The 144,179-nt window shown below is 37.8% G+C and overlaps 1 protein-coding gene across 2 annotated transcripts; it reads left to right on the top strand.

The window, feature by feature from the left end:
* Positions 1–31,149: 31,149 nt before the first annotated feature.
* MAP3K21 (mitogen-activated protein kinase kinase kinase 21) lies at positions 31,150–104,789 on the top strand. 2 transcript variants are annotated; one of them, XM_043963624.1, is made up of 11 exons: positions 31,150–32,247; positions 55,906–56,086; positions 76,022–76,170; positions 77,011–77,186; positions 82,962–83,202; positions 88,011–88,133; positions 97,783–97,899; positions 98,437–98,587; positions 98,958–99,055; positions 99,573–100,346; positions 101,776–104,789. In XM_043963624.1, exons 1-11 carry the CDS (start codon positions 31,290–31,292, stop codon positions 102,201–102,203), a joined length of 3,396 nt encoding a protein of 1,131 aa, XP_043819559.1. In that variant the 5' UTR covers positions 31,150–31,289; the 3' UTR covers positions 102,204–104,789. The 2 variants fall into 2 exon arrangements, with proteins under 2 accessions (XP_043819559.1, XP_043819561.1); XM_043963626.1 differs by lacking the exon at positions 97,783–97,899.
* Positions 104,790–144,179: the final 39,390 nt, after the last annotated feature.

The following is a 144,179-nucleotide window of genomic DNA, read 5'->3' as shown; positions in this document are numbered from 1 at the left end:
TGGTTTTACATGGAGTTGAAGTGTTTTCTCCTGAGCATGAATAAAGCAGATGGCATTGCTTTAACTGCTTCCCCAGCATCTTCTGGGGGAGACTATCTATATATGCAGATCTTTGCCATTTTAGTGGATATGATTCTGCCTCTGTGATTTATATTATCACAGGAGACAGGAAGTGTATCATATATATTTTGTTTACCCAAATAAATCACTGAAGTGGCAGAATTCTCCATGATTCCCCCCAAAACCTCATTTACAAATCATTTAAAGGGGAATTTCATAAAGTTACTCTGTTAGTCTCAAGAAATAGATCTTAGAGGGAAACAGATGCACTCTCAAGAAACAACTTATGCCTCTGAAAGCAGACATTTTACTTCTAACTAGCAAGAATATTTAATTTCTAAAGTACAAGTAATGAATGATATACATTTCTAGGTGCCACTATTTCCTAGAACAGGTGAGACCACACCCTCTCAAGTTATCCAGGGGAAAAGTCAGGTAGCCAGACAGTATTTTATCTTCCATAACTTGGCACATAGATAATGGAACCTTATCTAACTAAATGGTCATAGAGTACATATTTGTACTGATAGCAGAGCTGTTACAAAATGTTCTTCAAGGTACCAAAGGCCATTTGCAAGACAAAATCATTTGATTTTTTTTTTTGCAATACTTGAATAGGGTAAATAAAATGAAAATAAAATGTAGTAGAAAGAATGCTAGATTTGAGAGCCAGTAAGATGAGTTAAAATCCTGTCTCTGATAAATGCTAGCTGTGTGAACATGGGCAAGTCACTTAAGCTCTCTGATCCTCAGTTTCCTCATATACAAAATGGGAATTATAATGACTGCCGCTGTGCCAGACACCAGGCTAAGTACATAACAATTATTATCTAATTTGATCCTCAAAATAGCCCTGGGATATAAGTGCTCTTTTTATCCCCATTTTACATATCAGGAGATGGAAGCATAGACTTTCCCAGGGTCACACAGCAAGTAAATATGTAAGGCCAGATTTGGATTTAGGCCTTCCTAACTACAGGTCCAGCACTCTATACACTGTTCCATCTAAGATAATCATTTCTGTAGTACTTACTTCATAGAGTTATTGAGAGGGTCAAATGAGAATGCATATTAAGCATTGCACAGAATATAAAGTGCTATATAATTGTCCATTTTAAAGAGTATTATATAATTATTAATATTGTTATTGTTGATAACTGTTGATGGACTAATGAGGATCTTCATAGGAAGGGAAGGGAAGGTGAAAGAAATCATTTTTAAACTCAGTTTTGGAGAGCACCAGTCATTTATACATATGTTTGCATTGTATACTTGATATAATTGCCCTTTTCTTTTTCTTTTTCTTTTTTTTTTTGGTGAGGCAATTGGGATTAAGTGACTTGCCCAGGGTCATACAGCTAGTAAATGTCAAGTGTCTGAATCCGGATTTGAACTCAGGTCCTCCTGAATCCAGGGCCGGTGCTTTATCCACTGCGCCATCTAGCTGCCCCTGCCCTTTTCTTTTTAATGGGTGGGAGAGAGGCTGGACGGAGGAAGAGAATTTGGAACTAAAAATAACAACAACAAAAGAATGTTCTAAATAAATAAATAGTGAATTTTTAAAAAGAAAAAAAAAGTGTGTATAATCTGCTAAAATCATACTCTTTACGGTGCACTTCACAGAAAGAAGTTCCACCAATCCCATCCGTTTTAGCATTGTTACCTTACATTCCCTTTGCTCTAAGCACATATCACTATGGTATAAGAGGACTGATTGTAGTAAAGTATATTACCAGATGACACATCCATTTCTCCTCTAAAGTACCCAAATGTAAGTGAACAAAGAAATTCTGTTAAATCAAAAATAAATGAGAATACAATGACAGGATAAGTTTCAGTAGTACTTTTTAATATGGAGTGGAAATGGATACGGAAGCCAGAAGTGAATAGGATTAAGGAAAAGAAGGAAAATTAATGGAAAAAATAAAAGTAGAAATATTGATTGAGAAGAAACTTGGGGAGAAGGATTCTTATTGGTACACTGTCCAACAGTTACAATGGGAGTGGAAGCAACCAAAGACAGTAACATGGAGAAATAGAAAATTAGGAGAAAGCTGAAGAGTGGGGTTGGCTGGATACAAGACTTCAGTGGCTCTAGAATCTGATCCCTGCTGGTATGTCCTTCAAAGATATGCAACTTCTCTATGCTATTTTATCTGATATCTGTTGTCCCACTAGTTTCTGCCCCTTGACCTAAATAAACATGCCAGGAGGCTGAATAGTATGGAAAGGAAAGAAAGAGCTCAGGATTTGAAGTCAGAGGCCCTGAGTTTGAATTCTATTTCTGCTACTTGTTACCTGTGTGACTTTGGACAAGCCACTCAACTACCCTGGACCTCAGATCCCTCATCTGTAGGAAAAAGTGTTTAGACTAAATGACTTCTAAGATCCCTTCCAGGTCTAAATTCTATCATCCCTTAAATATTTCAAGGCAGAACAGCCCAATGCACTGAATGCTGTTCTCTATGGTAGAAGTTCTTATATTAGGATCTATAAATTATATATATATATATATATATATATATATATATATATATACACACAAATATATATACACATATATATGTCATCCTACATATTCTATTTTACACATTTAAAAATATAATTTTAAGAAGGACTCCATAGACTTCACCAGACTGCCAGAGAGATCTATAGCATTAAACAGGTTAATAGCTCCTGCTCCAAGAGAAAATAATCTTCATGTTCTCCATGCAGTTTTTTTTTGGGGGGGGGTGGGGGGGCAGTGAGGATTAAGTGACTTGCCCAGGGTCACACAGCTAGTCAGTGTCAAGTGTCTGAGGTAGGATTTGAACTCTGAATCCCTGAATCCAGGGCCAGTTCTTTATCCACTGCGCTACCTAGCTGCCCCCTCAATGCAGTTTGGAAAGCCACCTATACTTGGATCGTCCACATAGTGAGTGCTTAGTACCTATCTGTTAACTAATTGGCTGTGTAGTCTTTTCTGCTGAAAAGAAGGATTAAAGGATGATGGGAGTTGGAAATTGAGGAGAGGATCCTAGGAGGTACAGAATCATGCCAGTTACAGCAGTCAGTGAATTATAGGTGAAGGGTGTGCCTACCTTGAGCTGTATATAATCATGAGAGGTTAGATTCTGCCTGGCTCACTACCCTGATCTGTTGGGAAAGAATTTTGTTCTTTTACTGATTTTCACCATTATTGGTAACTGCTGAATTTATGCCCTCTCACTTCCTTCCCTGCCCTGACTCATTGATGCCAGTTATTCTTAAATCTTATCTATTTATTCTCTATGTTATTATAATGGGTTCTGTCCCCAGGGGAAAAACGAAGTTGACTTTTTTTTGCATTCTAAAGGAATGTTTGCTCTGAGTTGATATGTAATTAAGAAAGGACAAAAGGACCCATCACCATAGACTTAACTGAGAACCTCTGTTGAAGTGTGCTCCCTCCCCTCTCTGTCTCCTCATAAGGGAGGTCTCTATTACCAATTACTCATAGGTTCAGTCTCTTTCTAGTCTCTCTGGATTTAGAATGGTAGTTTATCATTGATCTGATGCTGACACATGTAGACCCACAGATTTTTGATGAAGACAGATGCCTCTCACAGGGTAAGAGGGGTTATTCTGCAATAATACTGATGTACTTAATTTCTGTGCATGTTTTGGGGTGAAATTCTAAGTAGAATGAAGAAATTACAGAACATAGAAGAAAGAACTACTAAGAGTTAAGACAACATCTAAGGTTTGGTGCAGTCTCATAGAGGGGTGGTACAGAATCCATAGTAATCTAATCAGATCCTGAGAATCTGGAATATATCCAACATACTAGAAAATTAGATTAGCAGCAGATAAGGAGTGTGCTGTTTTTTTCGACAGGTTCAGCTTTTCTACTGTTTATTTCCCAGATCCTTGCAATTAGTGAGCAGGTGCTATCTCTTGAAAGCTAAAGTAAATTCCACCTACCTCTCTACTTCCAGCCTCTTGTGTAAGTGATATTGCAACTGAAGAATTTCAGTCTCTCAAGCCTGACTAGGCTGCTAACAAAACTTCTTTGAAAGGGACAAGCATACCCACTGTCCCAGTCAACTACTATCCCAGCAGTAAAAAGCCACTTGGCAGAGGAAGGAACATGGTTCTATTGGCTGCTACATCTGTCATTCAGGGCATATGCCCTACCTGGGAAGGTTGTTTGGGAAGTGATGCAGTCATATTGGCCTTAGGAAGGAGAAGAAGCATGGGATGTTTAAGAAATTCCACACCATTGTTTGAGAACTATGGCAGCCCTGTCTTTGTCATGAAGTCATTGATAATTTTGCTTCAATAAAGTCTACCCCAAAGTGAGAGATCTCATAGTGAAGCCATGATGCTGCCCCTCTTCCCTCAGCTATGAACTCTTAAAACAACACAACACCGGGAGCAGCTAGGTGGGGCCGTGGATAAAGCATTGGCCCTGAATTCAGGAGGACCTGAGTTCAAATCCAGCCTCAGACTCTTGACACTTACTAGCTGTGTGACCCTGGGCAAGTCACTTAACCCTCATTGCCCTGCAAAAACAAAAAACAAACAAACAAAAAGACAAAAAACCCCAACAACAACAACACAACACCTCTGGATGGCTCTAATAATGGATTAGATCACACTGCTGACATCCCAAAGGAATGACTCCATTCTAGTTAGAGTGGACATGCTTTTAAACATGCCATGCCCCTCCCTCACCACACATACATACTTTCTTCTCAATTCTAGCAAATACTGTTTAACATTCCTCAGGGAAGTCTGGCTGCATGTCCTCCCATGACATATGATGTCAGATTGGGGCTCTGAATCTGTGTCACAGTTCCAGGTGACCCTATTTGCCACTCTTGAGATTCAAGATTACCTAGCTTCCCAAATGAGATAAATAATCACTCAAAAGACCTTGATGTAATTTTCCAAAAAGAGTATATATATATACACATACACATACACACATATATGTATGTATACATATATGTATATATAATATACATACACATATATAGGTATGTATATGTGATATATGTGTATGTGAAGAATGCCTGTTGTCCATACTATGATATGTAATTTGATGAAGAGCCCATAGAGTTGGCTGAACAGACACTGCAGATATATTTTTTAAAAAGCTAAGCCTAAATTGAACAAGAGGAATATGGTAAGCTAAATTTCCTTTGGCAAATTGTGCCAAGTTTTTAATGGCTCCAGCCTTATCCCTGAATTATTTTCCCATATTTTCAATGGCAACATCCTTCTGGTGATGTTTAATGTCTATGAGTCATGGAACATTACAACCGATGACAAATTGAAGTGGTAGATCATTCAAAGGTCATTGGAGAGGCACACGGTGGATATGATGAAACTATAACACAATACAAATAAGCAATCACTCAGAAGTGGTATAAAGGCTGATAAAAAGTATGATCATAAATTATTACTATTGTATTTGCTGTTATTGTATACATTTAACAGATGAATAAACAGAACGAAAAAGGTTTAGAGACTTGACCCCAGGGTCAAACAGCTATAACAAGATTTGAACTTAGACCTTCCTGACTCCAAGTCCATTGTTCTGTCTACTGCTCTACCTTGCTGGCATATGCTGGACTAAATGAACTGTAAGGTTCTTTCCAACTTGAACAATCTATAATGGTTATACTGTCTAAAGAAAGGACAGGTTTTGGTGTCAGTATACCTAGGTTCTTGTCTTAGTTCCACCTCTCATTAATTATGTGACTTTGGGCATGTTTCTCAGATTCCTTTATTTCAATGGTAGCACAGAGATAATGCTATCTAGTCAAGTCATCAATGAACATTTGTTAAATTCCAGGCACTGGACTGAATCCTGGGGATACAAAGAAAGGCAGAAATAGTTCTGCCTTCGAGGGGGCAATGTAATGAGATTGACACCTTTGAAACAGCTATAGACAATCAACATAAATACAGGATAAATTTTAGATAATCTTAGAAGGGAGACATTAGCATTAAGAGGGAACAGGAAAGATTTTGTGAAGAATATGGGATTTTAGCTGGGACATAAAGGAGGCCAGGAGGTAGAGACAAGGAGGAAAAGAATTCCAGGAATATATAATAGTCTATCTACCCTATTTAGCAATAACTCTGTTGCTCTAGTTCCTATAACCAATAAGTTCATCTTCCTGTCTTCCTTAGACTTCTGCTATGCCTCCCTATCTTTAACACTTTCTTTCCACTCCAACTACCTCCTTGGTTTCCTCCCCTGGCATCCACCATCACAATATTGTTCCGGCAGAGGATGACTATCTAGGGGAGCAGAATATGTCACAGGTTAACTGGTAAGATATAATGAACAACCAGATGTCTATAAATGGTAAGCAGGTTCAGACCCCCATAATAATGCTGAACTTAGGGTGGACACCTAATTGACTTAGCCTACTACAGCTCAGAATTCCTGAACTCAAAAGATACATCAGGTAACTTTCTAAGTGAAGTTGATGAGTTGTCCATCTGAATCAGTAGAGAGAGTTTTGACACTGAGAGTTCCTCAGGCAGAGTTTTGTACAAAGTAACAATAATAACAGCTCTAACTCTTTAAAGCTTGTAGTATGCTTAATAATAATAATTTACATAAATTATACAAATGCATATACATTATATGAGCCTCCTAATTCTGCGAGGTAAATTCTATAGTTATAATTCTCATTTTCTACTGATTCAGATGGACAACTCACCCTTCACTTACCCCAGAAATGTGTGTCTTTTGGTTTAATAAACACTAGATTACTATGGTCATTTATTATTTTGTATTGGATGCCTGATCTATTCCACTAAGCCACTACTCTATTTCTTAGCCAGTACTGGATTATTTTGATGATTACTACTTTGAGATCTGGTATCGCTAGGTTGCCTTAAGTCACATGTTTTTTTCATTGATTTCCTTGATATTCTTGAGCTTTTGTTCTTCTATTTGAATTTTGTAATTTTTTCTTGCTCTATAAAATAATTCTTAGGTAGTTTGATTGTTATGGCACTGAATAAGCAAATAAATTTAGGTAGAATGATTATTTTTTATTATATTGTCTTGGCATACCCATGAATAAATAAGTTATATCTACTTTCCAAAGACTAGCCTACATTAAGTATGGAAAGACTGATTACTAATAGCCTGGTCACTTGGTGATGAATTCTTTGACTATGATAAACTACTGAATACAAATTGGTCCTTAGCCCTGTGTGACTTCTCTATTGAAGGTCTGTAAAAGGGTAACAGAATGCTAAGACTTAATCCTGACACTATATATTTAGTACAATGCCTGGCACATAATAAATGTTTGTTGACTATAAAGATCAATGACACTTTTGATGATATAAATGTGAGCCCCTTGCCCAAGGGCTAAACAAACCTGTTACCAAAGGACTTGAATTGTATTCATTTACATTCTTGTAATCAGTTATCCAAAAGATAGAAACAAGTTGTAGCTAAATGAAAGGAGAGTTAACAAGTGCTTCTTGGAGAGGAAAATCAAAATGACAGTTTATTTTATTGTGTAACAAAAGGCAACAAGAAACATTATTTTATAAGGACATTTAGTCATCTAGTACTTCAGTGCTAATGATAATCAGTTTCAAAAAGGCCACATGGAAATAAGTGTAGCTTATGTAGCAACACCTCTTACAGGGGATGAAAAAAATAGAAAGATTCCAAACTTAACAAGATCTTCAACTTAAATTCATACTATAAAGCTTTATAATATCAATGCAAAGGACAGAATAGTGAATTATGGTGAAAGTACTTTAGAAAATATACTTTAGGAGTAAGGAATAAGGACAAAGACTTTCAGAATATATGGAATCTTTGTCTATTTATCATAAATATTTTCTTTAAAAAAAATCAGCAGGCACCAGGCATGATAACTGAATAAGTTTATGATAAATGAAATTGATTATATTTTGAAGCACAGGAAATGACTCATTGCTAATGTAGGAGTCATTCCCATATCAGCTATTTGTATATAGTCTAATTCCTGTCTTGTTAGATCGAAGATTAAAATTAATATGAAGCTAGAATAAAAATGAGAAAATATATGCTGTATAATTAAGCCAACTACACCCTGACCTAGTTAAACAAGTTATTAATGCTGAAAATTGGATAATATGGGGAAGAAAAGATGTATATTGTGATTATAAATTTCCTATAGAAATTTAACTAATGTAAACTCATGACCACAAGCTAAGACCAAAAGAGCCTTAAAAATTGTTTTAATTAACAAACACTTTACTTATTTGTCAAGCAGAGAAATATAGCATCCAAGTATAACATTGACTTAAAATATAAATTCATTTATAAAACCCCATAGATGATAATTAGCCCCGTCTTCGGAGGTCCAAGACTCAAGAAAAAGGCCCTCTACGGTTCCTGATCAAGGCTTGGCTTGTGGGGGCCCTCATATGGATGAAAGGATCAAGGATTCGAGCAATGGAGACCCTTTTGGGAGCTCAGATTAATACAGATCTATTCAATCCAGAGGAAAATGGTGAAAAGCCCAAAAAAGCAGAGGTCCTAGTTTTGGGAAGTCATCATTGTAGAATAAGATCAAAAGAACTGGTTGAATGTATTATCAGATGGTATCCACTGGCCTCTCCTGATGCTACACATGAAGCACAGAAAACAATTGCCCAGATATCCATTCAGGAAAAGAAGTAATATGCAGCTCAGCTGGTTTTTGTTAATTTTATACAAATAAATTATGTTTCTGGTAAAAACAACAACAACAACAACAAACTATAAACAAAAATAGTGAAAGACTATGAGAAATATTTATTCATTCTTATTTATTTTGTGGCTGGATTTATCTAATTCTGAGAGTGGAAGATTCAGATCCCCCACTAGTAGAGTTTTGTCATCTATTTCCTCTTGTAACTCATTTAACTTCTCTCAGAATTTGGATGCTATGCCACTTGGTGCATACATGTTTAGTATTGATATTACTTCATTATCTACAGTGCCTTTTAGCAAGATGTAATTTCCTTCCTTATCTCTTTTAATTAGATCTATTTTTGCCTTTGCTTTTTCTGAGATAAAGATTGCTACTTCTGCTTTTTTTACTTTAGCTGAAACATAATATATTCTGCTCCAGCCTTTTACCTTTACTCTGTGTGTATCACTCTGCTCCAAATGTGTTTCTTGTAAGCAGCATATTGTAGGTTTCTGGTTTTTAATCAACTCTGCTATTTGCTTCCGTTTTATGGCAGAGTTCATCCCATTCACACCCACTTTGTACTTTACCCCAGTTCTTTCACCCTCTATTCCTCCTCACCAATGTTTTGCTTCTTATCCCTGCCTCCCCCAATCTGCCCTCCCTTTTATCACCCCCTTCCTTTTTCTCCCTTGCTTCTGCCCTCCCTTTTATCAGTACCCCCTTTTCCCCTTACCCTTTTATTTCCCTAAAGAATAAGCTAAATTTCTTTATCCAAATGAATGTATATGTTATTTCCTCTTTGAATCTAATCTAGTGAGAGTAAGGTTGAAACAATGTTCACCCCTCCCTTCTTTCCCTCTATTGTAATAGTTTTTTGCACCTCTTCATATGATGTAATTCACTCCATTCCACCTCCCCTTTCCTTTTCTCCCCATAAACTCCCTTTTAACCCCTTAATTTTCTTTATATCATTACATCAAAAACAATTTATATTTATACCCTCTGTGTATAATCCTTCTGTCTGTCCAAATACATTTACAATTCTCAAGCATTATAAGTATTATTTTCCCGTGTAGGGATGCAAACAGTTTAACCTTATTGAGTACCTTTCCCCCTGTTTACCTTTTGAAACTTCTCTTGAGTTTTGTATGTTAAGATCAAGTTGTAAAAAACTCTTTTTAACTTCAAAGGCAATAAAGTTACTACATTTGGATTCTAACACCCCAGTTTTAGATATTTCTAGAGGAGATGGAAATGTCACTTAAGATATAAAAAGGAAAAATAGCTAGAATTAACCAAGTATACAGAGAGAAGTTTGGGGCCAGAAGTGACACAATTTTGACAGTGGTTCAAAATAAGTTCTCAAGGTTTCAGAAAGAAGGAAAGGTGCCAAAAGTCTAAAAGAAATCTCAGACGTAACAGTTTAAAAAAGCAATTGAAATAAAATCAATAAATACTGACCTATGTGATTAGTCTCCCACCAATACAAAAAATTGAATAATCTACATATGCACCAAGGGTATCCTTGATGAGAGGAATAAGCTTAGCTTTGTGTTGACTTTTAGTTAAAAGTCATTATGATAATGGCTAGGGAATTATATATATATATATATTTGTTATCTATATATATTTAAATATATATAGAAGCAACACTTTCAACTAATCAGTAAGCTCATTTAAGGTAAGCATGATACTGCTATAGTATACCTCTATGCATTTGCGATCCATAAAAGTATAGTGACATGGAGTCGAAAGTCCATTTCCCTTATTTACTCATCTAAAAGATTACATGTTGCCAGGGTTATTAATAAGAATACTTTTAAATAATTATCATTCTTATTAAATAAAAACTGTTCCTAATTTGCAATGCATTAGAAGCATCCCATGTATAATATCAACATCACTATAATATGTAATTGTGTAAACATAGCAATATAAAACTGCATAATATAAAGTCAGCTTTCATATATACATGCTATATTTCATTAAAACATTATTTATAGAACTCAGCCATGTGTCTCAGTAAGTATTTTAAATTTATGACAAGTTAAGGCCATTATCACACTAATGGAAGACATTTCATGTCATCAGAGCTTTCATAATGTTCCTGGTGTTGTTAAGAGCTTCCAAAGCACAAATGAACTTGAAGAATGTGGTATCTCATGAACTTTCATTTGATGCATTTTAACATGAAGATAATTATATTTTTAAACATCCCAGATGAATTCAGTCACTCAAAAATCATATTGATCAGTAGTAGCAATTTCTAAAAAAAACAAAAGAAAGAAATCATTATAGAGAAGTGAGGTGTTAAATAAATTTACCATTACCATGGTAATTTACTATATTACCATAGTAATTTACCAAATTACCATAGTATTATATTACTATATGTACAGCTACTGCTCACCCAAAACCAAAATATGTAATGGGGTTGGGAGGTTTAGTGAGTTGGTAAAACTTGTCTGGTGGTGTGGTCAGGGGAGGGAGTGGGGAGAGGAACAGACTTTATATTAAGTATTCTTGGCCATTATCCATTTATAATGTGAATCACAACACAAGGGAGTGTGCACTTTAGATGACAACAGATTGGCAATTTTTATGTGAAGGAAATGAAATGTGATTGAGTCCTTTAAAAGATTCAAGCACAGTTCAAGTCACCTGGAATCACACAATGACATCAACAACTTCACTGTGAAAATTAGGATTGATCTGTGTTAGGTGCTGCCTATCACTTGCTGCCCATCTTTTCCCTAGTTCCTATCACTCACTCTTCAGATTACAGTTATATATATATACACCTCTCCCTAAAGAGTACAAGTCAATCATGTTTAGAGATTGGTTTCTGCTCTAAGCAAGAGGGTAGGAAAGCTTCTGTGATGGGGGCAATAGCATTGGTCCAAAATCAAAGCTTTTTGTTGCTGTAGCAGCATTATACTTATTGTCCAGACCATGGCAGGGTTCTTGATACTTTCTGTCCATAATCTCTTCCTAGATTCCAGACCTATTATACCTTCCTTTTCCATTGTCTAGGTTTTTTAATGGTACCAACATTCTCTTAGTCATTACCATGTGAAATCTTGGAGTCCTGTTTATATTTTTCCTCTCTTTCATGTCCCAATATCCCAACAAATCACCAATCCTTATTAATTCTTCCTTTAAAATGTTTCTTACATCCATCACTGCCCCCCCCACTCCCCGTTTTCCCATTCCCACTGCTACTACGTTAGTTCAAGGACTCAATGTGTCATGTTAGAACTTCTTTTTGATCCTCCGAACTGGGTTTCCATCATCTAGTATCCCCTTCCCCCAATTTAACCTGAAATCCAGGATTCTCTAGTAACCTGAAGGAGGTTTTGGAGCTGTCTCTACCATTGGCTCAAGCCCCCATTGAATGTGTCCCCTCAGTTTTAAGAATCCTCTTTACCCAAGTTTCATTTAACCACTTAAGAGTAGTATTGGGTTTTATAAGGGAATATTTTCTTCAAAGTCATATCAAGAAGAAATGTAAAAATATTCCTCTACTCCCCCAGGAAATATAATTATCCCTATACCATTTAAGTTTTGAGGGAATATAGGAGAAGTAGGGTCACAGCTTAACTTAGCCTATATATAATACGGTTCCATCAAAGTGCCCTTGGACTCATGTCTTGGTGCCTTGGCTTCACAGGGCTTTCTATATGAACTGACAGCAATACCTGGTTCAGAAAATTGACTCCAGTGCCATCATGGCTTGAGCTCCCAAGTCTAGGGACTCTACCACTCACACCCATGACTGAAGCAGACAAACAAAATAGACTCCAAACCCCTAAACCTGTTACTCAAGATGGCAGTGACTAAAGGAGGGCAAAGGTGGCTACTTCCCCAGCCCAGTGTATTCCATTATGCCCATGATATGGGAGAATAGGATCTTAACCCCCACCCACCCCAATCCTGGGCACTGCTGGAAAGAGGGAGTGAGACTGTTCCAGTCTGAATATTTAAAATATGCAGCCTTTTCTGGCTATGCGGCCAATGAAAAGGGTACCAACAGGTCATTCAGAATATATCAAGCTGACAGAAACACGGAGCTGGAATTCTTGGAAGAGATTGGAAATGGAAATATTCAGACTGTATCTGCATCAAGGTGATAATGAAAGCAATGGGAGTAGACAATATGGTTAATAAAAATTCAGAGAAAGAAAGTTGAGGGAAGAATATCATAGACATTTAAGGAGGAAAAGGGGGAATGAGGAGCCAGCAAAAGAAATGGAGGGGTCATCAGAGAAAAACCATAATAGAAGTCAAAGTCAGAGAGCATATGAAGAAGGGGGTGATATCAGATGCTACAATGAGGAAGGGAAAATGAGGACAGAAAAAAATGACCATTGGTTTTGATGAGGAGGAGGTTGTTGGTAACAAAAGAAATGCAACTAACACCTGCCTCACAATCTTCCTTAAGACAAATGAGATTATATATGTAACATGCTTTGCAAAGCTTAAAGTGCTAAAGAAATAATAAGCACAGTGAACAGTTTAACATTTATGTAGTGTTTTAAGGTTTGTATAGCAAACCTTTACACATATATATGTATGTATATATGTATATCAAATACTTGTAAAGTATATTTGTAAAGCAAATACTTTATATGTTTATTGATGATTTGCGCTCTCTCTCTCTCTCTCTCTCACACACACACACAAACACACACACACACACACACACACACACACACACACACACACAACCCACCACCAACAACAACCTGAAAGGCAAATGTCATTTTTGTTCTCATTGGGATAAGGAAACTGGAGCTGAGATATGTTGAGTGACTTGTCCAGGGTCATAAAATTAGTAAATCACTGAAGCGGGAATCCAATTCAGGTCTTTCTGACTCTGAGTCCAGGACTCTATGTACTATAGCATTTATTATTGTTGTTGATGATGATGATGTGGAGTGGCGGAAAAAGAAACCAGATTATAAGAGGCTAAAGAGTGAGTGGGTGATGAAGGAGTGAGTCATTGAATAAAAACAGATATTTCTAAAAAATTGGTAGTGAATAAGGAGAGAGATGGTATACTAGCTTGAAGGGAATTACAGGGGTCTTTTTAGGTTAGGAAAATTTTGTGTACATTTGTAAACTAAGGAGAAGAGAAGAAAGCTGAATGGGGGAATGACTGATGTAGCAAAGTTAGGGAGAAAACAGGAGAGGTTAGATCAGCCACAGTGCCAATTTAAAACCTGAGAGAAAAATCAGTCTCCAAATTTTACACTCACATTTAAAAGAAAGCAGATTGACCCCCTAACTTTTTTCATCAAATGTGGCCTCTTTTGTCTACTTGTTACAAAATCCATCTTTAAGGCCAAAAATTCAAACAAATGAATAAACAAACAAACAAACAAACAAAACCCAAACACTAATGCAGTCTTGGGATGCATTATAAGTGACATAATTTCCAAGAAAAAGAGAAAGGATAGCCCCTCTGTACTCTGCCCTAGTCAGACAACATAGAGAGTACTGTACTCAGTTTTGGGCACCACAGTGTAAGAAGGGCATTGATAAATTGGAGAGTATCCAGAGTAGAGAGCAAATGCAGTAAAGGTTCTTTTGAGTCCATGTCATTATGGGAATAGGTTGAAAAAACTGGGAAAATTTTGAAAATAAGAGAATACTCAAGGAGGACATGACCAGTTAGATAATCAAAACACATTTCTTAAACATTTATCATATACCAGATACTAATGATAAATGCTGCAAGTACAAAAAAAAGGGCAAAAATGATTCCTGTACATGAGGACATTACATTCTAATTAGAGATGCAACATATAAAATAATATGTACATCCAAGATGATAGATGTTTTCAAGTATTTGAAAGGTTATCATATGGAAGAGGGACTAGACTTTTTCTGTGGCCCCAAAAAGTCAAACTAGTAGTCATGAGTAGATGTTGAAAAAAGTCAACTTAAACTTGAGGTCAAGAAAAAATTCCTGGTAATTGAGAACTGTCCAAAAGTGGAATGGGTTGCCTCTGAAGCGTTCCCCTCATTGGAGACCTTTAAGCAGATATAGGATGATCACTTGTCTGGTATGCATATATGGTTTCCTTTGATCTTTGGACTAGATGGCTTCTGAGGTGCCCTTTATCTCTAAAGCAGTTTTTTTTTTAATTAAAAAAAATTTATAATGATACTTCATGCCGTTAACAGCAGTTCCATTTGCCAGACAGATACTTAAGTCAACTAGAAGGCATAGTGGAAAAAGTACTAGACTTGGAGTCAAATATTTTTGAGCTTTGTATCCCCCAGAAAGTCACTTAACCTTTTTCAACCTCAGTTTCCTAATATGTAAAATGGAGATAATAATATCTATCTCAAAGGGTTGTTGTGAGGATCACATAAAATGAACTAACATAGGTAAAGTTCTTTGGATCCCTTATAGTACCATATAAATGCTAACCATTCTTATTGCTTCTGTGGGGACCAATTTTTAATTGGGGAGTGCTAGCTAAGTGGCTTGCCGCAATATTGGGGCAAGGAAGGAGACCGGCAGCCTCCCTCAAAACAGAACAAGATTTATTTTAACAAGAATGAACTTAAAAAAAAAAACAAAACAAAACACAAACAGGATCAGTAGGATCAAGGGAAAGGAAATAAAATGGGGAAAGGGAAATTATAATACCTGAAAAAATACCACCGCCCAGGAATCAGCAGAAAATACGCAGCAGAACACCTATCGCTTTCCAGCTTCCACCTAGAATGCCCAATTCTCCTCCCCCAAACCTAGAAATGCCCCACACAGTCCCAGCCAATGGGATGACCACTCTGACAGTCACATGACTGCCCTCACTAGGCTTCCAATCATTATAATTTTGCCAGGCCCATGCAGGTGTCAGGGAGTGATGATGACATGAGGTGCCAGAGCCCTGGCAACGGCTACAACCAGTGCATGGAGCACCATGTGGTTTGCGGAGCCCCAGGCTAGTGCATGCCGAGGCATAAAAACTCCAAATAACAATTAATTCTTTACACTTCCAATATGTAAATTTTAGACTCCAGGATTATGATCCATGCTAAAGTAGAATTACAAATGTAGATTATGTTGCATTAAGATATTTGACTAGTATTTTTTAAATGTAGCATATTAAATTCTAATTCCAAAATTAATTCAAATAATCATCAATGATGCCAAAACATTTAAAAAAAATAGTGAGAGTTCTAAAAGTGGTTAAATATATTGCTGTTAATACAATGGTCCAAGATAGTTCCAAAGGACTCAGGATGGAAAATGCTCTCCAAAACCAGAAAAAAAAAACCTGTTGAATTTGGATGCAGATCAAACCATACTATTTCTATTGTTTTTGTTGTTGTTTTTCTTTTTTGAGGTTTTTCCTTTTTGCTCTGATTCTTCTCTCATTACATGACTAATGCAAAAATGTTTAATGTGATTGTACATATATAACCTATATCAGATTACTTGCTGTCTTGGGGAGGGGGGAGGGAGGGAAGGGAGGGAGAAAAATTTGAAACAAGAAATCTTATAAAAACAAATGTTGAAAACTATCTCTAGGTGTAACTGGAAAATAATAAAATATTTATATGGTAAAAAATTAATATATTGCTGTTTTCTTCTAAATGGAGTGTGGGAAATGGGTCCAGTATAACATATTGGGGGTGGGGGGGTGGGAAGCATGGATTAAGTACTGCAATATTCCAAAGCAGCTGTGATGTGATTGATGTATCTATTCCTTTCACTGGCACAAATTGCCACCTGCCCATGCCTACTCATCTAAGTCCATAATGCTGAGTAGATCCTTCATAGAGAATCCCAACATTGAAAGTCTTATTCTAATTCTTTTAACATTTCATGGTGTGGGGACCAATTTTTAATTGGGGAGTGTTAGCTAAGCGGCTCACCGCAATATTGGGGCAAGGAAGGAGACCGGCAGCCTCCCTCAAAACAAAGCAGGATTTATTTAACAAGAACAAACTTTAAAAAAAAAACAAACCACAAACAGGATCAGTAGGATCAAGGGAAAGGAAATAAAATGGGGAAACGGAGATTATACAACCTGAAAAATACTGCCACCCAGGAATCAGCTGAAAAAACACAGCAGAGCTCCTGTTGCCTTCCAGCTTCCAACTAGAATGCCAGAAAAAAAACAAAAACAAACAAACAAAAAAATTCCTTCCTCCCCACGCACTCCACACAGCCCCCAGCAGCCAATTGGATGACCACTCTGACAGTCACATGACTGTCCTCACTAGGCTTCCAATCATTATAATTTTGCCAGGCCCATGTAGGTGTCAGCAAGTGGTGATGACATGAGGTGCCAGCACCATGGCAATGGCTACAACCAGTGTTCGGTTTGCGGAACCCCAGGCCAGTGTGCGCTGAGGCATAAAAACCTCAAATAACAATTAATTCTTTACATTGGATACCATTGAAACCCTTGGAAAATCCATCTGGTATCTAGCACTCTTGCTACATTACTGGCCCATTTTCTTTTTCAGGCCTATATATCTTTGATGATGTTTTTTGTGCCACTTTCTGACCACAAATCATAACTGATAATATGCTACATCTTAGTTACACCCACCATACATCTTTTCATTACTTTATGGGTCACTCTCAACTTTGATTTTTTTTCTGACATGACTCACAAAATGTTACTACTTTGAAAATCAGTCTTTGGTGGAAAGGAATAGCTTAGTCTCATTCAAAGTTCCATACAATTTCCCAAATGTAATCCAAGCAAACTGAACCCTCCTTTTCATTCTGGGCCCAGCTCATCATTCATCTATAATGGGACTTCCCTCCTACAATACTGGTGGAGAACTCTGCAGTTACTGATTGTATCAAAGCACTGTCTAGAGTTCTGGGAATTTAAATGACTTGCCCAGAGTCACATATAGCTTTTACTACTTTCTAAACTTAATTTTTTGCTTAGTACATAGCCTAGGGCCCTCACTATGGAATGCCACTCCAGCATTCAGATTTCCTTCTCAAACTGCCTGGGATCTATGACAAATAACTTGGTAGTAATGCTGCCAGTTAACACCTGTTCCTATATTCTACATGTCTCCTAATTGGTAGTGTTCGTTCCTTGCTCAAATTAGCTTATATTCAGTTATCTATGTAAATTTTCTATCACCACAATAGACTACTATTATCTCTATAAATTGTCAGCACAGTAGACTAAAAGCTTTTATAGGGCAAGTATTGTTTTTATTTAGTCTTTGTATTCTCAGAACACACCACAGTGCATTGTACAAAGCAGTAACTTGATAAATGCAAGCCAAATTGAATTACATTATGGAAAGGATTGATCTAAATAAGCCTCTGTGGTGCCTCCCAACTCTTGAGTTCTGGTTATTTAGAGTTAACTGTCAGAGGGCAACTATTAAAATAATAGGTTGTATGCTAACTCTCCCTATAATCTTAGAAAGCTTCAACTTTTCCATTCACATTTAGTCCTTCTTGGAATCAATGACATTAACTACTAAATGATTTCTTGCACTCATTTCAGAAATGTTGTATGTTTTCATATAGCAGGTACTAAACAAGAAGGAAAAATTGTTGGATAAACACTGAAAAAAACTAAATCCTATTTGTATCTGTGGTAAAAAAAAAATGGAAGTTTTTACCTAAAATTTAAGAGTTGAACGCATACTACTGAAACGGTTTTTGAAGGACCGCCCTTTTGGGGAGGAGACTGTGACGAAAAGCCGTGTGCCTGCTGCTGCCCGGGAGAGCGTGGCCAAGCATGCCAGACTTCTGGGACACCATCTTAAAAATGAGGAGAGAATGGAAGTGCTCTCTCTCGGCTCACACACTCTGGCTAGGGTTTGACTGTGCGTTCGGATGATCGGCTCTGGTTCTCGGTGTTTGACTCTGGTTCTCAGCCTGAGAGGTAGTTTTGGGATTCTGTGAGTTTTATAAAACAATATAGACTAAGCTTAGATATAAGACTCTTCATTTGTATTTCTACTTTCCTATTTCCCTAATCAGTACCACCTGTTTTGTTGGCTAATTAATTTGCAAACAATAAAAGCTAATTAATCCCTCTCTAATTAAAGCTCAGAGGCTTCTTTCTCTTACTGGTCTGGGAGATATATAAGGGAAAGGTTAAAGGAGAGTTTAATGCTCTTATATCCAATTTTAAATCTCACATATCACTAGAGGGAGACAAAACACATAATGGTATGAAATATATGATTGGAAAGAATTTGTTTACACCATAGCAAGGTTTTTGAAAATAAATTACTTGAAAAAATATTGCTGAAACCACTAAATTGTGTACAATTCTACATTTTGCTCAAGGTGAACATTTGTGGATTCATTAGTTACTAGGATGATTCCACAAGAAGGTAAGGGTGTTGTTTTTTGGGGGTGTGGTCAATCATTCATTTTAGAACTTACTTTTGGAAATCCTTGTTGACTATTATTCATATCTTCTAGATTTAATTTGGTGGTGGTGGGGGGGGATGTTGTTCACCTAAAATACTATCAGAAGGTTTGAAGTATGCAAATACAGAAATAAAAAACCCCTAGTAAGACAAAATTGTGATGCCAGCAAAAGGGTTTTCAAGATGTGATTGATAAAGAAAGAAGGCTACTGAATATAAAAAAATAGACATTTGAGGAGTAGGAGAAGTATTAAGGTAAATATCTGGCATTAACTCTGTTTTTTTTTATGAATGAGGGAACCGAAACCCAGAGAACTGAAATTACTAGCTCAAGGTTATTCAGCAAAGATGATTTAGAACCAACACCTTTTGACCTTTAGTCTTAAAAGTATTTTCCTTTAAACAGGCCTCATCGTAGTCACAGTAATAATAGTGAGAGATTTATAAAGCACTTTAAAGTTTGCAAGTTGTCAATTGAAGGCTAAATTTTTAAAAAGTTGTCTCTTTAAATCCTCACAACTCTATCAGGTAGGTGCTAGAATGTCAGTTTTACAGATGAGGAAAGTGAGACTGAGAAAGTTTAAGGGAATTATGCAAGTTCACACAGCTAATAAGTGATGGAAGCAGGATTGAAACTCAGGTCTTCCTGACTCCAATTCCAGCATATTATCAACTATTACTACCTTGCTACCTAAAATTTAACTGCTCAGTAAAATCAGAATTTTCTAGTTTTTTTTTTCCTTCCAAGATGGTTAATTTTTTACATTGGAGGTGAGAAGGGGGAGCAGACTGATACTATGAGAGGATATTATGCATCGAATAATTAAATCTTACTTGCCTCTAAGAAATCTGATCTGCTCCAATGAGAGATAAGTGGATACAACATAATAGAGAGAGATGCAGAAGGGTCAGTGAAAGAGACAGAAATATTTTAGACCCAAATCCAAACAGATAGTGGCATTATGAAACACCTAGAAGACCTTTAATATTCCTACAATTAAATAATAATGATAGTACTATACATTTGCATAGCACTTCACAATTTTAAAAGCTTTTCCCCATTAATTATCTCTTTTGGACCTCTTAACAACTCCTTGTGGTACCTAGGACAAACATTAAACAAAAGAAAACAAAAAGAATATCTGGCAAGGAAGTAGCCAGAAAATAATGCCAATCAGGAAGGAGTCATCGTGACACATGGTTCTTGGCACTGGAAAATTTTGCAGAGAATAAAGCTAACATTGACACTAGAGAAATGGAGGCAAGAACAGGAAAAAGTGAAACCAGAGTAGTCAGAACTGGTATATGCCACAACTGAGTGAAAAAGAAACAAAGGTTAGCAAGGTGAATTGTAGAATTCTAAGCAAGATACTGAGCAAGACTGACAAAAGGAAATGGCTATTGGGAAGAAACCTAGAACTAAAAAAGCTGAATTAGCAGGTGTTTTTGTTTAGTAATCAGAATAATAATAAATGGTGGCTCCCCATGCCATGGTCCTTTAAAATGAACATTATTTTACTGACCTAATCTCATTTATCCTTAGCTTATTCCTCAGAGTAAGGTAAATACCTGGTATTAATACTCTTTTGTGAATGAGGGACCTGAAACCCAGAGAATTGAAATTACTAGCTCAAGATTACTCAGCAAAGATGGCTTAGGACCAACACCTTTTGACCTTTATTCTTTAAAGTCCTTTCCTTTAAACTATGATGCTAGAAAAACATGACCTATAAAGAACCAAAAATAAAACTGACATAATAAAACACCACGAGGAAAAGAAGTGTGGGGGAAAGGTGGTCAATTAATTTGTTCAGGCAAGAAAAATCACCTAAAAATAAAGAGGCATTATGCCCTCTAGCCCTTTATTTAGGAATTCTGAGGATAAATAAAACAGAAACAGAATAATAACTTATTTGTACATTCTCTAACATAATTAGTATGTTGTTGGAATTCAACAAAAATAATGACTGTAAATCCATTACTACCATTGACTCTCTGTGACCTTGGGCAGATAACATACCCCATTTCTACCTTGATTTTCTCATCTGGGAAGGAAAAATAATTACGTAATCCAACTTTTCTAACACTTCATGAGTGATGCCATTATATTTTCAAATGGTCTAGCAAGTGCTAATTTTTTTTTAAAGAGAGTGATAAAAAATGTATAATTCAGAGGGAAAAAGCAGTCTTCCTATCTTAAACTCAGGGTCACTGACTTTATGTGGTTATTTCAGCCTAGATATCTTCAAGATTCTAAGACCTTGGCTTTCTAAATCCCCTCTAGTTTTCACATAGTTGCAATATTTAGTAAAGTCTTTCATTGTTTGAATTGGCAGTCCTGTGAACTACAGGCTGAAATCTGTAACTTTAACCACTAACAGGAAGACAGTGGTCCAGACTTGTTTCAGTGACTAAAATGAGTGGAGGGTTTTGAAACCACATTCTCTGCCTAAAGCTTCAGAAAAGTTTGGCGGAAACCACTGAGAGATAGAGAACTGAAAATTACTAAAAATATGCTAACTGATTTTCAGATTTATAGGCACATTTGATACATTGAACCCTAGTTATATTAACTCATCACAGGGATGTCATAGAAATATATCTTGCACAGAATCCTATGATGGAGCATTTGAAGATATGCAGATAGAATTTCAAACAATGATTTTTATCTATATTTCCACATAGTTGCCCAACTCTGCTGAAAGTCTGACCTCAATCTAAATGTTCATTTCAATTTACTTTTGAAAACTGGGAAGATAAAAAGGAAACCTAATCTGAACTCATCTGTCTGAATATCTGGTCTAATCTTATTGCATGTTTATCATCCTATTTCCATAAATAAGCAAGGGTATATAGTGTTCAGTTTATTTTATATAGTAGTCTCAAAAACCAGCAAATAAAAAAAATCAGTGGTATCACAGTTCAATTATATCAACCTTTATTGGGCTTGCATAAAACTGTAATGTGGTTTCAAAAAAGCATTTCAAAAATATCTGTCATTTAGCCTCTGTTTATTTATATTCCATTGCAGATATTGTAAGATGATCAGCTATGAATCAATATTTTCAACAATGCAATGATCCAAGACAACTCTGAAGGTCTTATGAAAAATGCAGTCCATCTACAGTGAGAGAACTGATGGTATCTGAATACAGATTGAAGCATAATTTCTTTGTTAGTTCCTTTATCTGAAGTTTTGGTTTTGTCTGTTTTCTTTCACAACCTCGCTAATGTGGAAATGTTTTGCATTACTATTCATGTATAGCTTATATTGAGTTGCTTGAGATCTTGGTGGGGTGTAGGGAGGGAAGGAGGAAGAGAATTTGGAAAATAAAGTTTTTAAAAAATTTATGTCAAAATTTGTATTTTACATGTAATTTGGGGAAATAAAATTCTAAATATTGAAAATATATTCCATTGCAGAGATCTTCTGAAGGCTTTTGGAATTCATGTGTGCCAGGCTTCAAATTGAGGCAACTGTCTACAGGACAAATTATGTGGTCAAATTTTTTTTGGACATTCTTTTGGTGGTGCAAGAAGTCTTATCATAAATTTCTCATCAGTTACCCATCTTTTCAATTAGGTTTTTTGTTCCAATGTGTGTCCAAGCTCTCTGAGTAAATTAATCTCCACCAATGAGGAAAGACTTCTGTAAATAGGCATTGAGCCCTTGGTTACAAAGGCAATCCTGTTTCCAGAGGTTCTCTTCCTCTCACCTTCTAGTCCCAGTCCACCTTCCATTTGTTACCTCTTTCTCTAGTTTTGGAGCTTTGCTTAACTTAACATTCCTTTTTCATTCTTCCTTTAAATTAGCTATCTAATTCCCTTGCCTCGCCTTCCACTTGCTTCATTGATTAGTTTTTAAATTTAATTTCTTCATCTTTTTCTAAAATGGATGTTTTCCTCATTTTCTTTACTATTTATCTTCTTTTTCTGTCAATTCTAGACTTTTTCTTTGATTCATGACCTTTATTCTCATTTATTCCTTAACTCTCTGTATTCCTTATAAAATTAAAGTTTCAAAGATGTTTATTTTGGATTCCCTCTTCTAAATAGTTTCTTTGTTATTGTCTTACAGATATTTTTCCAAGTCCCATTTTTCTGTTTTCCCTCACTCTTAGAAATACCAATTTCTGCAGATGAAGGGAAAGATAAAAGTATTGACCCATGGTAGGACTTTTCTTATGTCCTTGATGGTGCAGTTCATTATTAACCCTTGACCTCATGATAATTTTTTCCCATTTATCATGAATTCTCTGTGTTTGTGCCCTCCTACTTTTCTGAGTGTCAGTTGCCCCTGTGAGCTCTGACTCCCTTCTCCTGGGGAAAGACAAGTGGGCTATCTAATCAGATTGTGCCCATTTTAATGTTTCTATCTCCCTTTATAGCATTATCTCTCCTTCTCATGGAAGTATTCTTCAATTGAACCCACTTTTATATCTTCATTCTTTTCTTTTGTTTCAGACCATCCTTTTGTCCATTGACGTTTCTATTGTAGGGTTTCTCCTTTTTGAGTAGCTACAGGAATTATTTCCCCATTATTGTCAGCCTTTGATTTGAATAGGATACATTACATGCTCCCCTCTATTTTCTTCTTTCCCTCTCTCCTTTTACAAATCTACCCATATGGTAATTTAGTACCACAAAAAACCACTAATTCATCTATATGTGGGATATTGTGAAATTTAGTCCATGACTGTGTTGTGAGATTTAGTCCACAATGTTTCTGGTATTTTTTTCCCACCATTAATTCTATTTGACTTCTGCTTTTACCATTGTTTCCTTATATGCATTTAGAAAGAAATCTCTTTCTATGTTATTTTTATATCTGTCCTTGTTTGATACATTTGTATTTCTGTTATCTGGGGTATTTGAAAAGCATATAATTTGTTCACAACTGGTTTTCTTTCTAGAAATGCTTTAATCACTTTCTTTTTAAATTGACTGTCCATCTTTTTCATTACTGGTTACTTTCAGGTATGCAGGGAATTTTACTTTGAGTTGCATTTCTTTCTTTCTTTCTGTCTTTTGCGGAGCAATGAGGGTTAAGTGACTTGCCCAGGGTCTCACAGCTAGTAAGTGTCAAATTTCTGAGGCCAGATTTGAACCCAGGTTCTCCTGAATCCAGGGCTGATGCTTTATCCACTGTGCTACTTAGCTGACCCCATTGGGTTGAATTTTGAGCTCATTTTCTCTTCTGAAAAGATTTTGTTATTCTATTCTCTCCTGTGATTTCTGGTAGGTAAAGAACAAACTCATGTTGTTTTAATTTTATTTCCTTTATTTGGAGCTATTTCTCCTTATTGCTTGCAAAATTTGCTGCTTGCCCTTGGAATTAAATCTCACCATTGTGTATCTTGAAGTTTGTAGCTTTTTTTTTTTTTAAAGACAATCTATGAATTCTTTTGATTGACATAAGTGTTCAGAAGCTCTGTGCAGTTTTCTTGAATTTTGGTGTGTGTGTGTGTGTGTGTGTGTGTGTAGCTGGCTAGCTAGCTATTTTTTATGTTAATCTGGAAGACCTTTAATCCTTAAAGTCTTTTGAGATCAATATGTTTTGTTTATATGGAGATTTTGTTTTAAAGTTATTGCTTTTTACTTCTCCCAGATTGTACTTCATTGCTGTGTATTCACATTAACAATTATTTGTTTTGAATTTCTTTTCTTTCATGAGGTTTACCACTTCTTCTGAGTATATCTCATGTGCAGGCTATACAATCTGCTCTCACATTTCTTATTTCTTTTTTAAACATCCTACTGTGATTCCAAGCTCTTCAGAATACATAGGACCCTCTGCCTTATCAAGTATTCATTCAGCTTCCTTTACCTTGAAATATTTTATTTCTAGATGCCTGGACTTTTTCATTTGACCTGGAGGTCATATTCTTTTCTGTTATTAACATCTTCTCTATTAGTTTGTCTGATTATGCTCAAGCTCTTTAACTGAGTTTCTTCCTCCTGATAGCTTTGATAATTTCAGTTTTCCCCCTTATAGTCCTACCTTGCTCACATTCCTGATTCCTGCTTTGATAGTGGTTCCATCATAAGGTGGACCTAAAGGCTGTGTCAGCCTTCTATACTATGCAAATGACATTTCATTGACACCTCAGCCTTTGCCTCAAGTGACTTTTGGGAGGACAGAGCTGGCCCTATCTGGATAGCGATTAGAGGAGAGCCCCCCCCCCCAAACAGACACACACACTACCCTTTGCTAGCATCCTGAACCAATTCTATTCTTCTCTTCTCTAGCTGAGATATGATGAAGCATAGAGTTCTTCTAAACTGTAGCCAGATCAAGCTTCTTTGGGTTTTTCATGGCACAGAGAGGAGTGGAGGGCAGAATTGACTTCTGAGGCAGGCCAATGGATTGGCTTATGTACTATTGCCCTCACCAGTAATTGGTGGGAGAAACATGCTGCATGACTGAGTTAGAGGTTTAGGATTAGCCTTCTTTGATGATAGCTCATTGGGTTGTTGCTGTTGCTTGCTGTTGTTGTTGTTGTTGGGAAATTTTTATGTCATTAGAGATCTTGGTATCTTAGACGATAGAGACAACTGACATTGCTTTATCTTTTGCATATAGCTCCTGTTTTGGAGAGGTTTAAGAGGTTATGAGAATCAAAGAAATTATCTAGTCCTCTATCTTGTTGGCCAAATGATCTTAAACTGAAATTTTAATGTTAAAGAGAATAATAACTAGATAAAACTATAGAAAATACAGAATGAAAGAACTAAAAAGTTGTCATGGCCAAAAATATTACACTTTTACTTACTAGTGTCTTGAAAAATTGTACCGTGACAGCAAGAGTGGAATAAAGTTTTCATTTCCATTTTTTTCTTTTAAAAATATTTTATATTTTGAATCATCAAAAATCTTTTTTCCTTCCCACATGAATCCCTTTCCATAATTGAAAATTAAAGATACACACACACACACACACACACACACACACAAACCTGTAAAAATGTGGTAAGTCAAGCAAAATAAATTTCTATATTGCTCTGCAATTTTAAAAAAAAAGGTCTCATCCTGAACTCTGAGTCCTTTATGTTTTTCCTCAGAATATGGATAGCATATTTCATCATAATTCCTTAGAATTGTCATTCTTCAATAAAATGATTGGAGCTCCTAATTCTTTCAAAGTTATTATTTAAATTGTTCTCATGTATCTATTCATTTCACTTTGCATAAGTTCTTATGTCTTCCCAGTTTTTTTTCCTGAAATCATTCCCTTATTCATTTCTTACAGTGCAGTCTTTATATACCATAACTGGTTCAGCCATTTTTCGATTTATAGGTTCCTCCTAAAATTCCCATTCTTTGCCATCTCAAAAAGAGACATATTTTCCATATCCTTAAGACTAACTCCCTCTTTATTCTGTCCTCCCTCTAATTCTCTTTTCATTCCTTTCTCTCCTATTTCCTTGTTCAATGAAATATATTTATGAATCCAGTTCTCTGTTCCAGAGACAGAGATTGTGTATGTTCTTCCCTCCTTTGACCATTTCAGATGATAGTTGAGTTCAAATGTCAGTCACTCTACCTACTTCTTCTTCCTTGTTTGTATAGATGTCTACTTGGTATGTGAGGTAATTTCCCCTAACTTTCCTTTCTCTTCTCTCTCTAGTATATTCCTCTCCCCCTTTTAAAAATTCGTTGATTATTAAAGTATAACAGAACTGCTCCTTTTGCTGTTCAGTCATTCGATCATGTCCAACTCTGTGATCTCATTTGTTTTTTGGCAAAGATACTGAAGTGTTTTGCCATTTCCTTCTCTAGATCATTTTGCAGATGAAGAAACTGAGTCAAACAGGGTTAAGTGACTTGCCCAGTGTCACATAGCTAGTAAGTGCCTGAGGCCAGATTTGAATTCAGCACTTCCTGACTCCAGGTCCATCCAGTGTTCTATCAACTGTGCTACCTAGCTGCCCCTAGAATCACTCTTTTTTTCCCCTGTTTTTTTTTGGGGGGTGGGTTTGAGGCAATTGGGGTTAAGTGACTTGCCCAGGGTCACACAGATAGTAAGTGTTAAGTGTCTGAGGCTGGATTTGAACTCGGGTCCTCCTGAGTCCAGGGCTGGTGCTCTATCTGCTTACCACCTAGCTGCCCTCCACCCCCCCCCCCAGAATCACTCTATAGAAAATGGGGTTTATTTGGGGAAATATGGGGGTCAGTAGGCAGAAATGAGGAGGAAGAATGTATCAGGCATAGTCGATAGCCAGAGAAAATGCCTGGAGAGAAAAAATGAAGTATCTTCTTCATGGAACAGCAAGGAGTCAGTGTCTCTGAGTCAAAGATCATGTGTCAGGGAGTAAGGTACAAGAAGACTAGAAAACTATGTTATAAGGGGCCTAGAACACCAAACAGAGGATTTTGCATTTGATTTTGAAGGCAATAGGGAACCAGTAGAGTTTACTGAGCAAGGGGGTAAGAGGATCTGACCTATGCTTTAAGAAAATCACTTTGGTGAATGGAGGATGGATTGGATTGGGGAGAGACTTGAGGCATACATACCCACCATCAGGCTACTGATATAGTCTAGGCAAGGAGTGATGACCTTCACCAGAGTGGTGGTACTATCAGAGGAGAAGAGAAGACATATTTGAGATATTTTGTAAAGGTGAAATAAACAGGTCTTGGATTGGATAGGAGAGTAGGGAAAAGAGTCAAGGATGATGATACCTAAGGGGGACCTGAGGGACTGGGAGGATGGTATTGCCCTCAACAGTAATAGGGGAGGTAGGAGGTGGGAAAAGTTTAGGGGGAAAGATAACGAGTTTTGTTTTGGACATATTGAGTTAAGCTGTCTACTGGACAGCCAGTTCAAGATGTCTCAAAGGCATTTGGATGTGTGAAAATGGAGGTCAGAGAGAAGCTAGGGAAGGAAAGGTAGATATGAAAATCATCAGCCTCGAGATGGTAATTAAATCCATGGGAGTTGTTGAGATCACCAAGTATAGTGCAGAATGAAAAGCAAAGAGAGCCTAGTACAGAACTCTGTGGGACACCAATGGTTAGAAGGTGTGATCTGGATGTGGATACTGCAAAAAAGGCTCCAAAGGAGTAGTCATATAGGTAGGAGGACCAGGAGAGAGTAGTGTCTCAAAATGTAGAAAGAAGACAGTGTCAAAGACACTGAGAAGTTGAAGAGAATGAGGATTGAGAAAAAGTCATTGGATTTAAGAATTAGGACATCATTGGAAAGAGCAGTTTTGTTGGAATGATGAGACTGGAAGCTGGATTATAAGGGGTAAGAAGAGAGTGAGAGTAGAGAAAGTATCAACACGATCATAGATGGCTTTTTCAAGGAGTGGAATCACAAAGGCAAATGAGCTATAGGATGGTAGTGGGGATTTAAAGATCAAATGAGGGGTTTTTGAGGATGGGGAAGACGTGGGAATGTTTATAGGCAGTAGGGAATAAGCCAGCATACAGGGAGAAACTGAAAAGAAATCATAGAATGGGGATGACAGGTGGGGCAAACTGTTGAAGATTGCATGGACTGGGATCACTTGAACAGAGGGGTTAGCCTTGGTAAGCATGAAAGTGTAACCCAAGATTCTAGATTTTAAGATCTGGATTTGAGTCCAAGTTCTGGTATTAGCTGAGTAACCTTGGACAAAGCCATGTCAATTCTCAGGGACTCACTTTGTTCATCAATAAAGTAGGGATTAATATTTACAATGCCTATATCAATCCACATTTATTAAGCACCTTCTATATATCACAGGGTTATTTTGAGTAAAGTGTTTTGTAAGCATGAAAGTACTATTTGTGAACCACCACAATTATTCTTATAAGAGATAGAGACTGGACCTGTGATTTCATTGTTATAGAAAACTCTGAAGTAAGGAAACAATCTAGCAATGAATGAGGATTGACACATTTGCTGCAGTTTCCAGTCTTAGAGAGCTGCTGAGAGCACCAAAAGGTTAGGTGCCTTGGATAAGGTTACTTGTGCATCAGATGCACATCCTGCTTAGGTCTCTTCTACAATCATGGTGCACAGCAGAGACAGCCTGAGATGTCCTGCTACTGAAGACTGGGGCCTATGTCAGTTGCTATTTCTGAGCTACAGAATTCTATCTTGGAACATTCCTGGGAGTGAAATACGGTGATGCCAGTGCCCTCATTCCTCCCCTTGTTCTGAGCAGCAGAATACAAGCCCTGGTATCTGCTGCCATAGGGCTAGGCCTGGAACTTGGTGGGCTAGCATTTGGTGCTAGATAAGGTCTAATCTGCAGCCTTCTGCCTGGTGATACAGCACGGAGGTGAGTGCCCTACAGCTAGCTGCAGGTCCCGACATGATCAGAACCAAGCCAATAGGGCAAACCTTGAATTTGCATATGCTCTGGTTATCTTGAGCTGCATCAGACTGGGAACCTTCTGGATTTCACATAAAAGTCTGAGTTATCTGGTCTTCCATCATTTTGTCAAAGCAAGATGAACCTCCATCAGATATGTGTAGGTGATGGGCCCCTTATGAAGAGAACAGAGAAGAACTGCTGCCTGAGACTGTCTTCTTAAGAAAAGCCCCCACAAGGCTGGAATTCCTATACCCAGCTATTCCCCTTGTGCTGCCTTTGCATATGGGACATATACCTCTGGGCTGCCTAATCTATTTAAGACCTCAGACACAGGATTAATGTGTGTGCTCTTGAAACAGATTTGGATTTTGTGTAACAGTTGAGTGTTTCTAAAGCAATTCTTGTATATTGAACTTCATTTTTGTACCCACTCATGCTTATTGATCACAAAAACATCAGTATGTATCACATGAAAATCATATGCACAACATACACTGGCTACATGAGCACCACATTCTGATCACTTGCACTTGATAGACAACAGGTGTAAATCACATCAGATCAATGTATACCACAGATTGCTCAATTGTCAATCACTGTTAATCGCTATTGAGGGAATAAATACTATGTGAAGATATGTATGCCACACGCATGTCCAAGATGTAGAACATGTGTTCATCACATATTGGTCCCTTATGGGTCACAGTGCATCCCCCGTAGATCATTTGTACACTGTATCAGAATAAAACTACCAGTCTAGTCTCCTTCCTTGGGAATGGGAGTGTCTAGGGTTGGGAGAGGACGATACAGTAAAAGGCCAGAAACTCTAGTAATCCAATCACTGCCACTATCACATAAATCCAAGTCAGTGGGTTCACAGGAGGACAGGAGGTCTTTTCCCATTCAAGCACAGGAAGAAAGGGCAAACAGGAGATTTACTGTCTCGGAGAAGGGCGGTTCTTGGATTAAAAAAAAGAAAAAAAAAGATCTACCATGCACTCTGTCCTGTGATTAGTAACCTTCTCGGGCTCGAAATGCACTTTGGAGCCGAAATGCTGTGGGCTTAGTGATCTGGCGAGGTGATCCGCCCTGGCTCTGAAACGCGATTTGCTCCTAGACAATTAACCTACAGCAGCACATTTGTTCTGGAGGCGCTTATTTCCGCACTTCTCTCAGCCCTCGCCCCCAATATAAAGCAAATCAAAATACATTAAGCACCCTGGGGAGATTTCCACCTGTTCCCCCCAGCCCTGGGTCCCGAGTTGGTCTGCTCCACAGCTCTCCACGAGTCTCTTAAACTTTCCTGAAAACTTATCTGGTCTCCCAGCTTCCTCCTCCCTGCTCCCAGTCTCTCCGGTCACGTGAGGAGGGCGCTCCAATGAGGGGAGGCGCTCGGAGGGGCCCCCGTGGCTCTAGCGGCGGCCGCTGCTGAGGCCGGGAAGCGAGTTGAGAGACAGGCCGGAGTGGACCATGGTGGTGACAGCGCCCGTGCCAGCGGCCGCTGCTGCTGCGGTGGAGGCGGCGGAGGCAGCAGGAGCGGCCGAGGAAGAGCTGGGGGCCCACGCCGCTCGGGCCCACTGCCCCCCGGGCGCGCTGTGAGCCCCCCACTCCCCTCCAGCAGCTCAGCAGCTGCCCCGTCCCCTCCACGCCTCCTGCCTCCCTCGTCTCCCCCAGCTCGCCGCCGGGCTCCCCCGCAGCAGCAGCGGCAGCAGTGACCAACTCTCCCAGCGGGGCGGCGGGAAAGCTGAGCAAGAGAGGCCCGGGGGAACGATGCGCCTGCCGGGCGGCTGAGCCCGGGGCTCCCCTCCCTCCTCTCGCCCCGCTCCTCGTCGTCCCCGTCCTCTCTTTCCCTTCACCCTCACCATGGCCTTCCCGGGTACCGAGGGAGCGGCCGATGGGCCTGCCGGCCCTGCCCGGGAGGCGCCCGCGGCGAGCGCGGGCGGCTCGTCCTCGTCTTCCTCCGCCTCCTCCTGCTGCTCGTCCTCATCCTGGGTGGCCGGAGGCAGCCGGCTCTGGGCAGCCATCTACGACTACGAGGCGAGCGGCGAAGACGAGCTGAGCCTGCGGCGGGGCCAGCTGGTGGAGGTGCTGTCGCAGGACGCCGCCGTGTCGGGCGACGAGGGCTGGTGGACCGGCCAGGTGCAGCGGCGCCTCGGTATCTTCCCCGCCAACTACGTGGCTCCTTGCTACCCGCCGCGGCCGCCCGAGCCCGCCCGCCCGCGGCCCCGCCAACCCCCGCCGCCGCCCGCGCCCCCGCCGCCGCCGCCGCCGCCTTCCCCGCCCGACGCCCCGCGTCCCGGCTCCCCGATGCAGATCCAGTTCGAGTGGCTAGAGCTGAAAGAGCTGATCGGCGCCGGCGGTTTCGGGCAGGTGTACCGGGCCACCTGGGGCGGCCAAGAGGTGGCGGTGAAGGCGGCGCGGCGGGACCCCGAGCAGGACCCTGCGGCGGCGGCCGAGAGCGTGCTCCGGGAGGCCAAGCTTTTTTCCATGTTGCGGCACCCCAACATCATCCAGCTGCGCGGCGTTTGCCTGCAGCAGCCTAACCTCTGCCTCGTCCTCGAGTTCGCCCGCGGAGGGGCACTCAACCGGGCCCTGGCCGCCGCCGCCTCCACCAACGCCGCCGCGCCCTCCCCCTCCTGCCCGCCCTCCATGGCCTCCGGGACCCCCGAGCCTTCGGGCACCACGCCCGCCTCGCGCCCAGCCCGCCGCATCCCTCCCCACATCCTGGTCAATTGGGCCGTGCAGATCGCCCGAGGGATGCTCTACCTCCACGAAGAGGCCGTCGTGCCCATTCTGCACCGGGACCTCAAGTCCAGCAACAGTAAGTAGAAGGTGGGGTGGGGGCATTCCTGGGCAGGGGTAATCAGGGCTCCGCTAGGGCGGGGAGGTCACCGAAGACATCTTAGGGTCAACCAGCCTGGGAGTTACTACTCCTGGAATTTAGGGGCCTGCTTACCTGGAAACACCTTGAATCCTTGTATTCCTGGGCCCCCTAGTAACCAGCTTTGGAACATGTAATACACTTCCTTTGACTTAACTCTACGGTTCTGGGGGCCTAGGGGTACTCACCCAGCGACTACATAGAATCCAAGCTAGGGGGTTCACAGTGGTCAGGAGGTCCTTTTCCATTCAAGCACAGGGAGAAAGAGCAGCTAGAAGAGTAGTCTTGTTGGGATGGGTCCTTGAAATGCAAAGCTCTCGCCAGATATTAGTGAATCGTGGACCACGCATGAAGATGGGGATTGACCTGTCACTCCCTTCCCACCCCTTTACCAGTTTTAGTTGCACTTCTTGATAGTTATCTTTTCTTGCCATTCTGAAGATGATTTCACAAAAGTTTTCTCTGCCTTTTTTCCCCTTTCTGTAAAAGCACTCCATCAAAATGATCACAGTTGGAGACATTATTAGTTCCCTAGCTCAGCATTGTTCTTGGTACTAGTAGATAAACTTTTCTGAGAGCTAGTTCTGTGCATGGTGCACTCTTCATCAAAAAGATAGCACTTGGAGACATTATTGGTGCCATAACTCAGGAATGTTCTTGGTACTTGTGTATAACAAACTTTTTTTGAAAGCTGTTTCTGTGCATGGGCATTTCACTGTCATAAGGATTTGATCTCTATAATGAAGTTTATTTAAATATAAATTACGATATATTTTTCAGGCCTGTCAGTAAAGCATGGGGAAATAACTTAAATACAAATCTTATTAGGTATCATTGGAAAGAAAAGAGAAATGCTACTTGAAATTATTTTTTAGTGGTTAAAAGTTTCATTTTATTTTAATAATCTAAGATTAAGCAGTCTTGTTAAAGAATTATCAGAATGTAACACAAAACTAGCACTAGCGCTAGCCTACCACAGTTAGGTGTCTCTCAATTTTGGAAGACCTGCTGGAACAAGTGCTAAATCAAACTGGAACTTGTACTACTTTTCTAAGTTTGCTAGAAGAAGAGTGACAAGGTTGTGTGTGTGTGTGTGTGTGTGTGTGTGTGTGTGTGTGTGTGTGTGTGTGTGTGTGTGCGCGCGCGCATTTTTTAAAGTTTGATATTGAAAACTGCCTTGTAGGGATGTTTTCGAGAATGACTGGGCCAATGTTTTCGTCATTGGAGCTACATTTGACCTTTGAAAGCTAGTTTTATTATGAGAAGTGAATTCTGTGTTTATTAACTTTTTATTTTTAGAGATAATTATTTATTAAAAATTAGCTGTTAACTTCTTTGCTCCAGTCTGTCATGCAGACATCGCAGGAAAGGAACTTAGAAGCCATGTAATTCAAGTCCCCTCTTTCTGCTTACAAGTGAGTTAACTGAGGTTCTGAGAACTTAGGGGATTTGTCCTTAGTCACAAAGGTAGCAGGTATCTGAGGCAGTATTTGAACCTAAGTTTTCCTGAACCAAATCTATCACTTAAACCATAATACTTATTCAGTCTCTTCAAGCATATTAATGTCTGCAGGGGTATTATGAGTTTGGGTTCCTGGTTAAGTACCACATAAAGGACAGTAGCATTATTTACTCATGATACGTGTGTGTGTGTGTGTGTGTACACATACACAGAGAGAGAGAGCAAGCTAGAGAGAGAGAGAGAGAGAGAAGAAATCAGCGGTAGAAATTTCACCATAGTTCTTTTTGGAAAGGAGAACCAGTCAGCTAACATCTGTTAAGTAGCTACTATGTGATAGATACTTTGGGAAGCACTGAGGATAATCTGTAGGGGATGGCACTAACATTAAGGCCTGGCAAAAGTTTCCTGCAGAAGGTGTGACTTTAAAGATAAGGAGTGAGGACTGTACAGGCTTGGGGATGACAAACCAGTGAAAACTCTCATCATTGGGAGATGGAGTGTCACATGGGAGGAAAAGCAAGAAGGCCCTTGTGATTCGAACACAGAGTTCATGGAAGGAAGTAAGGGGTAAGAAGACTGGAAAGGGAGGAAGGGATTAGGATATGAAGGGCTTTGAAAGCCAGAGGATTTTCTTTCATTCTGGAGGTACTAGGGAGCCCTTGGAGTTTATTAGCTGATATGGCCAGACCTGAATTTTAGGAAGATCAATTTGAAAGCTAAGTGGAGGATAGATTGGAGTGAGGAGACACTTGAGGTAGGTGACCCACCAGAAGACTATTTCAGTAGTCCAGGGATGAGGTGACTGAGACCTGCACCAGGATTTCAGCAGTGTCAGGAGAGAAGAGGGTATATAAGAGATGTTATGAAGATAAAATTGACAGGCCTTGGGCACAGATTAGATATTGAGCGTGAACCAGTGAGGAGTTGAGGTTGACAACCAGGTTGTGAGCCTGGGTGACTGGGAAGATTGTAGTACCCTTGACAATAAGGAAGAAGTTAAGAAGAATGGAAAGTTTCAGTGAAAGGAAACAAGTTCATTTTTTGTTTAAGATGTCTGTGGAACATACATTTTGAGATGTCTCATAAGCAGTTGGAGCACAAGACTGGAGATCAGGGATAAACAAAGATCTAAGAGTCATCTGCATAAAGATGATTACTGAAATCATAGATACTGATAACACTAAGGGAAATAGGATTACAGGAAAAGAGAAGAGACACAGGAGTGAGCCTTGGGGGGACTCCCAGTGGATGAAAATTCATCAAAGGGGGCAGCTAGATGGCGCAGTGGTTAAAGCACCAGCCCTGGATTCAGGAGTACCTGAGTTCAAATCTGGCCTCAGACACTTGACACTTACTAGCTGTGTGACCCTGGGCAAGTCACTTAACCCCCATTGCCTGCAAAAAAACAAAAAACAAACAAAAAAAAGAAAATTCATCAAAGAAAACAGAGAAGGAGCAATCAGGTAGGAAGAAAGACAGGAATTAGCAGCGTCTTAAAAACCCAGAGATGAGAAGAGGGTAAATGCCAGTGTCACAGGCTAGTCAAGAGAGACGAGGTTTGAGGAAAAGGCCATTGGCTCATTAGTCATTTTGTAGAGAGCAATTTGGGTTGAATGATGAAGTCAGAAACCAGATTTCACAGAATTGAGAGGGAGAGGAAAGGAAGTGGAGGACCTTCTCAAGCGGGTTGACCCATAAAAGAAAGGACAGTGATAGGATAGTAGCTAGTGGGGATGGATGCTTCAAATGGGTTTTTTGAGGATGAGGGAGACATGGACATGTTTGAAGGCAGTAGGGAAGCAGCCAACAGACTGGAAGTAATTAAAGATTAGCGAGAGAGTGGGGATGATAGAGGGGCAATCTGCCAGAGAAGAGATAATGGAATGGGATTATTTGTGCATGCAGCAGGGTTTGTCTTCAAAAAGAAGGACCACCTCTGTCTGTGAAATGGGTAAAGGAAATAGTGGCACAAAACATCTGAGTGATATGAGATGAGGAACAGGGGACAAGAGGGAACTTTCAGCAAATATCCTCAATTTTTTCAGTGAAATACAAGGCCAGGTTCCTAGCTCATTGAGAGAACTGCTTGAGATTTGAGGAGGAGGTGAATTGGGTTGGGAAAGGGAATGTTTCCCTCAATAGAGGAAGGTGGTACTGCACCACCTGTAGTAGGGGAGGGGCCATGAGCAGCCAGTGGTGGTTGTGGAAGTGGTGGTAGAAGGTGAAGGTGAAGTAGCATAAAGAAGTGATGTCAAAATCAAATATAAATAGGTCCGTGGAGCTGTATATTGATGTAGAAAACCAAAGATTAACATTATCCATGGGGGCAGCTAGGTGGCGCAGTGGATAAAGCACCGGCCCTGGACTCAGGAGTTCCTGAGTTCAAATCCGACCTCAGACACTTGACACTTACTAGCTGTATGACCTTGGGCAAGTCACTTAACCCCAATTGCCCGGCAAAAAAAAAATAAAAAAAAAAAACATTATCCATGCATTATATTTTTATTTATCTCGTTAAACATTTCCCAGTTACATTTAAGTTGGGTTGAGCCTTCACTTGTAGGCCCCTTGTGGCCAATAGGCTTTGAGTTTCATGCCTTTGGTGTAAAGGATATCATCAAAGAAATACATAATTTAAAAAATCAGTCAATGAAAAGATGAGCTGGTCACATGCCAAGAACAAGGAATAATCACTGGCTAGCCCACATATTTCTTTGGCTCTCTTAGGGTGTCAGCACGTTGGATGGACACTCTGTGACAAACTTATGGGAGTTCATGGATAGCAGGCACAGATAGATTGTAATTTATACCATTGCAGGGGATAACCATATCAATGAGGTCCCAGATTTATTTTGATATTTGAATGTTTAAGTATGAAGAAAGCATTTATTTGAATATATGATAGGAATTAACATTTCTGGATAAATTGCTTAGATTGAGAGAATTATCTGGGAAAATTACTAATTCTTTTTAATTAAAGTTATCTTCATTCTCTACTTTATTCTTTTTCCTTTTCCACTTAAGGAATGTTGTCTCTTGCAGAAGCCTTTTTCCTAATCAAAGAGGTATATAATAGGAACATTTGATACATTTCTAGTAGCAGCTGACTCAGGGCTAAATCAATGCACATCCTTTTAAAATGTCTAATATCATAGAATCATGGCATTTATAACGATGAGACCTTAGAGATCATCTCGCCCTCTCGTTTTACAGATGAAGAAACTGAGGCTTACAGAAGATATGACTCCCAAGCTCACAAAAGTGCCAAGTGGTAGAAGCAGGATTCAAATCTAGTCATTTGACTCAAATTCCCATGCTCTTTGCATTTGTACCATGCTGTGTGTCTTTCTTATCAACTTCTTATATTATCTAAAAATTATTATTTTAAACAGATGGCAAAATAGCCATCACCAAGCAACAGTATCACTAGCAAAACAACCCTAGAAATAATTAATATTCAAGCTCTTTTCTCTGATATGAGTATTACCTCCCTTGATACAAACTGCAAGCTATCTACACCTCATTTAGTTCAAATCTTGCCTGTGTATTTTCAAAGACAGGCCTCCTAACATGCTGAAGGCCTTCCTCTGTAACCTATAGTTATGTTAGATTTCATGTCCATCTGTTATCCTTTTGCTTTTGTCAAGTGACTGGTTAATTGCCTTTTCTATTCATAAATTTCCTTTATTATATTATGTGCCTCAGGTCACTTTGTTAGTGTAGGTCATCATTAGAAATAGTGACTTTTGCATTGTTTACAGCTTTGATTCCCTAGAGATTATAGTATTGTAAGATTTATAACTGTGGCCTTGAAAATATTTGTGTTGAGGGTTAGCTAGGTGGTGCAGTGGATAAAGCACGGGCCTTGGATTCAGGAGGACCTGAGTTCAAATCTGGCCTCAGACACCTAACACTTACTAGCTGTGTGACCCTGGGCAAGTCACTTACCCCTCATTGCCTCACCAAAAAAAGAAAAAAGAAAATATTTGTGTTGAAAAAGTCTTTTCACAGAGGAGCATCTTGGTATCAAAAGTGCTTTTCTAAATGTAATCCAGTATGCTGGTTTCCTCCTATTCATTTCTTAAATCTTATTGATCTGTAGAGTATAGCCCAAATATTCATGTACTGTTGAACTAACTCATTGAACTCTATCTGTAGTCGTGTCCCAAATACATATGTACTGTTGAGTTGTCAGTGAGCTGCCTATCTCCTCCATTTGCTTTTTCCTATGTGGATTATTAAACATATGTAAGTAAATTGAATGTTTTATTCTTACGTGTTTTTTTTAATCACATGTCTCAGTATAGTCCCAATTTTCCATAAGGTTTTCTCCTTCAACAAAGAGAAACAGTAGTTACAGCAGCCAAATCTGACAGTGTGTACCATTCTGTCCCTTTAGTTCTCCATCTTTATGCTGAGAAGAGGTAATGTCTTATTCTCTGTTTGAAGGAATCAAAATTAGATCTTTTGTAATGTCTTGGGGTTTGATGTAGTCAGTACAATATTATACTCAAATAGAAGTTTCTGGAGGACTTTATCTTTAAAAAAGATATTTTGATGGTCCTTGGGAAAGCCATTCTCCATGACAGTGGAGAACACCTTTGGGGAGTATGCATCTCCCTCTCTTATATCTTGCTTGACATTTATAATCAGGTGGTTGTTACAGAATTATCTCTGTGATTATGTTTACTAAGAAATCTTGGATGATTTTAACAGATACATGAGAGAGTCCTTATTCAAGGAAAGACTTTAAGGTTTGAAATGCTTTTTGGTAAACAACAAACAAAGCAGGACCCATGATTCTGTGTAACTTTCAGCCAGTTATTTGTGAAATTCTGGCTGTTATCTTCTCATATTTTGAATGAGGATACTATAGAAAGACATGTTGACCTTTTTGTATGGGGAGGTTAAGAACGTTCTCATGTGAATCATTGGTTATTAATGTTTTTGCTCTCAATTGCTTTTTTTTTTTTTTTTAAAGAATTAATATCTATTATTTCTCTCTCTCCCCTTCTCCATAGCCCCATTCTTTTGGTGGTTTCCATTTTCTTATGCTTTCAATATTGTCACCTCTAGCATGGATTTTATCAGTATGTACTTATTTGATCCATGCATTCTTCCTGACTTTGTTTTCCTCATTCTCATTTCTATTGATTAGAATAATACATAAGATATTGAGGTGGTTCTTTTATCAACTAGGTTGTTATAAAAGTATTTACGAATTTGTTATATTCTCTATTTTCCTTTCAGTTTTGTGTGTGAATTCTCAGGATAACATGTCTTATTTGGGTCTCTTGCTCAGCTTTCTGTAGAGTTTTTCCTCCAAAAAGACATCAAGACCTCTCTACTATTATGCTAATTGATTTGTCCCCATGCATACATGAAAAATAGAGAAAATTCTGTATAATATTATGGGGTTGGAGGCTGCTCAGTAGTAACAATGGATGGAGCATTGGGTTTTACTTGCCTTACACTTGGGCTCTGGCTCTGAGTGGTTATACTTCTTTTCTTTTTCTTGACTACACCCTCTGCCAAATTCCACTCTTGGCTCCTTTACTGAAACACATTGCTTGAATCGTGTAACATTTTACTTTTCTAAGATAAGAACCACAAAATGTAGCAGATGACTAAATCTGTCAGTCAGATTTTTTAAGTGCTTGCTATGTGCCAGGCATTGTGCTAAGCACTGGGGATACAAAAAAACAAAAAGGCAAAAGATAATCCCTGACCTCAAGTAACTCACAATCTAATGGGGGAGACAACAAGCAAACAGATATGTACAAACGACAGGATAAATAGAAAATAATTTAAAGATAGAAGAGACTAGAATTAAGAGGGGCTGAAGAAGACTTCATGTAGATAGGATTTTAGATGGGATTTAAAGGAAACCAGGAAAGCAGTAGGCAGAGGTGAGGAAGGAGAGCATTCCAGGCATGGAGGATAGCCAGGGAAGATACCCAGAGCCAAAAGACGGAGTGTGTTCTTTAGGGAACAGCAAGGAGATCTAAGTCACTGGATCAAAGAGTATGTGACTGGAAAACTAGGAGGGGTAAATATTATAAAGAACTTTCAACATTAAAGAGATTTTGTATTTTTTATCTTGGTGGCCAGGAGAGAGCCACTGGAATTTATCGAGTAGGAGCTAGATTTGTGCTTTAGGAAAATCATTTTGCTGGCTGAATGTAGCATAGGTTGGAAGGGGGGTGGGGTGCTGGGGAGAGCAGGAAACTTGAATCAGAGAGACCTATCAGCAAGAGTCTAGATGTGAGGTGATGAAGGTCCATACCCAAGTGGTGGCAGTGTTGGAGGAGATAAGGGAACATAATGGAGGCATTTTTCTTTCTTTTTTTTTTTTTTGGTGAAGCAATTGGGGTCAAGTGACTTGCCCAGGGTCACACAGCTAGTAAGTGTTAAGTGTCTGACTCAGGTCCTCCTGACTCCAGAGCTGGTGCTCTATCCACTGCGCCACCTAGCTGCCCCTGGGATTTTTCAAAGGTGAAATTGACAGGCTTTAGCAGATAGTGAGGAGTTGAGGATGACACCTAGGTTTCAGATCTAAAAGATGGGAGAATGGTACTGCCCTCTACAGTAATAGGCAAGTTGGGAAGGGCAGAGTGTTTAGGGTGAATAATCAGTTCAGGTTTGGGATAAGGACTTATCAGAATCTGGGGTAAAGTCAGTATAATCACATAATCTTATGTTGGAGGTACTACTTTACAGGAGGGCTTCTTAAACTTTTTCCACTTGTGACCCCATTTTGCCTGAGGAATTTTTATGTGACCCTGAGTATATAGGTATATAAAATAGATATACATAACCTTTTACTGTTGCCAAATTTTTCATGACCTCCACATTCAATTACATGACCCCATGTGGGTCATGACCTACAGTTTAAAATTCTAGGTTTTAGAGGGCATCTAATCCAAGTCATAAATGAATAAAAGTGTCTGTCAACAACATATTCAGTCAGTGCTTTGGACATACTGAGTACTTAAGAAATGCTGTTTGATTCATTCCTTTATTCATCCAAAAGTGGTTATCTAGTGATTATTTGAAAACCTATAATGAAAGGAAAATCACCATATACTAATATAGGCTATTTAATTTTTATATAGTTTTCATTATTAGGAAGTTTTCATTCCATCAAGTCTCTATCTGCCATTCTACTGTTCCTAATTCTGCCCTATGAATCCAAACAGAACAAATTTAACCATTCTTCCACCTTATAGCCCCTAACTACTTGAATTTGGCTTTTGATGTCTTCCCTTTTCTGTTCTCTAGTTCTTTCTACAGATCTATGTAAATCATTATTTTAAAGCATTTTACCAATTTGTTGTTTTTTGCTACACATTTTAGATTATCTGATCTCTTCCTAAAACGTTGTACCCAGATTTTGCAGCATTTATTGTATAATGTAAAATAGTTGTGATTTTACTTTCAATTATAAGTTTGACTTATAAAATAGTATTTTTAAAATTAATATAAAACAATCAACAAGCATTTATTAAGTACCTACTATGTTCCAGGCAGTGTGCTAGGCTCTAAGACAAAAATGGAACAATAGTTGACCTCAAGGACATTCTATGTAGCAAGACACACACATAAACACAGTAAATATTAATTTTGTAGGAGAAGGCACTAGTAGGTGGTGGACTTTGTGTAGAAGTTGGTCTCGAACTGGGTTTTGAATGAAATGGAATTTTAAGAGGTGCACTCTGGGGAGTGCTTTCTAGACATGGGGTCAGTTAATGCAAAGGAGTGGAGACAGGAGGAGTGTTTTATGAGAGGAACAAAGAGAAGGCCAGTTTGGCTGGACTATAGAGAGTGGGAGGGAGAATAATGTTTAACAAGGTTGGAAAGAGGTTGGGCCCAAGTTGTGAAGGACTATATAAGTAACAGTTGAATTTCTATTTGAGCCTAAAGGCAGTGGGAGTCCCTTAGGGGAGTGACTTGGTTAGTTCTGGGCTTTAGGAAAATCATTTTAGCATCCTTGCAGAGAATGAATTGGAGTAGAGGAGAAAGACTTAAGCCTGAAGCTCAGTTTGGAGACAATAGTCAGGAAGGCCTGACCTAAAGATGGGCCACGTGAGGAGAGAATGAAACTAACAGTTGTGAGAAGTTAGAGCTATGTGGAGTGAGGGAAGAGTAAGGAATAGCACCCAGGTTATGAACCTATGTGACTGGTATAATTGTGGTGCCCTCCATAGAAATAGAGAAGTTGGTTTAGACAGGTATTTTTTGAAGGAAGTACAATGAGTTTTCTGTTTCAGATCTGTTGAGTTTGATATGCCTGTGGGACATCTAATTTGAAATATGTAATTGGCAGTAGTGTGTGACTGAAATTCAGGACAGAGACTAGGACTAAAAGTTAAAAAAAAATTCTAGTATTCTATATTTCCAAAGTCAGGTGATTCGGGGCAGCTAGGTGGCACAATGGATAAAGAACTGGCCCTGGATTCAGGAGGACCTGAGTTCAAATCCGGTCTCAGACACTTGACATTTACTAGCTGTGTGACCCTGGGCAAGTCACTTAACTGTTATTGCCCCCCACTAAATAAATAAATAAATGAACAAACAGACAAATAAATATATAAAACAAAGTCAGGTGATTCTTTTATTCCCTGATTTGCCAGTGGTATTCTACCTATTTTCTTTCATGGACCACACCTTTTGGCCAATAGCATACAGTTCTGAAACATTTAGTCACATATGTATTAGGTGACCCCTGTGCCAAGCGATGGGGATACCAAGAAAGGCAGAAAATAATCCCTGCTCTCAAGGAGTTCAAAATTTAATAGGGGAGACAACATGCAAACAGTGCTACAAACAAGCTAGACTATAAATTGGAAATAATAAGTAGAAGGAAGGCAATAGAATTAAAGGAGTCAGGGAAAACTTCCTGTAGAATAGGGCCCTTTAAATAGGATAAAACTTTATTTACAAATGTAAAAACCATGCTCCAGGCAGGCTAAAAGGGATTCGGTTAATAGACCTTACTTTGTCACCCTGCTGTAGCAGGTGGGATTTTATCTGGGACTTGAAGAAAACCAGAGAAGTTAGGAGGTGGAGATGAAGAGGGAAATTCCACACATTGGGACAACCACTGAAAATGCTAGAATTCAAGAGATAAAATGGTCAGACATGAAGCATTAGGAAGTTCAGTGAAGGCAGGGAGACCAACAGGCTATTGCAGTAGCCCAAGTGTAAGGTGATGTGGGGGTGCATCAGGGTGGTGGTAGTGTCAGTAAAGTGTAGTCTTTAGATGTACAAAAAAGTTTTCTTTTTGAAGCTACTCTTTACTATCTCCCATTCCCAAACACTCAGCTAGCAAAGTCTTTCAAAGCCCAAATGACTGAGTGTTTGGGAGGAAGAGTGAGAATAGAACATTTCAAGGTGTAGGAAAGAGCACAGAGTTTTGAATGGGAAAATGAAGTTGTGTTTGGGCAGCTTCAAGGTAAGCCAAAGTAATATTTCATTGGAGCAGAGGAAAAACTGTAACCTGGAAGATAGGTGAGGGGCAAAGGAGGGGAATCAGAATTAGTAGACCAATAGGACCCAAAAAAAGAGTTACTAATTTAGTCTTTTGGGAGTTCTCTATTGATGTATCTCAGGGCTCTGTGTCTTTGGCCCTGTTCTGTTTAACATTAAAAAAAAAATCAATGACAAGGCTAAATATGTGATGTTGTTATAGTACTTTAAATTTAGGCAAATGGTTTACCTATATTATCCCATTTGATCTTTGCAACAAACTTGTGAAGTAGATGGAATCCCCATTCTGAGAATGGGGGGAGGGAAGCTGAGGTATCCAAGGGGTTAAATGACTTGTCACTTAAGTTAATGAACAGTAATAAGATAGCATGCTAATCAGACTTTCAGATGATAGCTCAGAGCAATGGAAGAATTGATATTGGAAAAGATCTAAAAAGACTGAAAGAAGATAGATCAGGTGTTTATTTGGGGGAGGGGGGAGTGGGATCTGGACCTATGTATTACTTCTCTGTAGATGATCTGATAGAGAGAACTGCCTCCATTGATGTAGATTGGCTCATAGTGAGTTCCCTGGGGATAACTGAGAGATGGGTATATGGCCAGTATGTATCAAAGGCAGTATTTAAATTCAGGCATTCCTGACTGCAAGTCCAGATGACTATTGACCAAGCAACTCAAGAGGACAGATCAACCATCATCTCAAGATGAAATTTAAAGTCTTACATTTTGGTTCAAAAAAATTCCCCTTCCAAGTATATAAGATGAAAGAAATGTTGCTAGAAATAAGTTTATGTGACAGTATCTATGGACAGTATCTTAGAACCAGTGTCCTGTGGCGTGGCAGTCAGAAAAGCTAACCCAGTGCTCAGGTGTCTTAATAGAAGTATAATGTCCAGAATAAGGGGAATACTAGTTCCAATGTATTTTCTCTAGTCAGACCACATCTGAAGCCCATTTCTGGGTGCCCTATTTTAGGAAGGACTGACTAATTTTGAGCACCTCTAGGGGAGAATGATCAGGTTGATGAGGGGACTTACAGTTATGCCATATGAGCATTTTGAAGTAAAGGGGAGAAGAGAAGATTTTTGGTGGGAAGGGAGAAGAAAGTAATGATTTCTTATGTTAAAATTTTTGAAGAGTTGGCACGCAGGAATAAATACTAGACTTATCTGTTTGGCCCTAGAGGATGAAAATAGAATTGATAGGTGAAAGTTAAGAGAAGGTGATTTGATTTAGGAAAGAGCCTGCTCTCTAACTCCTTGATTTTATGAAATGAGGAGGGAATAAGGCCATTGTCTCTGGAAGTCTTAATTAAGCCAGAGGCTAGACATCCACTTGTCAAAGGATACTATAAAAGGCAATTTAGGTTTGAGTTGGGATGTGAGCTAGATGACTTCTGAGATCTCCTTTCAGACCTAATGATTTTGTGATTCATTCTACGCTCTTTATCTTTTCTCCCTCTTATTCCCTCTCTGACCACTGTAGTACCTATGAAGAAGGAAGGGTAGGTATGAGAATGAAAAGAAGTATAAAATTCAAATTCCTTCTGAGTCTGAGCTTTACACATAGAAAAACTCTTCTCCCCATTGTGGAGGTGAGTTTTTTTTAATTTTCTTTTTTTAATAGAAATTGTTTTTATATTGTACAGAAATAACAAAGAACTTTAAAATTTTCTTCACTTTTTTTTGAACATTGAAACTCTTTGTCTTAATTTAGTGAAAAACATACTACTAATAGCTCTTTCAAATATAGTCTTCTTATCATATATACACTTAACCTGCCACCACCCCTACTCTGCAGTCTCCTTATAAAATGACTGCTTTTGATTAAGGATCATAGCTTGGGTTGATTTTGTCCAGCCAGGCTTGTTAGTAACACAGTCTTGTGCTTTGTTCTCTGCATAGCTGCTGAGATCTGTGTGCTTTGGCAGGTTTGCTTTTAACTTTGGACTGATAAGTTGGGGGGAAGGGGTATACTATGAAATTGCTTTGGTAACTGTTTCATTGCTGCATTTCGTTTTTATATGTGCTTTTAAAAATTACTGGTAAAAAGCTAATTTACTGATTTTTTAAATTTTAGTTTTTATTTTTAATAATTTGTTGTATAGCTCTTTCTGAAGATTTTGCTTGATCATCAGGTTAAACAAACATTATTGTATTAAAGTTTTCTGTGATTAAACACAGCAGGAGACATTTACCCTTTAACTCGTTATTGATCTATTGAGAATTTAGAAGAGTTAGAAGAGTTCCTTTATACCTGTACTTTAATGTATGAATGTTAAAAAAAAAAACTGGGTTGTTTAAGGAAGGCAGTTCTGGACTTCATGTAGAGAGCCTTTGTCATTAAAGCTAAGCAATGCAAATACTTATTTCTATAATTAATTATATTGTTTAGCCCCATATATGACATTACTTTTACTTTTCATTTCCAGAAACTTTTCTTCTTGCATGAAATTAAAATAACATTTTAAATATGCAATTGATAGTGCCCCTGTTCTCCATTAGCTTTTCAAACTCCCGTTCATTTATTCCACAAATATTTACTAAGTGTGGAATATACATATGCATGGATATGCATAATATATGTATGATATCTATACATAGCATGCCATATATATACCATATGGCATATAGTACATGTTTCACATATATCAAATAACTGTACACATCTGGTGTGGTATATGTTATATGATATATACATATTGTACATAATAGGCACACACCAGAATATTTACATACTTGGCACAATGTGTTATATTTTATATTGTCAGTTATGTAATCTGTGTGACAAATCTATGACACATTACATATGTTATGTGTGTATATACATCTAATTCTATTTATGTATGGCATTTTTAGGTGCTTCATGGAATACAGTTATACCCAAGTATCTGGGATAATAGAAAGTATGTGATAAATACTGTATGAGTGATGAAAACTAAATTTTAGAGGTAGCTAGGTGCCTTTCTTCAAATTGTAGTTCTGCATTTTTCTTAAGATTTTTAGATAAGATTTTACTAATTAATTATTAATTTATACCAAACCAATGTTGTCTTTTTAATGAAAAAAAATCCTTAGATGTTAATAAACTGGCCTGTGGTAAGTTAAAATCTTTTCATGCAGCATTATGTATCTATTGTGAATTATTTGGCTTTTAAAAACAATTCCAAACTTTTAAAAGACTAAAAATATTTAGTAGCCAGTGGTTGAATAGGCTAAGTACAAGGTTGTAAAGGCCAATTGTTAAAAGAATGAAGCTAATGAGGGTTAAAAAATCTTAGCAGAAGTCAGCACAAAAGGATGGTTAAGCAGGAGTTGCTAGGTTACTAACAAAGAAGAATTTCCCATATCTGGGAGCAACAAACTCATTTGACTAGTTTGTACATTGTAGTTTCTGGTGGGTAACTAATATTCTGTAGTTCTTCCTGCTTTAATGACAGGAAGTGGAAGTTTGCTGTAACCTTATGTCCTTTCACAGATTGAAACCTGGAAGAGTGCCCAATTACATTACCTGTTGTTAGGCTGGCTATTTTTTGGTTTCAGTCACATGACCCAAAAGATAAGGAATGTCAGGAATTTTCAATGCATTTACAAAGGAATCCAAAACAATGGGCCTTTCATACTGTTCTAAAGGCATAACTTTAATTTGTTATTTTAACTTTTCAGAAGAACAGGAATAGTATAAAGTATCGAAATCCAGTTTGTATGTAAACTTTGTATCTGGGAGAAAAGAAGGTATATTTTAAAACAGTGGGCCTTTCAAGAATGTTTAAGTAAAATTTGCTTTTAATATGCAGTTATCAATTTTTCTCAGTTTTTTGCTTGTCTTTTTTCCAATCCATAAGTTTTTCATGGTTTTTATGCTATCTAATGTTGCTAGATCTATTCCCTGGGAGTAGGAGGTGGGGAGTAATACTGCTGTTTTCAGTAATGCAAAATCTTCATTGGATTTTGAGGTGAGGGGATAAAGCCATAGTTAAGAGAACATCTGGTTCAAGATCCTCATTTTACAAATAAGGAAGTTGATGCTCAGATAATTTAAATGACTTGACCAGTACCACAGAGGTAGTATTCATCTTCTCTGACCCCCAAATCCAATGGGCTTTCAATTATATTATACTAGTTTTACTGCCTTCTTTGATAATATTATCATCTATGCTTTTGCCCTGGCTGTCCCCTATACTTATAATGAATTTCTTCTTCCTCACTTTTTGTTCCTTGCCTCCCTGCAGCTTTCAACACTCAGTTCAAATATGACACTGTATCCTTTCCTTTACACTGTGTCTTGAATATACATAGTTATTGCCATTGTTCAGTTGTTGTACTTGTGTCTGATTCTTTGTGTCGTTGTTGTATACCCCCCCCCCCCCCCACACACACACTTTGTGGTTTTCTTGTTAAAGATGCTGGAGTGGTTTACCATCTCCTCCAGCTTATTTGACAGATGAGGAACTGAGGCAAACAGGGGTAAGTGACTTGTCCAAGGTCTCACAGCTAGTAAGTTTCTCAGGTGGGATTTGAATTCAGGTCTTCCTGATTCCAGACCTGGTGCTGTATCCACAGCTCCAACAAGCTACCACAGTTTTCACATTGTCTTCCACCTTAGAAAGTGAACTCTTTGTGGGCAGGAACTGTTTTTTAACCTTTCTTTATCTTCTCACTGCTGAGCTCTGTGCCTGGCACAGAAGAGTCAGTACTTCATAAATGCTTGTTGACTGAGTATGAAATAAATGAGATAATGGTTTGAAAAATGTAGAGTCCTACGTAAAAAACAAGATATCAGTTTGAATGTAGTTTTGTTTGGTGGGGAAAGAAGTTTGTTAAAGAGTAAGTTTGAACATGGGATGTTGGGTAGACCATCTATGGCAAAGTTTTGAAAGAACAAGAGTTTCATCGAATCAGCAGGTATGATAGGTTGTGATTTGTATTGTTAGTGCAAACTCCTGAATGGATGTTATCAAACATTCATTTGGGTATTTGAAAATGTTGGACATTAAAAATAAGAAAAAAGAAAAATATATAATAAATGAAAGGTCCAGTCCTACCAATCCTACTGCATTCTGTTTAATTGCTTTTTTTTAAAAATTAGGTCACATTTAGGATCTAATTATGTGGACTATCAGGGCTAAACCTTTTTCTGTAGATTTTTTTTGAGGAATTGGGATTAGGAAAGAAGTATTAAATGTACACACTTAAAATCCTGTGTTTTGGGAAGTTATATTTATATACAAAGCTTTATTAGTAGCTGTAACAGTTATTGTGATCACTTTTTCATTCTTTGATGGATCTATGATCTCATCATTGTGGGTATTCCTCCCAGTTCATTCATGCCTTCTCATCCTTTGTTACTCTTGTTCATATCTTCCCATAAATATTACTTAGGATGCCCATTCAACTCTTTTTTTTTTCCCCTGGAGCAATGAGGATCGAGTGACTTGCTCAGGGTCACACAGCTAGTAAGTGTCAAGTGTCTGAGGTCTTATTTGAACTCAGGTCCTCCTGAATCCACAGGCTGTGCTTTGTCTACGGCACCACCTAGCTGACCCCCATTCAACTTTTTAATTTTTGTGAATACCAGTGGGAACACATGGACTCTACCTGTTCTTTCTTACTTGTCACTAATAACTGATTTACTGAGTATTATGTACAAGGTGTTATACTAGGTTGTATAGAGGATACAATGAAGTAGGCGAGTGTGATAGTTATTCAAAGCTGGGAAAGGTCAAGTTGAACTACTGTGGTCAGGGAGCCTTTACTGGCAAAGTGAAACTTGACCTTGACTTTGACCAATAGGTGGGATTTGTGGAAGGGGGAGGGAAGAGTCTTCTAAGTATGGAATAGGTAGGGCTGGACAAGGGAGTGTAGATTGTCAAGATTCAGTAATACTAGACCAGCCTGTCTTGAATGGAGTGTTTGTGTTGTCGGAATAGTAGGAGATGAAGTTGGAAAGGTTGGTTAGGGTGAAATTGTGAAAACTCTAAATTTCCAGGCTTAGGGGTTTACACATTTCTCTAGAAAGTGGGGAGCTATTGAAGATTTCCAAATAGGGAGGTGACATAATGAAGACTATTTTAAAACTAATTTGGAAACAATCTGCAGGAAGCATTAGGAGAGTTGAAAGACCTAAGACTAGGAAATAAGAGATAGTTGTAATTCAGATGTAAAATAAGGGTCCAAACTAGGATGATGGCAATAAAAATGAGGAAAGAACTGAATGTAAGAGACATTTTAGAGGAGCTGACAACTAGATGGCTGGATAGAGGAAAGCAAGGGAATAGTTAAGACAACTTTCATATATGAATAACTGGGAAGAATTGTGTTATTAGTCAGAATAGAAAAGTGAGAGAGGGCAGGTTTCAGGGCTAAAATTATTTCAATTTTAGACAGTGAGATATATAAGTGGAAATACTTGGTAAAGATGTGTTGGAAACATGGGCCTGAAACTTGGGGAGAGAGGTTGGGGTTATCTGCTTAAACTTCAGAGGCATTAACAGACAGTTTAAATCACAAGAAGTGAGGTTTCCAAGCAAAACAGATGAGAGACAGACAGAGAAAACATCTACATTTATAGGTAAGGAAGAAATGTTGCCAAGGAGATAAGTCAGCAAGAACTATCTCTCTATTGATAATTCTGTTAATAGAAGAAGCAGGATAGTCTAATGTCATTGAAAGTAGGGATAAAGAATTTCATAAAGAAAAAGCAACAGTGCCAAGATATGGAGAGTGCAGTTACAATAAGAACTGAGATAAAAACTTTTGGACTTAGTGAGTGAAAATTTAATAAGAATGATGGTGAGGGAACATTGATTGTGAGGATTTCATAAGTGAGTAGGTGGTGAAGAAAGGGGGAGAACATGTGTAGTTGACTCATTTGAGCTGTTGACAATGAAAGCATCCTTTCATTTTACTACATTCCCATTACTTCCTCCTTTTACCTAAGCTGTTTCTCAGCTAACATTGGTGTTATAATCAGCTGTTAAATTTTGAAATAATTTGGGTGGTTACTTATGAGAACCAGTACTAGATTTATGGTAGAAGTAGGAAGTGGGGCAGCTAGATGGTGCAGTGGATAAAGCACTGGCCCTGGATTCAGGAGTACCTGAGTTCAAATCCGGCCTCAGACACTTAGCACTTAACTAGCTCTGTGACCCCGGGCAAGTCACTTAACCCCAATTGCCTCACCAAGAAAAAAAAAAAGAAGTAGGAAGAGAATAGATATTATAAGTCTTAACTACTGATTATAACACCAGTGTTTAGATTATAGATGACCAGGTAAATGGTATTATTATTGGCAAATAGAAAAGGCTGTAGGGGTGAACAGATGGATAAAAATGTGGAAATTCAATATTTGCCATGCTTGTAAGCAGTTGGAGATTTGGTTTTTAAAGCTTAGGAGAAAAATCAGGCTTAACGGTATAGATATGAGTTGATAATTTGGAGTTGATAGTTGAGCCCATTGAAACAAATTGATGACTAAGGAGAATTTAGAAAGAAAAGAAGTCTGATGTTGGAACCTTGGGTAATAACACATTAAGAAGAGTGATTAAAGAGTTAGGAAGAAAACTAGGAGAGGATAGTGTCTATATCTTGGGAAAAGAGTGTACTCAGAAAAAAAAGGGTCATGTTCTACAGCAGTGGTATTAAACTAATAGAAACAGATCCGTGCAGGTTTCATATTGACTTAGAAAACCACAAATGAACATTATCTATGTTGGATTATATTTAGAAAATTTTTGTTAAACGTTTACCAATTACATTTTAATCTGGTTGAGGCTGCAGCCTGGAGTTTTGCTTGTTTGTAGCCCATAGGGATTTTGACCTCTCTGGTCTCCTGTGTCAAAAATGGCAGAGATGTTAAATAGATGGAATACTAAGAAAAGGTATCTGAGTCTGGCAATAAGACAACAATTAGGGTACACATAATAATAAAGAGAGTACGTATTTAGTAGAGTTGGGGATGGGTGGAGGACATGAGCCAGATTATAGCGTATTGTGGCATGAATAGAGGCATCAAGTATGGATTACTTATTCAAATCAATTCAATAAGTATTTATCACATATTTGCTATGTTTCAGGCATTGTCAGGCATAGGGACACAAAGATCAACAATGAAATGGCCCTTGACCTGACCTTGAGGATGGAGGGCACAATATGTATATAGATAAGTGAATGTAGTATGTATACTAAAAAATTGGGGAGGAGGTAGCTCTAACAACTGGGAAAATCAGGGAAGGCCTGGTGAAGGTAGCAATTGAACAGAGCTTAGAATGGAGTTTACTATTGCCAGTGGTAAAGTTGAAGTGGAAGAGCATTCCTGGCTTGGGGAACCACTCTTGCAAAGGTACAGAAGTAGGAGATGGCAGGTTATATATAGGCAACAACAAGCAGTCCAGTTTGACTTAAAAAACTTAAAATATGTAAAGGTGAGTAATGTGAATAGAGTCTAGAAAGATAGCTCTTCATAACTTGGATCCAAAAGAGTAGTTTCTGTTTTATTTTGGTGATAGTAAGGGAATAAGGGAACCATTTAAGCTTTTGGGGGGTGGGGGAGTGGGGAAGGAGCGATGTGTTCTGAACTGGTTTTTAGGAATTTCAGTTTAGGAGCTAGAGGATGGATTACAAGGGGGAAGTATCTGGAGGTAGAAAGGCTGATTAAGAGTCAGTTGGCAGCAATAAAGGTGAAAGATGATTAGGGCTTGATCTAAGGTAGTTTGTTATATGACAAAAGAAAAGAGGATAAACCCGTGGAGGGAAATTTAATAAAACTTGGTGATGGAGGTGAGGGAGAAGAAAGAGTCAAAAATAGTTGCAAGCCTGTGGACCTAGATGATTGGAAGAATGATGATGCCCCTGACAGAAATAAATAAATTAGTATGAGGAGCAGGTTTTGGAAAAAGGAAAAAGAAATCTGTATTGGATATCTTGAGTTGGAGATGGATTGGAACTCAAGAGAGGGATTAAGTCTGGGATAAGTAGATTTGGGAGCTATCTGTGTATAGATGGTAATTGAACTCATGAGAGCTATGAAGTCACCAAGAGAGAAAGTAAAGAGAAGATAGGGCCCAGAACAGAGCCCTGGAGTATGCCCACATAAAGGGGATGTTGAGAGCATCTGAAGTACAGAATGCCTAACTAGGAGAGGTAACTTGTGACAGATTCCTTGATTTTTCAGTAAGGGAGCAGGTAACCTCTTTTGTTGAGGATAGATGTTCAGTGGATTGTGAGTCAATCAAGAATGAGTAAAAGGATTGCTATGCAGCTGTTATGGAGCAGTTGTTAATAGATAACATAAGTTTGTAGTGCACCCAAATAGGAGGTGAGAAGGCATAGAGGACTGGGATAATCTAAAGTTTAGGTTAGAAAAGTGATGAATGGAGATAAGACTAGAGGAAAGAGATTTAAAACAATTTTTAATCATAAAAGTACTTTATTATTTTCCATTTACATGTAAAATAGTTATCAACATTTGTTTTCATAAGATTTTTGAGTCTAAATTTTTCTCTCTCCTTCCCTCCCCCCCTCCCTAAGACAAAAAGCAATCTGATATAGGTTATATATGTATAATCACATTAAACATTTCTGCATTAGTCATGTTGTGAAAGAAGAATCAGAACAAAAGGGTAAAACCTCAAAAAAGAAAAAAAAACCAAAAAAGTAGAAAAATATGGTTCAATTTGCATTCAGAATCCACAATTGTTTTTTCTGGATTTGGAGATTTTCCATCATGAGTTCTTTGGAATTGTCTTGGATCATTGCATTGCTGAGAAGAGCCAAGTCTGTCACAGTTGATTATCACACAATGTTGCTGTTACTGTGTACAGTGTTCTTCTGGTTCTGCTCACTTCACTTAGCATCAAGGAACTTAAGTCTTTCCAGGTTTTTCTGAAATTTGCTTGCTTGTTATTTCTTACAGCACAATAGTATTCTATTACATTCATATACCACAGCTTGTTCAGCCATTCCCCAATTGATGGGCATTCTCTCAATTTCCAATTCTTTGCCACCACAAAGAGAGCTGCTATAAATATTTTTTTACATATGGGTCCTTTTCCCTTTTCTATGATCTCTTTGGGATACAGACCTAGTAGTGGTATTACTGGGTCAAAGGATATGCACAGTCCCATAGCCCTTTGGGCATTATTCCAAATGGCTCTCCAGAATGGTTGGAATGGTTGCAGAATGGTTCACAACTCCACCAAAAATGCATTAGTATTCCAATTTTTCCACAGCTTCTCCAACATTTATTAATTCCCTTTTTTGTCATGTTAGCCAATTTGATAGGTGTGAGGTGGCACCTCAGAGTTTTTTTTAAATTTGCATTTCTCTAATCAGTAGTGATTTAGAGCATTGTTTCATATGGCAATAGATGGCTTTGATTTCTTCATCTGAAAATTGCCTGTTTTGACCATTTCTCGTTTCCTTTTTTTTTTTTTCCGGGGTAATGAGGGCTAAGTGACTTGCTCATGGTCACAGAGCTAGTGTCAAGGGTCTGAGGTCAGATTTGAATTCAGGTCGTCCTGAATCCAGGGCCAGTGCTTTATCCACAGTGCTTTATCAACTATATACACATAAAATATATAGTTCCCTGTATATTTTAGAAATGAGGCCTTTATCAGAAACATTGGCTGTAAAAACTGTTTCCCAGCTTTCTGCTTCCTTTTTAATTTTGGCTGCATTGCTTCTGTTTGTAAAAAAACATTTTAGTTTAATGTAATCAAAATCCATTTTGCATTTCATAATATTCTCTATCTCTTGTTTGGTCATAAATTGTTCTCCTCTCCATAGATCTGAGAGGTAAACTATTCCTTCCTAATTTATCTATGGTATCATCCTTTATGTCTAAATCATCTACCCATTTTGACCTTATTTTAGTATAAGGTGTAAGATGTTGATCTATGCCTAGTTTCTGTCATACTATTTTCTATTTTTCCCAGAAGTTTTTGTCAGATACTGAGTTGCTATCCCAGAAGTTGGAGTCTTTGGGTTTATCAAACAGTAGATTACTGTAGTCATTTACGACTGTGTCTCCTGTGCCTAACATGTTCTATTGATCCATCACTCTATTTCTTGGCCAGTACCAAATAGTGCCAAAATGACTGCTGCTTTATAGTACAGCTTCAGATTTGGTACAGCTAGCCCACCTTTCTGTGCATTTGTTTTCATTAGTTCCCTTGATATTCTTGACCTTTTGTTCTTCCAGATGAATTTTATTATTTTTTTCTAGCTCTATAAAATTATTTTAGGTAGTCTGATTGGTATGGCAAATTATGGTAAGTTAATTTAGGTAGAATTGTCATTTTTATTATATTAGTTTGGCCTATCCATGAGCAATTGATATTTTTCCAATTATTTAGGTCTAATTTGATATGTGTGGACAGTGTTTTATAATTGTGTTCATAGAGTTCCTGGGTTTGTCTTGGCAGGTAGACTTCCAAGTATTTTATATTGTCTACAGTTACTGGAATTTCTCAAGGAAAGAGATTTGTAGCGAATGGTATAGAGTTACTCTGATTAACTCTGGTCCCAGGTTGCTACTGAAGGAAAGTGAGATTGGAGGATTGTAAGGCTGGGCCAGAGATGTAGATTGGGGAAGCAGGAAGAAGTAAAGTGACTAGGCCTTGTATTGAGGAGATAGTTTTAGGAGAGGTGAGGTACAGGGAGAGGTAGGCTAGCAGGAGGTTGTAGTCAGATGTAGGAATTTCAGACTTTTGGATCATGGAAGAAATCAAGGGTATTGCCATCTCTGTGTATGGCCAGGTTGTGAAGATAAGTTATAGGGAGTTGAGGAGGCTGATGAACTGCTAGTATGTTTGAGGTAAAATGAATTTGGATATTGAAATCCCTAAGTATAAGGGCAGGGGTTAAGATGTTTAGAAAAAGAAAAATAAATGACCCAGGTAAACTTTTGGGGGGGGGTGGGGTTGCAACAAGGGTCAAGTGACTTGCCCAGGGTCACATAGTTAGTGTCAAGTGTCTGAGGCTGGATTTGAACTCAGTTCCTCCTGAATCCAGGGCCAGTGCTTTATTCACTGTGCCACCTAGCCGCCCCCATCCCAGGTAAACTTTTTGAGAAAGAAATAATGACCTGAGTATGTAGATTGCTGCCACTAGCATTTTTATTGGCTTTGGTCCTCAGAAAGAGGTTGTATTGGGTCTAGAAATCCAGAAGGCAGAATGCGGACACCATAGTAGTAGACTTCATGGCTGTAGTTTTTGGAGGGGAAGAAAAGGGAACCTAGGAGTGGTAGTGTGCCACACTTTTTAGGTACAATTGTAGAAGACAATAAAATGCACCCCCAGTGTTGACTCATAGTGTTATGCATCCTCTGGGTCTGGTGGGCTGTTTAGTGGTAGGTTGCTTAGGGCTCTATCCCATTAGGTTTGTAGGTTGTTATAGGGGGAAGGGTATCCAAAGGATATTTGTGTTTGAAAGGATGAGTAGGTGGATAGTAGCTTCATGAGGTAGAGGAACCTAGGAAGGTTTTTTTGTTGTTGTTGTTTTCTTTTTCTTTGTTTTTTTTTTAATTGGGAATTGTGAAACCTAAACAAATGTGAAGTAGTCAATAGAGAGGGAGATTTAAAATGTCAAAGCATATTTGACAGTTTTGTTGGCATATTGAAATCTCCCTATTCGTGTGCTCTTTGCAGTTTTACTCCTTGAGAAGATAGAGCATGATGACATCTGCAATAAAACACTGAAGATTACAGATTTTGGTCTGGCTAGGGAATGGCATAGAACAACCAAAATGAGTGCGGCCGGTACATATGCATGGATGGCACCTGAAGTTATCAAGTCATCCTTGTTTTCTAAAGGAAGTGACATCTGGAGGTGAGTACCCATATTCATTTGGCTTTTACACACTGCTCCATGGAAGTTAGCTCCTGTGCTTTTTAAAAGGAGGATGTTAATGTATCCAATAGCTTTAAGCACACATAAAACCCTTCTTTTCCAGGAATACTTTCTGTTTATGATGTCTCCTATCAAACTTTTAAGCCAATTCAAAACATGACAAGAATAAATAACTTGAGGTTTTTATTTTCAGAAAATCTTTACTTGTTGGTATAATCTTACTAGTGCCATGTAGTATTTTTCCAAGTTGTGAGTTTGCTCATAATGGATGAGACGTTGTCTTGAGTGTCTCTTCATCATAAAGTGCAAGTTTTTGGATTGAATTCAGTTTACTTGAACAAATATTTGTTAAGTATCTACTAAGTACAGAACTCTTTGTTACGTGACCAAAAGCACAATGGTGAGCAAGTGTGTGGTATATGGGATTGAAGCAAAAAGTCCATTTAGCTAGAAAATAGAGTATGGGGAAAGGAGTACATGAGTATCATACTTTAAAGCTTATATAGTTGGGGGGTGCCATGTATAGGAGGGCCTAAAATGTCAGGCAAGGCAAATTGACTATGAGGCAAGCTAGGCAACAGAAGGAACTATTGTAGACTTTTGAACAGAGAGGTATAAATGAATGAATTAAGCATTTATTAAGTGTTTACCATGAGCAATGCACTATGGTAAGCCTTGGGGATACAAATGGAAAAGTAAGGCAATTTCTGCTCTCAGGGAACTCACATTCTAATGGGAGGCACTGCACATATAGAAGGTTTCAGCTACAAGTCAAATGGAAATGTTTTATGGTCTTTAGGGTACAGTGGCAAAGCAGGTGATAATACACAATGGCTAGTCACAAGGAAGATTAATCTGCCAGTTTTATAAAAAATAAAAGCAGCATGATAGCAAATAGAGCCCTCAACTTGAAGTAAAGTGTTCCAAATTTTGGCTTTTAGACTTAGTAGCTATGTGATGATGGGAAAGTCACTTAATTTCTTAGAGCCTCAGTTTCCTCATCTATAAAATGGATATATACTACTTAAATCACAGGGGGTTATTAAAGTGCACCTTAAAATGCAATATAAATCTCAGGTACTTGTTATTGGAATAGGGAGAGTAGAGTTAGAAAGACTTATTAATAGGCTATTGCAGTAGTATAGAGAGCTGGTCCCGGGAATTTGTACTAGGATAATAGCCATAAGAATAGAGAAGGGCAAATGGATAGGAGAGACTCCTCATATCATGAGTTGATTGGTACATCCAAAGATAGCCCTCCATCAGCAGGAATTGGTAATGGATTAGATAAGAGGTTAAGAAGAAGAGTCCGAGGCTTGGAATTTGAGAGAAAGAGGAAATAATACCACAGACAAATAGTGATGTTGGAAGAAATATCTTGGTTTAAAAAGTAAGATCCTGAATTCAGTTTTGTATCTTTGGAACTTGATATTCTGGTGGGACATCTAGGTAGAGAATAGCAGTATGCTTTACTTTAAACAAGTTAGAATTTACAAGAGAATGATTATTCACTTCAGAAAAGGTTTTTCACATAATTCCTTTAAGTGGCAAATGTATGAAATGCATACCGCTTTTTAAAAACTACCTCAAACTTCTGGAAGCCAAGATAGTAGAGTCAGATGGAAATCAACTGAACTTTATCAAATTCACCTCCAACAACTATAAAATAGCACCTCAAACAAATTCTGGTAAGGCAGAAATAACAGAAAGAAAGGGTGAAACAATTTTCCAGCCCAAGACAACTTAGGAGGTCAGCAGGAAAGGTCTATCCCACTTGGGTAAAAGGGAAGCACAGTCCTAGGTAGTCAGTGTCCTGGCAAGCCAGTAGCAGACCCTACATCAGCAAGCCAGCAGGAAGCCCTGAGATCTAGTACAGGTCAGTGAACAAGGCCTTGTGGCCTTGGTCCTGCAGTAGGTAAGAGGCCAACCCCTGCCCCCTCTACCACCTGTCCCCAGAGCCCCGCACCAGGTTCACTCCTTACACCCTCTCAAGGTCCTAACACAGTACTGGGGCCCCTCCCCTTGGGCCTCAGTACAGCTCCAGGCCCCCTACATTCCCTAGCACAGCATCCTATCACCTGTGTAACACTAGATTAGTAGCATCCAAGGCCTACAGTTTCTGGCACAAGAAATTTGGGACAGTGCCCTCTCTACTGCAGGAACAGAATTCAACTTTAAAAGTAATGAAATAGGCTAGAAAAAAATCCACAAAAAAAATAACCTGGCCATAAAAAGTTATTATGATGATAGGGAAGATCAAAACACAGACTCAGAAGAGGACATTGATGTTAAAATACCTAAATTTAAAGTCTCAAAGAAAAATGAGAATTTGTCTCAGTCCCAAAAAGAAGTCATGGAAGAGCTCAAAAAGGACTTTAAAAATAAGAGAAAAGAAAAATTGGGAAAAGAAATGAGAATGAAGCAAGAGAATCATGAAAAAAGAGCTAGCAACTTGACAGAGGAAACACAAAAAATGGGAAAAGATATAAAAAAAATATTGAAGAAAACATCTCCTATAAAGGTAGAATTGGCCAAATGGAAAAGGATGTAAAAAGCTAACTAAAGAAAATAACTCCCTAAAAATTAGAATTGGAAAAGCAGAAGCTAATGATTCCATGAGACATCAAAAGCAACAAAACAAAATCAAAAGAATGAAAAAAGTAGAAGAAAATGTAAAATATCTCATTGGAAAAACAACTGACCTAAAAAGTAGATCCGGGAGAGATAATTTAAGAATTATTGCAGTACTTAAAAGCCATGATCATAAAAGGGACCTGGCCATCACACTTCAAGAAATTATCAAAGAAAACTGCCCTGCTGTTCTAGAACCAGAGGGTAAACTAGACATGGAAAGAGTCTATTCGCTCCTAAAAGAGATCCCAAAATGAAAACTCCCAGCAATATAACCAAATTCCAGACTTCCCAGGTGAAAGAGAAAATATTACATGCAGTCAGAAAGAAACAGTTCAGATAACGTGGTCCCACAGTTAGGATTACACAGGTTTTAGTGGGTTCTACATGAAGGTATCAGAGGATATGGAATATGATATTCCAGAACGCAAAGGAGCTAGCACTACTATAACCAAGAATCACCTACCTTACTCAGTGAAACTAAATGTAATCCTTCAGAGGAAAAAAAAATGGTCATTCAGTGAAATAGAGAAGTTTCAAGTTCTCTTGATGAAAAGTCCAGAGCTGAACAAAAATAAATTGATCTTCAAATACAAGACTCAAGAGAAACATAAAAAGCCAAAAACAAAAGAGAAAACAAGGAATTCAATAAGACTAAACTGTTTGCATCCCTATGTGGGAAGATGATACTGATAACTTTTAAGAACTGTATGATACAGTTTGTAGTTAGTAATATACATAGACAGAGGGTGTAGATATAATGTGACTTTGATAGAATGATATGCCTCTCCCCCCAAAAACTTAGGGAGTGAGAAAGGGGACTACACTGGGAGAAGAAGGAAGGGAGAGATAGAATGGGGTAAATTATCTCATATAAAGAGGTGTGAAAGACCTATTACAGTGGAGGAGAAGATGTGAGGCAGGGCAGTGGACATTGTTTGAACCTTACTGTCATCAGAATTGGCTCAAAAAGGAAATAACATACATAATAAGTTAGGTATAGAAATCTATTTTACCATATAGGGAAGTGGGAGCGGAGGAGGTTAAGAAGGGAGGGGGAGGGACTGACAAAAGGGCAGATTGGGGGAGGCATTGATAAGGAGCAGAAGAACACTGGTGAGGAGGGAAAGGGAGAAAGGAGGAAAAAGAGGATGGAGGGAAATCCATAGTTAGAAATCTTTTTTTTAAATTTAAAAATATATTTTATTATTTATTTTATAAGAAATCAACTAAAATAATATCTGAACTGTTATTTGGATTTCAGCACTATCACTCTAAATATTAATTTTTTTTCCAAAAATGAGCCCATTTTCATATTAGATTATAATCTTTACAAATGTTGAAAACTATCATGACTAGAGAATCTATTTAATATTGCTATTAAAATTATTAGATATAAAATAAATTCACAAGAGAATGTGTTTTCCTAGACTATATACAGTAAACAAGAACACTTTTCTACTATCCTATTATTTCTTACTTTCTCTAAACAATTTTTTTTTAATTAATAAAGTATTTTATTTTTTTCCCATTACATGTAAAGATAGTTCTCAACTTTTGTTTATACAGGCTTTCCAATTTCAGATTTTTCTCCCTCCCTCCCCCCTCCCCTAGACAGCAGGTAATCTGATATAGCATAGTTAGAAATCTTAACTCTAAGTGTCAGTGGGATGAACTCAACCATAAAACAAAAGCTGATAGCAGAATGGATTAAAAAACAGAATCCTACAATACCTTGTTTACAAGAAACACACTCGAGGCAGAGAAACACAGAGTAAAGGTAAGGTGCTGGAACAGATTCTATTATGCTTTGGCTGAAGTTAAAAAAAAAGTAGGGATAGTAAGCATGATTTCAGACAAAGCAAAAGCAAAAACAGATCTAATTAAGAGATAAGCAAGGTTATATATCTGCAATCACATTAAACATAATTCTGCATCAGTCATATTGTGACAGAAGAGTCAGAGCACAAGGGAAATAACACACAAAAAGAATTAAAAAAAAAAAAAAACAGCCCAACAGTATGGTTCAATCTGCATTCCTAAACCACAATTCTTTTTTTTCTGGATGTTGAGAACATTTTCTATTATGAAGTTCTTTGAAATTGTTTTGGACCATAAAAAGAGCCAAGTCTGTCACCATGTGATTGTACATATAGAACCTATATTAGATTGCTTTCTGTCCTGGGGAGGAGGGAGGGAAGGACTGGTGGGAGAAAAATTTGGAACAGAAAATCCTATGAAAACAAATGTTGAAAACTATCCTTATATGTAACTGGAAAATAATGAAATACTTAAATGGGAAAAAAAAAAGAGAGAGATAAGGAAGGAAAACTACATCTTGCTAAAAGGTACCATAGACAAGTAATATCAATATTAAGCACATATATGTGGTATATAATCCAAATTCTTAAAGAAGTTAAATGAGTTACAGGAGGAAATAGACAGTAGAACTATACTATTGGGAGACCTCAACTTTCCCCTCTCACACCTAGATAAAACTAACCACAAAATAAAAAAGGATTAGGGAGGTGAATAGAATTTTAGGAAAGTTACATATGATAGACCTCTGGGGAAAACTGAATAGGGGTAGAAAAAAATATACCTTTTTCTTAGTGGTACATGGCACCTACACAAAAATGGACTATTAGGACAGAAAAAACTCACAATCAAATGCAGAAAGGCAGAAATATTAAATACATCCTTTTCAGATCATAATACAATAAAATTACATTCCATAAAAGACAGTGGAAAGATAAAAATTAATTGGAAACTAAATAATCTAATCCTATTAAAGAATGAGTGGGTCAAAGAACAAATCACAGAAAACATCAATAAATTTCACTTGAGAACAATGATGATGAGACAACATACCAGAATTTATGGGATGTAGCCAGAGCAACACTTGGGGAAAATTTATATCTCTAAATTCACACATGAATAAATAAAGTGCAAGTTAATGAATTGGGCATGCAACTGGGGAAAAAAAAACTAGAAGAGCCAATTACAAATTACAATTAAACACCAAATTGGAAATCCTGCAAACTAAAGATGAGATTAATACAATTGAAAGTAAGGAAACTATTGAGCTAACATGTAAAACTAGGAGTTGGTTTTATGGGGGCGGGAAACGAAAACATAAGATAAACCATTGGTTAATTTGTCTTTAAAAAAGAAAAAGGAAAACCAAATTACCAGTATCAAAAATGAGAACGGAAAATTCACCACCAATGAAGATGAAATCAAAGCAATTATTAGGAACTCTTTTGCCCAATAATGTCAATAAATTTGACCATCTAAGCTAAATTAATGAATATTTTCAAAAATGTAAATTGTCAAATGATTAATAGAAGAGGAAACAGAGTACCTATATAATCTCCTTTTAGAAAGAGAAATTTAGTAAGCTATCAAGAACTCCCTAAGAAAAAATTCCCTGCGCCAGATGGGTTCCCAAGTGAATTCTACTAAGCATTTAAAGAACAATTCCGATACTACATAAATTATTTGAAAAATAGGTAAAGAAAGATTCCTACCAAATTCCTTTTATGATGCAAATATGTTGCTATTACCTAAATCAGGAAGAGCTAAAACAGAGAAAGAAAATTACAGACCAATTTCCCTAATGAATATTGTTGCAAAAACAATTTAATAAATTGAGATTATAAAAATTTAAAAAAATACTTACGTAAATAACTTTGATCCTGCTAGCAGTCTAGTAATTCTGTTCTCCGCCTGTTAGTGTGACGATGTTAGAAGTTTCTTTATTATATAAGAAATACACAATGTTTCTGGAACTTGGTTATCCTGTAGATTGATCAAAGAACCAAGAATTAGGAAGTAAGCAAAAAAGCTTCTGAGTAACCAAAATAGATTCCCCAAAGTACCCATCTTGTAGTCCATGTTCTCCCCAAGCCTTTACTTAGATTATCTACTTATCTTAGAAACTGTTCTAATATACATCAGTTTATTTTATTTTCAAACACAGCAGTTGAAAAGCAACAGATTAGAGCAAGGGAGAGGGCCTACAATAGAGGTAAGCATAATGATAGCAGAGAGCAAATGTTCCTTGGCATCCTTAACTGCACTGGAGTGGCAAAAAACTACGTAGAAAGCAAATGAAAGAATCTAAAAAGTATAGCAACCTAGTAATAGCATCCAATCTTATATATCCCAACAAGCTCTGAGGACATCGCTGTATTACAACTTGGTATAGTTATTGTTTTTGAAGGGGGGGGCATTGTGACTTTGCATACTGGATGAGGAATCGGGGAAACCTATGTTCAAATGTGACCCATGACAATTAAAGTGTCCGCACCTCTCAGCATCAGGAAATTCCCTTACCTACAAAGTCATAGATAGTTATAATCTGTCTTGCTAGAAATAATGTCTATACCTACAAAATCCTATGACTGTGATGTATTGACAATTATTGATAGCTCCTAGTGATGAGTTGTAGTCATCTATTGAAATATGTTGAGTATAGGTGGTTTAAAAACTCAAGGATATGTGTAATACATTTTAGAAAGATTTTCATCATTATTCAAATTTTTAAAATTATTTAAAGAAGGACTTTGCTCTCTCAGGGAATAATTTCTTTCTCAAGGATTCTGCATAATTAAGGTTTTATTGTACTCACTAATTGGAATAGGGGTTTGGTGTCTTTAGACTTAGAAAATCTCTAGATATTCATAGACCCATTTTAGAGCTAGGAAATGACCTTTGAGGGGCAGCTAGGTTGCGCAGTGGATAGAGCACCGGCCCTGGAGTCAGGAGTACCTGAGTTCAAATCTGGCCTCAGACACTTAACACTTACTAGCTGTGTTACCCTGGGCAAGTCACTTACCCCCAATTGCCTCACTAAAAAAAAAAAAAGAAAAAAGAAAAAGGAAATGACCTTTGAAATAATTTAATGCAAGCCCCCCCCCATTTTATAGATAAATAAACTAAAACCAAGAGAGATTAATGATTTGCCTAATATACAACTATTTTAGCACACAGATTCATAAGATTAGTTACAGAATTTCAGAGTTGAAAGCAACATGAGCAACTAATACCTGAAAAAATTTCCTGATAACACATCTAACAAGCGGTCATCTGGCATTAGCTTGAAGAGCTCCATTAAAAGGGAAACTCACCACTTCTTCTTTTTTTTTTTTTTGGTTTTGGTTTTGTTTTGTTTTGCAGGCAATGGGGGTTAAGTGACTTGCCCAGGGTCACACAGCTAGTAAGTGTCAAGTGTCTGAGGCCGGATTTGAACTCAGGTACTCCTGACTCCAGGGCCGGTGCTTTAACCACTGCGCCATCTAGCTGCCCCAAACTCACCACTTCTTAAAACAGCTCATTCTACTTTTGAACAGCTCTGATCATCAGGAGTCTTTTCCTGCCATCAATCCTAAATTTCCATCTTGGCAAATAGTACCCATTGCTTCTGGTTTTGCCTTCTGGGGCCAAGCAGAATAAATCTAATCCCCCTTCCATATGACAAACTGCAAGATACCTCAAGATGACTATCATGTACCCACTGAATCTTCTCCAGGCCACATGCCCTCATTTCCTTTTAACCAATCTTCATATGGCCATGAACTGGAGTTCTTCACCATCCTGCTTACCTTCCTCCAGGTACTTTAGAGCTTTTCAAAGTCCTTCCTGACATGTGATACCCAGAAATAGAACACGGTGCTACAGATATGAGCTTACCGATGTTCATACAGCAGAATTATATTAGTTTTGGAAGCTATGTCTCACTTCTAATATAGTTTAAAATTGCATTTGCTTTCTTGATTTTTGTATCATGCTATTGACTCATGCCTTTTTTCAGACAAGTTTTTATTCAGTCTTGCCTTCTCTGTCTTGTACTTGTGAAGTAGATTTTTTGAATAAAAGTATAAGACTTGACACTTAATCTTCTTAAACTTCATATTCTTAGATTCAGTCCAATATTCTAGCCTATCAGGGTCTTTTGGAAGCCTGACTTCTCATCCAAACTATTAGCTTTCCTTATTAGCTTCTCATCATCTGCAGATTTAGTAATCTGTGTCTTTATCTAAATCACTTGTAATTATTGAACACAATACCAAAAACAGATTCCGTGGGTACTCCACTGGAGACCTTCTAGGTTCATATGAGCCACTAATGATTCTGGTGAGCCATTGCTGTTGCAATTCAACCACAATTGCTTCCAGAGAATCTCCTAACAGATGCATTTCATTTTGGAAATCTGTAGCCCTGTAGCCCTACTCTCTTTATATTGGCCAGAGCTGGACCTAGGAATTCCCCCCAAACCCCCAGGGCAATTAACCCAACTGGTCCTGTTGTAAGGTCCTCTTGAGGAAACTATTGCAGGGAAAGCAGGATGGACAGGAGGAGAACTTGTCTTACTGCCACCTGGTAGCCTCTTATTTTAACTGCTTCTTGTTACCAGTGCCTCTTTTTGGGATTGGCTCCAGTAATGAAGTTTCCATTTTCTTCTTCCTTTGGCTGTAGCTGAGAACATCTGTCTATGAGTTTTTGTGTTTGTCATCAGTGATTTGTCTTGATTGGATTGCCAGGTAGTTCTAACTGATCCTGAAATTCACTTCAGTTCAGTGAGCTAAATGCTTATATACCTACTATGTGCAAGACATAGTTCTAGGTGCCCAGGCTGCAAAGATAAACATCAAATGGTTTAGGAGAGCTTACATTCTATTGGTGCTATAAAACCTCAGGCTCTTCCTGACTTCTCTCTGTTAAGGTCACCACCTTAATTGTAGTCAACTAGGTTGAAGTCATCTCTGACTCTTCATGTATTTAATCCTAACCTATTTTCAGTCGTTTACCAAGTTGTGTTGATTCTACCTGTAAGGGGCTGAATTTCTAGCTAGTCTGTCTAAAATATCTAATGAGTGGTCACCATTAAATTAGAAGCTTTAGCAAGAGTTTAGACTTTGAAGCATTTATTAAGGAGAATAAGAATTTGGTGAAGAGAGAAAGAGGCCTAGATTCATCTATCTATCAAAGGGAGAGCGCATTTTAGCTCCACTCTCCATGAGAGTCCTGACGAAAGAGAGTGAGCCACACCTCCTTCATCCCACAAGCCTCCTGTGAAACTGGGAACATTCCATCCACTCGCGCACACACACATCTCCAAGCTAATTGGCTGGTAGCCTTGAATGACAGTACCCACGAGCAAACATCACTTCCTGACACCAAGGAAAGCCACATGGCTTGCCCTCAGACTCCTTCTCCTCATGGTGGAGTTTTCCTGCAGTAACTCTCCAGCAGGTGGCATCATTCCAATCATTACATATCTGTTCCCTTCCATGGCCACTATTACAGTTAAGACCTCCATCTCCTTTTGCCTAGACTATTGCATTAGCTTCCCAATTTTTTTTCTGCATCAAGTTTCTCTTCTTTCCCATCATTCTTCCACACAGCTTCCAAATTGGGTTAGGAATAGGAAGTGGATCTTTGACTTCACTGGTGTAGGGAGATCCCAGCTGACAAAACTCACTCTACTGATGAAATTCAAAACCTTCTCTTCCACTTAAGAGTGTTAGATAGTGGCCTACAGCAGAGGTATCAAACTTCTGCTCAGAGTTCCTGAATGCAGCCTGAAGCATATTAAAATATAATTGGGGGGGCAGCTAGGTGGCGCAGTGGATAGAGCACTGGCTCTGCATTCAGGAGGACCCGAGTTCAAATCCAGCCTCAGACACTTAACAATTACTAGCTGTGTGACCCTGGGCAAGTCACTTAACCCCAATTACCTCACCAAAAAGACCAAACAAAATATAATTGGGAAATATTTAACAAAATAAATAAAAATACTGTACAACACAGAAAATCATACATTAGCATTCTCTAAATCTATATGCTGCCCACAGAGATCCCTTTCTATTTTAGTTTGACACCATTGGCCTGGAGAACTAAGAAGTTATGTTACTTGCTCAGTGGTCAAAAAGCCAGTATGTGTCAAAGGCTGGACTGGAACCCAGCAGTCAGAAGATTACTGTTAGAATTTTTAAAAAACTGTGTTAATAATATTCTTCATGTTCAGTTATACCATGTTTTCTAATATAGGCTGCACTTTATCCCAAAGTCTGACTTGCATAAACAATTTTAAGAAAAGTTATGAAGACAAAGTGCTAAATATCAAATAATGATATTTTATTCATTTTTAATTAAAAAATGTTTTAAGAATATACCAGTACCATTTTGATTGGGATTATATATTCTCTGGTAATTTTATTTTTCAGTGTTTATCTGTATTTTTTTTCTTTTCAAAGAAATTTCATTTTAGCACCATGGCTTATATTCATGCTAGCATAGGTATTTTAGGCTTTCTGAGGGCAGATATAAATTATTCTGTACATTGACATTTCCTTTTCAATTTATTTTAAAACGTAAAACAAGTCATTTAACCCCAATTGCCTCACCATATTTCTAGGGGCAGCTAGGTGGCGTAGTGGATGGAGCACTGGCCCTGGAGTCAGGAGTACCTGAGTTCAAATCTGGCCTCAGACACTTAACACTTACTAGCTGTGTGACCCTGGGCAAGTCACTTAACCCCAATTGCCTCACTAAAAAAAAACCCCAAAAACCAAAAATATATTTCTAGTGTACCAGAGGTTTTATAGAAATTGGAAGGAAAACTAAAGAATTGGCCAGGAAATAGAAATGGAAAATATTTGGGAGAGTTATATAAACATTCTGAATCACATATCCACATATAACAACAAATTGGAAACTTTGCTTGAGAACAATACCATTGTATCTAAAATGCTTCATAAATAGCAGTATTCTTTTTTTTTTTTAAGTGAGGCAATTGGGGTTAAGTGACTTGCCCAGGGTCACACAGCTAGTAAGTGTTAAGTGTCGGAGGCCGGATTTGAACTCAGGTACTCCTGACTCCAGGGCCGGTGCTCTATCCACTGCGCCACCTAGCTGCCCCGCAGTATTCTTTTAATATGTTCATGCCTCATCACACTTAATACAGTGGTTGTTGAAAACCTTATATTCTTTCTCCAAGTCCCCCATGCCACTATATTCCTTACCTTAATTAAAAGCATCTATTGTGAATTCTGACTTTGTCTCATTCCACAACTTTACATCATTTCCCATATGTATCTTCTTTGTTTCAGTTACTGAAGAAGCAACACCTTTCTTGATAAGGACAAATCCTGTGCCTTTGATCCTCTCTTTCTATCTCTTCTGGGAGCTGCCCCCTTCAGTCATTTTCACTTTCTTCTGTAGCAGTCTCCCATGTGTATATCTTACATATTGTCTTCTTCACTGCTGCCTACAAACAGCCAGATCGTTCATATCCTTAAAAAATCTTTATCCCTATCCTCTCTCTGCCCTTTCACAGTCAAACTTCTAGCGGAAAAAATAGCTAGAGTAGTCGTTGCCACTTCCATATTTTCTACTCTCTCTGTACTACTGGCAATCTTATTTCTTACCCCTCTACAGAATCTCAGGGCTTTAAGGGAAGTCTTTTTTTTGGGGGGGGGTGCAGGGCAATGAGGGTTAAGTGACTTGCCCAGGGTCACACAGCTAGTAAATGTCAAGTGTCTGAGGCTGGATTTGAACTCAGGTCGTCCTGAATCCAGGGCTGGTGCTTTATCTACTGTGCCACCTAGCTACCCCCATAAGGGACTTCTTAAGACATCTAATACAACCTGTACCTGAAAGAGAATCTTGGTGTATCCAGCATATCTTTTGCCTGAGCAAGATTTTCACATGTGGTCAACATATTGCTGTGTTCTCCTTTACCGTCCTTATTTGTTATAAAAGAGGGGTTCCGGAGGAGAGGAAAAGAGGAAAATGAATTAGGAAATGCAAAAAGAGGGGAAAAAAAGAAAAGTATCACATTGCAAATGACCAGAAGAGGAAAAATTGAAATTCAGGAGACACAAACAAATTCTGTTGTTACTCTGTTCAGGTTTATAGATGCTTATGACTTTCCAGCAGGTCTGTCCTGTCATAGATCACCCTTTTGGTTGTTATTTTTTGTTTACTGAAATGGTTGTTAGTTGATGATTAAACTCATAATAAAGTTTTTTAAAAGCCTCCTGTGATAGCAAACTTACCTCATAAGAAAGCCCATTCTTCTTTTATAGATCCATTTGTTAGGAAGGTTTTCCCATGTATCAAGCCTAAATTTGCTTCTTTGCCACTACCCCTCACTGCTTCTGGTTGTGTCTGCTACAGCTAGGCAGAACAAGTATAATCTCCTTTCCTCATGACACTTTCCAATGCTTGAAGATAGCCAGCATTGCCTAAATTTCATTTTCTTCGGGATAAGGATCAGTAGTACTTGCATGGTAGGAGCTTGAGGCCCTTTACAATCCTATTTGCCCTCCTTTAGATGTTCTTCATCTTATCAATAGCCTTCCTAGAATATTGCACGCAGATATGATCTGACTGCAGCAGAGTCTGGCATACAGGGTTACTTTCTTGCAAGTGTCAGTTTTCTTGGCTCCCATATCACATTGTTGACTCATTGATCTTTTAGCATACTATCACCCCCATCTTATGCTTGTGAAGGTGGGTTTTTTTTGGTTTTTTTTTAGTGAGGCAATTGGGGTTAAGTGACTTGCCCAGGGTCACACAGCTAGTAAGTGTCAAGTGTCTGAGGCCGGATTTGAACTCAGGTACTCCTGACTCCAGGGCCGGTGCTCTATCCACTGCGCCACCTAGCTGCCCTTGAAGGTGGTTTTAAAAAATACAAGTTTAGAGGGGCAGCTAGGTGGCGCAGTGGATAGAGCACCGGCCTCAGACACTTGACACTTACTAGCTGTGTGACCCTGGGCAAGTCATTTAACCTCCATTGCCATCCCCCCCCCCAAAGTACAAATTTAAGTCTTTATACGTTTATCCTTGGTACACCTACACCTTTTTTCAAGGCTTCACTTAGATGGTACTATGACATGAAAGCTTTCAGGTTCCTCTCAGTTGTTTGTTCCTTTTGTACAAAATTGTCTTCTATCTGTGTGTGTGTGTGTGTGTGTGTGTGTGTGTGTGTGTGTGTGTGTGTGTGTGTGCGCGCGCGCGCGCACGCACAGGATTTCTCTCCTGGCCAGATGAGTTCAGACACTGTTTCACTTTTGTATTTGTATCCCTAGCATCTAGTAAGTATTATGCACTTAATAAATGCTTTTTGATAGGTTGATTTTACTAACCTATTGAAACTTTTTTGCATTTTGACTTATCTAACCTGTTAGCAACGCCCCCCCCCCCAGATTTCTGTCATCTGCAGATTTGATAAGCATGCTGTCAATGTCTTTATTTAACTCACTGTTAAAAACTGTTAAAACAGTACAGGGCCAAGTACAGATCCCTTCATTTTACCACCAAAGTCCTCCCAAGTTGATATAGAACCATTAATAACATCTTCCTGAGTATGACCATTCAGCTACTTCTGAATCTACCCAATTGAACAATCAGCCCACATCACTTACCTTTCCCATAAGAATAATATAACAGACATTGTTAAATATTTTTCTAAAATCCAGATATACTGTATTTCCATCATTTCCATGATCTACCAGTTTAGTATCCTTGTCAAAAAAGGAAATTAAATTAGTCTGTTTTTGATAAAGTCATTTTGGCTCTTTGCTATCACTACTTTCTTTACCATTTCTTAAATGATATATTCTAGAATTTTGTCAAAAATCAAGGCAAAACCTACTGACATACACTTGTAGATTCTTTTATCTTCCTTAAAAAAAATAAAGACATCTGAACTCATTCAAGCCTGTTCTATGTGGCCTCTTTTTCTAAAAGAATGTTGATATGTTTGCTTTTCTAGATTTCTAGATTATTTCCCCTCAGTGAGAACTCTCTTGCACCAAAGTAAAACCACTAATCAAAACTAGCAAGAGTGATCTCACCTAAAAGTACATGCAACAATGTTTCACAGCTGTAGCATCTTCCTCAACCTCTTATTTTTAGAAGTTTTAAAAAAAACATTTATAGAACCTTACTTTCACTTTCACCTGCTCCCTTTCAGTGACTATTCTTTCTTATTCTCCTTTGCTGGATCATCATGTATCATTTTGCCCTCAATGTTGTGTGTCTCCAAGACTGTGTCCTGAGCATTCTTTTCTCATTTTAACTTCTCTTATGGTAATCTTAGTGCCTGTGGGAATAGTCACTGTCTCAGTGACTCCCAAATCTTCCTCTGTCTCCAATAATTCTCCTCAACTGTAGGCTCACATTGCAAGCTTCCTGCTAGATAGCTCTACCTAGTTCTGTCAGATTCTCAAAACCCAGCCTGTTCCAAATGAACCTCCTTTCCCTCTGCTAAGCCTATTCTTCACCTAAGTCTACCCTTATAGCCAGTCATTTGCCAAGTCTTACCCATTCTGTCTAATCAATCAGTTAATAAGTAGTAAGTACCAACTATAGGCCAGGCACCATGTGAGGTACTGGAGAACCTCATACAAAGACAATAATGAAATGGCTCCTCCCTTCAAGGAGCTTATATTCTATCAGAGGAAACACACCAGCATATATAAGTAAATGCAAAATATAAGATAGGGATAGGGATTGAACCTGTTATTTCACTGGTATAGACAACTCCCAGGTAATGAAGTTCTCCCCATTTATATCAGCAATACCTTATTCATAGTCTTTAGAGAGCTGCTTAGACCAGAAGTGACAGATACATGGCCTGTGGATGCCATGTGGTCCACATGTCTCAAGTATGTCCCAAACCTGATTAGAACCTAGTTTGTAATTGATCTTAATATGTTAATGTAGTAATAATAATTTTTACATATGTGTATATAAAATATATGGTTTTCTAAGTTAGTATGAGGCCTATAGGGAGTCTTTTATACAGTTTAGTGGCCCATATTTCTATTTGAGTTTGACACTCCTAGCCTAGACTATTGAGAGGTTTAAATGACTTAGCTGTGAGTGATCTCTCAGCCAGCATAAGTCAGAGGTGAGATTTGAGCTCAGGTCTTTTGTCTCCAAGGCCAGCTCTCTATTCATGATGCAAAATATGTACAACGTTAATAAAAAATACTTTTTGGAAGGCGGGGATTATTAGTTGCTGAAGGGATCAGAAAAGGCTTCATATGGGAGGAGGCACTTGTGCTAAATTCTGAAGGGAACTAGTTCTTCTGAGAGCTGTAAGCCAGTAAGAAATGCATTCCAAGGGGCAGCTAGATGGCGCAGTGGATAGAGCACCGGCCCTGGAGTCAGGAGTACCTGAGTTCAAATCCGGCCTCAGACACTTACACTTATTAGCTGTGTGACCCTGGGCAAGTCACTTAACCCCAATTGCCTCACTAAGAAAAAAAAAAAAAAAAAAAAAAAAGAAATGCATTCCAGGCATATGAGAGAAAGAGAGAGAGAGAGAGAGCGCACGAGCGCTTGTGCAAAGACACAGAGAGGGAGATACACTGATTTGTGTGAATACAGGAAAATCAAGTGGAGCCACTTGGTTGAAGTATAGTTTGTGAAGGGCAGTAATTTATAACCAGCTTGGAAAGGTTGTAGGCCAGACTCTGATCGTGAAGGCAGTATAAATGCCAAGCAAAGCACTTTGTCTTAGTACCAGAGGCAATAGGGAGCCACAGAAACTTTTTGAAGGGAGAAGACAGGATTACAGGAGAAGAAAATTGCAATTCAGATTAAAAGAGGCTGAGAAGTAAGTGAGGGGTGAGGACGTAGAGCTAAGAGCATAGATGGGGTTTTTTAAATTGTTTTTTTTATTCTGAATAGAATTTTATTTTCCAAATTATATGTAAAAACAAAATTTTAACATCAATTTTTAAAAAACTTTGTGTTCCAACTTCTCTTCCCCCCTCTATTCCCACCCCCCACCCACAAGAACTCAAGCAATTCAAAAGAAATTATACATGAGTAGTCATGGAAAATTTCCCATATTATCTAGTTTTGAGAGAAAACAGTCAAAAAAACCAAAATTCCATATTAAGGAATTGTCAAAGAGGAAATGAAAAAAAATTTTAAATGTGTTTCCATCTGTTTTCAGATACTATCAGTTCTTTCTCTGCAGATGGGCTGCAATCTTCATAAGTCCTTCAGGGTTATATTGGATCATTGCCTTGCTGAAAATAACCACATGCTTCCCCGCAGATCATCCCCCACTATTGCTGTTATTTTCTATACAGTACATTTCACTCTGCTTCAGTTCATGTAGGTCTTTCCAGGTTTTCCTGATAGTATCCTGTTCATCATAACCTGTATATAGTACCTTAAGCTTGACAGAGAATTTTCCTCATAAAAGCCCGGCAAAGTAGGTACCATATGTTTTGCCATTATAATCAATCATCATAACTATTTCCCTCCATCCCACTCCCTTCCCATGACATTTACTCTATCTTCTTTTTACCTATTCCTCCTCAGAGGTGCCTTACTTCTGACTATCCTCTCCCTCACTCTGCACTCCCTTTTTTCACCCTTCCTTCCTTATCCTCTTCCCCTCCTATTTTCCTGCAGGGTTAAATAGATTGCTCCTCCCAATTGGGTATGAAAGCTATTCCCTCCATGAGCCCACTCCAATGAGATCAGGGTCCCTGAGCTAATTCTGTTCTAAATTTTTCTTCCTCCCTCCCTCCTCAACCCTCCCTATGAGATCAAGCAATTCAGTATGTCATACTGGTGCAGTAATGTAGAACATCTTCATCTTCCTTGAAATTGTTTTGCTTTTTACTGCTCTCTCCCCCAATCTGCCCTTTCCTCCTTCCCTTCTTCCCCCACCCCTTTTCTCCCTCCCCCCCAGGGCAAAAATATATTACTATATCTACTTGAGTATGTATGTTAGTCCTTCTTTGAGCCAATTCTGATGATATTAAGGTTCACTCATTCCTCAACTCCTTCCCCCTCTTTCTCTCCCCTCCATAAACTTTTTTCTTGTTTCCTTCATGTGAACTACCTCTCCCCAGACCATCTCTCCCCTTCTCCCTCCCGCAGTTTATTCTTCCTACACCTCAACCCTATTTTAATGATGTCACCAGCCCTGGACCCAGAAGGCCCCAAGCCCAAATCCAGCCCCAGACATAAGACACCCCACCCTGTCTGCCCTACAAGGAACAAAACATAAACACTTTACCAGTATCATCCCTTCATATTCAGTTCAGCCCTGTCTTCTGTGAATTTCTTACTGAGATAGTTCTTATGATTTCAAAGTATTATCTTCCCATATAGGAATGTAAACAGTTTGATCTTTTAATATCCCTCATAAAGTCTTTTTCCTGTTTACCTTTTTATGCTTTTCCAGGATCTTGTATTTGAAAGTCAAATTTTCTATTCAGTTCAGGTCTTTTCATCACAAATGCTTGAAAGACCTCTTTCTCATTGAAATCCCATTTTTGCTTCTGAAAAATTATACTCAGTTTTGCTGGGTACGTGATTTTTGGCTGAAGTCCCAGTTCCTTTGCCCTCCGGAATATCATATTCCATGCCCTTCGGTCCTTTAATGTAGAAGCTGCTAGATCTTGCTTTATCCTTATTGGAGTTCCACAGTATTTGAATTCCTTTTTTATAGCTGCTTGCAATATTTTCTCCTTGACCTAGGAGTTCTGGAATTTGGCTATAATATTCCTGGAGGTTTTCCTTTTGGGATCTCTTTCAGGAGGTGATCGATGGATTCTTTCAATTTCTATTTTAGCTTCTGTTTCTAGAATATCAGGGCAATTTTCCCTCACAATATCTTGGAGGATGGTGTCTAAGCTATTGTTTTGGTCATGGTTTTCAGGTAGTCCACTGATTTTCAAATGATCTCTTCTAGATTTATTTTCTAGGTCAGCTGTTTTTCCAAGGAGTTATTTCACATTGCCCTCTATTTTTTCATTCAATTGGATTTGTTTTACTGTGTCTTGGTTTCTCATAAGGTCACTAGCTTCCATTTGTTCAATCCTGATTCTTAGGCAGTTATTTTCATCAGACAGTTTTTTAATCTCCTTTTCCATTTGGCTTTTCAAACTGCTGACTTTTTTCTCACGACTTTCCTGCATCACTCTCATTTTCCTTTCCATTCTTTCCTCCTTTTCTCTATATCTTCTTTCTATTTCTCCTACTTTCTCTTCAAAGTCCCTTTTGAGAGCTTCCATGGCCTGAGACCAGTTCATATTTTTCTTGGAAGCTTTGGATGTTGGAGCTTTGACCCTGTTATTATCTTCTTCTTCAGAGGTTGTATTGTGGTCTACCTTACCCCCAAAGAAGTTTTCGATGGTCTTCTGCTTTCTCTGCCTACTCATCCTGGCTTACTATTTCTTGGCTTTTAACTCTTTCTTAAAGTGTGGCGCTGCTTACAGGACACACACTGTTCAAGCTATAGCGTGGCCTGGGGGATGGTTGGGCTTCATCTCAGCCTGCCTGGCCTCACTTTCATTTGATTTTAAACTCTCCACTGGGGGGTGTGGGGCTGTGGCTGCTTCTCGGCTCCACTCCTGTTCTCAGCTTCAGAGGGTCCCAGGTGTTTTGGGTTGGGGGGGGGCAGGCTTTAATCTCACCTGGCCTGTTCTCAGGTCCGGAGATAACCTCAGGCCTACTTTACTAAGCAACCAACCAGCAAAGCTTTCTGTGGTGTGGTTCTCAGCTTCTGATGAGACTGCTCCCCTGCTCCCCTCCCTCACCTGGGTCTCCTGCCACTCAGGATTTCTTCCTGGTTCCTTGCTGGGGTGGGACAGTCAAATCCTTCCCCCCAGCCCAATTGTACCCCTGCACTTAACCCCCCCCCCCCCAGCCATTCAGTCTGACTGTGCGCTCAGTTCCAGAAGACGCTGGTGCTGCAGCCAATTCAGAGGCACTGGGGCAAATTCCTCTGGCAGGTGTCTGGTGTGTTGGCTGGATTGCAGGGTTAGGCTTTATTCGTGGCCCAGCACGGCCCCCTGAAATCTATCTATAGCTGTACAAAACTCAGCCCGTAATTTTGTGGGTTTTTTCTGCCCCAAGGGTTCTTTTATTGCTATTTTTGGGGTTATTGTATCAAGAGCCCTGTGGGTTTAATGTCTTTCCTCCACCATCTTGGCTCCACCCCCCCCCCCAGATGGGTTTTTTTAGAAGTTGGGCTGGAAAAAGATGGAGACATCTTGGATGAGAGCTTAGGGGAATGCTAGGATCAAGGAAAGGTTGGGGAGTTTTTGTTTGTTCTAAGACGCAGGAAACCTGAACTTTTTTATAAGCAGCAGTGATAAAGCCACTGGAGAGGAAGAGATTGTAGATTAGCCAAAGAAAGGTGATGACTGCCAAATTTTATATCACTGTCGGGAAGACACCATCTAATTCCTTCATTTAACTATTTTAATATAAGTGTTAAAATTTGCTTTGCAGTTACGGAGTGTTGCTGTGGGAACTACTTACAGGAGAAGTTCCCTATCGCGGCATTGATGGCCTTGCTGTGGCTTATGGAGTAGCTGTCAATAAGCTCACCTTACCCATTCCATCTACCTGTCCTGAGCCATTTGCTAAGCTAATGAAAGGTATCTTTGCAGCTTCTGTGTCTTGTGTATTTATGGGGGAAATGGAAATAGCTTATTAGATTTGTTGCTGTTAAGGAAATTAAGCTTGTGATTTAGATTTATTTTAATGGTAGTAAGTAAATATCAATTATTTATGCTACTTTAATGTAGTTCCTACTCTTTGATATATGATATAATGTCTTTAGGGAACTGTTCCTTTAAAAAATCTAGCTATATCATTGATTCATTTATAGAAGAATATTTTGTTATCAAATTTAGGTAAATTATACATCAATTATTGTATAGTTCTAACACAATATCAATGTATTCCTAAAGCTATCATTTAAAATTCCTCCTACGGAACAAAAAGCTGCTTTAAAATCTCAACATCAGTGTAGGTTGTACAATGTAGGTTATTTGATCCTTTCTCCTTTTGTAATTGCCTAACACTTCTTAGCAAGGGATTGTTAGGTGATTTATTTCCTAAAGATTCCTTTGTGGTTGTAGAACTTCCATGTCTTTTGTTTGGATTCATACAATATTATTTGGGTCATGGTGACTTAGATGGTAAAATTTCAGATATTCATTTTATGTCATGAAAGACCTATATCCTTAAATTAAATAATTTATAGCAACATCACTATCAAATGATAATTATGTATGGTACTACTTGGGCACTGTGCAAAACAAATTATTTTATTGTTTTAGCCAGGAAATTATCAACATGTCTTAGTATTGAAGGCAGATAAAGTGAAAACATTTTAGTTAAATCAACCTTTTGTTCCGAAATAGGGGAGTCATCTTGTAAATAAACTGATTTTTTACAGGCTATGGAATTGATGCAATTCTGATTTATTATAGAATGCTGGGAGCAAGATCCTCATATTCGACCATCATTTGCTTTAATTCTTGAACAGCTAACTGCCATTGAAGGGGCAGTTATGACTGAAATGCCTCAAGAATCCTTCCATTCTATGCAAGATGACTGGAAACTAGAAATTCAGCAAATGTTTGATGAATTGAGAACTAAGGAAAAGGTAAGTGGAATAAATTTTCTAATTAAGGAATGTATATATTTTAAATCTCTAAGGAAATTACAAGTTGATAACTTTTGTTAATTTTAACCCACAGTAATCCCAGACAGCTTTACTGATCAGTTTTCATGTAAAACCTCTTTACCCAGAATATGTAAAGTTTTTAATGAAGTAGGATGATAAATTCATCAGCATATGCTCTGAAAGAAAAATCGAAGAAGAAAAATCTACAGACTATTAAGAATTGGTGTCATAAAATACAAAAGGAGATAAGAAATTATAAGGACAAAGTTAAGTTATTGGAGAAGATAGGTTTGCTTACATAGCCTAATTTCTCAATCAGAATAGATGTCTTAGTGGGAAAAGATTTAAATGCAGTCTTGTTTTATTCTTTATTTTAATTTTTTTTTAATTTTGTTTGAATTTTTGTTCTTTTCCATCACCTTCATGCCTCAATAAATCTCTTCATCTTTTCTCTCAGTTCTGCAAAGAAAGGTGCAGTCTTTTCAAGACTATATTAAATATCCTAGATATAGATTTTTAAGAACAAGCACAAAGAACAGCATGTGGGTGGCCCTTGCACTTCCATCTTGGGTGAAATGGAGACATCCAGTCTTTTAAAAAAAAAAAAAAGTCAAGTGTGTTAAGAAGCCCCTGATCTATGCTAAGTACAATAAGTATCTAGGCTACAGTCAGGAAATTTACTTCATCTTGTGACATTAAAGATCTTCACTGTAGAAAATTACTGGTGAGGAAACTTCTTTCACCAATAGATAATTGCAACTGTTATGCAACTTAATGGTCTTACAGAATTGTTCCATATTTAGTTGCAAACAATATACCCATATTATGTCTTCTTGAGCCCTTACTCTTGACAAAGCCCTCCTCCTTCTCAGACCTACTCCAAGCTGAGTATTAAAAGACACAGTACAATAGTATATTCCTCAGTGCTCTTCGAAACCCTTGCTCTATTCTAAACAAACTTCTCTGTGTCCTTGAACTTTGCAATTAACATTCCTTTTACTTGTTCTTTGTAACTGAAACCAGGACCTCATCTCTTGGACTTCATCCCACTGGGTCCCTAAATCCTTGCACCCACCCTGACCCCTAGGGACAAGGGAAAAGGGAGCAGACTACTTGTGCTCCATTGCTGCTTCTGGGACATGCAGCCATCCTTCAGTGATCATGCTTCTTTTGGAGTTCCATGAAATTTGTTTATACCTTCCGTCCCCATCTTTGTTGATATCATTTACTGAACTCCAACTCGTTCTTCTAACTATATCAGCATATTAATTCTTTGCTCACCTTCTCCTCTCTGCCACATCTGGTTTCATCCTCCCCAGAGGATACAGTGTTCATGTTGCTGATCTTTCTTAGCCTGAAGACACAGTTCTTTAGTGTCTTCTGTGTCTTGTTTCATTCAAATGTTGATCCACTGACACCAAGAGACAAGTTCCTAGGCAGAGGTAAGGAAGACAGAAGAGTCAGATATGGGGACCTGACTGGGTGATGGCATCCTCAGGAGAAATGGAGAAGTTGGGAGGAGAAAATGGTTTAGGGGAAAGGTGATGAATTTGGCTTTAGACATGTTGAGTTTGATACTTATGGGATATCTAGGTCAAGATAGATGTCCATCAGTCAATTGGAGATTCGGGATGAAAGCTCAGGAGAGAGATGATAGCTGAATATATAGCTCTGAGGGTTGTCTTTATAGCAATGCTGTTGAATCCAGTTATTTGGTGACATGATCACTGAGAGTGGAGAGAAAGCAAAGAAAGAGCACCTGGGATGAAGCCCTATGTTTACACACAAGCATTAGCGGCAGGATAAGGATGATAATCCTTGAAGAGAAACTGAGAAAGAGTGCCTAGACAGGTAGGAGAACTGGGAGAAGTCGGTGGCACAAAAACCCAGGGAGTATGGAGTATCCAGAAGAAAGCTAGAGACTGGTCAATAAATAATGTAGCGGGGCAGCTAGATGGCGCAGTGGATAGAGCACCGGCCCTGGAGTCAGGAGGACCTGAGTTCAAATCTGGCCTTACACACTTGACACTTACTAGCTGTGTGACTGTGGGCAAGTCACTTAACCCTCATTTCCCTGCAAAAAGAAAAAACCAAACAAATAAGGAGCACTTACATTGGATTTAGCAATAAAGACATCATTAGTAACATTGGTGAGAATGGTTTCAGTTGTGATAGTGTCAAAAGCCAGGCTGCAAGTGGTTTAGAAGTCAGTGGTGCATGAGACAGTAGAGACAATGTATACAGACAGCTTTTCCTAAGAATTTGGTTGTGAAAATAGAAAAAGTAACTGGATGTATATTTTGAGAAAAAAATAGAAAGAATTTAGATATCTGCCTTGTTTACTTTTTAGATTTTTGATTGTGTATTTTTGCCTTTCTTTTCATTTTTTAGCTATATTATAAGAAACAAAAATGAAGTTTTTTGCAGACTTCTAAATTTATTTGTAGTTAGGAATTTACAGTACTTTTTTTTTCCAATTTGTAAAATTTTATCTTTTTTTTAGATGGTATAAAAAGTATCATGTATGTGTCCTATCTCCTTTTCTTGTTCATATATTTCTTAAGGTAGGAGATATAAGACTTTGAATTAATGTTCAGTAACTTAGTTCTTGGCACTGTGTTATTCAATAAACTCTAAACCTCCATAGATACTGGTTCCTCCTGAGATTCTTGGCTTCTTATCTCTGTGTGTGTGTCTGTCTTTGTGCATGCAGGCATGCACCTGTCTTTGAACCCCTGTGAGAAATAATGTTACTGTTAATGATTAACATTTGTTGCCAGGAACCTGGATTTTCCATTACTAGAATGACCAGTGCCAAGCAGTTAAATAAATATTACTACTGGTAATCTGACCAACTAAAAAAACTAATTCTCTGTGTGCTTTATAATTTGAAAGTATTCAGAAAGGCTCTAATACTCACAGAGCTTTTTGATTACTTTTTGAATGTTTAAAATCCCCTTAGAGGAAAGATTTTTTTCCTCTTGCTTAACTTTTTGATCTTCTATTTTCTCTTCAACAGAGTTTTTAAAAAGCAGCTTTTTTTCCCCCACAGAACCTTTCATTTTAGGGAGAGGGTAACTTTTTTTTTTTCCTATTTCCTCTTACCTATCTAGTCTTTCTCATTACCAGAGATCCACATTTTGGAGATGACATTTCCTTAGCTCAGGTTTTCATAAAATTACTACTCTTTGAATTTCCAACTATGACTCCCCCCAAAAAAGCAAAATTTAGTCCTTTCTCTACCTGTTTCTATTATACAGCATCTAATTTAACACTAACATATTGATAAAAAACAAAACAAAACATTGCTGGTCAATAAACAGTAGGACAGTAGGAACAGAGGTAGGGACAGGAGCTGTTATTTCATTGGTATAGGGAATTCCTCTCTTTACTAATATAGATTGGAACCTTGTCTGCAATTTATAATCTTAGAGAGTTGATTAGAACCCTGAAGAGCTTAAGTGATTTGCTTCTGAATCACACAGCCATTATGTGTCAAAGTCCGGATTGGAACTCAGGTCTTCCTGACTCCAAGGCCAGTTTTCTGTCGCCTAAAAGCTCTTTTTTTTTTCTTTTTGGTGGGGAAATGAGGATTAAGTGACTTGCCCAGGGTCACACAGCTAGTAAGTGTCAAGTGTCTGAGGCCAGATTTGAACTCAGGTCCTCCTGAATCCAGGGCCAGTGCTCTACCCACTGTGCCACCTAGCTGCCTCCCCCAAAGCCTTTTAAGGAGATATGATGCTGAATTAAATTAGGAAGCTGAATAAAAACCATCTAAGTATAACTAAGCTAGAGTAAAACTAACTTGAAATAACTGGGAAAAGTTCAGATTGAAAAAATGAACAGGTCGAATTATAAAATATTTTAAAGAAACAAATTTAATTCATAAACAGCAATTAACATTTACCAACGTGTTATTTAGTAGAATTCTTAAGTTGAATTAATCAATTGCTAAAGATGAATGGTATTAGGAGCAGCTAGGTGGTGCAGTGGATAAAGCACCGAGCCTGGAGTCAGGAGTACCCGAGTTCAAATCTGGCCTCAGACACTTAACACTTACTAGCTGTGTGACCCTGGGCAAGTCACTTAACCCCAATTGCCTCACTTAAAAAAAAAAAAAAAAGATGAATGGTATTTTGTAACCAGAAGTCATTTGAATAAAGCTAGAGTGCCTTAAAGCATTTTAAATAAATTTGCCCTTCTGCCCTGCAATCTTATTTATATTGCCTTTTGAGAAATCTTCCCCACACTTTCCCCATTGCTATTGAAAAAGTAAACTTCTAAGGTAGAGTTAGTTGTATCTAAAATAGGGGAAAATATTTTGTACTGATTTGCTATAATATTTGTTTATTTGTTTATTTTTATTTTTTGGTGGGAGCAGGGTTTTCTAGTATTCTTTTCTGTGAAGATTTGGGACTAGATTTTCATTTGAATCTGTTTACAGATACTCTCTGGAAAAGGGATTTATTTAGGGGATATGAATGTTATTTGAGTTCCTTCAGCTGCAGTTCTTTTTGTGAATCTGTCTTGTGTGATATGGTTCTCCACAAATTTCATTCCTTAAACAGGGGTGCATATTTAAAAATTGACCTGTTTATATTGCATGAGAAACTAGAATACAAAGTGTATAGCTACATTTCTGACTAACATTTAAGTTGAAAAGATAGCTGTGGTTTCTAACAAATACTCTTAATATACTGTTCTAAGATGAAATGTGACTGGAGCTGTGTAAATGGAAGCTTATCCACGTCCTGCTTTTCTCTGCCAGTGCTTGATTTATTAGTGGGGTAATCTAGAAAAGGAAGTAAAAATGGTATAGCACCAAAGGGGGTACTAATGTTCTAGCTAAAGACCAAAACATGGTGCAAAAGTTGAGAGAGGGAATGTTGTCTAAAATTACTTGTTAATTAATTAGAATTACTTAGCTATAATATTGAATTAGTAATTAGTAAGATGAAACACTCTATGGATTTTCTTTAGTTCATACATTTTCCTTTTAAAAATATTAATTTTAATAAAATAAATCCTAAAGCATTTTAATAGAATTTTATTATCTACTGTTTTAACCCATAAAGATTTGGAAATAAAGGTGAACTTTGCACATAAGTGTCCCCTTGTCTTAGACATATATGTGAAATTCTGAGGTGCCGTACTGTGATCAGGATCACTACACTTTAGTTTTAAGTTTCCTTTCTCTTTAAGCAGTTCTATGAACAAAAACTTAAGTTGCTAACAATTAAGGAAGTTCTTTTGAGTCCAGTATGTCTGAAAATAATCCTTTTGTAATGTGAATAAATTCCCAAAATGTATCTGTTTTGTAACTCTGGATTTTTGTTTTTTGGGTTTCTTTAAAATGGAACTCGGTGAACTGTTAGTATTTATCACCTGCATGAGAGGGGCCAGGTCAAGAGAGTTTGTGCATATTAGAGAATAGCAAAGAACAAGACTGAGCCTGTGCAGAGGCATTTGAGTTTAGCCTAAGTTAATAATTATGCACTGAAAATGTCTTAGCTCTTACTTTCTTACCTGCAAAGAAATCTGCCCTTTGAAGATTGGGATGACTTGTGTAGTTGAGGGGGAGGGAAGAGAGATTTCAGCATTTCAAATTTGCATGGGATAAGGCTTCTTGGTAGAAATAGCAATTTATTTGGATAAATAAAAGATCAGAAATATGATTTTTGTATATTTTAATCCAATTTACTATATATGTATATACATAGCTACTTACAAATGTGTTTTTTTTTCTTGTTTTAGGAGCTGCGATCCCGTGAAGAGGAGCTCACTAGAGCAGCTCTTCAGCAGAAGTCTCAGGAAGAATTGTTAAAGAGGCGTGAGCAACAGCTAGCAGAACGAGAAATTGATGTTTTAGAGCGAGAACTTAATATTTTGATATTTCAATTAAATCAAGGGAAGCCTAATGTAAAAAAGAGGAAAGGAAAATTTAAGAGAAGCCGTTTAAAACTGAAAGATGGACATCGGATTAGTTTACCTTCAGGTGTGATTTTGATTTGAATTTTCATAGATTTTTATGTGTATTTGAAAGGGAAAAACAAGTCTGTGTGAAATTTTTCATGTGTTGGCACAAAAATGCCTTTGATCTTTGGCCCATTTCTAACATTTACGTCATTTAAGCAAATTCAGTGAATCAATTAAAAAAAAAAGATCTTATTACTTAGGAGAAAAGGGAAAAGATGATTTTGAATCTTAAAGTTAGATATATTTTCTTACTTCTTCCATGTGATTATAATGAATCATTTATATGCTTATAAGAGGTAGCATAAAGATAGAATTACACGTTCTCTCTTCTTGTGTAGTTTACTGGTACCTGTGTATGCCATATCAGAACTATTGAATCCCAGAGTTGTAAAAGACCTCAAGGGCCATCTGGTCTAATTTTATTAATTAATCGGCATCCCAGCAGTTGCTTGCTACCTTTAGAATTATAAAAATACAACAGAAGGGCTGTAGTATTTTAATGTAAATCATCATGACCGTTGGCACTCTGTGGTGCCCAGATTGATGGATTTGGAGTCAAAGTACCTAGGTTTGAAGATTGGACCCCCAATTCTTGCCAGGCTTTAGCCATAGCAAAAGGCACACCAGTTTCCTGAACTCTCCCTTGCTTCGTAAAGCGGGCTGGGGAGACTGCAGATGACTGCCCTGGAATGCCCTTTGGACAAGCACTTTTTCATCTCCCGTTGTTCAGAACCTTTCCTGGTACAGCAAGGCAAGCAAGGCACCATAACCTCTGCCTGCTCCTGACTGCTTTGATAACGGCCTTCTTGAGTCTCCCAGAGCATATTTCCATTTGCCAGGAGGCTAAACTTCAATGGAATATCTTGAACATTCTCTTCTGTCTCACTCAAAAAAATTTTCTATTGAACTACTGATATTCTCTCTGGGCTCACTGCCCACTGTTTAGAATAGTTTTCTCATCCTCTTGATCCTGAAGTCCTTGTGGCAGATATACAAGCCCTGTTCTTCATGCTCATCTTACTGCTGTCAGGCCTATCAACCTTTGCCTTTCATTGCTGCGCTGCAGATCTGCCTGCCCTTTCCACTGTACCCTCTGGAATTCTTGCTGCACAGCTAAAAATTTCCTTTCATCTTAAACTTCTTTCTTTCTCACACCTTCGACTTTTTAATCCTCACAGGGATATAGCTCCCTTCCAAAGACTATCTTCACTTATCATTTTTTCCAGTACTGGCCACACTTTCTCTCATACTCCCAACTCTGGTCATAGTGGGAGAGTGAGAGTACTATTTGCTTTCCCAGTCACCCAGACTTGTAACCATTGGCATCATCCTCAGCTGTTAATTTACCCTTGCCTCATATATCCAGTCTATTGCCAAATCTTGACATAACAACTTCTTTCATCTATGTCCATTTCTTTCCATTCAGAGTTTAGACCTCATCACCTTACCCAGAATACTGTAAAACCCTAATTTGTCTCCCTGCCTCAAATCTCTCCCTACTCTAATTCATCTGTCATTCAGCTGCCAAGATGATTTTTCTAATGCACTGGTCTGACCCTGTCATCCACCAACTTAATAAGTTGCCAGTAACTGTTACCTCCAATATAAATATATAGACCTCCAAATAGAAAGACCTTTGCTTAGTATTTAAAGCTCTTCATAGCCTGGCTACTTTCTCCCACTCTAGTCTTCTTAGGCCTTACTCCCCTCAACATCCTCAGGTGGTCCAACTACCCCGGCTTAATTTGCTGTTTTTCAGACATAACAAATCATCTGTAGGCTCTACAGCTTTATACTTGGCTGTCCCCCAACTATGAGATGCTGTGTCCTCTAAGTTCTGCTTCTTAATTTCCCTGACTTCCTACAAGACATGGTTCAAACCCCAACTTCTGCTGGAGGCCTTGCCTGGTCCTCCTTGCTTCTAGTGACTTTCCCTTATTCATATAGCTGGAATGTACATAGTTATCTACATGCTGTCTCCCTGCTTAGAATGTCAACTGTTATTACCCTTTTTTTGTATCCTCAGTTCTTTGCAGTGTAATTGGCATATAATAAGTGCATAATAGATATTTGCTGGCTGACTGACAAGATGAGTTCTTTTATCTCCTTGTTCATGGAGCCTTCTGTAATGCTTTTGAAAGTATTTAATAGGAGTATCTTGGCCAAGCAAATATGTTGCCTTTGCCACACACACAGGCTGGCATAGTGGAAAAAGTAATGGATTTGAAGCCACTGGGCCAAGGTTCAAATCCTCTCTCTGCTACTTAATACCCTGGTAACCTTGAGAAAGGCACCTAAAGCTCTCATAAAATGAGGGGATTGAACCAGATGGCCTGCAGGGTCCCTTTCAACTCTAAATCTATAAAATTGTTTTTCCCTTTGGAGAATCTTTGGGAAACCTTTATTTAAAAAGCATTTTATAAAAAAGGTAAAAATGTACCAATGCAAGTCTCTAATCTTCACTTCATAGAAGAATGAAATATAACTCTGTATACTTGCTTTCTTCTTAAAGTGTACCTTGGCTTACATCCAGAGAAGATAAAAATAGATTTAAGTTCATACCAGATTTATTTCTTTCTGGGATCATACTTCATATGGGTCTTTTTTTCTTCTTTATCTGAGGAAAAGGAAGAGACATTTTTGGTCAGAAAATAAATCAGCATGGCAGATTTTAATTTTCAGGTTGGCTCTTGAAAAGAGAGTCCCAATTGAACTATAACTAAAAATCTAAAGCAAGTCAAGAATAATGTAGTAGAGAGTAAATTTGGAATCGAGGACCTGAGTTCAAATTCTGCCTCTGACTCCCTGTGTGATCACAAGCAAGTGACATTCCCTCTTTGAGTCCAGTTCCCATATTTGTAAATGGAGAAGGATGGACTAGATGATCTCCACGGTGCCTTCTGGCTTTCAATTTGTGCTCCCTTTTTTTTCTCTGAAGAGAAGAGTAAATTGTTCTTAGTTATGTAAAATCCAGCATTGCTATTTATGTGTCTGTCCACAAGATGGTGCTGGGTTGTTATAAAACCCATCCTCCTCTGCCTTTGTCTCTTCTCTGTACTCATAGTGTCCTGTCAGTATAATAGATGATGACAGTTTGTATGGAATGCCTAAAAAGTAAAGTATGATGCACTAAGTTGGTTATTCTTTTCTGAAGGTTTAAGTTTCTCAAAAACTAAAGAGCAACATGGGGTGGGGGAGGGAATCTTTAAAGCACTCACAGTTTTAAGAATTTTAGGCGGGTCCTTAATCAGTAAATTTAAGAGTCAGTAAGCATATGCTATGTGCCCACTCTGTGGGACTGTTATGCACTGTGGATGCAAAGACAAATGTGAATCACTAGCACGGCACATTGATAAGCGACCTGAATTTGAATCCCAACTCTGTACTTGGTACCTGTGTGACCTATGGCAAGTGGTTTAGCCTCTCTAGGCCTCAGTTGGAGGGACTTCAGTTGGACTACTTTTGAAATCCTTTTAAGCTCTAAATCTGTGATCCTGTATATAAAATAAAGAGAGGTTCATTCCAGAGCAACAGCACTAGTAACTAGGGTGGGGCGGGGTCACCAGGAAAGGCATCTCATGTAGGAGGTGACATTTACACTGGAAATTGAATGAATATAGGGATACTTAGAGGCAGAAACCATCTGGATCTTCACTGGAGGCCTTTACATCTTTGAATAGGCGTTGCCTACTTAAGGGGAGGAGGTTATTAGAATTATGATGATGAATAATAGAGTTTTCTACAAGGCACCAAGGAAGCAACGTTTTAAAATACATTGATTATTACTTTGTTTCTTAAATGCAAGCATGTATATTCTTTTAGTATAGGTCATAGATTTGGAGCTATTTGCATACAATCCCCTTGTAATACAGATGGAGAAACTGAGGCACAGAGGTTGAATGACTTGCCCAAGGTCCCACAAATATTTAGTGACAGGCATGATTTGAACTCAGGTACTAGACCTGTAGAACAGCAGTGTGCTTTATTATAAGAGGTCAATCTATATGCCATCTGAAGAGAACAACTTCGGTCCATAGACTTAAGTTCTGATTCTAGGAAAAAAAGCATTCAAGAGAGGTTATAATTTTAAGCAAAAGTGGTATTGTGGTTTGTTTGCTTGTTTTCAACAAAAGCACTTGGAGCTCTTTGGAAGAAAGGTACTCTATTTTTACTAGAAATTAGCCAATTTCTTCTCCTCATTAGCTCTATTCTTGCTGTATCCTAACTTCTATTCAATACTTCAAACAGTCAGACTCTCCCGCTCATGGAACAGGATGCAACAAAATGCTTTTCTTCTATTGAAGAAAGAACTTAAGACTGTTTTCCTCTCATTGTATCCTATTGTGCATTGTTTACACCAGCATACTACTGGGTCAGTTCTCTTACATGTTAGTTTTATGAATTCCCTCATTCTATTTACAACTAATTTATAGGGAAGACTCCAGTGCTATAAATTAAATTCAAAAGATTGCCCAGGGTCACACAGCTAGTAAGTGTTAAGTGTCTGAGGCCAGATTTGAACTCAGGTCCTCCTGACTCCAGTGCTGGTGCTCTAGGTGCTCTATCCACTGCACCACCTAGCTGTCCCTTGATTTTTTGTTTTGTTTTGTTTCATTTTTGTGGGGTGTTGAGGGTTAAGTGACTTGCCCAGGGTCACACAGCAAAAGATATGTTCTTTTGAGGAAAGAGCTATGGGTTATGTTATTTGCCATTTCCTATACTGTCTTTTTTTTTAACTCGATTTATTTGCCAAAGAAATAGGTGTACAAGACTTAATTTATATACCTGCAGTGGAAATTCAGTATTATTTACTTTTTTATCCAACAGATTTCCAGCACAAAATAACAGTGCAGGCTTCCCCAAATTTGGACAAACGAAGAAGTTTAAACAGTAACAGTTCTAGCCCTCCGAGTAGTCCAACAATAATTCCTCGGCTTCGAGCTATACAACGTAAGTTGTAGATTTCTTCTCTCTTCAGTCTCGTTCCTCTTCTCATTATTACATAAATCTAATCTATTATAATAATTATTTTGAATCAGTAATAATCAAAAGTGTTTAGTGAATTGTGAGCAAATATATGTGTTCCTTAGCTATTTGGGAAAATAAAAGTTGGTCTTGAGTTCCTAAGAATCACAGCTGCTCAAAACTGGCAGGGACCTTAGAGGCCACTTAGTCTCCAACCCATGTCTGAGTAGGAATCCTCTTTATAACACCCCTAACAAGTATCCATCTGGCCTTTATTGAAGACCTCTAGTGAAGGGAATCCACAGCTACCTCAAGCAAACTCTTCTTTTTGGGGATAGCTGTCACATTTCCTGGATTCAAAGTTAATGTTTTCAGATTCAATACAGTTCCTTAAATACCAAAAGGAGAAAAAAATAAAACTACACAGCTTTAAATATTTAAATATCACAAAATTATAAGTTTTACTGAGAAGATGAAGATTTTGAAATATAATGAAGAGTTTGGGAAACTATTTTAGAACTTTATTATTATCTGGTAAGACAGGATATTTAACTCTCACCTCAAGATTAACAGACCCATCCAGGGTAGTATTTAGATTCTTTCTCTCTTCTGTTCTTCTTCCCTTTTTGTTTGCCTCTTTCTACTCCCATTCTCCCTTTTTGCCTTTTCTTCACTTTTCTTTTTCTCTTCTCAGAAATATTTATGCTTCTTGTAGAAAGATCTTTTTATCTGGCAAGAAATTGTATTTATCCAATTTTCCTATTGCTTGTTCTAATCTGAGTTTCAAATTAGGTACTAAATGAAAACCTACTAGAATATTTTTTTAAAAGTTAATGTTTCTTTCAAAGGTGATTGACTTCAAACCCAAAAAATAATTTAAAACCTGGTAAAATTGGTTTCATGTATGTGCCTTTTGATGCATCTAGTAGTTATCATTTGTATAATGAAGTAAGAAGGGGCAGTGATTTGTGTTCCCACATCTATTTTTTTTGTTTGTTTTGGGGGGGGGTTTTGTGGGGTAATGGGAGTTAAGTGACTTGCCCAGGGTCACATAACTAGTAAGTGTCAAGTGTCTGAGACTGGATTTGAACTCAGGTCCTCCTGAATCCAGGGCCGGTGCTTTATTCACTGTGCCAGCTAGCTGCCCCTCCCACATTTATTTTTGACAGGAAAAGTATCTCTCCTAAATAATTTGCAAATGTATGCTTCATTGAGGGTGGTAAAACCATTGGCCTAGATTGGAACTAGGGCTGACATCAGAAACTCCTTGGAGGATTTGAGCAATTGAGTAATTTTCACAGAAGGTTGCTTGGTGTAGTACTTTGAATTTAGGTATTGGATTCCAGTCCCATCACTGGTACCTAATAGATAAGTAACTATAGAAAAATCACTTAATCTCTCAGCCTTAGAGAAGGGGTTTTCATAAGTCCTTCAGAGTTTGGGATCATGGCACCACTGAAAATATCTAAGTCATTCGCAGCAGATCATCCTATAATATTGCTGTTATTTTGTATACAGTACATTTCATTTTGCTTCAGCTCATGTAAATCTTTCCAGGTTTTTTCTGATAGCATCCTGCTCATCTTTTTTTCTTTTCTTTTTTTTTTTAAATAGTAGACTACATTTATATAGTATTTTAAAGGGATATTTCCTTACAAAACACCATTTCCCTCCTCAAAAGTGTTTTGCTTCTAATTGTGCCTCCCCCAATCTGATCTCCCTTCCTTCACCCCTCCCCCCAATCCCCTTCCCCTCCCACTTTCCTGCAGGGAAAGATACATTGCTATACCCACTTGAGTGTGTATGTTATTCCTTCTTTGAGTCAATTCTGATGAGTGTAAGGCTCACTCACTCCTCTGCTACTCCCCCAAATTTCCCTCCACTCCATAAGTTTTTTCTTGCTTCATTTATGTGAGATATTTTACCCCATTTCACCTCTCCCTTTCCCTTTCTCCCAGTGCAATACTCTCACCCCTTAATTTTATTTTAAAGATGTCCTCCTGGGGCAGCTAGGTGACACAGTGGACAAAGCATTCACTCTGGACCCAGGAGAACTCGAGCCCAAAATCTGGCCTCAGACACCAGCTGCATGACCCTGGGCATGTCACCCATCTCTGCCCCACAAAACATAAAATGATAAACAAAAGATAAATACTTTATAGATATCATCACTTCATAATCAATTCCCACCTGTACTCTCTGTCTAAATTTTTTCCTATCATCTGCCCTAATACTGAGAAAGTTCTTGTGAGTTAGAAGTATCATCTTCCCATGTAGGAATGTAAACAGTTTAACCTTTTAACATCTCTCATGATTTCTTTTTCCTGTTTATGTTTTTATGCTTCTCTAGAGTCTTGTATTTGAAAATCAAGTTTTCTATTCATTTCAGACCTTTTCATCACAAATGCCTGAAAATCTTCTTTTTCATTGAAGTCCCATTTTTTCCCCTGAAAGATTATATGCAGTTTTGCTGGGTAGGTGATTCTTGGTTGTAATCCCAGTTCCTTTGCTCTCCAGAATATCATATTCCATGCCCTCTGGTCCTTGAATGTAGAAGCTGCTAGATCTTATGGTATCCTGACTGTAGCTCCACAGTACTTGAATTGTTTCTTTCTGGCTGCTTACAATATTTTCTTCTTGGCCTGGGATCTCTAGAATTTGGGTATAATATTCCTGAAAGTTGTCATTTTGGGATCTCTTTCAGGAGGTGATGGGTGGATTCTTTCAATTTCTATTTTACCTTCTATTTCTAGAATATCAGGGCAATTTTCCCTGACAGTCTCTTGGAAGATCATGTCTAAGTTCATGTTTTGATCATGGTTTTCAAGTAGTCCAATAATTTTCAAATTATCTCTGGATATATTTTCCAGGTCATTTGTTTTTCCAAGGAGATATTTCACATTGCCCTCTACTTTTTTTTATTCATTTGGATTTGCTTTATTGCATCTTGATTTCTCACAAAGTCATTAGCTTCTGTTTAATCCTAATTCTTAAGCAATTATTTTCTGTAAGTATACTTTTAAAAGGGATATAGTTTTGCATTCAGCCAACATTTTTACTTTGCTCTTGCCTGAGTAAATTAAAATAGCAGTGAGTATCATTTTGCTAGCAGTGGCTAAGGTGGTGAAAAGGAGAATAATTCAGCCATAATAATACCTTCCCTTTTTAAACCTACTTGGAATGTTGTCAGTCCTTTGATTGATGCACATTGAATGTAGTATATGTCAGGAAGTTTAGAGAGGGGACAGTCATAACTGTATATTTTTTTAAATTTTATTTTTCAAATTACATGTAAAAGCAAATTTTGAAATCAGTTTTTTAAAACTTTGTGTTCCAACTTCTCTTCCTCTCTCCTTTCCCATCCCTACCCCCAAAACTCAAATAATTCAATATAAATTATACATGAGTAGTCATGGAAAACAATTCTATATTAGCTAGGTTTTGAGAAAAACAAAACTTCAAATATAGGAATTGTCAAAAAAAAAGTGTTTCAGTCTGTTTTCAGATACCATCAGTTCTTTCTCTGTAGATGGACTGCAATTTTCCTAAGTTCTTCAGAGTTATATTAGATCATTGCCTTGCTGAAAATAACCATGTGCTTCCCAGCAGATGATCTTACACTAATGCTGTTATTTTGTATACAGTACATTTCTCTCTGCTTCAGTTCATGTGGGTCTTTCCAGATTTTTCTGATAGCATCCTGTTCATCATAATTTTTATATAGTACCTTGAACTTGACAGAGAATTTTCTTCACAATAGCCCAGCAGAGTAGGTACCATATATTTTGACATTGTAGTCAATCATCATAACTATTCCCCTCCATCTCATTCCCTTCCAATGATATTTACTCTATTGTCTATCTTACTTTGCCCTATTCCTCCTCATAAGTGTTTTGCTACTGACTGCCCCCTCCCTTCATTCACCCTTCCCTCCTTATCCTCTTCCCCTCCTACTTTCCTGTAGGGTTAAACAGATTACTCTTCCCAATTGGGTGTGTGCATTATTCCCTCCTTGAGCCCACTCTGATGAGGTTAAGGCCTTTGAGCTAATTCTGTTTTCTAAATTTTTCTTCCTCAACTCTCCATATGAAATCAAGCAATTCAATATATGTCATATATGTGGTGTTATGCAGGAACATCTTCACCTTCCTCGAAAGTGTTTTGCTTTTTACAGCTCCATCCCCCAAATTTTCCTTCCCTCCTTCCCCTCTATTCCCCACCCCACCATCTCCTTCTCCTCCCACTTTTCCTCAGGGCAAAAATATATTACTATACCCACTTGCGTATGTATGTTGTTCCCTCTTTGAGCCAATTCTGATGATAGTGAAGTTCACTCACTCCCCCACTCCTTCCCTCTCTTCCCCTCCCCTCCATAAGCTTTTTTCTTGTTTCCTTCATGTGAGCTACCTCTCCCCATTCCACCTCTCTCCTTTCCTCTCCCCCAGTCTATTCCTCCTACTACTTAACACTGTTTTAAAGATGTCATCATGGGTTAGCTAGTTGGCACAGTGGACAAAGCACCAGCCCTGGGCCCAAATCCGGCCCCAGACACAAGACAACCCACCCTGTTTGCTCCTCAAAGAACAAGAATACACAAAAAATAAATGCTTTACAAATACCATCCCTTCATATTCAGTTCAGACCTGTGTCTTCTGTGTATTCCTTACTGAAAAAGTTCTTATGAGTTGGAAGTATTATTTTCTCATGTATGAATGTAAACAATTTAACCTTTTAATGCCACTTGTGATTTCTTTTTCCTGTTTACCTTTTTATGATTCTCCAGGGTCTTGTATTTGAAAGTCAAAATTTCTATTCAGTTTAGGTCTTTTCATCACAAATGCCTGAAAGTCCTCTTTTTCATTGAAGTCGCATTTTTTCCTCTGAAAGATTATACACAGTTTTGCTGGGTACATGATTTTTGGCTGTAGCCCCAGTTCCTTTGCCCTCTGGAATATCATATTCCATGCCCTCCAGTCCTTTAATGTAGATGCTGCTAGATCTTGCTTTATCCTTACTGGAGCTCCTCAGTATTTGAATTCATTTTTTCTAACTGCTTGCTAGACCTTGACCTGGGAGTTCTGGAATTTGACTATAATATTCCTGGGGATTTTTATTTTGGGATCTCTTTCAGGATGTAATTGGTGGATTCTTTCAATTTCTATTTTGACTTCTGCTTCTAGAATATCTAAGCTCTTGTTCTGGTCATGGTTTTCAGGTAGTCCAATGATTTTCAAATTGTCTCTCCTGGATTTATTTTCCAGATCAGCTGTTTTTCCAAGGAGATATTTCACATTGCCCTCTATTTTATTTTATTTTTTAAAATTTTTTCAGGGCAATGAGAATTAAGTGACTTGCCCAGGGTCACACAGATAGTAAGTGTCAAGTGTCTAAGATGAGACTTGAACTCAGGTCCTACAGAATCCTGGGCCAGAGCTTTAACCATTGCACCACCTTAACTGCCCCTGCCCTCTATTTTTTCATTCAATTGGATTTTCTTTACCATGTCTTGGTTTCTCATAAGGTCACTAGCTTCCATTTGTTCAGTCCTAATTCTTAGGCAATTATTTTCATCAGACAGTTTTTTTATCTCCTTTTCCATTTGACTTTTCAAACTGTTGACTTTTTTCTCATGACTCTCATGCATCACTCTCATTTCTCTTTCTAGTCTTTCCTCCCCCTCTCTACATCTTCCTTCTATCTCCTACTTTCTCTTCAAAGTCCCTTTTGAGAGCTTCCATGGCCAGTTCATATTTTTTCTTAGAAGCTTTGGATGGAGGGGCCCTGTGGTTGATTTCCTCTTCTGAGTGTGCACCTTGATCTTCCTTGTTGCTGAAGAAACTTTCTATATTTCTGAACTTTCTTTGCTTGCTTATCTTTTACTTGACTTTAAACTCTCCCCTGGGGGGCCCTGCTTCTCAACTGCACTATTGTTCCCAGCTTCAGAGGGTCCCAAGTGTTTTGCTTTGAGGGAGGGCAGGTTTTACTCTTGCCTGGCCTGTTCTCTGGTCCGAAGATAACCTCAAGCCTACTTACTAAACAACCAAACAGCAAAGCTTTCTGTGGCGTGGTTCTTAGCCCTTGACGTGCTTGTGCCCCTCCCCCACCGGGGCCTCCCTCCACTCAGGATTTCTTCCTGGTTCCCTGCTGGGGTGGGACAGCCAAATTACTCCCTAGGTCCCGCTGATATGCCTGCACTTTTCCCCCTGGCCAGCCATTCAGCCCTCTCACCCGACTGCATGCTCAGTTCCAGAAGACACTGGTGCTGTAGCTGATTCAGAGGCTCTGGGGTGAATTCCTCTGGTGAGGCATGTCTGGGGTCTCTGTTGGTGTTCTCATGGGTTCAGTTATCATCTGTATGAAAGAGATTACTGGATCTATTTATCCAGCTTTAGTTTGTATCCTGAGCTCATTCCCACATAACCAGCTTGGACGTCTCAAATTGGATGTCCCATAGGCATTTCGGTCAGTCTTTGCATGTCCAAAACAGAACTCATTATCTTTCACCCCAGACTTTCGCTTCGATATTTTTCTGTTGCTGTCAAGGACACTGCCATACTTCTAGTCACCCAGGCTCATGTCCTCAATATTGTCTTTGACTCCCCATCACTCTCCAAATCCTAGTTTAAACTCTGGGTTTAACAAAGTTCCCAAGTTTTGCCAGCCAAAGGAAGGTCACGCCAATCCGGTTTGTCTTCTACTAGTTCCTTGGTCTTTGGTTTTAAGCTAATTAGGGATTATTCATCCTCAGGCACATTTCATATTGTTCTGCCAGTTTCTTAAACTTTCCACAATGTCTTTTGGATCTCCAGCCCTTTTCTTAACAAATTCTTCTACCTCTTTAGACTTTTACAGCTAACATTTATTCCTTCTCCCTGCTTCAACTGAAATAGAAATTTTCCTTCAGGTTGTCATAAATAAGCCAGTATGGCATGGTAAAACGAACACTGAATTTGGATTATGAATACCTACCTTCAGATTCTGGCCCTGCCATTGTTACCACCTGTGTAAGCTTAAACATAATGAACTTAGGCTATTTACAAAGCTCTTCCGTCTGTTGCCACCCCTCTTTTTCTATCGCCACCACCCTAGTATATAGACCTTCATTTATACCTTCCTGGGCTAGGGAAATATCCATCTAAACTTTCTTCCTACTTCTATTCTGCTGTCTTAGCTTTCCAATTAATCCTTCATACTGCTGCCAGAATAATCTTTCTTATGGCTGGATTCCTTGTTGCAGTATGTATTGACCTTTATATCACAGTATTACTATCTGTAGTTTGTTTCACATGCTTGGAAGTCTTAATCAACTCTAAAGGGCAAGTTATAAAGGGCTGTGTTCTTCTTGTTGTAATTTGACTCTTCTTGTGATCTTGCTATAATTTGCCCCTGACATAGAAGAGTTGTGCTGCTGTCTAGATTTTATTGAATGTTGGTAATTTAGTGACCATTACAATTTTGTGTTCCCTGTTGAATTTGCATATTAACTATGAGTCTATGCAGATTTGCCTTTAAAACTGGCAGTACTGCATTATTCTTATTAGTTCCCCCAAATTATTCATCAAACAAACCATTCCTAATTTGAATAGCTGTCATCAACAAGCATCTCCCATGTGAGGTATACAAGAAACAAAAGAGACAGGCTATGTGCTGATGGGCCTTATGTTCTACAGGGACCAAGGGTGGGAGAGGATCCAATAAGTGCACAGATACAAAAATTCAGTATGTGTGTATGTATGTGGCATTAATAGGTTTAAACCGCACTAGACTTCTAGAACAACCTGTATAGATGCATAAATGTATAAATCCAAAATAATCTGGTGAGGTAATACAAGTAGGGAGCATCAGAGGCTTTCTTTTTGACTTTAGCTTCACATATTGTTACAGTATGAATATAATATGAATTCATTAAGGCTTGTTTTAAACAATTAATAGGTTGCTAATTATTTGTTAAAGAAGGGGAAAACAATAAGATGACATGTGGCTTGCTGGACTTTGTTGGTTCAATTGATATAGCCTTTGACTTGAAACAACCAGTAGTGTGCTCAACAGTCTTCAGTGATTTCTGAACAAATTTTATCTTCCTCTGTTTGGCATAGAAGCCCCTCCACAATTTGGCATCACTCTCTATTTCCAGCTTTAGGCAAACTGGACTGCCTGTCCCCTGAGGATGCTCTGAGCCTCCCCACCTCAGTACCTTTACTCCTGCTTTTCCCAATGTCTGGCATATTCTTTGTGTTCTTCCCCTGTGGAATTTCCTACCTGCCCTTCAGACCTATCCCAGTTGTCATGATTTCTTTCTTGGTGCCCAACTCCAATTACTTCTTTTCACATAGACCTCATAAAATACATATATGTATAGCTCTATAATGTGATTTTATATACATCCCCTCATTGGATTCTTATAACAATCCTAGGATGCAAGAGCTCCTGATATTATTATCCCCATTTTCATGTGAGAAAACTGAGGCTCTTAGAGGTTAAATGACTTTCCTACAGTTACACATCAGGTATCACAGATGGGATTCAAATTTCCATTTCTCTCACTTCCAATTTCAGCACACATTATTTAAAAGTGATAAAACATGATGATTTTGTTTTACTTATGAGGCCAGGAGTCACTTTCTTAGCAGTTACCAGTGACCTAAAGATAGTGAGAGCTCATCTGTTCTTGTTGATTGTCTATTCTTTACTCATGGTGGATAGATTGATGGAAGCCATAAGTTCTGTATCTGTTTTGGAAAAAAAAAAATTGGTAATGGGATGAAAATTAAATGAAGTGCAGTGGCAAGTTTGCATTTTGTCTCTGAAACTTTTCTTACTTCCCTTGGAGCATTCCAGAATTCCAAAGGTTCCAGATACACCTATATACATATGTGTGTGGTGTGTATGTTTGTGTATTTACATATAGACTTGTTTGTGAACACACATACATATGTGTGCGTGTCTCAAAATGTATTTATTGAGCACTTACTATGCTCCAGGTACTGTGCTAAGTACTTGAGGTAAAAAAGTGGGGGATGGGCAAGTAATCTGGTGGCCCTCGGGGATATTATATTATGGGGGAAGATCACATATATAGGCACATCCCAGATGCATAGGGAGATCTATTTAGTAAGAGTTCCAAACTGAATCCCATGTATTAATTGGTTGAGTTGAAATTCAGAAGATTGCAGTAAAAGTTTGCCAAATATAAAACATGAAAGTTATGTTTTATATATACATACATATTAAGAAAGAATATTAAAGGATAAAGTTGAATATTAAGTGATATTAAGATTTGTGGTATACAAAGTCATTAAAAAGTAAAGTACCCAGTGCCTCATTTTTAATTATTCCTCTCTCAATAATAGGGTATGCTAAACTAGTGTTTTTGCATAGAAATGGATCCATACCAACTGCATATTGACTTAGAAAACCATAAATTAACATTATTTATATTTATTGTATTTTTACTTATTAAACATTTTCCAATTACATTTTATTCTGGTTCTGGCCTCAGGCAGTACTGGCCTGAGTTTGACACATTTATACTTATCAGAGATCATAACTAAGCCTGTAACCTTTTTCCCCCATAATTTAGCTTATTGTTGGCTTATTCACTAAGTATATAGTAATAGCAACAATTTTTCCCCAGTGATTTCAAAATCAGATGTAAGTACTTCTCATGACCGAAGAAACAGTGTATATGTGTACCAGCAAGATGTAGATATCACAAGTGAATATGTATCTCCCTGTGAGGGCATAAAAAAAGGCAAGACCACAATTAAATTGTAAAGGGTATTGGGGTTTTTGTGACTTGATTTTTTAAAAATTGTAATTAAACTGTTGGTTGAAGACTGAGCATTTAAGTATAAAACTGTAATGTGGAGTTTTCTAATTCAACTTTTAAAGAAGCTTTAATGCCACAAGTTGGACATCTCAATTATTTCATTGAAATTATTCTACTAAATAAAATAAAAATTAAATGCTCAGTTGGGTTTTCTTCAAATAAAAATGGAAAATAATGACTGTCGCAGCATGTGAAAATAAGACCAGATCTTTTCTGCTACCTTCTTATTAATTTTTACCTTTCCTAATTATCTTGTCCATTCTCTTGCTCCTTGTTTGATTGAAAAGGGAAATTTCTGGTAGTTTTGGGTGAACTAAATCATTTCTTCATCAGGTATTTAAGCCCTTTTGGTAGGTATCTAAGTAAGAGGGTGCTATTGGTGATCCGATTACTTAAATTAACTTAATGACTGTAACAAAGCTGTGAATGGATCTGTGATTGATTTTTCTCTGTGTACAGTCACCTCTGATGAAAGCAATAGAACCTGGGGCAAAAGCACAGCCTGTCGCCAAGAAGAATTTGAAGATGTGAAGAGAAACTTCAGAAAGAAAGGTTGTACCTGGGGGCCAAGTTCAGTCCAAACAAAAGAAAGCACTGACTGCAAAGAAAGGTAGAGCATTTTATTTCTGACTTTTACATCTTGTGACGTGACTTTTATCATTGCCTTTAGCACTTTTGTCTCTGATCACTGTTAGCCGGCCTGGCCTGTAAGAAGATTTAAATTCTCATCATGAGGCTTTTGTTTCAACTTAATTTTTGCTTGGTTATCTTGATGTTATATGCATTATCACACTGATCATTCTTTATTACCCATTTTAAACATTGCAAGCCTGATAAAATGTTTCTCTTTTAGTCTGCAGAGTTAAAACTTCCCATAGTTCTTTCATCACTTTCCCCATAACATAACTGGACTTTACTCTGCCACTGAGCTTTCATCTTTGTGATTCTGTCACATCAGAAAAGACTTATTTCTTTTTCAGAGTAAGGCCCCTTTCTGATGGCAGCAATCCTTGGTCAACAATCTTAATGAAAAACCAGAAAACGGTGCCTTTAGCTTCATTATTTGTGGACCAACCAGGTAAATGTTCTTGTGATAGTTATAGACTCATAACTTGGGATTTGTGTTAGACTTAAAATCTGAGGTTTTTTATTTTGTGTTTGGTAGAATATATTTGGGTGGGGGGAGTCAACAGGTAGTATTATGTGATCTCTTCCATCTTTAGAGAGTAAATAAAAGTTGTCAGCTTTCCCATTCTCTTTCCACATTGTCAGATAGTCTTCTTGGGAAGAAAATCAAGTCATGCTATATATTATAATTCATTGTTTTATTAGATTAGTTTTCAGTACTACAATTAGAGTATCTGTATGTAACCTTACATTATATTATGTTGGTGTGGGTCCATTAATTTTAGTGAGTTTGTAGCTTTGAATTTTTCAAGGTAACTCAGAACCAACTTAATTTAAATGGTATTAGAGGAGAATTAGAGTAAAAGGTATTAGAGGTATTACACTGGGAAATGTAGATGATGGAAAAACAAAAGATCATAAATTTTTTTTTAAGTATTACTACATTTGAACTTATGCCTCTGATTTAGGTATCTCTCCAGATCTGAAACTTTTCCCTGATGGACTGGACAACAAAAGACCAAAGCAAATGAAATTGCCGAATCAGGCCTATGTTGATCTACCTCTTTGGAAAGATGATCAGGGAGATAACACTGTAGAACCTGAAAGCTTTGAAGAGGGAACCTCTGCAAGTTCTGCAGCCAGCACTCCCCAAATGACTCCCACAAATAGTCTTAGCAGAACACCCCCAAAAAAGAAAACTGAATCTGCATTATATGGGTGTGCTGCATTCTTGGCTTCTGTAGCTTTGGGATTGGATATTAGGGAACTAAATAAAGCACAATCTCCTGATGAATTGTTGCCCAAAGAGGATAAGAAGAAACGTGAAGGAATATTCCAACGTGCTTCTAAATTACGAAGAAGTTCTAGTCCTACCAGACTACAGTCCAAAAGAGAAGATGTTAACATCCCATCATTAAGTCCATCATCAAACACTGTGAACCTCCTGTCCATGCCTTCCATCTCCACAAAATGTTTGCTACACTCAGACAGTGAAGACACATTTGTGGGTACTTGTGATACAGACATTCCCAATATAGGGGTTTCCCCTGTAATTCAGGGAAGTAACTGTGAACCTGCTGCAATTTCAGGACTTGTGACTGATCACAGCTTAGCAAAGAATGTGCCTTCCTCTCCTTTCACAAAACAGGTGCCTGGAAATGTGCCAAATAATGTTCCATCAAAAATGAGGGTATCGCGTCATAGACGGACCATGTCTGATGGAAATGCTTTTCAGACTATAGGTAGGTGGTTTAAAATATGCAAATGAACTTACATTAAATGGTAAAAAATGTTATTCAGGAACACTCTACTGCTTTAGCTAGAGTTTCCTACTCCTGGGCCAGTTCCTTTTCTCCCTAAAATATACTTCCACTGTTATTTATGGTGAGAGCTAATTTAGTCAATCTGATGGTGAGAGGCTGTGGAAGCAGTGAATGAAGCACTAGCTTTGGAATCAGGAATTCCTAGGTCCAAGGCTCATCTCTCACACATCTTGGTCCTGTGATCCTGGGACTGCCACTACCTCTCAGTAGCCTCAGCAACTTTGTAAAGACTAAAAGTTGCAGAACAATTACCAGTTGCCAGTATTAATTAATGAAGGCAATTCCCTCACCAAAAGTTTACCATAGCCTATGTATCAATGTATTTGACAGCTAGCAGTTCAGCAGGATGGATGACCAAATCTACCTCCCCCAAATAGCAATTTTATCAAATTAATTTCATTAGTAACTAATAATTGGGCTATAATACATAAGATAGTGTGGCAACCTTTTTGCTTATTGATTAGCATAGTGGTACTCTGAAAATTAAGTTTGTATAGTTAGGAGTGGTAGCTCAGCATGATCAAGAACCAAGACTCCTTCCTCCCCACCAGTCCCTGCGACCAGCAAGTATTGTTCTCCTTAATTGATTTTTTTCAGAGCACTGAATGATTTTTATTCAGGTTCTTTTGGAAAGTTAGTAAAATTCTCATTGCATTAATTGAGTAATAAAAATATGTTATACATTTGAGTGGAAGAATGGCACATTCATGAAAAAATTCATTTCAACAGAGTAAGTACCTACAGTGTGTAAGCCATGTAGAACCCTCTGTCCAAATCCATAAGGAACTAGATTACTTTTATATGTAAGATATGCCGGTCACGTGTGAAGCAATGAAAAATATTAAGCTCAGGTGATGGCACTATTTGAAACTCACGATTATCTCAGAATCATTCATAGATAAAGAAAATGTGTGTATTTTCAGGTTGTATCATCTTAGCTGCGTTTAAAAATTGATTTCAGAGTAATTTTTAACAAATATACTTTTAAAATAATTGTTTCTTTACCCAACCTTCATTCTAATCTGAATTTTTAAAAATTTACTTTAAAATGTTATAATTAATAGTGGTGCTAAGATTTTGAAATACTTTTGGTTAAGTACGACTACATTCTCCAGTCCTGTACAGAACAGGAAGCAGCTCTCAACAACATGATCTTTAAGCAAATACTCATTGTTCCAGTGTTTATGATATGGTAGATTTCTAGTGTTTGCCCACCCTTTTACCATTAGACTCTTACTTCCAAATGATTACATAGTTAACTTAGTCATTATGGCTATTTTGCACAGTGACTTTTTTAATAGAAACCAAAATTCCTCTAATTACATCTTGTCTTTGCATTCTCATTCAGCTAATGGAGTTACCTGCTCAACCAGTGGAGTCTCTGAACTGCCAATTCTTCAAGTTTCTGGGATGCTTCACTTCTCATCTGTTCAGCAGAGAAATCTTCCAAGTGAGGTCCTACTTGAAAAACAAAGTGCTGTCAGTATCATACCCAGACCTCGCCCTTCTTCTCTGAAAAGTCGATTAAATCCTCAGCCGGTTCTCCCAGACAGTGCAAAACCTAGTACTGCTCAGATAGACTGTATAAAAGGTAACCCAGGACCAAATGCTGACTGTCTGCCTAGTACCAAGGAAAGAACTAAATTCCATGTACCCTCACTACTGGACATCGATGTGGAAGGTCAGAACAGGGACTACACTGTGCCTCTATGCAGAATGAAGAGCAAAACTAGCCGGCCATCTATATATGAACTGGAGAAAGAGTTTCTGTCTTAATTTTAAGTGCCTTATGCTTTTAAAAGCATTTCTGATTTTAATAAGAACGACTTAAAATCGTGTGTCTACCTTCTAATGTTTCATGCTGCTGTATTTTCAAAAGCCGTGGCCATGTTACCAAAACAGTAGTAGATGTCTTAACTTTTGGGAAAATATAACCATTGTTGTTAGCTTGCTTATATTGTCTTTTCACTGGAATCATACCTAGCAACTTGAAATGCACAAAAGTCTAAATCTAGAAATGCACAATTATGTAAAGCTATACACTGGATAGAATCTGTCTTGATCAGTCTTAACTTTTAGGATTGTTTTATCTTTCTCCCTTTCTCCCTTTTTACCCCCAGTCACAAATAGAAAGACAAACTTCCTAAAAATGATGATGCTTTGAACCATTTCTCCCCTTTTTTCAAAAAAAGAAGAAAGTACTATAAATTAGTTAATCGTGAATGATGTGATGCAAAAACCCACTAGGATAGGGATAGGAATTGGAAGTTTTCAGGTGAGGAAGCTCCCTTTAAGCTGGGCCCTTTTCAGCAACTTCCAGTATTAAAGTTGTCTAGAGCCTAGCTTCTTAAACTGTGGTTCACCATCCCATATGGGGCCCCACAACTGAATGTGGGGGTTGTGAAAAATTTGGCACCAGTAAAAGGTTATATTATACCTGTTTTATATGCCGATATTCCCGGAGTTGTGTAAAAATTTCTCCAGCGAGTAGAAAAAGTTTAAGAAGCCCTGGACTAGAGCACTGAGAGATTAAGGGATTTACCTGGAGTCCATCAGCCAGGAGGCATCAGAAGTGGAATTTGAGCCCAGATGTTCTAGGCTCTGAAGTTGATTATCTACAACTCCACATTGCTTTGCTAATGTTGCATCATTTTGAAGATGAGTGACTGAAATCAATGTGCTATTCTATTAAACTACCTAACCTTAACATTAGGATTATCAAGCAGATTATGTAGTGACTTAACCCTGTTTGAGTAAATCTCACTGAATATGCCTTTTAAATGCTGATTCCATTAGAATTTATGAGGAACCTAATATATCTGAATGATGTTTGAATGACTATCTTATACCCAGAAGGTTTTTCAGTTAGCTCTTCTCTTGGTGAGAGAGAATTCTAAAATTCTCTCCTAAATGAAAAGTAACCATCTATTTGGTACCTGAAAATGCACAACTCTTATTCTCTAGAAATATTTTTTGGTAATAAGTAAACTGAATTTACATGATGTTTTGTTATTTCAAAGGTAATATCATTTTATTGATGGTAAAATTACATACCACCATAAACCAAATGGAATTTACATTTCAAGATCAGAGATTAGCTCTTAGGAATTAAATATTTTACAAAATTATTTGACATTTCAGGTAATCTTGAATAGTTGTTAAAAGACAAAGGCAAATAGAAATTACTCAGGAATGGCAATATAGAGTATATCCCTTGAGTACAGCTAAGAATTTCATAGACTACTGAATTGTTAAAAATTCTATTTGGATGATGGTGCTCTTGTTAAATTATGTGGGTTTCTTTCTATAAAATCTATTTTGTGGACTATCACCTCTGTTTACTATTATCAGTTTGGAAGCACACTTATTTTTTTAATTGCCATAAATTTTTTAAAGTAATGTTGCTTAATTTTTCCTTTAAATTTTTACTCAAGTTAAATAGACACATCTTACTAAACTGAAATTTTAGTGGTTGAAAATTAAAATTTCAGGTGTGAAGTGCATAATAAAAAATTTTTCAAAAAAAAATGGTAGCTTAAATTATAAAGCTCTATCTTTTGAGTACATTTTGTAATTGTTCGTTGTTGTTTTTTTGTACCATGACCAGAATATTAAAGGATTACGAAAATGGTATGTACATTTTATCCTGAGGGAAACAATCTCTAGGTTGCAGTAAAATCTCAGGTACTTCATTCATTATTATTTTATTAAATCATTGTTCACTGGAGACTTCAGTTTCAGTTTTTGGTAATTGGTTGAATTATGAGTGCTAGATTTTGGTGTTTCTGAATACATCACACCAACATTGTTGGCCCACTTAGTTTTCAACTATTATTGTATGTAACCTACAGACAAAATAGCAAGAGATGGCTAAAATAATGAATTTGTGCAAAAAAACAGAACCCCCCCGCCAAAGCCCCCCAAAACCCTGTTACTTACCTATTATTTTACTTTTACAGAAACAGAATATGTTTGCATTGGAATCCCTTTTAATACTTCCTTTCCTTATCATTCATCTGTTAGACCCCTTAGCATCTCTAGGCCAATTTGCATTCTGATGAACTGAGATATGAAAATATAAATAAAGACAATTATCTATCAAAGTATGGATTCAATATTAAATGCCACGCAGATATTGGGGTGGGGCAGATGATCAAGATCTATTGTAAATTTGTGATTTCTTTTAATGTGTTGCTGTCTGTAGCATAATATGGTTGTATTTATTTTCATGTAGATTGACTAGTCTTACTAGGATAAAAGATAAATTAAGGCGATCACTGTTAGTAAACAATTTAAGGTGCTTATACTGCAGAAATTTAAAGTGTCTACTTGATATGCTGTTTTACAAAGCCTTATGACTGAAAGATGTTTACATATGTTGTATTTTTTTAAAAAATAAACTTTTAAAAATAGCTAGTCTGCTGCTCGGTGGCTTGGGCTTTTTGCCGATGCTTAAATCAAGAATTCTGTGATACTTTGTTTTGTAGCCCGTGATAAAAAAGAATTTTCAAAGGATAAATATCACTGATGTTTGATAAGCAAAATGCCTCAAAATGTACTTATATCAGAAATGTTAGAACTTTCCGCCTGGCACAGAGTTGGTACTTGATAGACTGACTGACTAACTGACTGAAAAGCTTTAAGGTCAATTAATTGATGATCTCACAAAGCTGTGCAATCAGAACACAAGCCATGGCAAGTTCTACCATGCTAAAGTTCTTAAGAGTCCAGACCCAAGCACTTCCTGAATAATATATCTGCCCTCTGAGGACCAACTGAGCCAGATTCAGAGAGGAGAGGGTTGGCCACCGTGTAGGCATTGGCTTTTGGTGTGTTTTTTTGTTTGTTTGTTTGCTTTTGCTTTTGGCCACAACTCATTTACTTCAACAACTCATGTACAATTTGAAACTCCCTGGACAATTTGAAATCTTATTAGCTTTTGCTTAAATGTGTTTTAAATAGCTTTATTTTCTGATACAGGCCAAAGTTGTGTCTTTGTGCTCTTCTGGAAGACAGTTTACAACAAAAAGCAGCTTTTCTCCCAGGGCCAAGTTGGAGCTGATAAAGTGTCTGTTTAATGAATATTTAATCATTATTGAATTGCCCACAGATTTCAAGCAATATCCAGCAGCTGCTAATCCTTGGTTAGAAGGTAAAGTGTGAAGCAGCTAAAAAAGTGTCTGATACAGTACTCATCTATTTGGGGAAAGAAGGAAGCATTTCCCATTTAGGCTAGGGTTTCCTGTATCAAACTACAGAGTAATTTATCTGTAAATGAAGAGAATGAGAATGTTTTCATTTTACTGCTGTTTGGGCATAACTATTGGACTACTGGTACCAAATTATACTTTAAATTTGGTTCACCTTTCTCTTCATACCACATGCTTCATTATAAAATATTTATGGGGGCAGCTAGGTGGTGCAGTGGATAAAACACTGGCCCTGGATTCAGGAGTACCTGAGTTCAAATCCGGCCTCAGACACTTGATACTTACTAGCTGTGTGACCTTGGGCAATTCACTTAACCCCCATTGCCCTGCAAAAAAAAACCAAAAACCCAAAACCCAAAATATTTATGCTTATCTGAAAGGTTGGGGTTATTTTGTTTTGTTTTTGTAATTTTAGTCACAGTAGAATAGAAAATTGTGCTAACCGCCATTAACCATTCCTAAGGAAAATCATGATGGGTGCAAAGAGCAAGCCCCGACCACCTGCCTGGTAGCTTAATTAATAAAGTCATAGAAACTAATAGGAAATAAACTTTTTTTAAAATGGTCTTGCAAGCACAGTTCATATACTTAGCTAGTATATCAGGTTGTCTCATATTCTACTATAAATTTCTAAAATGTTAGGATGCCCTGTGCTAAGGATCGAGGCAAGGATGGGATGGAGAGTAGTCTCTACTGGAAGAACCACAGGTAGAAAGAACTAGCAATAATCTAGTCCCATCCTCTTCTGTAAGTGTATTACCTGTCCATGTTTACATAAATAGCATCGCATGAAAGGGAAATAGCAAACAATTTCACTGTAGCCTTAAATATCAGGAGTATGAGTTTATGCTTTAATTGGTTAATCATGAAAATTCACTGGCTATTTAAAGATAAGAGTGACAGGGGGAATAGAACATTGGGACTATTAGAGAGGCAAGATGGACATCAAAAATGATCTACTGGAAGTATATCATAATAGTTCCAGTGAACAGAGATAGGAATTCTAATTGGAGTATTAGTGTCTGAAAGTGGGAAGGATGCCTCAAGGGCTTCCAGTTAAAATAGTCCTATGGGGGCAGCTAGGTGTCACAGTAGATAAAGCATCAGCATCAGATTCAGGAGGACCTGCCTGAATTCAAATCCCGTGTCAGACACTTGACACTTACTAGCTGTGTGACTCTTGGCAAGTCACTTAACCTTCATTGCCTGCCCCGCCCCCCTCCCAAAAAAAAAATCTTATGAAAGGTCTTAAAGAAGCCAAGCTCTCTTCTGTGCACTCCAGCAAAGATCTGAAAAGGTACCAAATTGAATAATGATCAAAAATCAAGGATGCCACTAGGGAAGCCAACACGAGCTTAGATAAACAGGAAGCCTGCTGACATACTAACCAGAGACATTACAGGGGCGGCTGAAGTCTTCAGCACTCTGATATGTAAGCTAAAAGTGTCCAGAGGTCACCACTGACCAGGATGCTACAGAGGGGTCCAAAAACCAGCAGGATTCTAATTTTTAAGGGAAATGGTACAAGCTGTAGTTTTTACAAGTAGTGTACACAACGTGTACATAAATTTCTGCAGAGGCACAATTTTACCTAAAGATGATCAGGAGCATTCTGTGTGATTAACAGTGAACATTATCTTCAATTATGGTTTTATAAAAGAATTGCAGACATTTTTGGCCTGGTCCCATCAAGTACTTAGGTAGATTGGTCTTCAGCATAGCCTCTTGCTAAATCTGTATAAAGAAGCATTTCTAGTACTGTGGATTGTAGCATATTTGTTCTTTTCACCAGTACAGCCCTAGAGCCTTGGGATGGCTGAGCAAAAAATTGTATATCAGTCTAATACTACCCTACCACTCCCCACCTTAAAACAGTTAGGTGCCAAATAAATTAAAAGGCCAATAAAAATGAAAAGTGGGAAGCAAAGCCATCTTCCATTCCCTACCATTATACACGCTGGAAAACAGACAAGCAAACAAAAAACAACCCATTAAGGACAGAGGAAACTAGCAATGCTTTTGCAAAAGTGATTGCATGGGGGCAGCTAGGTGACACAGTGGATAAAGCATGGGCCCCAGATTCAGAAGAACCTGAGTTCAAATCCAGCCTCAGACACTTGACCCTTACTAGCTATGTGACCTTCAAGTCACTTAACCCTCATTGCCCTGCAAACAAACAAAAAACCCCCAAAGTGAATCCATGTGAAATGTTTAATTCTGTAATATCTGCATCCCTTTAAGAGACAGAGACAGTGACAGTACTGGCCGCAAGGATGACAAAGCGAGGGCCTAATCTAAAGCCCAATAAAATTGAAGAGAGAGATGGAATGAAATCAGAAAGCTCTTAATTAAAAACTTGACATAGATGGCATAGAACAGAAGCTGGAAAACTTGAGCATGTATATTTAATTCGGCACCTTGAATCTATTACCTTTCTGCAAGGAGATAGATAGAATGTTTCTTCCTCATGGTGTTGAGATTGGCCATTGCATTGAATCAGCTCTTAAGTCTTTGAAAATTGCTTTTTTTTTTTTTTTACAGCAGTGTTATTGAATAACTTCCCAATGAGGAATGAGGTTCTGCTTCCTCCAATTTTAATAATTTCATACATATTTTCCCAGGTTTTTTAAAAATAATTCCCTTCAACATTTATAACAAAGTAATAATATTCCATTATTCATATCCCACAATTTGTTTGACCATTCTCCAATTGATGGGTACCCTCTTGTTCAGTCATTTCAGTCATGTCCGACTCTTCATGAACGCATTTGGGTTTTCTTGGCAAATATATTGGAATGGTTTGCCATTTCCTTCTCCAGTTCATTTTACAGATGAAGAAACTGAGGCAAATTGGGTTAAGTGACTTGCCCAAAGTCACATAGCTAGAAAGTGTCTGAGGCCAGCTTTCAACTCACAAAGATGAGTTCCTGACTTCAGGCCCAGTGTTCTACTTACTGTGTCACTATTCCTCAAATACCTTAGGCTTATAACTCCATTGACCAAGCAGAAGCAGTGTTTTCTGTTTCAGCAATTTTAAGTTTAATCTGCTTTATTAACATTTTCTCCTTCATTTTCTTAATTCTGGACAATCAACAAAATAATAAATCAAGTCTTGATTTGTAGCATTTGCAAATCTGTGGCTCTAATACATCTCCCAACCAGTCTTTTAACTCAAAAGCAAGCCCTCTTTTCCCTGAGCTAACTACATGGTATCTCTTACAAGAATGCTGATTTAGCAGGTGGCCATGAAAAAAAAAAAATAAGACAACTTAAAGAGGAAGAATGAGCATATTTTGCCAACTCTATGTCCATACTGTCTGGCCTTTCCTTCAAATACTGGTTTTATACTGCCTTTTATCATTGTTCTGTCCCTTATCTTTATGTATAGGAAGGCACTGTGACATCAAAGACTTTTTGTTCAAATATGTTGAATCTCACCCCCCTCAAAATAGAAGTCAAAATTTTGAAATTAAAATAAAAAACATATATGCAAAAGAAATCAAAAGGATCAGATATGGTTAAACTGTTTACATTACTATTTGGGAAAATGATACTTGTAACTCCTAATAACTTTATCATTCTAAGGGAAATTAGGGTATTAGACAGAGGGCACAGGTATGAATAAACTGATGAGATGATATAAAAAATAAAATTAAGGGGTGAAAAAGAGAAGTGAACTGGGAGAAGGAAAAGGTAGAATTCAGTAAATTGTCCCACATAAGAGAGAGAGCTTTTACAGTGGAAGGAAATAGGCGGGGGGTGGGGGGGGACATTGGTGGCAGGCAATGCTTAAAGCTTACTCTCATTAGAACTGGATCAAAGAGGGAATAACATAAAATCTCAATTGGGTATAGAAATCTGTCTTACCCTACAGGAAGTAGGAGGGAAGAGGAATAAAAGGAGGTAGAAGGGGGACTGATAAAAGGGGTGGTGGTTTGTGGAAGGTGGAGGTCAGAAGAAAAACCCTTTTGAGAATGTACAGGGTGGAGAGAGAAAGAGAGACAGAGTGAGAGAAACAGAGAGAAGGATAAACAGGGAGAAAAACAGGATGGAGGGAAACACAGCAATCATAACTGCGAATATGAATCAGATTAATTTACCCATAAAATGGAAGCAGAAATCAGAGTGGATTAAAAAACCCCCACAATCCTACAATATGTTAATTATGAGAAACACACATGAAGCAGAAAGAAACAAAAGGAGTAAAAATAAGGGGCTGGAACAGAATCTAGTATGCTTCAGCTGAAGTAAAAATCAAGCAGGGTTAGCAATCATGATCTCATACAAAACAAAAGCAAAAATAAATCTAACTAAAAGAGATAAACAGGGAAACAACATTTTGCTAAAAGGCACAACAGACAATGAAGTAATATCAATAGTAACATTCAAATTCTTAAGTAAAATGAGTTACAAGAGGAAAGAGACAGTAAAATTATGCTAGTGGTTGACCTTAAGTATCCTATCAGGACTAGATAACTATAACCAAAAAAATAAATAAGAAAGAAGGAGATGAATAGAATTTTGGAAGTTAGATATGATGGACTTCTGAAGAAAATTGAATGGAAATAGAAAGGAATGTGCCTTTTTCTCAGCTGTACATGCTTTCTTCACAAAAACTAAGCATGTATTAGGGAACAACCAAATGTATTAGAGCAGAGGTATTAAATGCATTGTTTTTATACCATAATGCAATAAAAATTACATTCAGTAAAGGGCCATGGAAGCACTGATTAGCTGCCCTAATATCCTAGAACCAGAGGATAAAATCATCATGGAAAGAATCCACCAATCACTTCCTGAAAGAGATGCCAAAATGGAAGCTCTAAGGAATATTGTAGCCAAATCCCAGAATTACCAGGTCAAGGAGAAAATACTTCAAGCAGTAAGAAAGAAATAATTCAAATATGAATGAGCCACTTCTACATTAAAGGAGCAGGTGGCTTGGAATATGATATTTTGGAAGGCAAAGGATCTTGGATTACAACCAAGAATCAACTACCCAGCAAAATTGAGAATAATCTTTCAGGAGAAATAAGGACAATCAATGAAATAGGGGACTTTCAAACTTTTTTGGTGTGAAGACCAGAGTTGAACAGAAAATTCGATCTTCAAATAGAAGACTCAAAAGAAACATAAAAAGGTAAACAGGAAAGAAAAAACAACTGTGTTATTCAATAAGATGAAACTGTTTACATCTCTTTCTGTATGATGATGCTACTTGTAACTCTTGAAAACTATATCTTTATTAGGGCAGTTAGAAGGAGTATACACAGACAAAGGGTGTAGGTATAAATTGACTGATGTGATGATATAAAAATAAGGGATGAAAAATAATTGTACTGGGGAAAGTGAAAAGGGAGAGGCAAAACTGCAAATTATATCACACGAAAAGGTACAAAAGACCTATTATAGCAGATGGAAAGAAGGGAGGGCATTGTTTGAACCTTAATGTCATTGGATTTGGTTCAAAGAATGAATAACATACATGATCATTTGGGTATAGAAATTTATCATACCTTTAAGGAATTAGGAGGGGAAAGGGAAAGTAAAAGGGAGAAAGGGAAAAGCTGTTAAAAGGGAGGGCAGAAGGCAGGGAAGGGGGAAAGAAAAGGTAAGGGGAGCTAATAGAAGGGAGGACAGATTGAGTGAAGAGGTAGTCAGAAGCAAAAGACTATAGTGAGGAGGGAAAAGGTGAAAGGAAAGAGAAAAGTATAAACACTATGACCAGGTGGGATTTATACCAGGAATGCAGAGTTGGTTCAATATTAGGGAAACTATCACCAAACTTGACCACATCTATAACAAAACTAACAGAAATCATATGATTATTTGAATACATGCAAAGAAAGATTTTGATAAAAAACAGCACCCATTCCTATTAAAAACACTTTACCCTGTTTGCCTCAGTTTCCTCATTTGTAAAAATAAGCTAGAAAAAGGAAAAAAGGAAAAGGAAAGATGAGCTGGAAAAAGTAAACCACTCCAACTATCTTGGCCAAGAAAACCCCAAATGGGATCACAAAAAGTTAGACAGGACTTAAACAAAATAATAATCACCACAATGACCTTTTTCCTATGAGGAATTCAAACCCTGTGGAGATTAAGTGACTTATCCAAGGTCATAAGGCTATTGGAATTGGAAATTGAGTATTCTGCTCTAGTGTGGGGAATTCTTAACCTTTTGTGAGTGATGGACTCTTTCTTTTGCAGACCAGTGAAGCCCATGTACCCCTTCTCTGAATAATATTTTAAAAGTATAATAAAATGCACAGGATTACAAAGGAAACCAGTGTTCTTCCCAGTGTGCCATGGAGGCAACCTTATTTAAGGATCTTCATTAACATGATAAATAACATCTACTTGAAATCAAAATAATATTATACATACCAGAGAAACATCAGTGGTATTCCCAGTAAAACCAATTAAAGGCCCTACATCTCTATTTTCGCCATTTCTATTTGACATTGTTTCAAAAGTATTCGAAGTCAAAATAATAAAAATAAATTAAAGAGGTAAATATTGGTTATGAAGAGGTCAAACCACCTTTCCATGCAGATGCAATACTGTGGAAATAGAAAATCTAAGGACTTAAGAAAAATTGAGACAGCTCCTATAACATAACAGGATATATGCTAAAGCCAGCAAAATTAATATTCTTTTATGGGGCCAATAAAAATAGTGAATTAATAATAAGGAAATGTCATCTATAATAACTAAAATAAGATATTTGATAATTAATTTACTAAGAACACTAATTCTTTGTAAAAAAACCAACTATATAAAATTATTAAGACAGAACCAAAAGAACTAAACATTTGGAAGTAATTACTTTGTACATGGATGGGATGAATAAATATAGAGGAAAATGTTCATATTTCAATAGTTAGTCCATTACTAATTTATAAACAAATTTAATGCAATATCTATGTACAAAAGAGTTCCTGTTTAGGACTAGAAAAAAGTAACAATGAAATTTATTTTAAAAAACTGGCAGGGGCAGCTAGGTAGCGCAGTGGATAAAGCACTGGCCCTGGATTCAGGAGGACCTGAGTTCAAAGCCGGCCTCAGACACTTGACACTAGCTGTGTGACCATGGGCAAGTCACTTAAACCTCACTGCCCTGAAAAAAAAAAAACCTGGAAAAAATATGAGATACTTTGTAGAGGTAAAAGCTGTTAGATAAAGTGGTAATGAACTTTGACCGACCTTGAAACATGAAAAAAAATTTCCTTTGGATTTGGAATATAAGCCCCACTTAGGCAATAAGTATTCTCTTAGAAAGAGGTACAAATAAAATTTGGTAAATAGTATCTCATTTGACCTTCGATTTGGAAGATAATTTTGGAATTGTATTTACTTATGATGTACTTATAAGTGACTCAACACTTCAGCTTTACTTTTTTTTTGCTACTTTCTTCCCTTCCCTTCCCTTCCCTTCCCTTCCCTTCCCTTCCCTTCCCTTCCCTTCCCTTCCCTTCCCTTCCCTTCCCTTCCCTTCCCTTCCCTTCCCTTCCCTTCCCTTCCCTTCCCTTCTCTTTCCCCAAACCTTTCTTTTCACAGAGCATTAACTACTAGACAAACGCGTAACTTCGTTTTTCTGGTTGCTATGGAGCCAGGAATCTACTCATATAGTAACTCACCTGCTTTTCTCCAGTAAGCCCAAAGCCTTGGCTTGGTGAGGTCCTGATTCCTTCAATTAGATGTTTCATTTCCTTCTAGCTTTTGGATGCTTACCATCTCTCCTCCTTGGCTATGAACTCTCTAGACTACATTTTTGGGAGAGGACAGAAGTACATGGAACAGGGTCTGGAGGACAGACTCCACGCCTTCTGGATCACCTGGTAGTCTGCAATACAGTTCAACAAAAGATGTATTAAGTGCCTATGGTTTGCAAGGCACTACATCAAATGCTGTTGATGAAAAATAAATGCATTTTACCTTCAAGGAGGGAGATGATATTACCTGACCTTTGAAGGAAGCTGATGACTCAGAGAGGGGGCGGTGAAGAGGGAGTGATTTCCAGGCATGGGGAGAACCTACACAAAGACAGAAATAGTAAATAGAATTCTGAGTTCTTAGTAAAACTAAGTGGGTTAATGTTGGCATAGTATGTGAAAGGGAATATATGAAATAAGTCTAGAAAGGAAATATGGGATCAGATTGTCAAGGGCTTCAGGTACTAAAATAAAGAATTTCCATCTTATCCTAGAAGAAATAAGAAGTTATTAGAGATTTCTTGTAGTGAGTGACATGATCAGCCTTGTGTATTGGGAGAATCATTTTGACAGTTCTGTCAAGAGTGGATTAGAGAGAAGAGATACTAGAATCTAGTGGGTCATTGCAATGGTCAGGTGAGAGGTGATGAAGGCTTGAACTAAGGTGGTGGCTATGTGAATGGAGAGAAGGAACAGATGCTGAAGATTTTGAGGTAGGATTGAAAAGACTTGGCAACTGATTCATTATGCAAGCAGTAGAGGAGAGGGAAGAGTCAACAATGATACTGATATTGGGAAGAGGAATGGGTGGGAATGGGAAAAAGCTAGAGAGTAAAGTTTTTGTTTTACTGAGTTTGAAATGCCTATCATATGTCCATTTGGACATGTACAGCAGGCCACCTTCATGCTTCATTTTGTATTTATTTGTGTATATGTTGTATTTTCCCTAGTGGAATATAAAAACTACTTGAAAGTAGGGATGATTTGGTTTTTGTTGTATCCTCAGTGTCTAGAACAATATCTAATATATATTGGGCACTTAGTAAATGTTTATCAAATGAACGAATGTTTAATCTTTGCCCCCTGGGCTCTCCACCTGAAGAGCATTGGTATGGAGACATCAGACTTCAGAAATAGAGAATGGGGGGCGGCTAGGTGGCGCAGTGGATAAAGCACCGGCCCTGGATTCAGGAATACCTGAGTTCAAATCCGGCCTCAGACACTTGACACTTACTAGCTGTGTGACCCCGGGCAAGTTACTTAACCCCCATTGCCCTGCCAAAAAAAAGGAAAAAAAAAAAAAGAAATAGAGAATGGCTGCTTCCCCAGAATTTACAAGTTTACCTTTCTGTTCCATTCCATTAAGGATGAGAATGAGAAAAGACCATTCTATTTTTCAATTAAGAGATATTTATTGGCTTTTTAGAATAAGCCATTTGAGTTGAGTGATAAGGTCAAAAGCTAGACTGCAAATAGTTGAGGAGTGAGAGAAATGTTTGCACAATGTAGATAATTTTACTTCACCTTTTCCTGTGAAAGGAAAGCAAGTTACATGACAAGCATTTGAAGGATTGACAGAGACTTTTTGATGCTCAGTCATTTTCAGTTGTCCCACCCACTCTTTGGACCCTATTTTAGGTTTTCTTGGCAAAGATGCTAGAATGGCTTGCCATTTTCTTCTAAAGTTCATTTTATAGATGAGGAAACTGAGGCACACAGGGTTAAGTCACTTACCCAGGGTCTCACAGCTAGTAAGAATATGAGTTCAAATTTAAACTCAGGAAGATTAGTCTTCATGACTCCAGGCCTAGCACTCTATCCACTGTACCACGTTAGCAAAGATTAATGAAGGTTTTCTTTTGAGAAAAGAGGAGATGGTCCAGCCTGAAGATTGTAGGGGGTAAAAAAGCAGGTAGATAGGTAGAGTTTGAAGATTAGATAGTGGGAATGATTAAATGCAACCTGCTTGATTAGACAGGGTATAAATGAATCTCCATGTTACAGTTAAGGAAACACACCAAAAGGGATTAAGTGACTTACTTGAGGTCATATAGCTAATAAATGGCAGAGATAGGACTTAACCCTGTGTGCCTCAGTTTCCTCAGAGATAGGACTCAAACTCTTCAAACTCTTAAATCTGCTGTATTTTCTACTACATTGTGGCTGCCTTGAAAATCACATGCAAGCCTTCTTTAGATTCTTAAAGGGGATTACCTGTTAGCCCTACAAGGAAAATTACAAACAAGGGTAAAATTTACTGAAGTATTATTAGCTGATTCTGTTCGTGTGTGCAAAACTGCCTGAGTCACTTCACCCTGGAATCCTTCCCCCTAGCTCTTGTATGGCAAGGGAACACACTACTGGGGGAAATTATACCTCTAAGAGTACATGTCTGCCTGTGTGGTGGCTTCTTACATTTTAGAGAAAGTCACTTTTCTTTTATAGAGGGAAGTAAAATCCAGATCTATTTCTTTGTCTTCCCACAAGCTTCAAAACATAAGAGACCTCAAGGGTAAACAACTGAAGTTAATTGAACCTCTTGCAAGCAAAGTTCATTTATACTCAGAGGGACTTTCAGACACTATTACCTCACTCTCCTTCCTCTTTCAGGTACTAACTTCATCTCAGATCATCCCCCCATCATTATTTAGGGAAACTGTATGAATCTCTTGTAATATGAGAATTCCCATTTCAGGGTTCTTAAATCAGGGCACACTTGTTTCCATATTTTTCTACATATGTTTACTATGAATATAATATTACCTTCTATTAAAGTCTTACCCCAATATCTTCTTAGCAGCTCTCAAGGACTCTTCCAGAAAAGCACAGAGATTTGACAAGTTCTATCAAGTTGGAAAGTCTTTGCCTATGGCCCAGTGATGTATCTCCTACATTATTATCTTATTATCAGCTATTTTCAGCCACAGCAACTCATGAAACAGAAAGGGGTTATATCACAAGCTGATAAAATCACAGATCTTTTAAAATATCAAAGTTATAGGTATTCTAGCCTAAGCTTAGAGTAGTGGAGAGGACACAGGATTTGTAGTAAGGAGACCAGAATTTGAATCCTGGCTCTGCGATGTATTATCTGTGCTACATTGGTCAATTTACTTCCCTTCTCTGGCTTTTTGATTTCCCACAAAATTACAGAGTTGAGTTAGATGAGAGGCTTCAAACATGTAGGGTAAATATGATTGGGAAATGTTTAACAAAATAAACAAAAATACAATAGAGCATAGAAAATGGCAATCCGTGATTTTTCTAAGTCAGTATGTAGCCTACAGGGCCCCTTATGTGCTATAAAGTGATTCCCATTTCTACTTAAGTGTTGTTGTTTGTACTTTGCTTTTTTTTTTTCTTCCTGCGGGGCAATGGGGGTCAAGTGACTTGCCCAGGATCACACAGCTAGCAAGTGTCAAATGTCTGAGGCCGGATTTGAACCCAGGCACTCCTGAATCCAGGGCCGGCGTTCCATCTACTGCGCCATCTAGCTGCCCCCTGTCCTTTGCTCTTAAAGAGGACCAATGACACCAGGAAGGTGATGTATTCGCTTGCAAGTGAATTGAAGTGAGGCAGGACTATACAAAGTCATCAACCTCACTCCTTCATAGCCATCTGGGTCCAGTGGCAAGAAATAGACCAGGATGACTGGAGATGGCCCTAGACGCAATGGAAGACCTTGGCCTTTTTAAGCTAAAGTCTTTCCCAGGTCTCATTTTGTCTGAGACAGCACCCATTCAGTGATTAAATCTAGGTAAGAAAACAAAACAAAACAAAATAAACAAGCAAAAAACACCCTCTCAGGTGTTTTCCAACTCAAAATCTTTGAGCCTAGGACCAGAAGATGGTAGCAGAGAGCAGTTTAGCTGAGATTGCCTGCAGAAAGACTAGTTCATCAGAGAGGCTCAGGAAAAAGCAGTCAGTAATCATCACTTGTGAACATTGACAACTCCACTATGGGAGGTATAATTTGCCCTTGTCCATGGGTATTCTAGAGCCACCTAAGCTTCCTGCGTGTTCCCCCTTCTCGCACTGATCATGGTAACCTATAGAACCTGAACCCTTCTGCGTATGAGGGTATCTCTTTTGTCACTTATTTTGCTATACTATTTGACTGAATACCTTTTACATTGAATGATTTGTAGGTCAAAGTAAAAGAAATACTTCCGTGGGAGATCATGAAATACAGTTTTGAGTAGATGCTAACCCAAAAAGTGCCTTAATGAGGAGTAATTTCTGTAGGGGTCCACATAGGAGGGGAAGCCCTGGATGCTATGGATACCTCTGGAAGAAGGAGCACAATGATAACACTGGACGTTTTTTAGTAGGTCTGTGCTGGTACTAAGGAAATAATAACATATAATAATATGGGAGTTAGGAGTACCTGAGTTCAAATCTGGCCTCAGACACTTAACACTTATTAGCTGTGTTACCCTGGGCAAATCACTTAACCCCAATTGCCTCATTAAATAAAAAAACAAAAAACAAAACAAAAAAAAATGAATAGAGGGGGCAGCTAAGTAGCACAGTGGATAAAGGACCAGACCTGGATTCAGGACGACTGGAGTTCAAATCCGGCCTCAGACACTTGACACTTAATAGCCGTGTGACCCTGAGCAAGTCACTTAATCCTCATTGCCCCGCAAAAAAAAAAAAAAAAAAAAAAGAATAGAGGCCACTAATCTCCACATAAGGATTGCACATAAGGAATTCATTTTAGAATGTGATATTATATATGTTTTATTGTATTTTTATTTATTTTATTAAATATTTCCTAATTAACTTTTGTTCTAATTTGGGCCACAGTCTATGTGTTTGACAATTCTAGTCCAGGGCAGAGAGTGAACTCCCAACCTGAAATTCCTCTTGAGCAAGCTTTTTGCTATACAGTCTCTTTTGGTCAACTGCCTAGACATACATCCCTCTAGGATGGGATCTTAAAAGAGCCCAGCGTCTTAATTTTAAAGTCCTTGCTATCACACCAGTTTCTTCCCCACAGTTCTCCTTTCCATTAATTCTCTAAGGGTACTCAAGTCCCAGATTCTTCTCCCTTTTGGTGCTTTCCAGAAGAGAAACGTACATGGGAGAATCAGAGATAAGATAGCCATGGCCAGCAGGTGTCACAGAAAAAAAAAAAAAAGAATGGTGTGAAAAGAAGATAATGAGGTATACAACTGGGCCAATTTCAAATTGGCAGCTAGGTGGCACAGTGGATAGAGTTCCAGGCCTGGAGTCAGGAAGACTCATCTTCCTGAGTTCAATTCTGGCCTCAGACACTTAATAGCCATGCCAACCTGGACAAGTCACTTAACCCTGTTTGCCTCGGTTCCTCAATTGTAAAATGAGCTGGAGAAGAAATAGAAAATGATTCCAGTATCTTTGCCAAAAAAAACCCCACCCAAATAGGGACATGAAGAGTTTGACATAACTAAAAAATGACTCAATAACAGCAACAACAACAAACAGCCTGAAGCTGTTGATATCTAGAAAAATGGGAGCTGGATAAAATAACAGGTAGTCTGTCAAGATTATCTCCATTTCCTGAGGAAATTTAACTGTTACAAATTAATTGTCACAGTGAAGAGATTAAAAAAATACCTTGAAACTGCCTTAGTCAAAAAATATTTAATCAGTTTGCTAGAGAAATATGGCAGCTGAGAGCAATACTAGTTCAGAATATCAAGTTATTTGTAAAATCTCATGAAGATTGTGGAAGACTGAGTAATGTCACCTCATAAAATAATGAGAACTGGAGGGAACAACAGGTTTACAGAAAGCCCAGTGACAGGCAAAAAACAAGTCAAGTCATCCTTTGAGTGTTTGAGGATGAAGGTAGGGGAAAAAGACAAGAAACTTGAAATATAAATATTTCAATAACAAGCTCTTTTCTCCATCAATTACAATGAAGCTGTAACAGTTGGACTCTCAGATCATAGTCCCTGGTGTTCTGAGTGAGGAAGTAAAAATGACACTAAAGAAAATAAAGATGGAAGAAGCATCTGGACTGGGGCATTGAGGAGACAATTCTCAAGATATCAGAATGAAGAGACAATACAACATGGAAGAAAACCTCAGATATTATTATTATGAAAAAAATGTCGAAGAAAATAGCAATAACTGCTGATTCATTTGCTTTGTTTCTCATGTATTCATCATAATAATACCTATATGTAGTTTTTCAAAGTTTGCAAAGCATTTTACATACATTTTATATCTCATATGTTCCTCACTATAATCACATTAGGTGATGTTATTGTCCCCATATTACTGATGATGATTCTGTGCCTTAGAGGTTAAGTGATAAGGTTCCGAAGAGTATTTTAGTTCCAATCTTTCTGACCTCAAGTCTAATGATGTACCTCCTATGTCATCCAGTTATCCTTTGAGATCATCTTTATGATAGTAAACAATAATGCACCTTACAGGTCTACTTGATAGAAGTCTGAGAAGAAAATGAGCTTTCATGAATGACATTTCCTGGTATACAGCATCTTTAATGTCATAGTATGTTTAGGTAGAAAGAACAAAAGATACCATTGTGATTGTTGATTACTGACTAAAAAAAAATTGGTTTGGCAGAGCAAAACACTGTCTTACTGACTCTCCCCTAATAATGTCTCCTATGTATGTGTTAAAATGTTGTTGTTCAGTTGTGTCTAACTCTTCGTGACCCCATTTGATGTTTTCTTGGCAAAGATACTGGAGTGGTTTGCCATTTCCTTTTCCAGCTCATTTTACAGATGAGGAGCCTAGGTGAACAGGATTTGTTTAGGGGTCACACAGCTGTTAAGTGTCTGAGGCCAGATTGGAATTCAGAAACACGAATCTTCCTGACCTCAGGTCCAGAGCACTATCCATTGTTCCAGCTAGCTGCCCCATGTCTTAAAATACCAGATCCCTTACAAGATGTGACGATGGAGATAATTTTATTTGATGACCTTCTGATGATCAGTGTCACACAAGATCTAATGAAAAGGAGACACTTGCTGGCCAAAGGTGCACAGTAGGCTTGAAGAGGTTAGAATATACTGCCAAAGAGGGATCACATAGTGGTGGTATAAAGGATGGAATCAGAAATGTACGATACTGGAAAAGGAAGTAGGTTGGTAATGGAGTGAGAGTAAAGGGCAGCCATGCATCCTTCATTGGTAGCCATGCAATAGTGAGAGATCTAAAGACATATTGCCAGCATACTGTGAGGACTTCTAATGGAAGATTCATTAGAGAATGCAGAACAAGTTTCAATAAGACGAGAGGGCACGAATGTGTGGCAATCCTTCTCATTGGAGGAAGTACCTATAAATGAGATCACAGGTTCATTAATTATGGGAGCATTTATGGTTTGAGGATCAAAAACTTTCAAGCTAGAAAGGATCTTAAAAATCATCTAAGTAATAGATGAAGATGGTGAGGTTCATATTAGTGAAATAACTTGTGAAAAGTCCTAAAGCTGGCTAGTGATGTAGTAAGACTAAAACAGAGTTCTCCTGACTTCCAGAGTTCAGGGCCCTATCCTATACATTTTAGGGCCAGAAATAATCAACCATTGGTTTGAAACTAGGCACCTTGGGGACAGCTAGGTGGTTCAGTGGATAAAGCACTGGCACTGGATTCAGGAGGACCTGAGTTCAGGTTACTAGCTGTGTGACCCTGGGCAAGCCATTTAACCCTCATTGCCCCCCCCCAAAAGACAGAAACTAGGCACCTTAAAAAACAAACAAAAAAACCCACCCAATTACTTATTCTGTGAAAATGCTAAGAGTGAGGGAATTCACTCAATATCTTGATAACACATTTTAATAACTGATTTAAACTAAGATGATGTAAATGTAAGCATGATAATAATTAATGACTGAATCAACAAATGTTTCCTCTTCCTGGACAAGAGGCTCAGTATACTTGTTTTCTAAAATGGAGTTGTACCTTATACTATGCTTATTTGGATGGGCTCTTTTTTCTGGTGTTCTAGACACTAGATGTCATCATATACAAGTTATTCTTTAAAAAGAAAAAAATAGCATGAATATGTCTGGAGTTGCAGCCACAGTTTTACCCTTAGGGGAGGAAAGAGTAATAATTTTTTGATTTGGAAAGATGTTGGAAGGATAGGGCAAGGAGAGTGATAGTTGAAAAATGGCTTTACAGGAGATAAAGATTTTTTAAAGACCACAATCTTCTTTTATACTCCCTTGTTTTTATTACAAATATGGAACCCTAGAGGCAAAAGAATGATCAGGAGAAAATTAACCAGAGTATCTCAGGCTATATATAGGTATGCCCTCATCATTAGGAGACGAAAAGGGTTTTTTTCAACTTCACTGATTGACCCATTTAGTTACTACATCTTTATAATCATTCATTCATCCATCCATCTATTCAAAAACATTGAATAAAGTGTACTTAGCATTATGTTAAATGTTAGATAGAGGAGAGAATGATACAGTTCTATTCATTTCCCCCCTCACTCTCAGATGGTAACCTTGATTCAAATTTTCTTGAGAAGATTGAGGTCACATGACATGAACATCCTCATAACTTCCCAATCTTTAATTTTCTCATTTATCTACACCTTTTTCCTCCCAGGCTCAGTCCTCCTTATCAAAGTTGAGCTCTCCACCTGTGGGCTGGTTCTACTTCCTTTCTTCTCCCTCTCTCACACATATTTAATTTTTCTCTCTTTACTGGGTCCTTCCCCTGAACCTACACACACTCAGGTGTCCATTATCCTAAAACTAAAGCAACATACCAATCAATCCTTTTCTATCACCAGATAACATTTGCACTTTCTAACTCAAAGAATTTTTATGAGGCTCAGATGCAATACTTTATGGAAACTTCTTTCTAAATTAATTGTATAAATATGAGTTAGTATTATTATTGCTTTTTTCCTTCCTCTTTCATCTGAATCTTTCTGCCTCCTTTGTAGGTTCCTCATCTTTTTTCTACTCCCTAAACATGAATGTGTTGATAAACAAAATTGATTTTTGCCCTACTCTTCTCTTCTAAACTCTCTTCCTTAGGGATGTCATTTGTTCATATGGCTTCAACTACCACCTTTATGCAAATGACTTTCAAATTTATTCCTCTACTCTCAAATACTTCCCCAAGTTCAAGTCTTGTATTTCCATATGCCTTCTAGATATCGCCTTCTTGATTTCCCCACCTCACTTCAAATTCATCATGCCCTAAACTAAATTAATCTTTGCTCCTAACTCTTATCTTTCACCTAACTTCTTTATTGCTGTTGATGGTACCACATCCCCTTTAGTCACCAGAGTTTAATGGTTATCTTTGTCTCTTCCCTCTTCCTTACCTTTAAACATTCAGTTACTAAGTCATTTCAATTCTTTTGTTATTCAGTCATTTTCCCTCGTCTGACATTTTGTGACCCCATTTGGGGCTTTCTAGGCAAAGGTACTCAAAAGTCTTCAGTGGCTCCCCATTGCCTGGGAAATAGACTGTAATGTAAAGATCTTGCTATTCAAGGTCCTCCTCAAGATGGTTCACCCTCTCTTTCCATATTGTCTCATGAAAATCCCTTTCACATACTCTAGCCTAACTAGAATGCTCTGTGTTCTCTGTTTTTGTAAAGCTTTTCCCATTATACCCAATGCTTGGAATGGGCTCTTTCTTCTCTCAGCTGTTGAAGACTTTCTCTTCTTCTTTTTTTTTTTTTTGGTTGTTTTGCAGGGCAATGAGGGTTAAGTGATTTGCCCATGGTCACACAGCTAGTAAGTGTCAAGTGTCTGAGGCTCAATTTGAACTCAGGTCCTCCTGAATCCAGGGCTAATGCTTTATCCACTGTGCCACCTAGCTGCCCCCCCTTTCTCTTCTTTTAAAGCTCCATTCAGATGAGACCACATCCTTGAAGCTTTCCCTGACTTCCTCAGTTAAATAAGATCTACCCCTCGTTTAATTTTTTGTAACCCTTTTTTTCCCCAGGATACCTGCATTTATTATCTTCTCTTTTATCTCATTGTTATCTGTGTAGAATTCTACCTCAACCCCACTCTGAATTAGTTTGAAAGCTCCTTGAGAGCAGGATCTATAGCTTATCTATCTATCTTTCTATCTCTCTCCCCCATAACTGGTGATTTGCATACTATAAGCATTTGAAAGAATACATCAATAAGTCTTTACTAAGCACCTCCTGTGTTCCAGGCACTGTGCAATCTAATCAGAGAAATTATATATAGAATCATGGATAAGACTTAAAGTTGCAAGCGACCTTAGATTTCATCTAGTCATTCATCTTAAAACTCAGGAAGACCAAGTGTTTTGTGAGCTGTGTAGAGCTATCAGAGCTAGTGTGAACTCAGGTGGCTTAGAGTTGGAATGTCTTCAAGTCCATCTAGTATCTCCCTTATTCTATAGATAAACTTAAATGAAGAAAGGTAAAGTCTTGCCCAAGTCAAGGTAACAAGTAACAACAAAAGGCACCTTAGGGACTTTAAGTCCCTTTAAGCACCCAGGTGCTTTAAATCCAGACCCAGTATTCTTTGAGTTAAATAGCAATACACAATAACCACACACAGTGAGGGTCATGTGGCAAAAATGAGGGATAACAAATGAAGAGACTGACTACTACGTTGGTACCCATGCAATGTTGTTAAGTGACAAATGACTCACATATAGTAAGCACTGAGAGTTCAAAGCACAAAGAAATTACTCTGGGCTAAAGTTTTCAGGGAAGACTTTATGCAAGAACTGAGGCTTGGGCTGGGCATAGGAGAAGGAACATGCTTTGCATAGGTAGAAAAGGGGTGTGTGTGTATGTGTGTGTGTGTGACAGAGACAGAGACAGAGAGAGACAGAGAGACAGAGAGAGACACACAGAGACACAGAGACAGAGACAGACAGAGACAAAGACAGAGAGAGACAGAGAGAGAAACACAGAAGCACAGAGAGACAAAGAGAGTGAGTTCCAAGTATGGAGAGTAATATATCTAACCTAAATACCTTTGCTTTATCTTAAACCTATATCTTTGTCTACAGTCTTCAACAGAGGCAGAGAATAGCTAGTAACCATCCTCCACTTACTAATCCTTCATATTTTGCATTAGCTATTAAATTATACCTTAGTCTTCTCTTCCCAGGAATAAATAATCCTATATATCCTGTAAAATTTCGCATCCCCTAATTAATACCAAAGTGCTTTCCTGGACTCTCTCATAGTCTCCACATCATTTTTTAAAACATGGATTTCCAATAACTAAAAGTAAGGGTCTGATCCCTGCCAACCGTTTGGGAGGGACTCAGCACAGTTATATTTTTCTGCTTAATGGTTCCTACCATAATATTAACTATTCTTCACATCTGCTTTTAGAATCCCTAATTTCCTTCAAAGCTCAGCTGATATAGTCCTGCCACATGAGGTCTTTCTTGATTCTTCTCTCATAAATGCCAGTTCCTTTTCCTGCAAAACAAATTACCCTTTATTTATCCCGTATAGATGTGTTTATATGCAGATTAGCTCCTTAGTTGTGATATCTGAAAGAAAACTCTGAGACACAAAAATCTATTGCTAGTCAAAAGATTTTTTTTCTTTCAGTGTAATGGAGATGCACTCACACACATGCATGTGTGCGCAGATATCTTTGAGTATAAACTGAATTAGATTTTACTTTTGTACAGAAAAGCAACAAATTCAAAGGCAATTCATACTCTATTATGATTGGTCACACTAACAAGGAACAGGAATACATGGGAGTAGAAATGTTCTCTTCATTATGAAACACCTGCCCTAACAAGATTTAAATAAAATGATCCAGGCAATCAAAGCAGAATGCAGCTGATATATGGAAAAGGCAATTAGATAAAATTAAGAAACATCTGTCAGGTTACAGTGTATAACAAGTTGTTCCATAGATAAACATTGTTATACTTTTGTTTACCTGGCAAACTACAGCAATCCTATGATTGCTTAAAACCAAGATGGAGTTACTTAGGTTCAAAGTTAGTTAAATTCTATTTGACCTCAAATAAAAGGAGGCCCCTTGAGGGCAGGGTATTTAATTTTTGTCTTTAGATCCAGTCTTAGCATCAAGGAACTGAATAAATGCTTGTTGATTGAATGAAATTGTGAGAGGACCAGAAGACTAAAGGTTTAAAGAGCAGATTCTAATCATAGCTTCGTCACTGCCTTCCTTTATGACACTGAGAAAATAGCTCATATGAGGATGTTTGTCAGGGCATGCTGCGTTGTTTTGCCCATCTAGGTTATGTGTGTACAAATGGGTCTGTCTAGATGTGACTCATAGGGAGCTGAGAATAAATATTTCTACCTACACTTTTCAAAAGGGGACATGCATACGAGGAAGCAAAACATAAGGTTGAGGCCAGAGCCTGACCAGTCTGCTCTCATCTTTAAGAGACAATATTGGGCTAGAATTATAGCTATCTGCTTCCTGAAATATGGTTAATCTAGGGGAAATAACTTTTAAGGTCAAGATGTGCCCCAGACTACTATTATCCATTAATGGGGAAGGAGGACTTCAAGGTATATATTCAATACTCAACTTCCTTCCTACCAGATGCCACCTACAATGAATACATATGGTGAAGAGAATAAACTAATTTATCCATGTAAATAAAAAATACAAGAGAAAGTATACTTAGGAGAAAATGCCAGACAATATATGAAGTAAATATGGTGTCCCAATGGTAGCAAGATAACTCAGCTCAACCAAATGACAGTCTCAGATCTCACTCAAAGGGAAGTGCCCTGTAGTGTAGTGTAGTAAGCTGGTGATAGGGATATAATTGAGATTTTTGGCTCCTCTCCATGTTAGCTACTTCCTGGAGTCTTTTGCTCCCTTCAGGGACCTAAACAGAGTCCAGAATGGAGTATTTTCTCTCTTAAAGAGGGAAGCCAGAAGATCAGGATCTCTCTTTTTCTCTACTTATCACCTACTCCAATGGCACAGAGAACCAAGCAGTCTCTGAAAATGAGAAAAGTCATGCAAATAGCCTTGAGCCAAGGATTATACTTAATCACTGTGTCAGTTTTCTCCCCTCTTAACTGTGGATATTAGGTGAGTCATTTACCAGAAGGAACTTTATCTGCCACTTACTAGCTGCAGGAACCTGGGAAGGTCACAACTTCTCTCTGAGATAATAATATAAGGTGGCCAAAAGTCATGAAGGGGTGCAATGTGTCAAAAACTTTTTGAAAATTATTTTTTCTTTATTTCCCATACACACATACATATTTATTTCCTATATATGCTGTATATGATGCTGTGGTATTGTAAATTAAAAACAAAAAACAAAGGAGTTATTAAATATTGAAACCCTTTGGTGACTTTGTAACTTTTGTCCAACCCTGTGTTACTTACCTCCCAGGGAGATTGTGAGGGGATAAAATGAATTAATATTTGTAAAGTGCTTAGCAAATGCCTTGCACATAATGGATGTCAATCCTTCCTTTACTGGTTCAGCTTAGGAAGTGGAAGAGAGTAACCTATCAACATAGTGCCAGAGGTTATATGTGTCAAGGAAAATTCAGATGAGGCTCTTAGGAATCAACAAGTATAGCTCACGCAGGAAGTAGATCAAGCAAGCAGGTTGACAAAGATACAGATTAGAGTTTTGACTGTATGGAAGACTTGGATAGAGTCTAAAATTGGATTTAGGTGATCTTATTCTTTCCCTGACCCTTACTCTTTAGTCCAGAGGGTTAGGTATTGACCAGGGCCTGATAGCAAATTGGTCCCAGTGAGGTAGAACTGAAAGAGAAACCACTAGTTGATGATAAGGCAGTATGGGGGGCTTGAGTTCATATATGCTAATTACCTAAGGAAGAAGTAGAGGATTTTTAAAGTGAAGTGTCTGGGGCTGTTAAAATTCCAAATAGGCATCTTCAGAGGTAATGACAGAGTGATAACCTGCTAATGGGGAGGAATGGGAAGAGGAGGAGGAAGAAATGAAGAAGGGTAGTCTGCAAACTGGTAATAGCAACTCATGAAAACAGATCAGGAGACACAAAAACCACATGACAGGGAGAATATACTGTGGGCACCAGAATCTGGAAGAGAAAGCAGCAGGGCAACAAGAACTACAGTGAAAGCAGCTCCCCAATGGGGAAGGTTGCATGTGCAGACATGGAGTTCCCCAGGTCAAGACAAGGAAATGAGGAATTTCAACTAGGATGAAAAATGGTAGCAGAAGGAAGCAGGAGAGTTAGTAAAAGATAAGAAGAGAGAAAGGAAAAACATATGATATTATGTGATTAGTGGAAAGAGCATTGGAGTAGGAGTCAGAAGGTTTGCCTATCTTAAATTCCTGCTCTGACAGGGAAGGGGTGGCAAGTCATTTAACCCTTAAATTTTGCCCTACCTATCTCATCAGAGGGCTGGAGTGAATGGACCTTAAATGGATAGATAGGTAGAGATATAGCTATACACATATGCATGAGCTGCTATCTTTCATCTCACTTTTCTATTAATGATCAATTGCATTAATATGAACCCAAGGGGGCCTATTTTCTGTGATTCATTTGGGTGCAAATAATTGGATATAGCTTTGTAAAGGAATTGGACTTATTTTGAATACTGTATCATGAGGCAGGTTGGTACAGAGGATAGAGAGCTAGTTTCAAAGCCAGGAAAGAGTTGGTTCAAGTCCAGTGTTTGATACATATTGCCTATGTAGCAGCCCTGGGCTATTTCCAAAGACTATACGCTGCATAGCAAATGGCAATCTGCAATGGTAAAAGGAAATTTTTCACCAGAGATCTTTAACCTAATGAAATCACAGTCTAGTTTAAAAAAAATAATGAGGAAAAAATACCAGGAGTGCTGAAAGACTCTGTAGAGACTCCCCTGAGCAGATCAAAGTAAAAGATTTTGTTCTTTATTTTCCTTGAGGTTACTTAGGAATATAGGGCCAGACACTGTTTTCATTGTCCTTAATAGCTGATCCTCGAGTCCTTACTTTTCTCTGTTCTTTATTGTTGAATCCAAATTGTTTGAGAGAATGGTGTGTGTGGGAGAAGAACCAGGCTTCAGGGAGATAACAGGAACTGCTTAACTCCCTAGACAGTGAGTTATGATCCAAGTCTCACTCCCACTAATGGAGAAAAGCATTCAATGTAGATTTAGTCTCCAACCCTCAACAGATAAAGACTGATTCCAGAATCCTCCTTGGCCTAGCCTGCTTAGATAAGGGAAGCCTTGAGGCCTTAAACAAAGGTTCATTTGAACTAGTTAAGGAACCAATCAGTTGGGTTTGCTTATTTGTAATGTTAATGATGTAATGTAACCATAAGCGAGACTGCAAATGTTGGGGCTCTGAACTGTCTTTCTAACCTACCTTCTTTAAAGATGGCTACTCATCCCCAGGGGAGTAAATAGGGGATGTACAATTAATACATGCTACAAGCAGCTTGGTAGTATACTGGAGAGAATGCTGGACTGAGGGTTGAGACAGAAGTGAGTTCAAATTCCCACCTTAGACATTTGCTTCCTGTGGCAAGTCAATTGAACTCTTCATTTTCTTCATTTGTAAAATGGGGGATTAAAATAGCAACTAAAATGAAATTATATATCTAAAGAATTTTCAAACCTTCAAGTGTTATATAAATGTTGTTGGTATTGTTATCATCCCATTGTCTCCATGTCTTTCCTGTATTGACTTTTCAGGACTGAAATGAAAGATACAGGGGATACTGTGACATGGTTAAAAGGAGTCTTATTAACAATAGCTGGCTAGTCAGATATTTGCATTGAATAATATAATTCTGAAATAGACCTCAGACAAGGGAACAAACTTTGCATTTAGTGAAAGAGAAGGGCTTCAACCGGCATAGAGGTAGTATATTCAATTCTGTAAATATTCCTTAAATATTTATTATAAGCAAGATGGAGTGCTTTTTGCTAGGGATAGTAATGTCAAAAATGAGATCCAATACTGCAGAGAACATTGTAGAATAGGGGAGATATAACACATAGGCAACTAGAGAATGGAAACTCATTGAGGGCAGAGACTAATGTCTTGTCTTTGCACTCCCGGCTCTAGTCCAGTGCTTGGGACATAGTAGGTACTTAGTAAATGCTTCTGGATGAATTGAATGTGATACAAAGTATAATATGATAGGATTGAATGTACAGTGAGAAATATGAAAAAGGAGTGGTATGTTTGATCTGGGGTATCAGGAAATGTTTTATGGAAGAGGCTACATCATATTTGGGCCATGAAAGAAGGAAGAAAGGATTTACCAGACAGAGAAAGACAAGAGACCATTTCTAATATGGGGAATAAAGACAAGTGAGAATAGGAGAATGATGCATAGAGTACTTCAGTTTGTCTGGAATAAAATGGAATGAGGATAGGGGTAGGTAAGATTTCAATGGTTCTTTTAACTCTTTTTTTTCTCATTCCAGCTCTATTATTTTTTGCTGTAACGAATTGTCACAGACAACATATTTAGATTTGCAACAAAGATGGTTTCCCAAGTAGTTGGGCCTTCTGACCAATGACCTAGGTCTTGGGATTCCTCTGCCTTGCTTTTCTATTCCCACCATCTCATTTCCTTTTTTATTTGCTTCTCCAGGGCTTCCATTGATGGAAGTGCTATTGTTACCATCCCAATACCAACCTACAAAGAGAAGGATGCAAACTGTAGGTGGTGGGGCAGTATATGGGGAAATAAACTTCTTGGGGCTATGGGGAGAAGTTTCAAAACATATCTAATGAAAAATTTGAGAATATTCTGTATCATTAAATGAGACTGAGTAGAAAGATTGGAACCAGATTGTGACTTTTTAAAAAATTTCAGGGCCAGATTAAACTTCATTCAATAATTAATGGGAGGGGCAGCTAGGTGGTGCAGTGGATAGAGCACTGGCCCTGGATTCAGGAGTACCTGAGCTCAAATCTGGCCTCACACACTTGACACTTACTAGCTGTGACCCTGAGCAAGTCACTTAACCCCATGACCCCACAAAAAAAAAAAGTACTGTAAATGTGATTAAAAATAAAACTTTCCTCTTGAAAAAAAGAGTGAGGCTAGGTGGCACAGTGGATAAAGCACTGGCCCTGGATTCAGGAGGACCTAAGTTCAAATCCGGCCTAAGACACTTGACACTTACTAGATGTGTGACCCTGGGCAAGTCATTTAACCCCCATTGCTCTGCCCCCCAGCCCAAAAATTAATGGGGAACCAATGATGGGTTTTAAAAGAAGATCCCTGGCCATATAAGATTATCAGACAATAGTGTGGTGGAAGGACTGGAGAGGATGTTGTTTGTTGTTCATCCTTCGTTTTTGAAGAAGACCAATGACATTCAGGTGATGTCTTGAATCCTGTTTGAATTGGATTTAAGTGAGACAGAGATGCACAGTCATCAGTTTTACTCTTTCTTCCAGAGTCATCAAAGTCCAGGGGCAGCTAGGTAGCACAGTGGATAAAGCACCGGTCCTGGATTCAGGAGGTCCTGAGTTCAAATCCAGCCTCAGACACTTGAAACTTACTAGTTGTGTGACCCTGGGCAAGTCACTTAACTCTCATGGCCCTGCCAAAAAAAAAACCCAAACCAAAAAACAAAACACAAAGAGTCATCAAAGCCCAGTGGCAAAACAAAAGTCGAGACAACTGTCAATGTCCCAGGAGGCAGACCTTGTTGTCTTTGATATCTGTCCAAGGTCAAAGTGTTCCACTGCCACCTTCATGGCTGTTGGAATAAATTGTTTTCATCTGTCCATTCTCCTGGGGAAAGTTTTCACATGCTTGGGGTAGACATCCCACTAATTCACCAATAGCTTTGAGGCCTATTGGTATAACCTGCCTGCTGAGATATTTTACTGGGGTGTGGTAACTGCATATTCTACAGCTTCTTTTTTGTTGTTGCTCTTTTTTGGGGGGGGGGTGAGGAAATTGGGGTTAAATGACTTGCCCAGGGTCACACAGCTAGTAAGTGTCAAGTGTCTGAGGCCAGATTTGAACTCAGGTCCTCCTGACTCCAGGGCTGGTATGCTATCCACTGCACCACCTAGCTGTCCCTATGCTACAGGTTCTTAAAGCCACATGTGAGAGTTGGGGGACAGGTGGATACCAAGTGGATGTGAAGCCCTGAAAAGTGTTATGCAAGTCCTTACACAAGAGGTGCTAGTCCTCCCTGAACACCCCATACACTCCAGATTGGAGGCAGAAAAATGAGGTCAAGTAGGAATGACTACAACAATGTAAATGGAAAGAACAACCACAAAAGAATCAAATGTGAATGTTGGAGAATTACAGAGAATAAGGATGACCTCAAAGAAGAGATATGAAAAGACACTCCATTCAGTATTTCAAAGGTCAGGGGGTCCACGAGTATAAAATGTTAAATATATTTTCATAATTTTTGATGTATTATTCAGTTCTGAAAATATTTTTCTTTTTTCTCTTTTTTCTGTCTTTAAAAATATTATCTGCTCCATGATATGGCTCTTTGGAAGGGGGGAAGGGATATTAGGAGAAATCTTCAAAAATATAAAGTTGGGGAAAATATAGAAACAAAAGCTATCCATAAAAATTTATTTTTAAAAAATAAAGTAGGAGGGGGTGGCTAGGTGGCACAGTGGATAAAGCACCGGTCCTGGATTCAGGAGGTCCTGAGTTCAAATCTAGCCTCAGACACTTGACACTTACTAACTGTGTAACCCTGGGCAAGTCACTTAACCCCCACTGCCCTGCAAAAAATAAAATAAAATAAAATAAAATAAAATAAAATAAAGTAGGGGCAGCTAGGTGGTGCAATGGGTAAAGCCCTGGATTCGGGAGAACCTGAGTTCAAATCAGGCCTCGGACATCATTTATATGCTTCATTAAAGGGCAGAGGTCCAGCAATTAGCAGAGCTTCATGGTGGTTAAGTGAAACTTCCTTATTCCCCCAGCACAGATGCATTGTGACCAATCCCCAAGAGCTGGTGGCAGGAATGTGAGGTTTCATTATGTGAGAAAAACTACTTTGCCTTGATTAAAATACACTTTTCGGGGCAGCTAGGTGGCGCAGTAGATAGAGCACCAGCCCGGGAGTCAGGAGTACCTGAGTTCAAATCCGGCCTCAGACATTTGACACTTACTAGCTGTGTGACCCTTGGCAAGTCACTTAACCCCAATTGCCTCACACATGCAAAAAAATACACTTTTCTACTCTAGCAGGGACATTATTTCCCTCTAGCCGAGGTGGCTTTACCCCACCATTTGAAGTTTGGCCATTGGTGTGGGTCAGCATCTAGTATGGTTATAGAAGTACAGGCTCCACCTCAGGTACCTGTCTCTCCTTTGCTTTGGTTTTGAATGAGTCTGGCAAAGAGCTGACAACCTCCATTGAAATACTAAAATGGTAAGAGATGGAGTTTATAGGGACTAGCCTGACCTGATCTGACCCAGACAGAGAAGTATATGTAGGAATGGAAGTAGGCAGTTCACCTTTGCTCGACTATGTGCGGTCCTGGAGGCATGGCCTATTTGAATCTGTGTATTTTCTCCTACACTTTGGGGACATCCTCATCTGCAGGGGAGATAGAATGAGCCTGTGGAAAGGATGCCCCCACCCTACTTGCCTTCTGGCAATCAGGTGCCAGTGTGTCATTTCCATAGCTCTTCCATTCCTGGTCTCATCCATATCCCTAGCCTCATGCCCACATATTCTGAGTCACGTTTTCACTGCAGGGAAGACCTAAGCCATTTTCAGAACAGGCAGGGTGATAAATGACTTTGTTTTGTATCAGGGCAAATCTACATTTCCCCTTGCCCTCTTCCATATGAATACCACAATATATGTTCAGTATTGTGCTAGATGTTATGAAGGATATTATAGCCATCCATGTCTACCCATTCTAACTCATCCATTTTGGTCTGTGAATCTGCCACAATCATTATGATTATGAATCTCATTTAGGAGACTATCAGAAACTACTACCTGAAATAAAAGTGCATCAATATTCTTCAGTGGTGTGACAGTTTGACACACTCAGTCAATAAACATATATTAAACATCTACTATGTGCCAGGCTCTTTGCTACATGCTAGAGATACAAAAAGACAGTGCCTGCCTTCAAGAAGACTCTCATTCTAATGGAGGGTAGGCATTGGCTCACTGTTTACTATGCCATGCTTTCTCACCACTGAATAACAATAATGTTAATAAGCAACCATTACAATAATGTTAGCTCTAAGAAGTAGGTGGTATTTATTATTCCCATTTTACAGATGAAGAAACTGAGGCAAGCAGAGGCTTAAGTGGCTTGCCATATAGCTAGTAAGTGTAGCTGAATTTGAATTTAATCTTCCTGACCATAGTGGGAAACCCTCCTAAAAGAGATTCATAATTATTCAAAAGAGATTAGCCTAAACAGTCTATGTAGGAAAAAACAAAATAGGTTAAAGAATGAGTATAGCTGTGACTATAATATGCAATTGAATGAATTCCTAGAGCTTATCCATCAGTATATGTATCTTGGAATAATCCTGTAAGTGAACACTGAACTTCTCCCAACATTGAATAGGAGAATGGAATGGATTGATTTTTTGGTCAAATACCAACATTTTCTTAGTGAGAGAGACAGTAGACAGATCCATAAGAAAAAATGGCAGCAGATGATTCTCAGATGCCTTTATTTAGCCCTAAACCCTCTTATCACCACTAGGTTCACATCTCTAACTGCCAATTGTACATCTTGAACTGGATGTCCCAAAGGTATCTCAAATTCAATGTGTTCAAAACTGAACTCATTATCTTCATCCCTCTCTCACTCCTCTTCTCTTCCTAACTATTATCAACAGTCTCCCAGTCACCTCAGCTCACCTCCTAGGTATCAACCTTAACTCCTCAATTTTTCTCACACCTAATATTCAATCAGTTGTCATATCCAACTATTATGTCCATTCTAAGGTCCCAAGGTTGATTCTACCTTCATAACATCTATATGCTCCTCTCTTCTGATGCTGCTACAACCCTAGTGCAGGCTCTCATCATCTAACATTTGGACTACTGCAATAAACTTCTGATTAGTCTCCTTGTTTCAAATCTCTCCCTACTGCAATCCCTCCACCATTCAGCTGTAAACTTGATCTTCTCCTCTATTCAATAAATACCAGGGTAAGTATATGAGGTGAGATTTAAACTCAGATCCTCCCAACTTCAGGGTCATTGCTATGGCCACTGTCACCTAGCTGTCCAATATGCTAATATGTTGCTAATATGGGAAATGTCCAATTTGTAGCAATGCTTTACATTATAAATTCTTTTATATTATCCATCGTTTCTTTGTGTAAATGAAGTAACATGTAAATTATTTTGCAAATCTTAAAGTGCTATGTAAATGTTATCTATTATTATTATTAATAACTTTGTATTTATTTATGTTTTATTTCTCTATTTGAATTTTAATGAGAAATCAATGATACATTTTCTTGTCACTTTAATGCATCCGAAATAATGTTTCATCCATCCAAATTAAATTGGTAATAATTGTGTATGAGAGCTTTGCTTCTTCCCTATCATTAAACAGAATTGGATTATTAAGCCTCAAACCCTGTCCCTTAGCATTTTTAATACTTTGGAAAAAGCTTGCTGCAACCTCAGGCAAGGAATGAATGTGTTATTCTTCTGATCCAAGCTTATGTAATTTAATTTGCAAAAAAAATGATGAAATTAATATTGATTTAAGTCTTGATTAAATTGTACATCTAGAGAATTTTTTAAAGTATAATCCCTTGTGAATGGTTTTGTCCCAATCATTCATAATGCACTGATGTATTATAAATGCAGCTGATTGGACAGTTTTGTGTGTTTCTTAGAATATAACCACATTTGATTTTCCTTTATCATTTCTTTAGTTACCCCCATTTCTCTTTACTAGATTGCCCAGACCATTGTAGTTCCAATCTAAGTCATTCCATCACTTTAAAAAATCTCATTGGCTAGTCTTTGAATAAAGTCCCATTTTCTGTACCAAAACATTAGCAGCTGGAACTCTAGAATTGAAGCACAAATAAAAATGCTTCTTTTCTCTCAGTGCTTCTCCTGCTTTCATCTGCGTGTAGCATTTAAATTGTTGCAATAAGGAGAATTAGAAACAATGGAACTCAATAACCAACAGTGTTCAATAAACCACTTCACACCAGAAAACATAAGTTACTTAGGGAAAATTCTCCATTTAGTAAAATGTTCTGGGAAAACTGAATAGAAATCTGGTAGAAATTAGGCTGAATCTGACATTTTATGCTATATTCCACAATAAATTCAAAATATACATGAATTTAATATTAAAAATCTAGCTGTAAAATCAGAAGAGAAGCAGACTGCATAACTTTCACAGACATGGGTGGGTGATGCATGCTTAATCAAACAAGAGAGAAAGGCAATTACAAAACCAATTCAATAATCCTGATTACATGAAACTAGAAAGCTTCTGCACAACCAAAATTAATTCACCTAGTGTAAGAAGGGAAGAGGTTGAGTGGGAAAATATTTTTGTGTTAGGATTCTCATATTTAGTAACCAAAACAAAGTGACAACTAACAGGTATGTAAGACTTAAATCCATTCCCCAATAGTAAGTGATCAAAGGACATGACCAAATAGCTCTCAAAAGAATTACACACTATTAACAAATATATAAAAGAACAATCTAAATCACAAGAGAAACACAACCCAGAGGTTTTATCTCAACTCCTATAAGTTGGCAAAGATGACAAAAGATGGTTTAGTTGATGTTGGAGGGATTGTGGGAAAATAAGCACCTAGCTAGTATACTATTGTTGATGGAGCTTTGATTCAATAAAATATATTTAAAAGTAATTTGGGGGCAGCTAGGTGGTGCAGTGGATAGAGCACTGGCCCTGGATTCAGGAGTACTTAGTTCAAATCCAGCCTCAGACATTTGACACTTACTGGCTGTGTGACCCTGGGCAAGTCACTTAACCCGAATTGCCTCACAAAAAAAATTAAAAAATAATTAAAAGTATTTTGGTATTTTACAAATAAAATAACTGAAATGTCCATACCCTTTGACCTAGACATTTCATAATTAAACTTATATCCCAGAGAGGCTATTGACAAGAAGAAAGTCTGTATATGTATATCTCAACCTTTTTGCATTACCAAATAATTGGAATAGCTAAACAATGTGATACATGAATTAATGGAGAATTATTCCATTATAGTTTTAAGAAACAATGAATATGATCAATATATAGACACATGGAAAGATTTATATGATCTAGTGCAAAGTAAAATAATCAATGCCAAGAAAACAACATATACAATGATTACAATAATGTCGATGGAAAGAACAACCACAAAACAATTAAAAATGAATATTGCAAAATTTAAAAAACAATCATATCTCCAAAGAAGGGAAATGAAAAGACACCCTTACCCCATTCCTTTTCAGAGGTTGGAGGTCTATGAATGTGAAACAATGCATATATATTTTGACTTTTTTGATGTATAGATCAGTTTTTCTGATTTTTCTCATCTTTTTCTTAATGTTTTTGTTTTATGGGATGGTCCTATGGGGAGGGAAAGAGGGAAGAATAGTAGGAGAAATTGATTATTTTTTAAAAAGATAGTAATTAACATAGGTATTTTAAAAATATGTCAATAAACCATTGTTTCTCTCTCAGATTTTTGAAAGAACATGGGAAGATGCTTCCAACTGTGACAAACCTGCTAAAAACTTGAGAAGAAAATTTCTTATGCTGTGATGCTTCTGTAACATCCATGAACCAGAAGTACAAAGTTGCATTTCATAATCTGGAGTATGGTTTAATTTGAAGAGTTTCATTAAATTCTTTACAAGGTTTCTTTGCCTCTTTTCTCTCTGCAACGGTTGTTGGCTAATAAACTGAACTAATTTTTGTGGTAGTCTTTTTTGCAGATGAGCAAATGTCCCAAGGAATTACATTTCTTGGTGCCACAGAATTCATGGAAAAAACAATTCCTTTCCAGGAAAATCTATGAGCTATCCTTCCCTTTAACTCCAATTTCCTTTTGTTTTCTGGTGTTATTTAGAATGAAGATGTCAAGAATAATATAATTTAGTTTCTCCAGTAGAATGTCTATTCATGGAGGCATATCTATCCTAAAATTGCTTAATTGGTGTGTTATTGGGAAAGGTCTATACAATTATGACACATTACTCATATGTTTCAAGGAATTCCTTTATATTCAAACATAGCCCAATATGTGAAGATTTGTTTGGATTATAAGTTCTGTATTTATATCCTCAGCATCATTATAGGAACAAAGGGATTTTGGGGTTTTGTTCTGTTTTGTTTTTTGCTCTCTTCAACTGCCTCTGAAAGTTTTTCTGGATTCTGACCCTAAATTTCCTCCTAGGAGTGTGACAAGCTAACAGACTGATCCTCTTAATCTTCCTGGGTAGCTTAAGGCCCAACCATCTGGATTTAGACCCTAGTGCCCTTTCCTAACCAAGCCCTTATATTCCAGAAAAATGTTACCCTGCCTCCCACCTAAAAATAAGTTGCATTAGTGCTTTAAAGGCCTTGAGGTCTACAGGTGTGAGAAATAGGCTTTTCTCGAGAAGATTAAGCCTTGATAGGCAATGAAAGAATGTGTTCTATTATTGAGAGGACTGTTCTCAGAGAGGCTGTAGCATTCAATCAGCATTCTATCAGAGTTTGTACCTTCTCTAATGTGACCTCAAAATCTATTGAAGTTTGTGTCAGCTCACAGGCTTATTACCCAAATGGGGAAACTATCAGTTCAGGTATAGCTGTATATCAGAAAGAGTGACATAAAGGGACCCTGAAAGCAAAACACATTTTACCCATACCTTTTTCCTGAAGTATGTCTATGCATAAATGAATAGCCAACATGTCATTTGCAGGAAATAAATCCAGAAGCTGGAATTAGTTCTGTCACCATTTTACTGGGAATATTAACAGCATATCTTATTTTGACATATAGGGCACGACCTGTCTAAGCCTTGTCATCCTGTATTCTTCTTGCCTTGTTTTTCTCACAAATTCTCTACTCTAATTGTTCCCAACTCTTTTGAAGAACCCCTTTTAAAACAAAAAATTGTGGGTCCACATGTGACAGTATTGGCAAATTTATCCACAAAATGAGGAATGACATAATATATAATCCCAAAAAGCTATTATGAATTTAGTAATATTCCTACATTAATCTGAATTTTATTAGAAACAATATCTAGAAGCTACTCCCCAATATATAAGTAATCAAAAATATGAACAGTTATCAAAAGAAGAATTGAAAACTGTTATCAGAGACATGAAACAATGATCCAAATCTTTAATATCAATAGAAATGCAATCCTGAGGTTTTATGTCAATTCTTACAAATCAAAAAAGATGACAATATTTGGAAATAGTTGATGTTTGAAGGATTGTGGGAAGATAAACAATTAGCTAGCGCATTGTTGGTGGGGCCATAAGTCAGTACAAATTCTTTAGTCAACAATTTGGAATTTTCCAAATAAAATGATTAAAATGTTCATATCCTTTGACCTAGGCATTCCACTATTAAGCTTATACCTGAAGGAGGTGATTGAAAAGAAGGAAGTTTCCATATACATAAAAATATTTATAGAAGCACATTTTATGATAGCAAAGACTTGGAAAGAGCAAATGTCCAATGACTGGAGAACAGCTAAACAAAAACTCTGGTACACAAATGTAATGGAGTATTACTGTGCTATAAGAACTGATGAATATGATGAAAACAGAGAAAAATAAAAAGATTTCCATAACCTGATGCAGAATGAAGTAATCAGAGACAAGAAATCAATATATACAATGACAATAACAATATGATCAGAAAGAACACTAATAATAAAAAGTGAATGTTTCAAAATTACAAGGAAAAAATATGACTCCAAAGAGAAAATATGAGAAGACACTCCCACTCCACTCATTTTGGAGATGAGATGTCCATGAATATGGTACATTACACACATTTTCAGAGTGTTTTTGATTTATTAATTAGTGTTGATAATTTTTTAAATTTTTCTTTTCTCTTTTTTGGCCTTTAAAAATATTATTTGTTATATGAGATGGCTCTTCAGAAGTGGGGGAATGGGGGGTATCTAGGTGGTGCAGTGGATAAAGCACCAACCCTGGATTCAGGAGGACCTGAGTTCAAGTTCAGCATCAGACACTTAACACTAGATGTGTGACCCTGGGCAAGTCACTTAACCCCCATTGCCCCAGAAAAAAAATACAAAAAAAAAAGTGGGGGAATGATACTTGGAGAAATTTTGGTGATGCAAAAAAACAAGATACTAACAACATTTATTTTAAAAATAACAATGGCTGGCATTATGTATTGATATCTATAGAAATATGATGCATCTATATATCATATATAACTTAAAAGCTTTTAAATGCTTACTATATATTCGCTTATTTAAGTCTTATAGCCTTATTATGCAGACTATTATTATTCCTGTTTTAACAAGTGAGGAAATCTAGGTTCAGCAAATTGCCTGGTTCAACATGGCTCAACATGCTAGAAAATGGTCTAACAGCTAGGAAATATTTGAAGCAAGAATAAAATCCTGGGGTTCCTAACTCCAAATCCATAGCCCTCTTCACTTCACCATACTTCCTCTCATCACAATAACATTGAAGTACATTTGAAATATATAGATACTGTTATATGTGAAACACTTATTTAGTCTACAAAAGGCACATTTATTTCTTATACTGTGCCATGCTAAATGTCATTACACAAAAATGACAATTCCGAGGGCATTAATAGATTCAAAACTCATTATAAAAATTTTATCTACCACCCTACAGAATCCTTGGCTCATAGTTTCGGAGTTCTTTAATTTCTTGTTGGTACTAATGTACCTCTTGCATGGTCTATATTTAGTCTTTCATTTATGCTACTGTATACATTCTTTTTGGTCATATTTGTCCATATTAATATCTTTCACATCATTTCTCACCAATGGCAAGAAGATACAACCCATCTTGCATCCTTCTATTTCTATTTGGAAATACTTTGATTTTCCTGGGCTGTATTGCTTCATGAGTCATACTAGATCATCACTGAGAGAATACTGGATTTAGAGATGGGTTTCATTGCAAACATAGTACAATTTCCCAAATATTATTTAAGTCAATCTCTTCTTCTTACTCAATTACAAAACAGCTCATGGTCCACCTGTCATGATTATCCAAGATACCACAACATCAAATAACAAGAACTATAAACAACTATTTTCAAAGTCCTATACATTATCTATACAGTGTGGGGTGGGTAGTGGGAGGACAAATCAATGATAAATAGGGAAATTACTGCCAAGGTGATGTATAGAGAGAATTTCATGTGCTCTGAAAAAAATTATAATAGTTATTAAAGTATGACAGGAACCTGGAATTCTAAGTAATTGGGCTCTGGGGATAACCATTGATTGGGCTAGTGCCCAGTCAATGTATTACAACTGCTCCTCAGAGTCAAAGAAATTCACAGGATAGCATAGGGCTATAAACTCATCCCACTTGAAATTGTAACAATGCTATGGAGGATAGTGGCATAAGTGGTATTTTTGTGTCTTAGGATCATGAAAAGTCGAGACACAAGAACAAATCAGAAATACAAGTTCCCTGCTTGCTAAAATGTTCTAAAACACTTGGGCCTGACCATTAAGGCAGATAAACTACAAGTGGCATGAAATGGACTTAATATATGGATACTTTCTTATGTACTGGCATTATTTTTTTTTTGTTTGGTTTTTGTTTTTTGGTGAGGCAATTGGGGTTAAGTGACTTGCCCAGGGTCACACAGCTAGTAAGTGTTAAGTGTCTGAGGCTGGATTTGAACTCAGGTCCTCCTGAATCCAGGGCCAGTGCTCTATCCACTGCGCCACCTAGCTGCCCCCTGGCATTATTTTTTAATAAAAGTATTTTATTATTTTCCAGTTACATGTAGAAATAGTTTTCAACATTTGTTTATATAAGATTTCTAATTTCAAATTTTCCTCCCTCCCTCCCCTAAACAGCAGGTAATCTGATATAGGTTATATATACATAATAACATTAGACATATTTCTGCATTAGTCATGTTATAAGAGAAGAATCAGAAAAAAGGAAAAACCTCAAAACAGAAAACCAACAGCAACAAAAACAAAAGAAATAGTACTGTCCAATCAGCATCCATATTCCACAGTTCCTTTTTTTCTGGATTTGGAGAGCATTTTCCATCATGAGTCCTTTGGATCTTTCTTGTACCCTTGGATTGGTGAAAATAATCTAGTCTATCACAGTTGATCAACATAATGTTGATGATACTGTGTATAATGTTCTTCTGGTTCTGCTCATCTCACTCATCATTAGTTCATGCAAGTCCTTCCAGGTTTCTCTGAACTCCTCCTGCTCATCGTTTCTTACAGCACAATAGAATTCTATTATATTCATATATCACAACTTGTTCAGCCATTCCCCAATTGATGGACATCACCTCAATTTCCAATTCCTTGCCACCAGAAAAAGAGCAGCTATAAATATTTTTGTACATGTGTGTCCTTTTCCCTTTTTTATGATCTCTTTGGGAAAAAGACCCAAAAGTGGTATTGCTGGGTCAAAGGGTATGCACACCTTTATAGCCCTTTGGGCATAAATCCAAATTGCTCTCCAGAATTGTTGGATCACTTCACAGCTCTACCAACAATGCATTAGTGTTCCAATTTTTCCACAGCTTCTCCAAAATTTATTATTTTCTTTTTTTGTCATATTAGCCAATCTGATATGTGTCAGGTGGTAGCTCAGTGTTGTTTTAATTTGCATCTCTCTAATCAATAGTGATTTAGAGCATTTTTTTATATGGCAATAGATAGCTTTGATTTCTTCATCAGAAAACTGCCTGTTCATATCCTTTGACCATTTCTCAATTGGGGAATCACTTGAATTCTTATAAATTTGATTTAGTTCCTGATATATTTTAGAAATTAGGCCTTTATCAGAAGTACTGGCCATAAAAATTGTTTCCCAGCTTTCTGCATCCCTTCTAATTTTGGATGCATTGCTTCTGTTTGTACAAAAACTTTTTAATTTAATGTAACCAAAATCATCCATTTTCCATTTCATAATTTTCTCTATTTCTTGTTTGGTCATAAACTGTTCTCCTTTCCAAAGATCTGAAAGGCAGACTATTCCTTCTTCTACTATGGTATCACCTCTTATGTCTAAATCATGTACCCATTTTGACCTTATTTTAGTATAAGGTGTAAGATGTTGGTCTATGCCTAATTTCTGCCATACTATCTTCCAGTTTTCCCAGCAGTTTTTGTCAAATACTGAATTCCTATCCCAGAAGTTGGGGTCTTTGGGTTTATCAAATAGTACATTACTAACGTCATTTACTACTGTGTCTCCTGTGCCTAGCCTATTTCACTGGTCCTCCACTCTATTTCTTAGCGAGTACCAGATAGTTTTGATGACTGCCACTTTATATTAGAGCTCCAGATTTGGTACAGCTAACCCACCATCCTGTGCATTTTTTTCATTATTTCCCTTGATATTCTTGACTTTTTGTTTTTCCAGATGAATTTTGTTATTATTTTTTCTAGCTCTATAAAATAAGTTTTAGGTAGTCTGATTGGTATGGCATTGAATAAGTACACTAACTTAGGTAGAATTGTCATTTTTATTATATTAGCTCAGCCTATCCATGAGCAATTGATATCTTTCCAATTATTTAGATCTGATTTGATTTGTGTGAAAAGTGTTTTGTAATTGCGTTCAGAGTTCCTTGGTTTGTCTTGGCAAGTAGACTCCCAAGTATTTTATATTATCTACCATTACTTTAAATGGAATTTCTCTTTCTATCTCTTACTGCTGGACTTTGTTGATCATGTATAAAAATGCTGATGATTTATGTGGATTTATTTTATAACCTGCTCCTTTGCTAAAGTTGTTAATTCTTTCAAATAATTTTTGAGTTGATTCTCCAAGTATACCATCATATCATCTGAAAAGAGTGATAGTTTTGTTTCCTCCTTGCCTATTCTTTTTTTTAGTGAGGCAATTGGGGTTAAGTGACTTGCCCAAGGTCACACAGCTAGTAAGTGTTAAGAGTCTGAGGCCGGATTTGAACTCAGGTACTCCTGACTCCAGGGCCAGTGCTCTATCCACTGCACCACCTAGCTGCCCCAACCTCCTTGCCTATTCTAATATCTTTAATTCATTTTTCTTCTCTAATTGCTAAAGCTAACATTTCTAGTACAATATTAAATAATAGAGGTGATAATGGACATCCCTGTTTCACCCCTGATCTTATTGGTAAGGCCTCTAACTTATCTCCATTACATGTAATGCTTGCTGATGGTTTTAGGTAGATACTGCTTATTATTTTAAGGAACGCTCCTTCTATTCCTAAGCTCTCTAGTGTTTTTATTAGGAATGGGTGATGTATTTTGTCCAAAGCTTTCTCTGCATCTATTGAGATAATCATATGATTTTGGTTAGTTTTCTTATTGATGTGGTTGATTATATTAATAGGTTTCCTAATGTTGAACCATCCCTGCATTCCTGATATAAATCCCATCTGGTCATAGTGTATTATCCTGGTGATCACTTGCTGTAATCTCCTTGCTAATGTCTTATTTAAGATTTTAGCATTGGGGGAAGCTAGGTGGTACAGTGGATAGAGCACTGGCCCTGGATTCAGGAGGACCTGAGTTCAAATCCAGCCTCAGACCTTTGACACTTACTAGCTGTGTGACCCTGGGCAAGTCACTTAAACCCAATTGCCTCACTAAAAAAAAAAATTAGCATCAATATTCATTAGGGAAATTGGACTATAGTTTTCTTTCTCTGTTTTTGCTCTACCTGGTTTTGGT

This window comes from Dromiciops gliroides, chromosome 4 (genome assembly GCF_019393635.1).
Source record: "Dromiciops gliroides isolate mDroGli1 chromosome 4, mDroGli1.pri, whole genome shotgun sequence".
Taxonomy (NCBI): domain Eukaryota; kingdom Metazoa; phylum Chordata; class Mammalia; order Microbiotheria; family Microbiotheriidae; genus Dromiciops; species Dromiciops gliroides.
The sequence above is the reverse complement of the archived record's forward strand: the minus strand, read 5'-3'. Positions and strand labels throughout refer to the sequence as shown.

Excerpts from the sequence above, each read along its gene's own strand:
- MAP3K21 (XM_043963624.1), top strand. The coding sequence starts at position 31,290 with ATGGCCTTCCCGGGTACCGAGGGAGCGGCCGATGGGCCTGCCGGCCCT. Across the intron at positions 56,087-76,021 it reads AAAGGAAGTGACATCTGGAG|TTACGGAGTGTTGCTGTGGG; the intron begins GTGAGTACCCAT and ends TTTGCTTTGCAG. Across the intron at positions 100,347-101,775 it reads AAATGCTTTTCAGACTATAG|CTAATGGAGTTACCTGCTCA; the intron begins GTAGGTGGTTTA and ends ATTCTCATTCAG.